Below are 144,179 nucleotides of genomic sequence, written 5' to 3' on the forward strand. Positions count from 1 at the left end.
ATGTACAGTTCTGGTCACCCCGTTACAGGAACAATGTGGAAGTGTTAGAAAAGGTGCCAATGAGATTTACCAGGATGTTGCCTGGTCTGAAGTGAAGATCTTGTGAGGAATGGCTGAGGGACTTGGATCTGTTCTCATTGCAGAGAAGAAGGCTAAGAGGAAATTTAATAGAGACCTACAAGATGATCAGAGGATTAGACAGGTTGGACAGTGAGAATCTTTTTCCTCGGATGATGACATCTGCTTGTCCAAGGGGGCATAGCTGCAATTTGAGAGTGATAGATTTAAGACAGATGTTAGAAGCAAGTTCTTTACTCAGAGAGTGGTAAGGGTGTGGAATGCCCTACCTGCCAATGTAGTTAACTCAGCCGCATTAGGGGCATTTAAACGACCCTTGGATAAGCACATGGATAATGATGGGATAATGTTGGGTGGTGGGCTTAGATTAGTTCACAGATCGGCGCAACATCCAGAGCTGAAGGGCCTATTCTGCGCTGTATTGTTCTATGTTCTATATCCTATGATTCCTGAGTGAGTTTTATAAGGAATTCATAAATGTGTTGGTGGAGCCACTTTTGGGGATGTATAGCTATTCATACTCACAGGATTGTCTTCTGCCCTCTCTTAAGGAGGCTAATATCTTCCTCATTTTAAAGAAGGGGAAGGACCCCGAAGAATGGGCCTCATACAGACCAATTTCGTTGTTGAATGGAGACTTTAAAATTCTGTCAAAGGTGCTGGCCCTGAGGCTGGCAAATGTGTTGTCCTATATTATATAAGAGGATCAGACGGGATTTATCAAGGCTTTAGCTCCTTCAACAATATCAGGAGGGTACTGAACACAGTGCAGGTATGCCAGCAAAGGTTGATCCTGGGTTTGATGGTCTCCCTAGACACGAAAAAGGCGTTTGACTGGATAGAATGGCCGTCCCTGTTTGGGGTCCTGTTTGGGGTCCTTTTTGGGGTCCGAGAGTGCTTTGTTCTGGGGTGAGCCTTTGCTAATTGGGGGTGTTGTATAATGATCCTAACACCTGCAGTCATCACAAATAGTACTAAGTCAGATAACTTTAATATTGGGAGAGGTACTCGACAGGGGTGTCCGATGCTAGACATGTACAACTATTCATATTGTCATGATTGCCTCCTACCATCCTTAAGAGAGGCTAATATCGCTCTTATCCTCAAGAAAGGGAGGGCCCCGGAGCACTGTGCTTCCTTTACACCTACCTCGCTCTTAACTTCTGATTATAAAATTTTGTCTAAGACTCTGAGATTGAGGTTGGAAAGGGTTTTGCCCTCTCTCGGTAAGGAGGATCAGATGGGCTTTATATAGGGTTGCAGATCCTCTACTAACGTTAGGAGTTTGCTTAACATAATTCAGGTGTGCCAGCAACGATTGGTTCAAGGGTTGGAGGTCTCTTTGGGCACAGAGAAGGCATTTGATCGGGTGGAATGGCTGTATTTTTAAATACCCTGAAGCGGTATGGCCTGGGTGAGGTGTTTACTAGATGGGTAAGGGTCCTTTTCAGTGATCCTCTAGTGGCGGTTCTCACCAATAGTATAAGGTCTGATCATTCTAACATTGGTAGGGGCAGTCGGCAAGGCTGTCCCCTTTCAACTTTGCTTTTCACATTGGTGAGCTGTTGGCGGAGACCGTTCATGGGGACTCTAATATAGCTGCCCCAAAGGTGGGGGCGAAGGTGCATAAGATCACACTATATGCGGATGATGATCTTATTTTTCTCTCGAACCTGGCAGTTTCGGTGCCCTATTTGATACAATGTATTAATTCATTTGGCTTTTTCTCAGGTTACAAGATCAATTTTTCAAAGTCAAAAGCTATGACTATGTGGGGTCTTCGGGGAATATCGGACGTCGAAGGTGGGTTCCCCCTATTTGGTTGCCTTTGTTACCCCTGGTTTTGATCAGTTTTTCAAAGCTAATTTTGTTCATTTGTTTGACAAGATTAAACAAGACCTTCAAAGATGGGGGGGCCTTCCAATATCATATCTAGGTCAAGCTGCTCTTATTAAAATTAATGTTCTTCCTCGCTTATTACACCCTCTGTGAAGGCTTCCCTTGCTTTATCCTAGACAAATGCTTTGGAAATTACATGGTTGATTTAGTTATTTTATTTGGCACTGTGAGTGGCCCCTTATCAAGCTTACGAAATTGCAAATGCCCCAGGGGTGGGGAGGAGTGGATCTCCCGGACATCAGAAGATATTAATTGAACTTCCCTCTGTCTGTTGTGAGTGATTGGGCCTGTGGGGACATGGCTGGACAGTGAGGCCTCCGAGGCAAAGTGTCCTGTTGTTTCTGGATAAAATGAAGTCAGTTACGGAACATTGCTGTAATCCAATAGTTATTAATAGCTTTTTGTTGTCATAATGTTATAGTTTTGTGTTTTTGCAATTTTATAATTTTGTAAAGAAAGATTTTTTAAAAATAAAAATGTTAAAAAAACACACACACCAGGTTATATGCCAACAGGTTTATTTGGAAGCACTACCTTTCAGAGCACTGCTCCTTCATCAAGTAGATACCTGATGAAGGGGCAGCACTCCGAAAGCTAGTGCTTCCAAATAAACCAGTTGGCTCTTAACCTGGTGTTATGTGAATTTTAACTTTTCATGAAAATAGTGTTCAAAAGGATGTGGTAACAGCACACTCAAAAAGCATGTGTGTGTGTATATACAGGCACACCAACCCCCTGTAAGTGTACAGGCAAAGTGACCCCCTGTGTGCGTGTGTGTATGTATATACAGGCACACTGACCCTCTGTGTGTGTGCACAGACATACTGACAATGTTAGTGCACTGATATGCTGACTCTGTGTGAGGTATTTGAATGTCACATACTATCTCTGAGTAAGGACATGCATATAAGTTTGTACAGACATTTCCCGAATGCTGCATTTTGAATAGTTGAGTGCAAATCATTTCCCATTTTCTTACTCTCGAGTTCTGGGATCCCACACGTTGAGCACTTCGAAGAACTGTGTAAGCTTCACTTTCTGTTTACTTCTTTCCCATGAAAATGCTGCTTCAAAATCCTACAATGATTCTTTATCCATTTTCAAATCTCTCGCCAATTTACCAACATTGTTCTGAAGGTCAAATTGCAGCTTTTAAACATGGTTCCTGGCTGATCTGTTTTTGCTTTGTAATCAAAGACCTTTGAAGCAAACTTAAGTCATGATTGAATTAGGCCCCTTTAGGAATCGATACTTTATTGATCGCTGTAGTTGGTGGGGGCTGGCAGATGAGAATTGGGAAGATGTCAATAGTTTGCAGACTGTCCTTATGATGTCTGAAGCTTAGGGTAAGAGGAGATAGCTGGTGAATTGGGGGTAATGTTACTGGATTATTAATCCTGAGGACCAGGTTCATGATCTAATGACACTGATTCAAACTCACCATGTTGCTGCTGCAACTTAATCAGGGCTCTTGTGCTACAGTATTAGTGTCCATACTTCCAGAACAGGAGGCCTGGGTTAAAGTCCCACTTGTTTGCTTAAAGTATGTCCAATCTAATTCCCTCCTGCAAGGAACTTCTCATTCTCCGTGTTGATGACATTAAATTCAGGTTTGGTCCAGTGGTGCACTGAAGCAAATGGCCCCCTTGCCTCAATTTCTGAGCTTAGGGAGGAGCTGTCTTGTAGGGTCAGAGATATCGGAGCTTATGCTCTCGCTGTGGCCAGGAAAATGGATTTTGACATTGCAGCATAGTGGCTGTGCCTGCGTGCTAGCGTAGTGACATTACTAAATCACCCACCGTACCTGCCATGCTCATTTACTTCTCCCATCCACTGCCTCACTGCACCCCTCATCTACTGCACATTGTATTTTCCCTTTTTTTTTAACAGATGATCTTTTCAATTATTACCTCTGCCTCAAAATCACTCATGCAAACTGTCTCCAGAATTTGTTGTGGTTCTGTTCGCCGAGCTGGGAATTTGTGTTGCAGACGTTTCGTCCCCTGTCTAGGTGACATCCTCAGTGCTTGGGAGCCTCCTGTGAAGCGCTTCTGTGATCTTTCCTCCGGCATTTGTAGTGGTTTGAATCTACCGCTTCCGGTTGTCAGTTCCAGCTGTCCGCTGCAGTGGCCGATATATTGGGTCCAGATCGATGTGCTTATTGATTGAATCTGTGGATGAGTGCCATACCTCTAGGAATTCCTTGGTTGTTCTCTGTTTGGCTTATCCTATAATGGTAGTGTTGTCCCAGTCGAACTCATGTTGCTTGTCATCTGCGTGTGTGGCTACTAAGGATATCTGGTCGAAGGACCCGATACCCAGCATGAGCAAAACCAACGTAGTGTACAAAATCCCATGCAAGGACTGCACAAAACACTACATATGACAAACAGGAAGACAGCTAACGATCCGCATCCATGAACACCAACTAGCCACGAAACGACACGACCAGCTATCCTTCGTAGCCACACACACAGATGACAAGCAACATGAGTTCGACTGGGACAACACTACTATTATTGGATAAGCCAAACAGAGAACAGCCAAGGAATTCCTAGAGACATGGAACTCATCCACAGATTCAATCAATAAGCACATCGACCTGGACCCAATATACCGACCACTGCAGCGGACAGCTGGAACTGACAACCGGAAGCGGCAGATTCAAACCACTACAAATGCCGGAGGAAAGATCACAGAAGCGCTTCACAGGAGGCTCCCAAGCACTGAGGATGTCACCTAGACAGGGGACGAAATGTCTGCAACACAAATTCCCAGCTCGGCGAACAGAACCACAACAACGAGCACCCGAGCTACAAATCTTCTCCCAAACTATCTCCAGAATTTATATACTGCTATTGGAATCCTTTCTGTTTGCATAGTGTTGTGGAGGAAATGTTGACAGGAAGGGCCCTTGGTCCAATATCTCTGTCTTGATAATTAGTAGTCACCCTCTTGGATCTCACCTTCTGTACCTCGCTTTCCTGTATCTCATCTTTCTGTATCCCCTCTTCTTGTATCACACCTTCCTGTGTCTCACCTTCCTGTATCCCATCTTCCTGTATCCCATCCTCCTGTTTCCAACTTTCCTGTGTTGCATCTTTCTGTATCCCACATTCCTGTTCCTCACCTTCCTGTATCCAATATTTCTGTTCCTCACCTTCCTGTATCCCACATTCCCGTTCCTTACCTACTCCATCCTACATTCCTGATCCCGTATCCTATATCCTGCATTCGATATTCTTGTATTCTACCTTCCTGCGTTCTATATTTCTGTACCTCACCTTCCTTTACCTCACCCTCCTGTACTTCATTTTCCCAATCCCACCTTCCTACATCCTATTTTTCTGTATCCCATGCCTTGACACAGTGGACATAAAAGATTCTATGACACTCCCACAAAGAGTAGCAAAGGAGTTCACTGGGTTAATATTCACCTCACTGTTTGCAAAGGTCATTAAGATGGCTTATCTCTTTATTACCACAATCCCCCCTCAAGATACTTGCAGTGTACGGGGATACACTACAGGAGTTCTTGGATGGTATTCTCAGTGTCAACCATCTTCAGCTGCTTCTGCTACCATCAAGAGATCAGAAATAGGTGTTTGATAATGATTGTAGCATTCAGTTAATAATGAGGCATCCTTGCCTGTGTGCTGCCTGGCATTCAGTCATATTATACTGCATCTACCTAACAACAGGTGATTGGCAGGGAATTCTGCAGTAAGTAACTCATCTCCTGCATCCCAAAACTCTGTCCAGCATCTACAAGGCACAAGTCAGGAGTGTGATGGAACATTGTCCATTTTCCTGATTGGTAACTGGTCCAACATTCGAAGTTCAATATTACCCAGTACAAAACATCCTGCATGTCACCCTATTCATTGCCTTCAACATTGTCTCCCTCTATCACTTGTGCACAGTGGCAGCAGTGTAATACTTATAAGATGCACTGCAGTGACTCACCAATCTCCAACAGCATCTTCCAAACCTTAGATCTCTCCCATCTTGAAGGACAAGGGTAGCGGATGCAAGGGATCGTCACAGTTCAATATATTCACTGTTTCCCCAGAGCATCTAGGGATAGGCAACAAACGCTCTACATTAACAGAAAAAGCTGGAGAAACTCAGCAGGTCTATAGCATGTTTGCAGAGAAAGCTGAGTTAATATTTTTTCTCTTCATAGATACTGTTAGTCCTGTTGAGTTTCTCCAGCAATTTATTTTTGCTTCAGATCATCAGCATCGGCTGTTGTTTTGTTTTTATGAAGAAAATGCAGTAGAACCTGCAGCAACAGGGGGCAATGATGAGGGAGAACAGCTGCAGCAGTCAAATGCTCTCTTGCTGGAAAAGAAAGTATGTTGTTGGTGGAGAGGCCTGACGAGAAGGAAGAGCACAAAGACAAAGTAATTTCTTAGCCCAACTTGACACACACAGTCAGATCATGCATGTATATCTGTAATTCCCCTTGCTGTTCGTCGGAGATTGATTTGGCCGATATTGGGGATAGCTGGACTGTCCTATGAGGAGGGATTGTTTTGATTGGGCCTGTATTCACTAGAATTTAGAAGATTGATGAGGGATTTAGTTGAAATGTGTAAAATTCTAACAGGGCTAGACAAAACAGATGCAGGGAGTATTGGTTGGGGATCTAGTACCAGGAGTCTCAGTCTCAGGATTTGGTTAGACCTTCAGGACTCCGTTGAAAGGTTTCTTCAGTTAAAAGGTAGTGAATGATCACATTGGGATAGCAGAGCGGGCTCAAAGTGCAAAACAGCTAAATTTCTATATTTAATAATCTAACATCCATGAAATAAAGAAGCCCTGCTTCATGATCTTTGGGCTTGTCATGTGTTCAAATCGCATGTTACAATAAGATGGAGTAAGAGAAAGTGAGTATTTTAATGTAAGGCTTTAAGATGTCTTCAGGGTGTCTCAGAAACACTTCACAACCAGTTAAGTTCCTTCTGTGGTGTTGCTGTCATGTAGGCAATCAGAGGAAGTCTCGCCTGTGACTCACTGAATTGCTCCAAGGTGCATCATTTCACAGCTGTCTGAGATAAATAAAACACAGCAGAACTATTTGCGTCTTTTATTTCTCCCAAAACCGTTTATTAAATAACATCTCGAAACTGTAAAACGATAAAGATTATTCAAATCAGTACAGGATACAGAAAGTGCGGAGCTTGACAGCTCGAGAAGGAAACTGTACATTGATACATTAATCAGAGTGGTGGCTAAAACACACAAGTGAAAGAGATGGCATCCCTCGGCCTGGATCTGGCCAGACTGCTTCATAACTCATTGTTCTACAACACACTCAGACTTTGCAAAAGGACTGCTGTAAGGTCACAGACCCGAAATGCTAATTCCGTTGCTCTCTTGACAGATGCTGCCGAACGATCCCAGCTTATATTTAGTTCTGATTTCCAGCATCTGCAGTATTCGGCCTTTACCGAAAGGCTTCTCAATTTAGCCGCACACCGTATTTCTTAAGGCCAATCTTGCAAAAAATGGCAGACGTTTTATTTTGGAAGACTAAGCTATATGAGGTGGCAGATCAATGGAGGCAGGGCTGATCTCTCCCCACATTGCACTGGGTTTTTCTCGAGTCTGCCATACATTGGTGAGAAGCCAGGATGAGGTTTGGACAGTGGGACAACCTGTTTGGCATCAGCTTTCCAAACAGGGAGGCACATTGGTCATTTTCACACGTTTAGTCTCTACTTCAGAAAGCGGTGTTGTTTCCATTAGAGATTGACTAAAGAAGCAACATCGACTGGGGGAGAATCAAACTGACTTACATAGCGGCTGAGAGGAGTACATGAATGGGGACAAGGCAGAAATAGAGAGTTGGGGAAGAACTGAGTAAAGCCAGTTGTGTTCTTCAAGCTAAAGAATGAATTAGGTTGGATGCAGGTTTGTTAATGAAATGGGCTAGAGAGCAGGCTGATAACAGCAAGCAAACTGGAAGGATCAACGAAGAGGGCAAGACAGGACACAATGGGAATGGATAGCTGAAAATGATCACCTACACGATTCTGAGGTTATCGAAACAGTTAGTGTTAATGAGAAAGATGCTGAAAATGATATTTACTACAATTACAAAATGAACCCAGCTCCTCTGTAAAGTTTGCCCAACAACTTTGCACAAAAAAGGACAATTTGCTTTGCTGACTATCTGCCTCCCCATGAGACAATGCCCACTCCATCCCTCAAACCTAGGCACCTTTCACCCTGACAGAGCTGAAAATCCCTACACAACCTAGAACTAGCATTTGAATGAGGGATCAATCAACCTATAGCTACATTGCTGGGCTTCTGTATCACAAGTCTCACAGGCTCTTCTTTTTGATTAGACAAGTTGCCCACTTTCCCTTCATTTCCTTTGCAATTGCAGAATAAGTGAAAAGAAGTGTTTGGTCTGATGTGAGTAGTGTCCGTTCAAGAGGGAGTGAGGGAGCCATCTCATAATACCAACACTGCATTGTGACTTTATTGCTCAAAATGTTAAACACAGTTATTTCAGAGATAAAATAGAAAAATCCGTGTTTTAAAGAAACAATATAAACCATTAAAAGGCAAAGTGAAACAAACTCAGACATGACATGTGCCAGAAAACCAACCAAAGACTGATCTGAAACAGTCCTAACCAGTACTATGCCATCAAACGATCTGAACCAATTCCATGGGAAATATTAAACTATCTTAACCAACTCTATGCTAATCAAACTATCCTAATCTGCAACACACCAAATAATTAGTTTTTATTAACCACCAGCACTGTGGCAAATTCCAAACCTGCTTAACCAGCATCATAATCAAAGTGTCTCAACTGACACGGAATCAAATACCAAATTCCTACCAGTCCCAAATATCAACAGCTATACTTGGTTATTATGGCAGCAATATCAAATCATCAGTAACCTGTACAAAGCTAATCATCATCCCAGGCGCATTTTTCCAAATCTCAAACTTGACCAAGACCGTGCCAACTAATAAACATTTTTTAAAAGTGGTGACATTTTTTGAATTTTCCCACCCAACTCTGAACCAAATCAATTTATGGTCATTAAGGTTCCTCATAATCCAGACCAGCTGCATTGGAGGCTGCATATCAAATTCTCTTGGGTAACAACATATGAAATATCAAAATCACAGAATTGATGCCCTGCTGAATACGTTTGCACAAAACAGCCAGATTTAATTACTCAGCAGAATGTAAATACAGCGGACATCAATGGGTTGTGTTCATAGGTCAATGTGTATACATCCTGGATGCTAACAGCACTGGGTTGAAGGCTCAGTCGCTGCATACTGAGGCAGCAGCACCTGGAGCTGTGCTGATGTTTGCACAGACAGCAGTGATTAAGCTAGGCTGATGTTCTGCATTTGCACACAAAGCTGCTTTTTCCTTTGACTGTCCCTAGGAACCTCTTGATTGCTGATATCAACATCACTACACAGCTCCTTATTGACTGACCTTTTCAAATGCTTCCCATGAATCCTGATGGGCTGAATGTCTACATTGTGAAACAGAGCCAGTTTACATGCTGCTTCACTTTCATACCTTTCACACGAGTGCTGTCCCAACAGGTCAGAACCCAGATTCCTCACATGGTCAATTAATTCTTCACACACTATTCCAAGGCACATAGTGTGATTGCAAAGAGTTGCACAGTTTCTGTGGGAGGTACCCTCCTGACATGATAAGCTGCAGTGTTTGTGCTTTGGTGTCTGAACTTACCCTTTGAACAGGTACCACATCTAGTGATTTATTTGAACGCAGAACCAGCATTCTTCCTACCACTGTGACCTCTTCAGCTGGAGTCACAATATTCGGGTAAATTACACCACATACGATAAGTGAAGTAACCAGTGAAATTTACCACAGGAGGTCACACTGGGTTGGGGAATAGGAGGTGAGAAAAATATTCAGGAGTAGAGGAGGGACAAGTTAACAAAAGAAGGATCTTGTTCACCAAGATCTTGAAATGATTGCTAATTAACTGCGATTTAAAACATAAACTGGCCTCCGACACAAGACGTGACCTCTTAACACTGGTAAATGCAGCCCAGCTGAGGTCTGTTTACCTGAAGCAGCCTGTGAAATGCCGAACTTCACACTGCACACAGTCAGGGGCAGCAGCACTTGGCAGTGGATTTTAAATGTACTGAGATCTAAACGCCTGCTAAACAATAGCCTAAGCTCAATTATCACCATCTCACACTAATCACACGATAAATACTTCACATATACTGTACACTTGGACTGCAACTTGACAAAACCAGAACCTGACAGTATCAGAGAATGAAAAATGAATGGGGCAGGGTGACCATTTAGGAATTGGGAAATGGGAGATGATCACTGCTCAAATATGAAGATGAAGAGGATTTGAATTGATCACACTAAATGAATGTGTTAAAGGGTTTTTGTATTGTTTTATCACAGGCAAATAATTACTTTTACTTGTCAATGTGTTTCAGTGAGAAAATCACAGTCTCCTCCACAATTGCACACGCCTACTGGCATTAAATGGAGCTTAACTTCTTCCAGCCACTTCTGAGTGGTGCAGACAGAGAGATTCAAATTGAGAATAAATGAACAGTGCATAGGAACGCAGGAACTAGGAGCACGAGGGTACTGCAGCAAGTTAACTGCTTTCACCTTGATGCTGAGAGTAGGTGAATTCCAACAGCCAATCTCAAGATGAGTCACTGCTTCAATATGGCACATGTTTGGTGGCAGTCACTGTCTGCTGTGATTCAGTGGGTAGCACTCCCACTTCTGAGTCTGACACTTGTGGATTCAAGTCCTACTCCAGCAACTGAATCACACTGAGCTCAAGCTATCTTTCGGATGAGATGGGCCTGTCTTCCCTCTCAGATAAGCATGAACGATCCCATGGCACTATTCAAAGAGCATCTGAGACCTGACCAGTATTTGTCCATTAACCAATATCTAAAACAGAGGGTGTGGCATTGTTTGTGGGAGCTTACTTTGTCCAAATTTGCTTCTGCATTTCCTACATTACAACAGTGACTAGCTTCAAAACCAACTTCATTGATTGGAAGGTTCTTTGAGGTAATGAAGTGCACCATTTAGTGTCTTCCTTTTGTATTTATAATTTACTTTTCAATGATCAGAGCTCCTGTATTCTATTGGCTCAGGTACCTCAAAATAAAATCCCGTCTTGACAACATTAATCCCACATCAGCTTCTCTACCAGGACGAGGCAAAGGTCAGGCTTTTTTTTACTGATTGATTAATTTTGAAGTTTCAGTCCAGTCAGAATATAAAACCTGCTGCATGCACATTGAGAGGAGTCTCTAGCACTTTACCACATCACAACAATTTCCTCTTTCTCTATAAAGTAACATTCTTATCACCTGTGAATGACTCTATCAACATTTTCAGTAACTTGCAGGTGGTTTGACCATTGCAAAATATAAGTACAGTGAGTAGAACTGATTAAGGGGTTGCCTCTGAGAAAAATGACAGAAATGTCCCTTTGCTTCCTCTTGCAACATTAAAATCAAATATTGAGGTGGCGTGTGATCAGAATATGAAACTGTTAGACTCTCCCTTATGTTGTAGCATAAACAATAAAATCCAACTCAAACCCAACCCAATATAGATAGCCCTCACGACTTCCATAAGGTATGTAACGCTGGGTGTGTCAATGACTTAGAATTTAGGCACAGTTCGTCAAATCAAGTAAAATCTCACAGTTTTGGGGGGGTGGGGCTGTTGGAGTAGTAGGAACAATGGGTAGAGAGATGTGAATGGTTAAGTGAAAAGGTGTTGGATGGGTGGTTGGATAGAGGGAGTTTGAAGGAGAGTGCTGAGCCACTTACACTAGAACACAAAACAGCACTAAGCTCCATAGTGGAGAAGTTTGTTCTTTCAAAACTAGGTCAACTCTTAACAGAATATCTGAAATTGTAGTCAGTGATAATGTCAGTGGTAAAGCAGTTACAGGTATCCAATTAAGTGCAATTAAATGATATTTTGCTGAGGTGTACTGTCACCAACACACATCAATAGATTTCAATGCATTATAAGGGCTCACAGACAGCACCTGTCAGCATGAATGTTTGTACTGTGCACAGCACCCTTAGAATTGGTTTAGAAGTTCCACTTGTGACTGCCATCTCCAGTCTACTTCACCCACCCCCAACAAAATTCATTAAATAAAAATTCATTTTCCTTCTTCTAGAACTATACAGTTAATGTTTAACTCCTCAAGTGCTAGTCCTATTTATTATAATAAAGATTGTCGTACTACATAACTGACAAGAATTCAAGAATCATCAGCATTATATATCAGGCTATCAAGACCAACAGAGTCACTCAATGCAATAACCCTTATGCTGGCAATTTAACAAAGTATGGCTTCATAAAGTGAATTTAATGTGTTTCTATCCTTGTCAATCTAGTTTAATAATTAAAAAATTCAGCTTCAACAATCAGTCAAACAGGCTTAAAAATTTGCATTCTGCCCACGAGGGTACACATCTACCATTGATGTACGTGCGCGTGTTTTTTATGATATAATCGATATAATGCAGACATACAGAATGCATGATCTCCTACTGATCTAGGCACAATAAATCCCCACAATCTTGCTGCACTCATATCACAATTCGATTATTCAGTATGGATGTTGTGAAGGTTTCTACAAAAGTTACATCTCCTTCTTCTAACCAAACATTGGCTGTAATTATCATTATATGAGCATATCTTTCCTGGGGTCAGATGGGTTCATTTGGCTTGTCATCAGCTAAGTCAATTCATAAGATTGCACTCATCAACTACTCTGCACCGAACCTGCATAAGAATTAGCTTAATATTGACAATTAAGATAAATCAATAAAAGTACAATTTTGCAAAAAACAGTCTAATTCAATCTTGAAAGGTTTGTTGTAGGTATTAATCAACTTTCAGACCATTGGGTCAGTATTAAATTTAAGGATGAAACCATTAAGATATGAATTTAGCAACTGCGCAGGCCTCAGTGCTGAGCAGCAGTAAGCCATGAGTTAATTTACATTCAATGCAGGCAGTAATGAAATGAGGGAACTCCAGGATCATCATGTTAAATCATTTACAAAATGATTTAACTCCTTTCTCCAAGCTAAGGGTACCATTTTGCCAAGATTAAAGATGGGTGGGAGGGACATCAGGCTCAACTTCTGAGGTCTCCTTCCATAATGATGGACATCATCAATAATTCATGGAATTAGCTAGGGGGGAGAAAAGTACTCATTTTAAACACCAAGTTCATCCAGCACTTCCCATAAACGGACAAGTCCCTATATTGGTGGCAGTGACCCAGTTGTCAGTGAGGTACTGTAAGAGATTAGAGAGGGGAACAACAGCAGAGTGCATCAGTTAAATCTGCAATGTTACATTCACTTAAATTGTAGAAGTAGGTCATTTAGCCTTAGGGTTAGATGAGTAAAAGGTAAATTTAAAAGCATGAATATCCAGGGGGAGTTCATGTCTCCAGATTGTCTACTTTCATTCTAATAGAAGATCCATTCTAATTCCTGGACAAACAGCATTAGCAGTGTTCATGCCACCTCTCCAGGTTTCTACAGATTTCACATTAATATTTCTGGAGGAAATTTAATTCCTGAGACTGATTATTGTGACGAAATGTTTTCAATGCTTGTAATGGGCCTTCCTCAGGGAAACCCTGAAATTAGTTAAAGAATCGACTTGACACTAACATGAAGCATGTCTGGATGTCTTTGGAGGGATTAATTAAGGTGGAGTGAATGGTCTTCCACATCTCCAATTCATTTGTGATTCTTGTGTTTGTACATTGCTTCCAATGCTTTCAGTTTTATATATTTAGTTTCATTGATTACTGGTGAGCAATTATGTTGAATTTTATTTGTATATAAACACTTAACATGCCTATCTGATATTTTCTTCAAAAGGACTAACTGCCATTAAAGTAGTGGAAAAGATCATCTGCCATAACCTCACAGCAATATCATAGTGTTTGACAAAGGATGTATTGAAGAAAACTGTGATTAAGAAACCAGTTTGATGCTCATGGCATGTATTGGGCCTCAGGAGGTTAATATAATTAGCTTTCACTGAACCTGTGAACACAACAGATACAGTTTGGCATGGAGATGAGCTTAAGTGTTGGATAATTTTGCTGAAAGAAAAATCAGGACCTTACTGCTTAAATCTCACCAGAAGAGCAGAAGGAGTTACCTGAAAGACAGCTATTGGAAATGAGTTTGAGAATTTCCCCTTCAAATACAACTACAATGGAACACACACTGGAATATTCTTCACTAAAAGACCTCAGGCTATAGCAATATCTTAATAAAGGGGCAGTTTCTAAACTTGACAACCTAACCTAGATCAGAATAATAAAAGATTTCCACAATAATGATAAGCAGTCACTTTAAGAATCCTTTTTCCCATGACTATATTATGGAGTATAAATGACCTTCAAATGAAATCAAGGCCAGTGTGTCAATCAATAAATGTCAACAGCTCATTCAGACCTTCAACAAAGCAACCAAGCTATCCTCAAGTTGTCCAAACTGGACAAAAAAGACTATCTCCAAAGCAGATGAAAGCATGGTGCTGGTGTTCAGAACAGATGTTGATTGCACCCAGCTCCTCCCACAGGCAATCCTTTTATTAATCATTTTACCCACTAAAATAATTTTTGATTCCTCATGATCATTATGGTCCACCTTCAATCAGTGTTGCTAAAAACGCAATAAAACCTGGAGTAGGTGTCACCGTTACTCTGGAATACTTGTTAGACACACAAATATTAAAACTGTATTCCACACAGTAAGAACTATGAGGTTACTTCATCACCCTTTGATGCTTCCAACTGGAGGGTCAGACTTAGAATGTTGTGAACAAAGAAATTGTTTCCTTTCATGCTTATTATTACTGCTTGAGCACAAACTGAAGGCAATGTTAACGGAATCCATTACATCATACTGCCAAATTGATGAAATATCCTCCTAACTACTGAGACACTCTTAGCCACTAACTCTTATAATTAGCACTACTCAATTAAAAATCCAATGTTCCTATATTCAATAATTAAAAAAAAACTTCAGCTTTTATCTTTCATGAAGTCTGCCTTCACATGGAGGTCCTCAAGGACATCTCACAGACACCCCAGTCTGCGCACAGTTTTCAGATCAGGCCTGTGGGTAATTTAGAATTTTCCATCGCTAGAACCTTCAAAGAATCTTATTTAGCACTCTCTGGTTTTCCCAGGATTCCAACAACTAACTATTCAGTCCTGTCTTTTGCGTAAGGAGTTCAGGATGAAATAAAAAATACCCTGAACTCACTTCTTTTGACCTGAATTGGCAACATTCCGCAGAAATAAAAATTCTGATTCCTGATCCTTCTATTCAAAGAGAAAAGGGCCCTAACATCTCCACGCCATTCTTCTCTCGACTTCCATTAAGCCTTTCTTTGTCGGAACAAGACATAACAGAGATGTTTTCTGCCTCTTCTCAATCGCTTCCGAGACCCTCTATTTGCCTCCAGAACTGAGGAGACGTCGTTCTCGATAAGAGCGTTTACAAGTGATTATTCCAATTCTGAGCTTTCTCATGCCTCACAAGATGTCATCATAGTCCAGTAGCTTTGAATGCTGCCTGGATTTCCACAGTCTATACAGACGGAAGTCAAAGTATGTCTCGATCATCCGCTTCCCTGTAATTCAAAATAACAACCTACAGTAAATGGGTTCAACAAAGACAGTGCTCAAAACATTAACAGGAAAACACAACCAAAGTATTTTAGATCTTGTCATTCTTATTACTTAGCAATCAGGAAGTCTGCACTTTATGATTTTCTTCATTCAGGGCTCCACTAAACCTTTGGAAACTGTCGCTTCAAAAACTTTCTAATGCCCGTTTTGAGAGAACAAGAAAATCACAACATCCCTTGTGTTGAAATCTCCAATGAAGCTATTAAGCCATCTGGTCCTCCCCCTTACAATCCCTATGGCCCCTCCATGCTAATTCAATTTTCAAACTGTGATCTCAGAACATCCAAGGAATCCGTAGCTTTGAATCTCCGATCAATCACTATAATAGGATAATGATAGCCTTCCGGAAATGTTAACAAAGACCTCCAAGCAACTGCCTGAATAGATGGTTCTTACCTACATTCTTACCTACACCAGATGCCCTGCTAATTAATGTTGTCCAGTAATCGGTGCTTTCCTAACAAGATATTGCCATTCACATTCAAGTTTGGGCAGTATTGTGACTTAGTGGTTAACATTGCTACCTCACAGCACCAGGGACCTGGGTTCCATTCCAGCCTCGGATGACTATCTGTGTGCAATGTGCACATTAGAACAGATCATAGAATCCTTACAGGGTGGAAGGAGACCATTCAGCCCATCGGGTCCACACCGACCCCCTACCGCTACCCTATTCCAGTAATCCTGCATTTCCCATCATAAACCCACCTAATCTGCACATCCCTGGGCAATTTAACAAGACCAATCCACCTGACCTGCACATCTTTGGACTGTGGAAGGAAAGTGGAGCACCTGGAGGAAACCCACGCAGACACTGGGAGATTGCTCAAACTCCAGATGGACAATCGCTCAAGGGTGGAATCAAACCCAGGTCCTGGGGCCGCAAGGCAGCAGTGTGAGCCACTGAGCCATTCAATGTCTACTTGGGGTTCTTCCCACAGTCCAAAGATGTGCAGGTTAGGTAGATTGGCCATGCTAAATTGCCCATACTGTGCAGGGATGTGTGGGTTTGCCATGGGAAATGCAGGGTTACAGGAATAGTGTAGGCGGTGGGTCTAGGTGGGATGCTCTTTGGAGGCCTGATGTGGACACGATGGACTGAATGGCCTGCTTCCACACTGTAGGGATTTCTATAATTCTGTGATATACGAAGTATAAAGACCATGGGATTTAAAAATAAAACTTCAGATTTTGGTAGATTATGTAAACCTTACCTGCTCTTCAGCAGTGTTTACATTTACTCCATCAATTTGTGGCTCCCGAACTAGAGGGTAAAGCCCTTGGACATTAAAACATAGAAAGTAGGAGCAGGAATAGGCCACTTTGTCCTTTAGCCCAACTAACGCAGTACCCTGTTAGGGTACCCAGATCTAACTCAGTACCCTGTTTCCACTTTCTCTGAGTATGCGTTGATCCCTAACAGCTATATCCAACTCTATATTGAAAACATCAAACGTTTTGGCCTAACCTACTTTCTGCAACAGAGAATTCCGCAGGCTCACCACTCTCTGCTTGAAGTAACTTCACTTCATCTCAGTCCTAAATGGCCTCCTCTGTACCCTTAGACTGTGACCCTGAGGTCTGTTTGGAGAGAAAATGAGGTCTGCAGATGCTGGAGATCAGAGATGGAAATGTGTTGCTGGAAAAGCGCAGCAGGTCAGGCAGCATCTAGGGAACAGAAGAAGGGCTAATGCCCGAAACGTCGATTCTCCTGTTCCCTGAGGTCTGTTTGTCCAAATGGCCTGGGTAAATTCTGTTTTCCTGTGTGATTTATACTCAATCTCTTCCTTCTGCAGCAATCATTGCATCTATCACAAAGGAATGTTGGCATTTATATCATGCCCCATTTCCTATCTTAAAGATCTGTGTGGCCAAAATCTAGCCGTGTGTTTGTTTGGCATCACTGTGGTTGACGTTTTTTATTTCTCCTCCCTCATGCTCAGATCAGGTTTCGTAAAATAAGAAAAAATCATAAATCTAAGCAAAATTCTTTCAGCTATACAAACTAACAGGCAATACTTTTATAAAAAGAACAAACCTTCCATTTATTAGCTCGTGAGAGTGAACATCTCTACCATGAGACATGTTTTGAAAAGCCTCAATCCTCTGAATATTTTCTCTGATGAACACTGAAGGATTTACTATGCTTTTGAGAGAACAGGATCACTTCATTCATACCTTGTGCTGAAAGCTCCAACGGAGATTCAAAGGATATTCGGTGAGGAGTCATCAAGGTAGCTAAGCTCCGAAAAAGCTGAAAGCAACAAGCAATAGCTTCAAAGTGTGAAGGACATGGAGTACACAAGCCCAATGATACAGTTTCTGAGAACCTGTCACCACCAGCTCACAAATTATCTAAGTCCGCGGTCCGTTTAGATCTACAGATGTTAGACAGTTAAAATAATTATTGTTTACAGGCCCACAGAAGTGTTTCCTTCACAGACAAGATCCCCATTAATGACACAGAGTGTTCACCTCTTGGTGGAAGGTCATAGAGAAGTACAGCACATAAACAGACCCTTCAGTCCAACTTGTTCATGCCGACCAGCTATCCTAACCTAAACTAGTCCCATTTGCCAGTATTTGGCCCATATTCCTCTAAATCCTTTCTATTCAAACGCCCATCCAGATGCCTTTTAAATGCTGGAATTGTATCAGAATCCATCACTTCCTCTGGCAGCTCATTCCATACCTGTACCACCCTCTGCGTGAAAAGGTTGCCCCTGAGGTCTCTTTTATATCTTTCCCCTCTCACCTTAAACTTATGCCCTGTAGTTCTGGGCTCCCCAGCCCAGGGAAAAGACTATCTATTTATCCTATCGATTACTGCCCTGAATTGCAGCACAAGCCCGAAATCTTGATGAAAAGGGAGATTCAGCTGTTTGTTGTGTACTCATCACAACAAATGCAAGAATGCTACATTTCAAATGATCACAACAATTTACCCTCCAGAAGAAAAAGGTGTTGAATGCTTAGCCAGTTGAGTCTGATTGGCCGAGGCATTGCCTTGGAGAAAGCAACAGGGCTCCCCAAGCTCCCAGGTACTTCAAAAAAGATACAAGGTTTGAACACAATTCGCTTGTATATGCGGAGAATGTGACAGTGTGTGAATGCACATCACCTCCAGTGAGTTTAAGTGAATCACATTATAAGCTGTACTCGTTACTTTAAATCAGGCGTTAGCACAGCTATAACTGAATGTAGCTGAAAATGTGTTGCTGGAAAAGCGCAGCAGGTCGGGCAGCATCCAAGGAACAGGAGACTGAATGTAGTCAGGATTATTCATCAAGGTGCTGCTTACTAGTGCAAGAACATCTAATGGTAGTCATTATGTTTTGGATTCTGTAGGTGTGGATCAGTTGAATAGGCTCCATACTGTGTCTCGAGTGTGGTGCTGGAAAAGCACAGCAGGTCAGGCAGCATCAAAGGAGCTGGAGAATCAACATTTTGGGCAAGAACCCTTCATCAGGAACCTGATGTAGGGCTCTAGCCTGAAATGTTTATACTCCTGCTCCTCGGATGCTGCCTGATCTGCTGTGCTTTTCCAGCACCACACTCTCGTCACTGGTCTCCAGCATCTGCAGTCCTCGCTTTCTCCCAGTTGACTTTATACTGTGTCTGTCTGTTATTAGATGTGCTTCCATAATTGAAAGTATGTTACAATGCAAGCTAGTCGCCTCAATTAAAGAGATAGCTGGTTGCTAATACTGACTCCTCTCCTCAGCATTATTTTGTACACTGGACCTACTGATCAGATGCAATCTTTGCAGAGACTTCGTTCAGTAACTATATAAATGAGGATGATGGGTGGCATTTGTGGAAGTTGCAGATCCAGAAAAAAAAGAGATAATCTCAAAAACACAGGAAGACGGAAAAGAGGACAGATCCAGAGAGAAAGATATGGGAAGGGAGATGACCAAACTCTTAAAAGAGAGAGGAAGACAGAGACCAAGGAGGCAGTGAAAACATGCTTGAAGAAAAGTATGGACTGAACTGTCAGAGAGAGATACTTAGAGAAGGACAGGGCGAGAGGCAACTTTCTTAATGAAAGAGAGAGATGGACAGAATTCCTAATCTACCAGCACTGTATTCAAATGACATTTTTAAATCAGAAAATGCAAATTTGGTCCTAAACTGGCCCTTTGCAAAACTTAATCACTTAGTCTCACTTCCTTGTATTTTCTCTGTAATCCTTCCATATATTGCCTCTTCAGATAATCATTCAACATTATTCCAAGTGAATCAGCCTCAGGCAGGCCATTCTACATCCTAAACCCTTGCAGATTCCCCTCCTGTTGCTGTAGCCTCTTTTGATAATCATCTTAACCTGCGTCCTCTACATCCAGATGCTTCCATCAGTGTGGTGGATGTGGGTACACTTACAATATTTAAAACACATTTAGATAAGTACATGAATACATTAGCAGGTGGGAATAGTTTATTCTGGGATTATGGTCGGCACGGACTGGTTGGACCATGGGTCGTTTTCCATGCGGTATGACTCTATCTCAGGATGCAGTTCATGGCAAAGGGCCAGTGGAAATTCATAAGCTCCTATCCCGCAAAGACTGAATTCAATGAATACAAAATGAAGACGAATAAATTTTTACAGGAAATGGGTAACAAAGGTTACAGAATCGAAGTGCAGTTAAGATACAGATAACAGAATATCAGAAGAGGCTTTGTGGGTTGAATGATCTATTCCTGTTCCAGATAGAATGAAAGATGCAGTGAGTAAGGAATAAACAGAGATGAAAGGAGACACAGCAGCGTAGGCAGAGAGGGAAAAGACAGTGAGGAAGAAACAGACTGAGACAAAGGCATTTAGAGATATGTAGGAAGACACGTAGGAGATAGCAGAACAATCACAGAGGGCTCAATCGAGAGACAGGCAGAAAGACAAGCAGGTTGCAGGGTCATGCAGAGAGAGAGATGTCAAGTCAGAGATATGCAAAAAGACAGTGGGGAGAGAATGATAGCCAAAGACAGACATAGAAACAATAGTCTGTGAAGTTGTAGGCTGACAAATGGTGAGTGATATTGAAATGACATAAATACCAGGTAATGACCATCCCCAACAAGAGAGAATGTAAACAGTGCCTCTTGACATTTAATGGCATTATATCTTTGAATCCTCTGCTAACAACATCCTGGGAATTATCACTGACCATAAACAGATCTAGATTAACAACATAAATTCAAGAGCAAGTCAGAGGCTAGGAATTCTGCAGTGACCGATTCACTTTCTGACTTCCCAGAGCCTGTCCAACAAGGCACAAATCAACAGCGTGATGGAATACTCCCAATATGGCCTGGAGAAGTGCAATTCCAACTCAAGAAGCTTGACACTATCCAGGACAAAGCTGCCTGCTTGAATGGTACTATCTCCATAAATATCCACTCCCTCCACCACTGATGCTCAGTCCACCAACACTCAGTAACACCAGTGTGTACTAGCTACAAGATGCACTGCATAAATTCATCAAGGTTCCTTTGACAACATCTTTCAAACCCATGTCACTTACCACCTAGTTGAACTAGAGTGATTTATTCATGGGAACACCACCACCTGCAAGTTGCTCTCTAAGCCACTTACTATCATGACTCAGAAATATATCAGCATTCCTTTAGCATGTTTGGGATCTCCCTCCCAAATTTCACTGGTGGTCTACCTACAGCAAGTGGATGACAGCATTTCAAGAAGACATCTCATCACCATTTTTTCCAGGGCAACTGGGGATGGAAAATCAATACTGGTCGAGTGATTCTGTGACACCCCATCAAGAAATTTTAAAACAAGACAGAAATAGACAGGCAGACACAGGATAAGTGAGATTTTTATATATATATATATATACACACATATATGAGAGAGAGAGAGAAAAAGAGATGTTTTATATATATCTCTACATAATAGATACATATACTATATGTTATAATCTAGATAATACATACATATAGATATAGATATATCTATATATAGATATCTTAGAGAGAGAAAAAGAGAGAGAAAGAAAGAATCAAAAGACAGAGAGAAATAAAGTCATGGAGAGTCAGGTAAAAATCAGAACGACACAGACATGGTGATAAGAAATCGACACAGACAGAATATCATACGAAGATCAAGGTAGAAAGAAATGCAGCAGCTAAGGAAATCAACAGAGAGAGATCACCCTCAGGAGGCAGAAGAGAGAGTTTGTGAGAGAGTCAGAAACATCAAAGAAAGCAGAAATAAAGAGACAGACTGAAACATAATAGAATTGCTGAATTCTCAGTGGACAAACACAAAAAGCAGTCAAACAAAGGAAGAGGAATAAAAGGTGGTGGACAAGGGAGAGCGTGTCAATCAGGTAGTTGATAATCTGCTTGTAGATTAAGTGGCTGATGAGATCCTTTTATATCCCGTAATAATACCATCACCTGAGGTGTTAAAAGTTAAAAGTACATTACTGGTAAAATGTGTTTATCTCTTCGTCCCAATTATCTTCACAATTGGACAAATGTCATGTGCCTGTTGCTTGCAGCAAAGAAAATCATTTTATCTTCAGGGTGATCTGGACAAGACTAAATTGACTATTACAATTGCCTTTCCTTTGGGTAATTCAAAGAAAACAAATATAAAATGTAGATTTAGAAAAGGAGTCACGTCTTTAACCTTAACAACTCAGACTTATTGATCACATTTATGATCTTCTCAAAAGTAGGCTGCTTTGTCAGTCAGGTTTATCAAGTGTTGCTGATCAATGATGGATAATACATCACACAGCAGCAGAAATGGAAAAACCTGCAGGCACTCAGCAGCAGACGGGTAGATCAAATAAACAAGGATTGTGGCTTGCTTGCTTCGAGATTACCACCAATGCTGCAAGTCTCCACATGAGCACATATGGAAGCCATTTGACACATCATGGCTATGCCAGCTGTGGAAGAACTATCCAATCAGTTCCACTCCCTTGCTCAAAGCCATAGCCGCTGCAATTGTTTTTTGATGTTCACGAATCTAACTCCATTTGGAAGCCATTGCTGAATGTGTTTCTAGCATCCCTTCAGACTGTACATTCCAGTTCAGAACAACTCATGCATAAATTAAATTCTCCTCACACCGTCTCTGGTTCTGATCTAGTTGTCAGTGGAAACTCTCTTAGGAATATAGGAACAGGAGTAGATCATTCAGCTGGTCAGGACTACTCTGCCATTCAACAAGATCATAGCTGATCAAACATGTTTGTTGCCTTTTACCCATACTATTTCCATACTTTTATACTACTGACAATCAAAAATGTATTAACCTCTCCTTTAAACACATTCAAAGACTGAACTTCCCCAGCCCTCTGAGGGAGAGAATTCCAAAGATATACCATTTTCTAAATAATAAAAAAACTTGTTCTCATTTCAGTCCTAAATTATACCTCCCTTATTTTTAAACTGTGCCCTCTGTTCTAAACTCTCCTACTAGGGAAAACATCTTACCTGCATCTGCACTGTCTATCTCTAAGTATTTGTAGGTTTCAATGAGATCACTTCGCACTCTTTGAAACTCCAGAGAATATTGGTCCAATTTACCCATTGTCTCTTCATAGGATAATCCTGTCATCCTCGATACAGGTCTGGTGAACTCTATCAATGACAATAACTTTCCTGAGGGTAAGGAGACCGAAACGGCACAAAGTACTTTAGATGTGGTCAGACCAAGCCCCTAGAGATTTGAAGCAAGACCTCACTACTTCTGTACTCAAATCCTCTTGCAACAAAAGTTAACATTCCATTAACCATCCTCATAGTTTGCTGCATTTGCATATTAGCCTTCAGTGACTGATTAAGACACCCAAATCCCTTTTTATGTCAAACCTTTACAACTTCTTACCATTTAGGAAATACGCTGTACATTTGTTCTTTCTACCGAAGTGGACAACCTCACCCTTTTCCACAATATTTTTTGTCTGCCGTGTTTTTGCCTACTCACTAAACCTGTCCAAATCCTCCTGTAAACATTTTACATTTTCCTCGCAATACACTTTCTTGCTTAGCTTTGCATCAGCTGTAAATCTTAATCCATCTAATTTGGTTCCAGCTCCAAATCATTGATCAGTGAACAGCTACGACACAAGCACTGATCCTTGCAGTACACCCTTAGTCAGAGCCTGCCAATGTGAGAAAGACCCATTTATTCCTCCTCTCTTTTATTCTGCATGCTAGTCAATCCTTAATCCATGACAGTCCATTACCTCGTGTACCATGTGCTTTAATTTTGCTAAACAATCTCCTGCGGGAAACCGATCAAAAGCCTTCTGAAAATTCAAATATCTAGTGACTTCCCTTTATCAATTTTGCCGTTACAATCTGAAGAAAACCTTACAAATTTATCAAACAGAATTTCCCATTCGCAAATCCATATTGACTATGCTTAATCAGATCATATCGTCAAGGTATCTATTCATCACTTCTTTTATAATAGATTATAGTATTTTTCTTACTATTGATATAAAACTAACAGGTCTACCTGTCTGTTTTTATCCTTTTTAAAAATTTTTTCCAAGAGTTTTTCCCCTTATTCTTTCCTTAAGTAGAATGGGTGACATTTGCTACGTTCCTAACAGTAGGAATCATTCCAGAATCAAAGGAACTTTGGAAGACAATCACAAATGCATTGACTATCTCTACAGCCACCTTCTTCAACATTCTGGGATATAGTCCCAGGGAATTATTAACTATCAGTACCATTAATTTCTGCAGTACAACCTTCTTACTAATATTAATTCCCTTTGATTATTCCTAGACTTTTGGATCTCTATTTCCGAGAAATTTCATGAATCTTCCTCAGTAGAAATAGGTGCAAAGTAATCAGTTAGCCATTTCTCTATTCCCCAATATTGATTTGTCTGAATGTGTCTGTAATGGATCCAAATTTGTTACAGTCAAACACTTCCCTTTTATGTATCTAACAAAGGTTTTACAGCCTGTTTTACATTTGTGGCTAGATTGTATTCATATTCTGCTCTCACTTTCTTTGTAAATCTTTTGGTCCTCCTTTGTTGTATTCTAAAAACTTTCCAGTTCTCAAATTTATAATTATTTCAGGCCACTTTCCCTTTAATCACATACAATTCTTAACTTCTTGTGTTAGCCCCAGTTGACTGACCTATGATGAGTTTTTGCACTTTAAAGTTATGTATAGTTGATGTAAATCATGTAATAGCTCCTTAAAGACCGTCTATTGCCCATTTACAATCATAGCTTTTAATGTATCTTCCTTATCCATCTCAGCCAACTTGTACCTCATGCTTTCATAATTTCCTTATTCAAATTTAACACCCTCTGCTTCAGATTGAACTGTCTCACTTTCAAACATCATGTAAAATTCTATCAAGTTCAGAAAAAATTCACAAGGATGTTGCCTGGGTTGGAGGGTTTGAGCTACAAGGAGAGGTTGAATAGGCTGGGGCTAATCTCCCTGGAGCATCAGAGGCTGAGGGGTGACCTTATAGAGGTTTATAAAATCATGATAGATTAAATAGTCAGTGTCTTTTACCCAGGGTAGGGGAGTTCAAAACTAGAGGGCGTAGGTTTAAGATGAGGGAAGAAAAATTTAAAAGGGACCTAAAGGGCGACCTTTTCATACAGAGGGTGGTGCGTGTAGGGAACGAGCTGCCAGAGGAAATGGTGGAGGCTGGTACAATTACAACATTTAAAAGGCATCTAGATGGGTATACAAAGGGGAAGGGTTTAGAGAGATATAGGCAAATGCTGCCAAATGGGACTAGAATAGGATATCTGGTCAGCATAGATGAGTTGGATCAAAGGATTCTGTACATCTTTATGACTCTATTAGATTGCGGTCATTTAACTATTTTAAACAGCCCCTTTTATTATACATTACTAGTTTTAAAATTGTCTGTCTTTTAGTTGGGTCTTCAATCTGGTGCTCGAGAAAACTATCCTAAGACATTCCATAACCTCATCCACCACACTTTACACCTCAATTGCTTTATCTGGTCGATGTACAGATTAAGTCACCCATGATAATTGTATTGTAATTATGACAAGCTTCTCTCAACTCCTGATTGATACCATGCCCCTACTATTTGGTGGCCTTTAAATAATTCCAGCCAATGTCACCTGGCCCTAGCTATTTCTCAGCTCTACCCAAACAGATTCCATACATTGTTCTTCTGATCTAATATCCTCTCTTACTACTGTACTGATCCTATCCTTTCTCAAGAACATAACTGCATCTCCTTTCTCTTCTTGTCTGACTTCCTAAATGTCAGATATTCCTAAATATTCAGCTCTTAGTCTTGGCCACCATGCAGCCATGTTTCAATCATAGCAATTAGATTATAACCACTTACCTTGTTTAGATCATCTACCTTGTTGTAAATGCTGTACACATTCAGGCTGTTAACTTTGTCTTTTCCATATCATTTCATATTTAAGGCATAATTGATGCTCTGCTTTATATCTCCTTTGCAGCGTTTCCACTCCCGGTTACCAGATTAACTTTCTTCAAAGTTGGGACACCCCTCAAATTCTCATTGCATTGACAAGCTAGTTTAAATCCACCCTAAGAGCACTTGATCATTTCACTGTAAGAGCATCAGTCCTACTCCTATTAAGATGCAACCTATTCATCTGCCACGGAACTGGTTCCAGTGCCTCAGAAATCCAATGCCCTCCCTCCTGCACTGGTTCTACACATTGTTCTCCTAACCTTATGCCCACTAGTTTATGGCACTGAGAGTAATCCTGTGATTACTGCTCACGAGGTCCTGTTTTTTAATTTCCTAACTCACTGAACCTCATCCTCATCCTTTTCTTACCTATGTAGTTAATGCCGGTGTGACTCTTCTAGTTGATTCCCCTTACACAGTACAATGTTCTGCAGTTGCTTCACTACATCCTTGACTCTGGCATCATAATGCTAATACACTATCCTGGAATCATATTCATTGTCACAGAAACACCTGTCTGATTTCCTCACTATAACTCTTCCACTCTTCTTTCTCCAATCCTCTACACTGAGATGCCCTTGGTTTCTTAGGCATGCCTCTGGCTGTACCTCCTGAGGAACCATTGCCGTCACTAGTTTCCAAACGTGAATACTGATTGCCAAACGCGATAAACTCAAGAGACTGCTGCACCACCTGCCTTGTTTTCTTAGACTGCCTGCTAGTCACCCAGTCCCTTTCTCCTCTCCATTTCCTACACCTACCATCCATGTAAGCTTCTGCCTCACAGATATACAGCAATGACCACAGCTGCTCCTCAAGTTTCAAAACCCTGAGAATTGGCTTGGCACAATGTGCTTGTCTGGAGAGCATGGCATGTCCACCATTTCATACATACCACACAAAGTACACTCTACTTAGAAATTCTGTAACTTAGAAATGATATGTTACCTTTAGAATAAGTATAAATTTAACTTAAGTAACTTACATTAATTTTATTTTCCTTCTTTTTTCTTTATTATTTATTTTATCTTGACTAAATTTAACTTTACCTCCCTTTGGCTAATACCATTTACAATGCACAAGTCAAGCGTGTGATGGAATACTCCCCACTTGCCTGGAAGTGTGAAAAAGTAAAAATAAGGACAGGGCAGAATCAAAGCGAAAATGGAGCAAGGATGATAGAAGTAAATCTTTTCCACACAGCAAGAATCCATGCCTGGAAATGTGATGGAGGCAGGCTCAATTGAATCATTCAAGAGGACATTGGATAGGCTTCTGGATAGTGATATTGGGAAAAGACAGGAGATTGGCACAACCCATTAGAACCTTTTCAGGCACAGTGAGCTGAATGGACCCTTCCTCCATCAATTCTGAGTGCAGCTCCAGCAACACTCAAGATGCTTGATACCATCCAGAACAAACTGGCCCACTTGATTGGCACTATATGTACAAACATCCACTCTCTTCACAACCGACACTCAATAGTAGCAGTGTGTACCATCCACAAGATACACTGCAGAAATTCACCAAAGCTCCAGGATCTTCCAGATACACGACCATTACGATCTAGAAGATCAAAGCAGCAGATACATGGGAACACCACCTTCCCCTCCAAATCCTCACCATCGTTCCTTCAGTGTCGCTGGGTCAAAATATCAGAGCTCCTCCCTAACAACATTCTGGTTTTGCCTACAACACATGGACTGCAGCAGTTCAGAAAGGTAACTCATCATCACCTTCCCAAAGGTGACTAAGAATGGACAATAAATGCTGGCCCAGCCAATGAACTCATGCCCCCCCCCACCTCCTTGATCCCATGAATGAATAAAAAAAAAGGCTGTGGCCTTAAATTTCAAATCTAATATGTGGCACTTTTCCAACATTGTCTGAAAATCCATAGACAAAACAACAACTGCAAAGCCTCCATTAGCTGACCTTATATTTCTTTCAACTACACAATCATGTTTGTCAAACATGATTTGCCATGATCTAAGCTCGGTGGGCGGCACGGTGGCACAGTGGTTAGCCCTGCTGCCTCACAGCGCCTGAGACCCGGGTTCAATTCCCGCCTCAGGCGACTGACTGTGTGGAGTTTGCACGTTCTCCCCGTGTCTGCGTGGGTTTCCTCCGGGTGCTCCGGTTTCCTCCCACAGTCCAAAGATGTGCAGGGGCAGGTGAATTGGCCATGCTAAATTGCCCGTAGTGTTAGGTAAGGGGTAAATGTAGGGGTATGGGTGGGTTGTGCTTCGGCGGGGCGGTGTGGACTTGTTGGGCCGAAGGGCCTGTTTCCACACTGTAATGTAATGTAATGTAATCTAATCTAATCTAATCTAATCTAATCTAATCTACATTGGCTGTTATTAATTAATGTCAAGAGTGTGGCGCTGAAAAAGCACAACAGGTCAGGCAGCATCTGAGGAGAAGAATCGACATTTCAGGAATGATGCTTGTGAGCTGGGGGTCTGAGAGATAAATGAGAGGGGTGTGGGGTTGGTGGGGTGGGGGTAGCTGAGAATGCGATAGGTAGATGAAAGAGGAGTAGAAGGTGATAGGTCAGAGAGGAGGGTGGAGCAGATAGATGAGAAAGGTGATGGTCAGGTCAAGAGGGCAGTGCCAAGTTGGAGGCTTGGGACTGCAATAATGTTGGTTGGGGGTGGGGGAGGGGAATGATGAAACTGGTGAAATCCACCTTAATCCCATGTGGTTGCCGGCTCCCTGTTATTAATTAATGCATGTCTACAGTTTAAAATGCATGTTTTCTTGGATAAAGATGTCTAGAAATATCTTCACTACTGATATTAAGCTGACTGACTGTCGTCAACTGCTTTAACCTCTCCCCTTTACTAAATATAACACTCATCAGTCTTCAGGCACCAGCCTTGTGTCTAGCGTCTCTGCCTTTTCCATCCTTGCTTCCCTCAGCAACCAAGGATGCGTCCCTTCCTGACCTTTCTCCATTTACCAGCCCTTCAAGTTGCTCCTGTATCTGCAGTTTCGTCTTTGAATGAAGGCAGATGCAAAAACCTCATTTTGTACATTACAATGCCTTTTGTCAACACAAAATGATTTGCAGTTCAGTTTTTAACAGTCCCAACCTTTATTCAACTATCTGTTTTATTTAGCTATAAAAGACTCAATGGTCCTGCCCACTTATTCGTTCCCATCGAATGTCCATTGCCGTCTTCTATTCTCAACACTTGATATATTCAGTGTGATTCCCTACTATATTATGACATTCGTCATAAGCTATCTTTTTCTGTTGCATTGAATTGAAGAATCACGAGGAGATGCCAATGTCCTGCTTAACATTCGCCCCTTAACTAACAACATTGAGTTGTTTGTTAGTTGTGCAGTTTGCTGACACACAACAGTGAATACACTTCAAAAGGAGAAATTCTGTCCTTGTGAAGCATCATGAGAATTTGTTGTGAATTCATCCAGAGCCTTAGCTTCCTCTTACCTTGTTATCTGTACAATCCTTCAGGATTTCTGAGTTCCTGTAATTCAGACATTCTGCACATTCCTAAGTCATTTCCCGAAAGGTCTTCTCTTCTGCAGCCTACTCACTAATCTCTGGAATCCCTTCCATAAGCCTTGGCACTCCACTTGACACCTTTACTTGGTTTATTAAAACCTACTTCTTTGATCGAGCCTTTGACTCAATATTGAATGATAACATCCTCCAGAGAATTGCCTTGGGATGTATTTCCTCAAAGATACTGGGTAAGGACAAGTATGACACAATGCTTTCTAAATGTAATTTTTTTCCCTTTCTGCAATCACTGAATGTAACAGGTTCAACATTCAGAATCTTCCAATCCAAATCAAATTGCATCCAACTGCAACTCCTTATTTGAACGGATGGCTTAAACATTGGCATTTACCTCACATTGGGAAAAATCCAAAAATGTTTCACCAAGTTGAGGGGAGAGTGAGACACTGAGCAAGAGATCAAAATATTAAAGATGAGAATCTAATTTACAGTCAAAGAGGTGATTTTGTAAGGGCTTTTTAAAGGAACGTTCAATGGCATTACTATCAATGAATCCCCTACTATCAATGAGTCCAGGGATTACCATTGATCGGATATAGAACGGTATAAAAACTGTAGCTAGAAGAGCAGGATAAAGGCTAGGAATTCTGATGTGATTAACTCATACCCCAATTCCCCACTTGTCAATGAACTACAAGCACAAGCCAGGAGTGTGATGGAATATTTGCCACTTGCCTGGGTGAGTATAGCTCCAACAACGCTCAAGACGTTTAACACCATCCATACTAAAGTAGTCGACCTTTTGAGTAGAGATGAGTACATCAGAGCTGATGAAGAGTCATCTAGATTCAAAACCTTAGTCTGCTGTCTCTCCATGGATGCTGCCTGACCCACCGTGACCTCCAGCACTTGTTTTCAGGACAGATTCCAGCATCTGTAGTAATTTGTTTCTAAAGTAGCCAACTTGTTCAGCACACAATCCACCAGCTTCAAATTTCACTCCCTCCACCACTGATGCTCATTAATAGCTGTGTGCACCACTTACAAGATACACTGCAGCAATTCACCAAGACTCCTTAGACAGTACCTTACAAATCCACAACCACTACCATCTAGACAGACAAAGGCAGCAGTTACATAGGAATACTACCGCCAGCTAGTTCCCCTTCAAGCCTCTCTCCATTCTGACTTGGAAATATAATGCTGATCTTTCAGTTTTCTTGGGTCGACATCCTGGAATTCCTTCCCAAATGGCAGTGGTTCAAGAAGACAGCTCAGCACCATTTGCTCAAGGGCAACTAGAGAAAGACAATAAATGCTGGCCTAGCCAATAACATCCATTCAATGAATTTTAAACTGTCAGGTAAAGTGTTTTCTGGAAATTGATCGAGGAAAGCTGCAGTGGCTCTTGTAGATCAGTGGCTCGTCCCTACCTCTGAGCCAGGAAGCCTGGGTTCAAATCCAACCTGTTCCTGGGGTCATAAAATCACAGAGGTCTACAGTACAGAAAAGGCCATTCTGCCCATTGAGACTGCACCAGTCAAAAATGCAACAGGTCGAGTGGGAATATATCTAGAGGAAGCCTGCAGTGAAGCACATTTTGAAATCTGATGGTGCAGAGGAGCACAAGGAGTCAAAGGACAGGGTGTGGACACTGCCTGGACATTTGCCAGGTAAAACAGAGAGATTGTAGATGGATCTGAAATCAAGGACAAGGTGCAGAACATATTTATCAAGGACCTGATAAAAATATCAATAAGCACTACAACGTTTATTTACACTGCAACTTCAATGCACTGAAACACCTCAGTTGCTTTACTAGAGTGTTAAAATTTGACACCAAACTGAGATTGATTTGGTCAAGAGAAGTAAAACTTGGTCAAAGAGGTAGGCTTTAAGAACCATCACAAAGGAAGGCAGAAAGGTAGAGGGTGATCCACTTCACTTGCAAGTGGCTCTCCAACATTCTACCCTTCATTCAAAACTCGGCCACGTGCCTGAACTCGCACCAACCTCTTGTTCCACTTTCAATTGTTGATCCATCCTAGTTCTGGATCAAGTGACATCTGGATTTTAAAAATTCTCATCCTTGTATTCAAAGCCCTCTATGGTCTCACTCCTTCCTACTTACCTCCAGTATTACAACCTTCCAAGGTCTCTGCACTTCTCTCATTCTGATCTCTTGGCCATCCCTGATCTGAATCATTCTGGTGGCCGTGCCTCTAGTTGCCTAGGTCCAAACTTTGGAAATCCCTCCACCTCTCTACCTCACTTACCTCCAAGAAGACATTCATTAAAACATACCTTGTTGGTCAAGCTTTTTATTAGCTGACCTAGTACCTCCTCATGTAGTCTGGTGTCATAACATTCTTGTAAGACTCCCATGAAGCTCTTTGGGCATTTCATAATGCCAAAAGCACTACATAAATCAAAAGTGTTGTTGTGACTGGGGGGTTTAGGGATAGAATCCCAGAGCTTAGTTTTAGACCAAAGATGAAAATCAGACAAGTGGACAGAATTGCAGGAGTGTAAACATCTCAAGAGTTGAAGACAAATGAGGCTACAGTAATAGGGGACTGAACCCCAGTGTCACAGCATCAAGTAGACTGTCTAATGGTCTCACCTCTACAAACAGAGGTGCTGAGATCAACAGCAGTGTCCCTTGGCCTCCCCTCTCCCAGCCAAACCTGTCAAGGATTGCCAATCAATATGGAGCTGGTGTAGCCTTCATCCACTGTCCCATTAAGAAGCTCAAGATCCATTCTTTTGAGTGAGATGTTCATTCATTCATTCTTCTGTGTTTGTTTGGATTTATCAGAATGAAAAATATTAGTTCCATTGATGCAACCTTCACTGAATGTGTGATAAGTAATGCTTTCAGCATTCCATACAAATTACCCGCTTTACGAATTGTCATCAAATAATCTTCTTTACTCAATGTTCATAAGCAACAGAACTGCCCAATGTTGGATCAGGTGCATTCCTGGGTATCACTTCAGAACTATGCTGGGGACATTTCCACTTGCCTGGAGGGGCAGAGCTCCAACAACACTCAAGAAGGGCAAAGCAGCCCAAATGACTGGCATTCCATTTGCCACTTCCAACATCTGCTCCCTCCACCATTGGCACTCTAGTAGCTGTGCTTACCACCTACAAAATGCACTGTAGTCACTCATCAGGACTCATCAGACAACACCTTCCAAATCCCAAACTACTATCTAGAAAGACAAGGGCAGCAGGTACATGGGAACACCAGCAAGTTTCACTCCAAAAACGTCCTGACCTGGAAATATATGCTGTTCCTTCAGTATCACTGCATCCAAATCTTGGAATTCCCTCCCTTATAGCATTGTGGGTCTACATACAGCACAGGGACTACAGTAGTTCAAGAAGGTAGCTCATCACCACCTTCTCAGCTAAAGTAGGGAGAGGCAATAAATGCTGGTTCAGCCGATAACCATTTACCTCCCATGAATGACCATAAAATAAATATCAGCATTACCGACGGAAGCAGGATTCTCTCCATGCCACTGCTATCAAAATGCTGTCCAATCATTGGTTAGGCATTACCTTTTCCCCATTGGGATTTCCCAGGATATAGCAGCCCATTATATGGATGACATTTGGCTCTGGGTTGATCTTGCTCATCAATCTGCTCAGCCTCTTCCAAAACCTGCGAGAAAATGCAAAGGCAAAACTATTAGATGCCATTTCAGTCGCTGATGGTGAAATTGGAATCACAAGTTTCTGAGAGTGGCAGGTGAATAGTAGGAGGAGAACATCAGGTGGTTCCCCCCTTCTCTACTGAGCTGGGGAGGAAAGAAAGCTTTTGAATTTAAACCTGCCAAATCTCAGCAGCTTCACATCACCTATGGAGAAATGCTTTCCTCAAATACGGAAAACTGCATTTATAGCAACTTGACAGCTATTTCCAAATCCTGTTCACCGCAGGCTAATTTACAACCTCTGGACCCACTTTTGAAAAACTAGCCTCTAGGTGTCAAATTTCATCAAACATGAAAAGAGGAACAATCTGGCATTTTTATAGGTCTTTCACATCCAAAGTTCAATGGGTGCTTAACGTTAGTCACAGGTATAGCAACGATATAAAAGCAGCACAGCAGAGTTCGTAGCTTCAGATCATGGTACTGCAGCTGTAGCATGGTCTGCAGCAAACAGCTGTCTATTGGTAAGATTAGTCATTTGAGGGCACAGATTTAAGATAATCAGCAAAGTGAAAAGGTGATAAAAGAAAGTTTTTCTTTAAACACAGTGATCTGAAATGTTAAGTCAGAATGGGTGATGGAAATAACTTTCATCGGAACTTAGGAATATAGGACTGAAAATAAAAAATGCTGGAAATCACAGCAATTCAGGCAGCATCATGGAGAGAAAGCAAGCCAACATTTTGAATGTGGATGACTCCGTCAGAGCTGGTCATTAAGAGTCACTAAAACGTTAGCTGGCTCTCTCTCAACGGATGCTGCCTGACCTACTGTGGTTTTCAGAACAGATTCCAGCACTTGCAGTAATTTACTCCTATGTGAGGGAAAAAGGAAACGGGAATAGAAGTAGGCCATTCACTGCCATTGGCTTGCTTTGCCAAATCATTAGACCCTGGCTGATTGCTGAACTGAAAGCCATTTTTCTGCACTCTCCCTTGATATCATTAATATTTAAAAAACCTATTGCTTGCTGTCTTGCACATATTGAAGTCTGCACAGCCCTCTGGGAGAGGACTATAAAGATTCTGAGAGTAAAGAAACCTTCAAGAAAAGGCAGGATAAAGAAACATTTGTGGGGTAATGGGGAAATAGGAAGCAGGCAGGAATACATGGATAGTTCTTCCAAAATGGCTGACGTAGACAGAACGGGGCAAAAGGGCTTTCTTTTGTGCTGTTGTGTTCCATGGTGTCTGTGCTATTGAACCAGGTAGAGATCACTCTCTGCAGCATCCTGCCTATGCTTCGATTCACAGTAAAGATGGCGAGTGCTGGCAGGACACGCCAATCAGGAGCATGCTGCCAGCCAGGATCACTGGCTCGGATTGTTCTCTTCACAGGTTTCACAGCATTCTTACTAATTGGGGCAACCTTACCAGCCTCCCATACACAATCAGGTGACTCCATGCAAACCAGAGATTTGACTTGCTGTTCTGCAAGGCTGTTTTATCATAGTTGCACTAACAAGGTCAACCAAGTAGACCTCATAGAATAGGAGCTCCCTGATCGGGACTGTTAATCTGGTCCAATCAGGAAGCCTTGGCTGACAGATATGAGCAGTCGTATTGGCCATGGAGGGGGTTGTTAGGGCCGACTGCCTGCCCCTCTTCCGCGGTTACGTTAGGGCCTGGCTGTCCTTGGAGAAGGAGCACGCGGTGTCCACCAACACCCTGGAGTTGTTCAGGGAGAGGTGGGCGCCGCAGGGAGTGGAGTGCATTATTTCTCCCTCCAACTCTATTTTGATTTAGTCCCTACCCTCCCCTTCACTGTTTTGATCACACAGCACTGCCCTTTGATGTGAAGGGCAGTGTTTGTCACTGGCCACCCGGGTGTTTTCCTATCTTCCTGGTGGTGGAAATTGAATAAAGATTCATGCACCTTGTGTCTCTCACTGTGTCTCACACCTGCACACACACACCATGAGTGCTGGGGAAAATAAGCACTACCGCAGTTAGGCGGTATTGTGGGGGTAATAAAAAAGATTTTTTAAAAATGAGAAGCATTGGCTGTGGAGGGGGTAGTTAGGGCTGATTGCCTGCCCCTCTTCCGTGGTTACGTCCGAGCATGGGTGTCTCTGGAGAAGGAGCACACGGTGTCCACCAACACCCTTGAACTGTTCAGGGAGAGGTGGGCACCGCAGGGAGTGGAGTGCATTATTTCCCCCTCCAACTCTATTTTGATTTAATCCCTGCCCTCCCCTTCACTGTTTGATCACACAGCATTGCCCTTTGATGTCAAGGGCACTGCTGGTCACTGGCCACTTGGGTGTTTCTTTTCTTCCTGGTGGTGGAAATTGAATAAAGATTCATACACTTTGTGTCTTTCACTGTGTCTCACACAAATAGAAAAGCAGAATTAAAAAAATGAACAGGAGTATTAGAGGTTCTGTTCACTCTGACAGCTGGCTCTGAGGGAGCTGGACCAGTGTCAAGGACTCTCCATGTGTAAGTAAAGGGTGACTTGGTGATGGGATAGCAGCTTCTGTGGAGTTATTTCAGTTATAAATTTACTATGGAATTATTCAAGGGTTGTTTGAGTACCAGAAACACAGAAGGGAGGTTCACTGACGATGACTGAGCTCTGACTGTGCAGGATTTTCTTAGTATCTGCCTGGAATCCCATGCAATATAAACATCAATGTAGTGTACTTTCGTAGACTGGTACGTGTTGTGAGTCTCCCCTTTTAAAGAGCAGTTAAGTCTCAGTGAATTGTCACATTTTCTAAGTGCAGGCCAACAGAGTATTTATGCAACTTGGATCTAGTGAAGACTGCAGATGCTGCAAAGTCAGAGTCAATAAAATGTGGGTCTGGAAAAAGCACAGCAGGTCAAGCAGCATCAGAGGGGCAGGAAAGTCAATGCTTCAGGCAGGACCCTTCACCCTGAAGGGAACTGCCCGAGACATCAACTCTCCTACTCTTTCGATGCTGCTTGACCTGCTGTGTTTTTTCCAGACCCACATTTGATCAACGCAGTACAGACAAACAACCCTTTATCTGAAATCCCAAAATCCGCAAAGCTCTGAAATCCAAAGGTATTTTTGTGGAAGTTTTTTTTCTCATTAACAAGGTTGTTTGGCGTGCAAACAGTTAACACAACTCCACACCCACTCAGATGCAACGTTTGGGGGGGGAGGTGTGGCCTAGCACTGGCAGACCTCAATTCTGTTTCAGGGCCCATTTTACTCACATTGTATCTGCTGTTGGGAAGGTTGTTTACAATTTCACCATCAAACTGTCACTTACTCTGAAATTCGAAAAATTCAGAATTCCGAAAACCAGCTGGTCCTGAGCATTTCAGATAAAGGAATGTGTACTTGTACTTAACTCTATCCACCTGGGTTGTTCAGTACACCATAAATTAGGAGAGGTCAAGCTGTTCCAAACTTGGGCTATGTCCAGGAAGCATCATAACTGATCCTGGTGGTCAGTGAGTGGGCATTGGTGCTGCAAGCAAAATTAAATAACAAATTGAGAGCAGAGGAACAGAGCGGGATTGATGTAAGGGTGACATTTATCAGAGGGCTGACACCAGTATACTTTATTAATTTATTCACTAGGGTGATGCATTTTGGCAGGAAGGAAAGGGAGAGCCAATACAAACTTAATAACACCATTCTAAAGAGGGATCTGGGGAATGCAAGCACATTGAAATGTAAAGGCGCCAGGATATACTAAGAGAGTGTGATCACTACAATTTAGAAAGGATCTGAAGGTCCTTGAGTGATGTGGTGGAGGGGTAGGACAGAGGAGACTTAACAGATCTGATCCAGGGATGAGGAATTTTCAGAGGTTCAGGGGACCTCTGGCAAGAGTTTATAAGATTACGTCAGATTTAGATAAAGCAGATACATAGGAACTGTTGCTAGATTAGGAGACAGATTTAAGGTCTTGGAAGAGAGATGGGAATAAGAGAAAGAACTTTTCAATCCAGTGAAGGTTACACAGTGGACTCACTGCCCACAAGGGTGGGGTAGCAGAAACAAAGATTTCCAAAAGGAAATGGATGGGACGGACTGGATTGCACTGAGGGAAGCCAATGTAATCCACAGGCAAATGGCCTTCCTCTGCAAAGTGAATGATTCTATAAACAACACTGCAGTGAACTCAAGACCTGCAGTTGAGCAATCCAGGAGAGCACAGGAACGGACCCTTGACCCACCATGCCTTGAATATACCGGTTGCATTTAAAATATCATTGGCTTACAAGATCATGTCTTCCTCTTTCTCTACTTTGGCAAAAGTGGCGACCTTGTTCTTCAGCAAGTACAAGTGGCCAGGTCCCCCCTGCATACAAAACACAAGATCCATAAAGAAAACATGGTAATAATATGAACATTTCCCCATCAATATTGATTCAACAAATTTTGTCAAAAAGGCAATTTGCCAGGATGCATTTAACTGGAGATCTGAGAGTGCCCAGTTGTGGGATCTCCTGGTTTTCAGTCAGGGATTGCTTTCATGGGGGAGGATGTACACTGTGCCAAAATACGGAGATTCAACACACCGCTTATATCGAACATCTCGGGCTTACAGAGCCTTTGTTAAGGTTGAGGGCGGGTGAGATAACAAGAGTCAGGTGTCAGGACTATGGATCGGAAGTCCTGGCCTCAGACCCCACATAAGACAGGTAAGAACAATCCCTGGACATTTTGGGCAGATGCTTTTTAGCATTCAACAAACAACCTTGTGGCATTACAACTGCCAAAAGTGCTATGATAACGTCAAATATAGAGTAATACATACATCTGCCCCCAGTCCAGTGCATTCACACTACAGAGCAGAATAGTGTTAAGAGGACGTCGTTAAATTGAGACAACAAAGAAAGCAGGAGCAGCACTGAGCTCATGCTCATCTCATCAACGACTGAATGGTCTTGATTGGCACTATGCCCAGTGCACTCCTCAGACTTGATGCACTTGTTGGAAGGTGAGAGGCCAAGTGGTGGTCCAACTGACAACGGGCAGAGTCAATAAATGCTGGTGAGCTATTACTGTCAGACTTGCCTGGCAGAAGATCAGCAGCTTCCAGATCTTGCAGCCCTTCCGATAGGCATTCAGCTTTTTCTCAATCTCCTCTGCAGGGGACACAGACCGGTTAGTTCTCACTTCCATACATGTTCTCAAAAGGGCAATAACATCTCCACATGACTGAACAGTCCGTTTTCAATACCCCAGCATTACAGCTGAGACTGTACCACTGTTGTACCAAAGAGCCCCAGGGGCACATCTTACAGCCATTATTCAATCTGAAATTTGGCCAAGAGCTGAGTCTAACCCTGTAGAGCATTATTAGCAGAAAATGCCCATCACTACAGCAACCAAACAACTGCAGCAAAAAGCCTAAAGTCTTTTATATGGACCAGCATCATACCTTCTATTTTGGGTACAGGTAAGAAGGTGGTCTGACTGATGCGTTCAAGATAATTAAAAGATTTGATAGGGTACACAAAGAGGAACTACTTTTTATGTGCAAAGTCAAAGTAAGGCGACCCAATGTTGAAATTACAGCTGGAGCACTGAGATCACCTGAGGAAACACTTCTTCACACAGGGGGTTGAGAAGATCGGAAACTCTCACCCCTATAAGGCTGTCGGGGTTTGGAATCAATTGCCCTGTTTTAAAACTGAGATTGATAAATTTATTTGCTCAGCGCAGCTGTCTGGATTGCAGGATTCATTATGTTAGGTGGCATTAGGATGCAGATGAATCAAGACTAAATGAAAGAAGATCAGACGTGAGGGACTGAATGGTCTCCTGGTGAAGGTTACGCCCGAAATGTCGATTCTCCTGCTTCTCAGGTGTTGCCTGACCTGCTGTGCTTTTCCAGCACACCCTTTTTGACTCAGACTCTCCAGCATCTGCAGTTTTCACTTTCTCCTTGAGGGACTGAGTGGCCTATCTGACCATACATTCCTCACTGAGGTGCTCCCCAATAGCCAGTTTTCTGCTTTTTCTTCAAGGAGCTAATTGCTGTAGGTTGCAAACCCTACCATAAGTACATAGGTAATGGTAACAGAATCTGATCATTTGGCCCCTCAAGCCTGCTCTCGCATTCAATATGTTTGGGACTGAAGTTGTACGTCAACTCCAACGATCCACACGTCCATTCGGTCCTAAAACCTATTGATTTCAGTCTTAAATGTACTCAACAACTGAGTATCCACAAGAATTCTAAGGATTTTAGGCGGCACGGTGGCTCAGTGGTTAGCACTGCTGCCTCTCAGCACCAGGTGCCAGGTTCAATTCCAGCCTCGGGCGACTGTCTGTGTGGAGTTTGCACATTCTCCCAGTGTCTGTGAGGGTTTCCTCCGGGTGCTCCAGTTTCCTCCCACAGTCCAAAGATGTGCAGGTCAGGTGAATTAGCCATGCTAAGTTGCCCATAGTGTGAGGTGCATTAGTCAGAGGAAATGGATCTGGGTGGGTTACTCTTCGGAGGGTCGGTGTGGACTTGTTGGGCCGAAGGGCTTGTTTCCACACTGTAGGGAATCTAATCATTCTGAGTGAGAGCATTTCTCTTCATTTTAGTCCTAAATAGCTGATTCTTTATCCTGAAACAGCAACCTCTAATCACAAACTCTACAGCCCAGGGAACACATCCTCTTACACCAGCTCACTCAGAATTTTATACATTTTAATGAGATCAGCTCCCGAGAATGTAGCCTAGTCAATTCAATCTCTCATTTCAGATGTCATTCCACTCCAGGGGAGTTCCTAGCACATCCCTCAACATTGAGGGCTCCTCTTGAGGATGCACAAAAAAAACAACTTCAATACAAATTGGCGCCCTACATGAGATGGAAGACTAGGTCATCTATTTTTGTAATGGCAGTTGAGCAAAATATACTGACCGGGGCACTGGTGAGATCTCCTAAGCACCTCTTCAAAATAGATACCTTGGGATCTTTTACATGAACCTGAGAGGATGGACACAGGCTTGGTTTGATTTGATGCCTCATCTGACAGACAACACCTCAGACAGTGTAGGATTCCCTCAGTCCTGTAGGAGACTGTCAGCCTAAATGTTCCATTCAATCACTTTGGGGGAACTTGAACCCTGTGAGCTCTGAGGGGAGAGAACTATCACTGAACTATACTGGATAATTCAGTCTGATCAGTCCTCAGACGGCAGCATTTTCTATCGGATTAGTTCTGGATTGACAATTTAAGGCAAGTTGAGATTTCAAAACACTGCTTTTTTTCAATGTTTTTATCACCACCACATGAGAGCAACAATCAAAGCCAATGAAATCTACTCACCTAAGATGTCATCAAAAACAGCATGCTCATGGTCCTGTCGAAGAAATGGGGGTTCTAGTTAATGTTTAGTACCTTTGAGTGACCCCCTGCTCACTTCATTTCTTCATTTGGATGTTTTTTTAACTTTTCTGCAGATATGGTCAAACGGTATAGGTGCCAATTTAAAGCTCCAAACTCTCTTGCTTCTGAAACCTATGACCATGAAAAGCAAACAATAATGTGCCCTGGAGGAAGAATGTGTGGCTAGTTTGAGAATATCCTTTCACCTGTGTAACTGTGGCTGAAACACAGCCCCGTCCAAGACAATTCTGCAAGAGCCTCATTGAAGTGCATTGGACAATCTCAGTTCAGTTTCTAACGCTGGGCAACAACATCAGTTTGTATTTGGGATGTGGGCGGTATTTAATGCCCATTTCCTCTCATATTGAGGGCATTGATAGTCAACAATTCATCGTGGGATGAAAGCAACATGCAAGCTAAACCAGGCAACTCTACCTAGAGATCACAAAGGTAGCAGGGTAAATATAAAATCACACAAATGAGTATTGGCACTAAGGCATCTGGTTATGAGTAAAACCAGCTCTACCCATCAAGCTGCCTCCACCTCACCTGGGAAAACCCTGAAGTCAATGCTGAACTTGAATTAAGGTGCACTAGTCCCCAGTGCTCTTGTTATTGACAACGACATAAAGTTCAGAGAAATATCAGAGGATAGGCCGATACAGAAAGTCCAGTTCAACTCCCCTTTCCACTCTGCCAAGAACATGCAAGTCCTGAGCCTCCTCCATCATCAAATCCAAGCCACCCAACACCTGGAGGAAGAGTGCCTCAACTTCCGCCTTGGGACCCTCCAACCAGACAGCATCAATATCAACTTCACCAGTTTCCTCATCTCCCCTCCCTCCACCTCATTCCAGATCCAACCCTTCATCTTGGCATCACCTTCTTGACCTGTCCTACCTGTTCATCTTCCTTCCCACCTATCTGCTCCACCCTACCCTCCAACCCATTACGATCACCCCCCCACCTGCATCTACCTATCGCCTTCCCAGCTACCTCAACCCCACTCTCCTATTTATCTCTCAGCCCCCTTCCCCTCTACAACATTCCTAATGAAGGGCTTATGCCCGAAACGTTGACTCTCCTGCTGCTCAGATGCTGTCTGACCTGCTTTGCTTTTCCAGCGCCACACTTTTCGACTCTGATCTCCATCATCCGCAATCCTCACTTTCTCCATGGTACCCATGCCAACTCTTTGAAGGAACAATGCTCTTCCTTCTACTCTGTCCTTCATTTTCCCCACAGACCTGCCGTTTTATGAATACAGGTTTGGAAAAGCAATTGCAAGATGTGGAGGTGCCAGTGTTGGCCTGGGGTGTACAAAGTTAAAAATCAGACAACACCAGGTTATATTCCAACAGGTTTATTCGGAAGCACTAGCTTTCGGAGCGATGCTCCTTCCATCAGGTGGTTGTGGAGATGAAGGAGAGGCACTCCAAAAGCTAGTGCTTCCAAACAAACCTGCTGGACTATAACCCGGTGTTGTGTGATTTGTAACAGTGTAAGGATGATCATCGGGGTAATAGAAACACTTTCCTCTGAATTCCTACACCATGGTGTCTGGAGTGAAGTCTAGTTTCTCTTCAAGGTAAGGATTGATCAGAAGGTCAGTATCATAACCATTGAAATAAAAATAGAAAGTGCAGGGAAGGCAGTAACATGTCAATCGATGTGATAGAGACAGCTCAGCACTCTGGGTGGGAATATTCAATTCTTTTTAAACGGCAGAATGTACAGCCTGAAGGGATGGTTGAAACAGAGTCATTCATAATTTTCAAAAGAAAAAGCACGAAGGCAAAATTTGCAAGGCTCTTTCAAACAACATTTTCTCTTACCCTTCTCTAGGACTTTGATATCTTAACAACAAAAATGAAAATATACAGAATTTGTTTTTAATGCTTCAATGATGTTACTCCTGGATGGTGCTCACAGTTGGATTTTAGAGATTTGTCATTAATTCCCTGATGCTACAAGACAACCCAAAACCCCAGAAGGCTGACAACGTTTCTTGATTGTAACGTGTGATTCTCCCAACTTTAAGCTGGCTAAAAAAATCCAAGACTCAACTGTTGATACTCACGTAGAGGATGGGGATGACAGAAGGGTCATTTCTGCGAATGATGGTTGGGATGTACTCTGCCTTGGGGACTTTGGATGAAATGAGCTGTGAATGAAGCAAAACAGTTATTTGAGTCAATGGTTATGATGTGAGGGAGCCTTTTCGGAGTAATTTTACCACTTACTGTGTGAGAAAATGACAAGCTAGTTTAAACATGCAAACCTCCTCTGATGCACACTTTACATCATGAAACAGGACGCTTATTAACATGGAATAAAGGAAACACAAGTTTCATCATGTAGTTGTAATCTCATAGTTAATATTACCACAAATTAGCATTTTTTTAAAAATTGGACTATTCTGGCAAAATATCAACTAAAGCAACAACTCCAATATATGACTTTATGCTGCTTTTCAGGGATCAATTCTATTTTACTTGATTTTACAATCTTTAGTCACAATTTTAAACAATTTTGTTGAACGATAGTGTCATGTGACTGGGCTGAGTGCATGGATTTCCAGTAATCTCACTGGTTGCTTCTGATGGGCCACACTACTGGTCTGATAGGGCAAGGTCTGAAGCAATATCTGGAAAGGTTGGTGAAGTGGAAGGAAGGGGTTCCATATGTACTAATGGTAGCCCAATTCTGTTATAGCTACTGTCAGCCCTACTCCTAGCACTGTCCCTAGCTCCCCAGCCAGCCAGCTTATGCCAGTGCAACTCTAAATTGCATAGGTGCAACAATAACTTGAATTTGTATAGCATCTTAGCATAGTAACACATCCTGAGGCATTCCATTGATGTGCTGTTGGACACAATTTTGCATCAAGTCACGTGACAAGCTGTTAGGTGACTGGGATCTCTATCAAAGAAGTAGGTTCTGAGGAACACTTTAAAAGGAAAACCAAGAAACAGGCACATGATTCAGGGAGTGAATGCTAGAGTCTTTGACCCAGGCAGCTAAGATAAAAAAAAAAGGGCAAGAAGCCAGAAGTGGAGGGGAAGCAGATATTATAGAAGGTTGAGGGGTTTGGTGGAGTTGGCCAATCGAGGGAGGGATGAGGCCATTGAGCAGTCTGGACAAAAAAGGAGAGTTTTAAATTTAAAATATTGCTTGACTGAGAGCCAATATAGGTTAGCAACCATAGATGTGATGGGTGAAGAAAATCTGAAGTAGTTATTCAATGTGTAGGACACTTATTCCTCTAGGCCTCTTACTGGCCTGCTGCTAGAGAATAGTTGCACAAATGCAAAACAATTAACTTGGCTGGCTTGATGACATCAAAAAGCTTTAGGTTGAAAGATTTGGACTTTGAATACAGAGATTTACAATGATAATATCTTACCATGATCTTGGGCGGAACAAAGCCTTCACCATCACATGACAGCAGCTCAAGCTCCTTCTCCGCTTCCCAGTTGAGATCATCAAAGTCATCAACTAAAGCGCAGCACGAGCTCTGCAACTCCTGACCTGATGTGATGCAAAAAGGAGATCCGACAGCGGTTACCATGGAGACAGGGCCTTGATTATGGCTGTGTAGCCTTTTTGAATACATGTTCATGAAGCAATGCAGCCGGATCTGGGCTCAAAAGGTGCCCCATCTGTCACTTGGATGTTATACGTCTTCATTGTGCAAGGCTGTGAGCATCCCTCAAGAGGAGGAGATGACAGTCACTCCTGAGAGTAGGCAGAGCAGGACCAGAGAAATAAATGCAGAGACTAACAACCAGCGACAAGAAATACTGGATCACTACAGAGATGAGCTATCAGGAACACACACAAAGAAATACTCTTTCATACCATGGCTGAGGTTTGACTCAACACTCCTAATTATAGAGTATTTCCAGAAGAGGTAGAGAGGGAACTAGGAAAGGAGGTCAGGTCACAATATTGGTCAAAGAATCAATGAGAGCAGCAGGGAGGAATGATATCTTGAAAAAAAATCATCAAATGAGACCAGATGGTGAAGTAGAAAAAAACACAAAAGGGGAAAAAAAAGGGGGTTCTGATTGTATGCCACCAAATAGTCAGAGAGAAATAGAGGGTCAAATATGTAAACAAATTTCAGAAAATAATAAGAATAATAAGGAAGTAATTGTAGGAGATTTTAACTACCCAAATACAAACTAAAAGAGTTTTAGCAAGGTAAATTAAAATTAATTAAATTAAAATTCTTAAATTAAATTCAGGAAACTATTTTTAGGTAGTGCGCAGAAAGCACAAAGGAGTTGTCAGTTCTAGACCCAATGTTCAGAAATGAGCCTGGTGATAGGAGTAAAAGTAGGGAAAATTTTGGAGATAGTGACCGTAACTTATTTTAATTTTGGATCGTTATGGAAAAAGATAAGCATGCATCAAGATTTAAAGTCCTAAACTAGGGAAAGGCTAATTTTACTAAGATTGGATTTGGCCTAGAGAGAAGGTACTAGTCAGTTTAGCAGCTTTGAATGTAGATAAACATGCAGACTGGATAAGACGCATCCCAGGTTGTTGAGGGAGGAGATAGCAGGGGTTCTGGCAATAATTTTCAAATAAGTTCTGGCCACAGGTGAAGTGCCAGAGGACTGAAGGACTGCTAACATTGTCCCACTATTAAAAAAGGGAAGAAGGGATAGAGGGGAAATGAAAGGCCAGTCTGTCTAACCTCAGTGGTGGGACAGAATACACCTGCACTTAGAAAGACATGGGTTAATCAGGGATAGTCACTATGGACGCCTATAATGAAGGTTGTGTTTGACAAATTTGGCTTTCAAATTTATTAAGGACAGGAGCGTTGATGAGGGTAATGCATTTTGTGGTCTACATGAACTTTAGCAAGGCTTTTCATAACTTGAATTTGATTTTTATTGTCACGTGTACTTAAGTATAGGAATTCATGAACACAATGAAAAGGCATACGAAAGTCACCATTCTCCAGTGCCTTTCTGACTACAAAAACAGGATTGAGAAAACAGAAATAAAAAGAGAGCCAAAAGGTAGGAAAACATCCAGAGGTTAAGGTCTAAAGGTTTCTCATGCTGGACTGGTCAAGAATGTAAGAGCCCACGGGATCCAATGCAAAGTGACACACGGGATCCAAAATTGGCTGAGAGGCAGGAAGGGGTTAGATTAGAGTGGTGCTGGAAAAGCACAGCAGTTCAGGCAGCATCCGAGCGCAGTAAAATCGACATTTTGGGCAAAAGCTCTTCATCAGGAAGCAGAGATTAATTATAGGGGAATGTTTCTGTGACTGGAAGTCTATTTCAGGAAGGTTCTGCAAGAGTCAGGGCTGGGGCCCTTGCCATTTGTGATCTATGTTAATGATTTGGACTCACATGTTGGGATATGATTAAAACGTTCTTGGAGGACATAAAAATTAGTTGGGGGGTGGTATATAGCAAAGAGGATGGCCATAAACTGCAGGAAGACATCAATGGGCTGGTCATGTGGGAAGGGCAATGGCAATTGCAATTAATTCCTTAGAAATCTGAGGTAATGCACTTGGAGAAGTCTAACAAGGCAAGGGATTGAACGATGAAGGTAAGACTCTGGCAAGTACTGAAGATCAGAGGAACCTTGGTGTGGATATTCACAGATTCCTGAAAACAGCAAGACAAGTAGAGAGTAGTTAAAGAAGGCATTTGGAAAAGTTACCTTTATTGGCCGAGATATAGAGAAGGAAGGTTATGCTGGAACTTCATAAAATGCTAGTTAGGCCACAAATTGTATACTGTGTACATTTCTGATCACATTTATAGGAAGGATACGATTACCATGGACAAGATGGAGAGGAAATTTGCCAGGATGCTGCTAGGATTGGAGAGTCGGAGCTACGAGAAAAGATTGGAGAGGGTGATGCTGTTTGCTTTCGAACAGCAAATGTCAGGAGGGCACCTGTTGGAGCTATTTTAGGTTATGAGGCGCACTGACAAGTTGGATAGGACAGCCTTTTTTCCCACATAAAGAAGTCTATAACCAAGGTGTATAGATTATGATAAAAGTAGATGGCTAAGAGTGGAGTTAGGGAGGATTACTTTCACTTGGAGTAGGAATCTGGAACTCACTGTCTGAAAGGGAGGATGAGTCAGAATCTCTTGTAACATTTAACCAGTATTCCAATATTCATTTGTGTTGCCAAAGCCTCCGGGAATATGAACCAAGAGCTGGAAATAAGGATTAGTGTAGTCAGATCTTTGTTCATTAGCACAAACATGATGGGCTGATTGGCATCCTTCTGAGCTGTAAACATCTGAGCCTATAAAATGTACAACTAAACAGCCTCTCCATTAAGTTACTGAAAACAAGTGATTATTTCACATCCTACTATAAAGTAGGGATAAACTTAAAAGCCCAGATTTGGAACATGAACATGATTATATTAATTGGGGTTGAACTCAATTTTGGCCCAATTTGATGGCTTAACTCAGTTATTTTATATTGGACCTGGTCTAATAAAGTCTTATTATCCATTTTCCACATTAGATGCTAATACACAATAAACACAACATCCCTCCTGGCCACCTCCACTGATCTTACTTTAATATTTTTCTTCTATTTATCTGTCGAAGTACATCTGTGGAAAATGTAGAACATTTTTTGGTTGTGGCATCATCAAACACTCACAGATCACATTAATAACAGGATAGGTTTCATTTGCATTGTCTCATCACATTTTCAGGTTATAAACAACTTGGGCTAGATACAGTGCAAGTTTCTTGTACAGTATCACATCACTCACTCCAAAGTCAATTCCAACAGTGATTGGACATTGGTCATGTAATTCACAGTCCCGTCATAAGCTTGATTTTGTTTACACTGTCCCCAACAAGCACAAACAGCCAGACACAGCTTGGATTGAGTTTCTTTTTATGCCTATGATGTGTTCCAGGAGGTCTGAGCCCAAATTATCCTGAATGCGCTTCCTGTGTTTTTTAATTCACTCATGGGATGTGGGCGTTGCTGGCTGGCGGGCATTTATTGCCTGTCCGAGGCTGCCCTTGAACTGAGTGGCTTGCTAGGTCACTTCAGAGGCAGTTGAGAGTCACGTGTAAGCCAGACTATGAGAGGATGGCAGATTTCCTTCCCTGAAGGACATTAATGAGCCAAACGGGTTTTTCCATTGGTTTCACAGTTATCAGTAGATTCTTAATTCCAGACTCTGTTTATTGAATCTAAATTCCACCATCTGCCATGGCAGGATTCAGATCCAGGTCTTCAGAACATTAGCTCAGTTTCTGAATTAATAATCTAGTCATAATACCACCAGGCCATCACCTCCTTTAGTGACTCCCCTGCGCTGCACTTTGATTGCAGTTACAGAAACTCTGCCTGAGCTATGGTTCTGTTGGGTTTCGAAGGGCTGGACAGGGTGAAGGGCTTGTGATCAATTTTGTTTTGTCTTTCCCCGCCCCAGCTGAACCCTGCAGCTTCACCGTTCACCCAAGGACTCTGGGAACAGAAGCAGAACTCATTGTAACCCAGCATACAATTATAAACCAGGCAACACCCCATGCACTTCTCCTTAACAATGTTCCTGTTGAAATAAATGCAACACTGCAAGATACTTAACCTGCAGGCTGAATTGTTGGGTTGCAAACAGTCAGATGGGATGTTAGACACAAAATGCTGGTGATGTGAGGACGTAGAAGATAGAAGGAGAACAAGATTGGTGTTCAGTGGAAAAGTGTCGGGTTTCCAGAATGTGCCAAAATTCTGCACTTAAAACAATCCCTTTCTGAAATATAGTCATTGGCACACCACCACTAAATATACTTTATTTGGAGATGTCAGTGTTGGACCGATGAAGGAGCAGCGCTCCGAAAGCTAGTGCTTCCAATTAAACCTGTTGGACTATAACCTGGGGATATGTGATTTTTAACTGAAAAAAAACATACTGACAGATTTTTACACAGTGAGGTCCCACAAGCAGCTAATTAAATGAACAATCTGGTGAAACTGTTCAATGGAGTAATTTTGACCAAACCACAGGTGGTTTTAAAAAGTGTTCCACGAGTTTTACACATACACAGGCAATCAGCTGGGTCCTCAACTTAAGTCTCATCTGAAAGACAGTATCAGCAACAAAGCAGCATGCCCACAATGCTGGCAGACTGAAATGTGTGCTCAACTCTTAAGTTGATGAGACATAGGAGGAGAAGTAGGCAAATCTGCCCATTCAGCCTGCTCTATTATTTAATGATTGGCCTGATAATCTTCAACTCCACTTTCCTGGCTTGCCATCCATTTTCGTTGATTCTCTTACTGATCAAAAACAAGCCTGTTTATCTCAGGATTGAACATGGCACATGGCCCAGTCCTGACAATGCTTTGCAGCAAAGAGTATGAAGTGAGGTTTGATCTTACGATCTTCAAAGTGATAACTGAGACAAATAAGGCAACAAATGAACTTACTTTCTCGAGGTTCACCAATCACATCAGATTTCACTGGTGTGGGATCACTCCAGGAGCGACCAAAACTCTTCTCTTGTCGCTCAGAAAGACCTAGAAACAAAACAGAAAGAAAATACTTGCACCTATTCAGTTTAAGCAATATAGAATGATTTCAGGTTTATACGCAAAGGAGCAGCTCCATAAAGTCAGCATGATATTATAAGCTATAGGTCTAATAGTTGATGATGTTCTGGTAAGAGAAAGCAGAGAAGTTCTACATGATGCATTGAGAAAAGCTTTTGACACACACTTTAAATCCCACAGCAATTTAGTAATGGAACCGGTGATAATTAATGGATTTACAATGTTTGGAGAATGTTGTGGGTTTGGAGCTTTGAAGGATGAATTAATTAGAAAATGTATAGCAGTGAAAAAAAAAGTAAAGATTGTTAAAAAAAAATGTCAGTATGAAGATTGAGAAGTTGTCAGACTTTGTTCAATCCAAGGGGGTATCAACAGTTGAATCCCACACACTGTGCAGCAGAAATCAGGGTCCAGGATCTTTCAGTACTGTAAGGAACCATCATAGTTGGATGGGTGGCATGCAAAGTGTCAAACAGTCTTACCGCAAATTCAACCCAATCTCTGGGTCAGCTATGTAGATGACACCTTTGTAATCATTAAAAACACAGAAATAGAGTACACACACCGGATCATCAACGCCACACTCACAGGAATCCGATTCACTAGAGAGGAAGAAAAGGACAACCAACTCCCATTCCCAGACGTGATGGTACAGAGAACACCAAACGGAGAATTCACCACAAAGGTATACAGGAAAGCCACACACACAGACCAAGTCCTGAACTACGAAAGCAACCACCCCAATACACAACAAATGAAGTTGCATCAAGACACTGTTCAAAAGGGCCACAACACACTGCAGCACACCAGAACTGCAAAAAGAGGAAGAGGAACACCTATACAATGTATTCGCCAAAAACGGATACCCACACAATTTCATCAACAGATGCCTAAGGGAAAGACAACGGAACGAGGACATGCTGCAACCCAAAGGACTAGCCACACTACCATACATCAAGAGCATTTCCGAACTGACAGCCAGACTACTGCGACCAATAGGACTCATAACAGCACACAAACCAACAGCCACTCTCAGACAACAACTCACCAGGACAAAGGACCCGATACCCAGCATGAGCAAAACCAACGTAGTGTACAAAATCCCATGCAACGACTGCACAAAACACTACATAGGACAAACAGGAAGACAGCTAACGATCCGCATCCATGAACATCAACTAGCCACGAAACGACACGACCAGCTATCCTTAGTAGGCACACATGCAGATGACAAGCAACATGAGTTCGACTGGGACAACATTACTATTATAGGACAAGCCAAACAGAGAACAGCCAGGGAATTCCTAGAGGCATGGCATTCATCCACAGATTCAATCAATAAGCACATCGACCTGGACCCAATATACCGACCACTGCAACAGACAGCTGGAACTGACAACCGGAAGTGGCAGATTCAAACCACTACAAATGCCGGAGGAAAGATCACAGAAGCGCTTCACAGGAGGCTCCCAAGCACTGAGGACGTCACCTAGACAGGGGACGAAACGTCTGCAACACAAATTCCCAGCTCGGCGAACAGAACCACAACATACAAAGTGGCTTTGTCATCCTCTAGAAATACTGACAAAATGTGAAAAAAAATTGATCTCATCAATGAATTATTTACAAGGTGTGGCTCAAATCAAAATGACAAGTGCAACAGTTGTCCAGCAATGGGACAGGGTGCCACAAGTTTGGTCAGTTGGGGTGGGCGTTTTAGAAAACACTAAGTTAACAGTAACTTCATCAAAGACACACACGAGAATTCTTAGAAGCATGGCATCCCAACCGGAACTCTACCAACAAGTACATTGACTTGAATCCCATTTAGCAGCCCCTGAGAAAAAGAACAGGAAATGACATCATCAACCCAAGGAAACCCAAACATATAAATAGAAAGTGCACTACACCACCAGTGCTTCACCCGGAGGCTTACTGAAGATGATGTTACCTAGTATGGTGACGAAACGTCTGAAAATGAACCTTCCAGGCTCAGCGAGCAAACCTACATCCAGTAACTGCATCGCTTCAAAATAAAAAAAAGGTTCTGCAAAAGGATTTTTTTTTTCAGAGAAATAAAAACAACACAATAAAGAAAAAGTTCACCAAGTTAAAGAACAGAAACAAAGGATGAAGACAACATTTCTTGGTGAAGTCAGAAAGAGTCAAACTGACTCTGGATCATCAAGTTGAAGGAAAAAGGATCTGGAACAGAATGTAAACTCCACACTGGAGCAGCAGTTTTAAAATTTGGAGATAGCTTACTATAGTTGAAGAATATGACACTCAGACCAGCAAACATTAAATTCCAAGGTCCAGGAAGTACAGATTTTCAGATAGGCAAATCACTACAAAGTTTAGTCAGAGATGACAAAATATATATTGAGAAATGAGAATGCCGTATTGTTCAGCATAAATGTATGTATGCATCTAGGCCTCAGAGTCAATACAATATTTCAGAAAATCGAATATCAGCAAGAATTTTCACAGCTGTTCACAGTTGTTTGGCAAGTTGAGCAAAAGTACCACACTACTCTGCAAGAAGATGCGAAGCCCATTTTTTTGTAGATGCCCAGGAAAGATTCCTCAACTTCTCATGGGAAAAGTAAAATCTCAGTTAGATAACATTATTGAAAATGGGTCATATCTGGGTCACAGTGACAGAACTGATACAATGGCGCTTAGGGCTAGTTAATTGTTCCCAAGAGAAATGAGACTGTGCGTGGATCTCTCTCATAGAATCGAAGGTGTAAGAAGGCAAATCCATTCTATTCCATCTGTTGGTGATAGTTTGACAAAATTGGCAACAAACAGGTTTTTCACAAAATTGGGTGCTAACATCAGGTTTTGTTAAGTACCCTTAGACCAAGAGTGTACATTGCTGACTACATTAATTTCACTGATCAGGAAACATTGCTTCAACCATTTACCATTTGGAACCTCCACTGTGCCAGAGTTTTTCTAAACAGCAAGGTCTAGAATCCTGGAAAGAAACAGGGAACCATTACAATATGGATGACATCCACTGCATCCTAAAATGAAGAAGGAGCATGTTTCGAGGGTTAAGGAAGCATTAACTACAGAACATTGGTCTTACACTGAATGAGAAATATAAATTCTGTGCAGCAACAATTACATTCTTCGGACACATTATCCAAGGAGACAAGACATCATGGCAAATCCAAGGAAAAGAATAGCCATTGGTGAGTTTCCAGCAAAGTGTGTAAATGACTTCCAGTGAATCAAATTATTGGAGAATCAAGTGGGAATATTCAGTTAGTCTTTTGATAAACGTCTAACAATAGTACTGGAGTCAGGAACAGACTACAACCTTTGAAAAGATCAAAGAGAAGTTACTTTTTAATGATGTAATTCATTACAATCCAGACTTATTCACGATAGGAGTAGTCCTTGTTCAAGAGTCAACTGATAGAAAGCAGAAACTAGGTAGTTTCCAACCTTCTAGGCTCAATATTGAGTTCAGCACCTTCACATTTTGAACCCATTCCCTTCTTCCTTTTAGCTTTGCTTGTTATATTCTCTGTCACCATGTCTTCTCTCCCCTCTCCCACCCCAATGGGATGTTTGTTCTTTCAAGTCTGATAGTTAGACACCACTGTTCTGCCCTTCTCACATTCCAATCACTTAATCTGAACGATCAACCTCCTTTCTGCCTCAGCATTCCTCCCCTACTATTGCATAAATTCTGCCCCTTCCAAACTTCACTTTAGCTCTGATGAAGTGTTATTTCAATTTGAAACATTAGCTTGCTTTCTCACCACGGCTGCTGCCTGACGCACTGTGAGCTTCAGCGTTTTTTGTTTTCAAGCATGGCATTTTGCTATGCCAACTGTGTGCCAGACACAACCAAGTGCCTACAGAGCCAATGAATACATCAAGATTTCCAGAAAGACTATAAGAAAGACAATCAACAGATTTGTTTGATTTGAGGGGAATAGGCATTTAGTCCAAGTCAACTATTATTCAAGGTGGATTGAAGTGGCAAGACTTCACCTTTAGTCATTCACCCACAGTAGACTCATGTTCAGAAAACTGAAAAAGGATTTTTGTGATACATGGTTTATTGGAAGAAACAGGGTCGGATCTTAACTCATATGTGAGAATTTCAGGGAATTTACTGAGTCAGTTTAGGAGTCAAGTAGGTGACTTGTTCTTCATTCTATTCTCAGTCGAATGGAGAGGCAGAAAGACCAATCAAGTGACACCTCGGAGTCCAGATTGGGAATTAGCTCGATTTAGTTACAGAGCAATAGCATTGAATAATGGGGACTCGCCCATGGAATGGTTAATGGGAAGAGGTTTAAAATGGATGTACCAGGTTTAGACTATAACCTCAGGCCAAACATAATCTCTCAAGACCACATGATAAATCAACTAGAGAAAAGCCACAGGTAAAAGTAGCACAGAGAGTACAACTCTGGTCACAGGGTAAAAAGTGCAAACTTTAAAGCTAGGGTACAATGTCTGGTTAAGAGAAAGGAAGTCAGAAACCATGGTCATCAGAGAAACAGGTGTACTAACGTCTTAGAATGTCAGAACACCTGAACAGGAACAGGAGAGAATAGATCTCACTTGAGCTAAGGAGTGAAACCGAGTATGATTTTCATAGGACATGGGGCAGCCACATCTATATTACTGCAGACAGTGTACAGAGTGGCACAATTATTCCAGACATGTTACGACATCATCAGCCTAATGACAGACTCACACAAACCAGAACTCGATCTTCAGTCAGAGTTCCACATTGCCTCAGCCTGTGAGATTTGAACTTTGGAGTAGGGAATGGTCAGGCTGGTGACAAGATGCTAATAATGGGGGTAACTGTGATAATCATAATAATGATGTTGATAATGATCTTCCTGATTAATTTTACTCACTTCCACAGTTTTTGTAAACTACTGGAATCATGTAGACCAACAAGGGAGAAACTTGGGTGGAGAGATGTGGGATAATAGAATTAATGTAAATCAGGATGATGTAACTGACCACATGACTCTGACATCATTAACAAAGATGACAGCAATCCAGAACAAGCATGTGATGAGGGCGGTCTTAGATACTGCACTAATGGGTTGTATTTGATAATCTATTATTTACAAATGTAAGTAAAGGAATCTTACAGCACAGAAAGAGTTGAAGGGCCTTATTACTGATCAGGAGGAAATAGTCTCACAGAGAAAGTACCTGCAGGTACCTAAACCCGAGACAGTTCTGACCAGTATGTCAATGTGCAAGTGGCAGTACTTTAAACCACAAGATAAAGTAAATTCTTCAAGCTCTGAGTCGCCTTACATTTTGACACACTCTGGAGGTGAAGTCGACAGTGAAGAAGGTTACCTCAGAATACAAAGGGACCTTGATCAGATGGACAAATGGGCTGATGTGTTTAATTTAGATAAATGTGAGGAGCTGTATTGTGGAAAGGAATATTAGGGCAGGACTTATACAGTTGATGGTAAGGTCCTGGGGAGTGTTGCTGAATAGAGACCTTGGAGTCCATGTTCAAATTTCCTTGAAAGTAGAATCTCAAGTAGACAGAATAGTGAAGAAGGCTTTTAGTATGCTTGCTTTTATAGGTCAGTGCACGGAGTATAGGATTTGGGAGGTCATGTTGTGGTTGTACAGAATATTGGTTAAGCCACTGTTGCAATACTGCATGTAATTCTGATCTCCCTGCTACAGGAAGGATGTTGTGTAACTTAAAAGGGTTCAGATAAGATTTACAAGGATGTTGCCAGGGTTGGAGGATTTGAGTTATAGGGAGAGGCTGAATAGGCTGGGGCTATTTTCCCTGGAGCATTGGAGGCTGAATAGCCAAGATCTCTTCCCCAGGATGGGGAATCCAAAACTAGAGAGCATAGGTTTAAAGTGAGAGGGGTAAGAGTTAAAGTGACCCAAGGGGCCTAAGATGACACCAATCTAGAATAAGAATGTGATGAGGGAGCTCTTAGATACTGCACTAATGGATTGTACTCGATAATCTATTTTTAACAAATGTAAATAAAGGAATGTTATAGCACAGAAGGAGTTGAATGGCCTTACTATTGATCAGGAGGAAACAGTCTCACAGAAAGAGTACCTGCAGGTGCCCAAACCCTGAGACATGTCACATAGAAGGTGGTGCGTGTATGGAATTAGTGACCAGCAGAAGTGGAGGAGACTGGTACAATTATAACATTTAAAATGCATCTGGATGGGTATATGAATAGGAAGGGTACAGAGGGGCATGGGCCAAATGGGACTAGATTAATTTAGGATAGCTGGTTGGCATCGACAAGTTGGACTGAAGGATCTGTTTCCATGCTGTACAACTCTATGGCTCAGATAAAACGCAGTGCATGGAGAGGAGAAGTAAGCATGCCGAAGAGTCAACATTTTCAGGGTTTAGAGAACCAAAGGGAGGGGTCAGAGTGCAGAGAGGTCAGCTTGTAGAGAGGTCAGCTTGTTAAGGGGTCAATGTGCTGAGGCACTCCCTCTGCTGCAGATCCACACAATATTCTGTGAATATCATGCAATTCCAGAATTCAACTGCACAGCTGACCGCTCTTCACTCAGGTCCATTTCATTAATTTCCCCTGCGTGTGTCTGTCATTAGTGCTGAGTCTTGTCATGAGTGAGCTGCTCAGTATTCATAATCAAGTCTGACACCAGAGCCCGAGGGGGGTGTATTTAATTAGGCTTTAACATAAACGAGGCAATAAGGTAGTTAAAGTGCAGATTACCATTAAATAATGCATAAAAGAACTGGGCTGGGAATGGGTGATGAATCCACTAAAGGATTTAATCAATAATTACACACAGAACTGTTGCCCCGTCCTCAATCACAGCCCAAAGTGTATTTTTGTAGTTCCTATCGATTGGATATATAGCTTTTTCTGAATTGCATCACCTTTTGAAATTATTGGTTGCCAGCTGCCCTAGTGATCAACTAGCTATTTGTCAGTGGCTGGTATTACATGTCAGGTTGGTGTCACAGTCTGAGCCTGTTTGTCCCAAACACCTACAGATTTAGTGTAGAGTCCCTAACCAAAAATCAAGGGTGGAAATAGTAGGCAATGCCCTCTTCCTCTAGCCCAAATACCTTCCAAACTAACACAAGAATTTGCACTTATGTGGTATCTTGTCTCTCAAAAGCATTTCTGCAATGAGTCATACTGCACACTCATTATATGGATCAGCTATAACATTGTTAACATTTAGCAGCAACTTGCTTAAGAAATGATGGCGTGTTAATGGTGCCTACACTGTTAATGTGCAAATTGACCAGCAACCTCAAGGAAGTAACCCTGCAGAAGCAAGGGAGTAGCATTGTTAATTAGAGAGTGCATTACAGCTGCAGAAAAGGAGGTTGTTGAGGAGGGTTTGTCTACAGAGTCAGTATGGGTGGGAGTCACTAACAGGAAGGAGTAGTCACTTCGTTGGGTGTTTTCTATAGACACCCCATTAGCAGCAGAGAGGTAGAGACTAGATTGGACAGCAGATCTTGCAAAGGTGCAGATGTAACAGAGTTGTTGTTATGGGTAACTTCAATTTCCCCAATATTGATTAGAACCTCCTCAGTGCAGATGATCTGGATGGAGCTGATTTTCTCAGGTGTGTCCAGGAAGGATTCCCTTCCTGACTCAATATATAGATAGGCCGACTGGGGGGAGGAGTATTGGATTTGGTGCTAGGTAACAAGCCAGGCCAGGTTTCAGGTCACTTGGTGGCAGACTATTTCGGTGACAGTGACCACAACTGCCTCACCTTTACCATAGCTATGGAGAGGGATAGGAACAGACAGATAGGAAGGTATTGAATTGGGAGAGGGGAACCTATACTGCTATTAGACAGGCACTGTGGAGTATAAATTGGGAACAATTGCTCAATGGGAAATGCACAATAGAAATGTGGAAGCCTTTTATGGAGCACTTGTTGGATAATTTTGTCCCACTGAGACAGGCAAGGAATGGTAAGGCAAAGGTGCCTTGGATCACAAGAGGATCTTCTCATCAAGAGGAAGGAAGCTTATTTAAGGTTGAGGAAGTAAGGATCTGGCCCAGCTTTAGAGGATTACAGGGTAGCTAAGAAAGAACTCAAAAATGGACTAAGGAGAGCTACGAGGGGGCACAAAAATAGCCTTGGCGGGAAGGATTGGGTATGCGACGAATAAGAGAATGATAAGAGAGAGGGTAGGGCTGATCACAGATAGCAGAGGGAACTTATGCTCAGAGTCTGAAGAGGTAGGGGAGACCCTAAATGAGATTTTTGCTTCAGCATTCACAAGTGAGAAGGACCTTGTTGCTTGTGAGAACACTGTGGACTAGGTTAATAGGCTTGAAGAGACTGATATCAAGAAAGTGATGAGCTGGAAATTCTGGGAAGCATTAAGATAGATAAGTCCCCAGGAATGGACCAGATATATACGGGACGCGAGGAATGAGATTGCTGCGTCTCTGGCAATGATCCTTGCATCCTCATTCTCCACGGGAATGTTACCGGATGATTGGAGGGAAGTGAATGTTCTTCCTCTGTTCAAGAAAGGGAATAGGGAAAGCCCTGGGAATTACTGACCAGTCAGTCTTACATCTGTGGGTAAGCAAGGTGCTGGAAAGGATTCTGAGAGATAGAATTTATGACTATTTGGAAAAACATAGTTTGAATAATGATAGTCAGCATGGCTTTGTGAGGGGCAGGTCATGCCTCACAAGCCTTATTGAGTTCTTTGAGGAAGTGACGAGAAAAGTTGACAAAGGTTGAGCAGTGGGTGTGGTGTATATGGATTTCAGTAAGGCATTTGATAAGGTTCCCCACTGTAAGCCCATTCAGAAAGTTAGGAGGTATGGGATAATTTGGCTGTCTGGATACAGAATTGGCTGGCCGAAAGAAGACAGCGAATAGTACTGGATGGAAAGTATTCCGCCTGGAGGTTGGTGATCAGTGGTGTCATGCAGGAATCTGTTCTTGAGCCTCTGTTCTTTGTAATTTTTATAAATGATGAAGAAGGTGGAAGGGTTTGTCGATGACACAAAGGTAGGTGGGGTTATAGATAGTATGGGGGGCTGTTGCAGACTACAACATGGCACAGACAGGATGTAGAGCTGGGCTGGGAAGTGGCAGATGGATTCAACCTGGATAAATGCAAAGTGATTCATTTTGGAAGGTCAAATTTGAATGCTGAATACAAGGTTAAAGACAGGATTCTTGGCAGTGTGGAGGAACAGCAGGATCTTGGAGTCCATGTACATAGATCCCTCAAAGTTGCCACCCAAGTTGATAGGGTTGTTAAGAAGGCATATGATGCTTTGGCTTTCATAAGCAAGGGGATTGAGTTTAAGAGTTGCTAGGTTTTGCTGCAGCTCTGTAAAACCCTGATTACTGCCAGCAATGGTAGTAGAGTCACAGACATTAGGAACATTTAAGCGACTGCTGGACAAGCACATGGATTGGCAGTAAATTGAGGAATGTGTAGGTTAGGTTGACCTTAGCTGAAGATAAATACTCGGCACAACATCGTGGACTGAAAGGCCTGTTCTGTGCTGTACTGTTCTATGCTCTAAGTAAGAGACACTCTGGGAACTGCAAATCTTGGAATATTGTGTCCAGTTCTGGTTGCCTCTTTATAGGAAGGATGTAGAAGGAGAGGGTGCAGAGGAGATTTACCAGGATGCTGCCTGGATTGTAGGGCTTTGTCTTATGAAGAAAGGTTGAGTGAGGTTGGGCTTTCACACTGGAGAAAAGAAGGAAGAGAGGTGACTTGATAGAGGTGTACAAAGTAACTTTTCCTCTGGGCAGAAATGACTGTCATGAGGGGTCATAATTTTAAGGTGACTGGAGGAAGGTTTGGAGACATGTCAGTGGTGGGTGCGTGGAATGCACTGCCAGCAATGGTAGTAGAGTCACAGACATTAGGAACATTTAAGCGACTGCTGGACAAGCACATGGATTGGCAGTAAATTGAGGAATGTGTAGGTTAGGTTGACCTTAGCTGAAGATAAATACTCGGCACAACATCGTGGACTGAAAGGCCTGTTCTGTGCTGTACTGTTCTATGCTCTAAGTAAGAGACACTCTGGGAACTGCAAATCTTCAGAACTCGCTGGTAGACCTTACTCCCCTTGCATCTCAAACAGCATCTCAACCCTTACGCATGACCATTAAGAACATTTATTGTGACTGGAGTCACAAAGAAAGGTATACATGGGTAAGATTGCAGCAGGGGCATAGGGGCTATTTTCCTCAAGGACATTAGTTCATTATTTAGAGTTTTCTGAAATGAAACATGATATCTGATTATTTTTTCATTTTCACCTCAAATTTTCACACGGTCAGAATGCAATTTGAATTTGGGGTGTTTTGCCTCGGAATATTAATCCAGGACTCTGGATTAGTTCAAGATCGTGGCCATACTTAGAACTTAATGAAAAATCCTCCATTCCTCACTTGGCAGTTTGCATGAGGTGCCCAACTTGCAACTCTGAAGGTCTCTGAGAGGGAGCAGTAGGTGTAGGTCTGAGTCCCATTGCTCTGTTCCTCAGAATTATCCTCAGGCTTATTTCCTGTCACTTTGAAGTAGTGAGTACCATTACGTGACTGTGTAGCTCAGCATTTGACTGTTAATTTCACCTAATCCAAGAGATACTGACAACAACTCACAAACAGCCAGAATGACGGGCACAATGACACACAAACAGGCAGAATGAAAGGCACAATGACATACAGAGCTGAAAATGTGTTGCTGGAAAAGCGCAGCAGGTCAGGCAGCATCCAAGGAACAGGAGAATCGACGTTTCGGGCATAAGCCCTTCTTCAGGAATGAGGAAAGTGTGTGGGCACTTCCTGAAGAAGGGCTTATGCCCGAAACGTCGATTCTCCTGTTCCTTGGATGCTGCCTGACCTGCTGCGTTTTTCCAGCAACACATTTTCAGCTCTGATCTCCAGCATCTGCAGCCCTCACTTTCTCCACAATGACATACAAACAGGCAGAACAACAGGCCTACAAACAGGCAGAATGGCAGGCCCATTGACACACAACAGGCAGAATGACAGGCATACTGATACACTAACAGGTAGAATTAAGGTAGAATGACACACAAGCAGGCAAAACAACAGGCACATTGACAAACAAACATTCAGAATGACAGGCGAACAAACATAATGATTGACAGCAAACAGATCGATCAACATCCGAATAAATTAAGAGATAAACTGAAACGGAAACAGGTGGAGAAACAGAGGGACTAACACACAGACCACTCTGACTTACTTTGCACTCTGATTCTTCGACTCCCAACCATTCGAAGATGTTTGCGGAAATTTCTGCAGGTAAATAAAATGATATTTAAAATCACCAGGAACTAATCTAAGCCCCTTCAAGGGCAAAACTGCGCAATTATATCACTATGGCTCCAGTTACACGTGGTTTTATGCCTGTTTAGTACAGAGAAAATAACAGCACAGGCACAATTTACTGGAGCAACAAACTGTGCTATGAAGGGGTCACCTAGTGGGGGCAGGTACAAAGGAGTTTCCTTTGTCAGTTGCATTGGCCCAGTGACCTATTTAACTGCTGGAAATGAGACGACTTTGGTGACTTCTGGATTAGGTTGTGTAATCTGTTCCTGTTTTACTTTCTGTAGTTGATAAGGTTCACAATGGCAGGAGAACCCAGGCCCACGGAATGTTCCTCCTGCAAAGAGTGGGAAATTAGGGACACCTCCAGTCTCCACGCTGATGACATATGCAGAACGTCTGTTCAGCTGCAGCTCCTGGTTTGCTCCCCAGAGCTGCAGATGGACTCACAATGGAGTATTCATGAGGCTGGGAATGTCACGAAGGGCATATTTAGTGAGCTGGTCACACCACTAGTAATGGCTATACACAAGAGTTTGGTGACGACCAGGAAGATGAGTAAGTGTGGACAGGCAGTACGGGAATCCCTGTGGCCATTCCCCTCTCAAACAGGTATACCATGTTGGAGGGAATGAATTGAATTTATTGTCACATGTACTGAGGCACAGTGAAAAGCTTTGTCTTGCAAGCAATACAGGCAGATCACATAGTTAAGTAGCACAGATAGTAAATAATACGTAATCAGTGACAAAAACAAAAGCACAGGTACAGAGCGAATGTTAAGAGTTTGTGAGTCCATTCAGTATTCTAACAACAGTAGGGTAGAAACTGTTGCCAAATCAGCTGGTGCGTGTGTTCCGGCTTCTGTACCTTCTCCCCGATGGTAGAGGTTGTGGAAAAACATTGCCAGGGTGGGATGGATCTTTAAGAATGCTGGTGGCCTTTCATTGACAGCAGGCTGGTAGATGGATACTATAGAATGGCCTCTCAGAGGAAAGCAGCAGTAGCAACCAGATCAGTGGTAGCACGACTGGCTCTGTTCTACAGCAGGGAGTGTCGAAGTGTGAGCAAACAGTAGTGACAGAGTACTCTATAGTCTGAGGCATAGGCTGCAAGCAAGATGGTGTGTTGTCTCCCTCGTGTCAGGGTCAAGGATGTCTCTGAGCGAGCACAGGATACTCTCAAGGGGAAGGGTGAGCAGCCAGAGGTTGTGGTCTAAATTTGTACCAATGACATAGGCAGAAAGAGAGGTGAGGTCCTGCGAAAGGAGTTAGGTAGGATATTAAAAACAGGACCTCGAGAGTTGTAATCTCAGAATCACTTCCTGTGCTAAGTGCCAGTGAGGCTAGGAATAGAAAGATAGTACAGATAAATACATTGCTAAAGAGCTGCTATAGGAGGGAGGCCTTCAAGTATACGGAAATTTGGGATGTCTTCTGGGGCAGGTGAGACCTGTACAGGTTGCACCTAAACCAGAGGGGCACCAATATCCTGACAGGGAGGTTTGCTAGTGCCACTCAGGAGGATCTAAACAAATGTGACATGATACAAAGGACAGTCGGAGTCTTTTTTTCTAGGGTAGAAACATGAATTACTTGAACACATAGATTTATGGTAAAAGGGGGAAGTTTAAGGGAGATGCGAGAGGCAAGTTGTTTTTTACACAGGGAGTGGTAAGAGCCTGGAATGACAGCCGGAGGAAGTGGTGGAAATGGATACAATAGCAAAGTTTAAGAGGCGTCTTCATTGATAAATGAACAGGCAGGGAATAAAGGCATATGGACCAAATGGAGGCAGAATGATTTTAATTTAAAAAGGCATCATGCATTAGCTCAGCCTTTGTGGACCAAAGGGCCTGTTCCTGTGTTGTTCTATTTTTGTTGTCCCATGAAGTGTTTGCTTCCAGGCTACTACTGGGGGCCTGGGAATGCAACTGACCACTCTTTGGCCCATTGACAGTGCTTAACAATGAGGACATCATACTTTCCCACACTGTCAGAACTTGGGAATGGAACACATTGCCATTTAGTCTAACTTCAAGTGCAGCTGGACTCAGAGCGCTCTGCTCTACTGCAACATCAGTGTGCCTCAGTAACACCATCCAACACTATACCAATTTGATACAGTTGCTGAAACTGTTAAGATTCTATCTCCATTGTCCTGGAACGTGTTTTTATTTATTCATTCTCAGGATGTGGGCATTACTGGCTTGGAGAAAGTGAGGAGTGCAGATGCTGGGGATCAGAGCTTAAATATGTGTTGCTGGAAAAGCGCAGCAGGTCAGGCAGCATCCAAGGAGCAGGAGAATCGATGTTTCGGGCATAAGCCCTTCTTCAGGAATGAGGAGGGTGTGCCAAGCAGGCTAAGATAAAAGGTAGGGAGGAGGGACTTGGGGCAGGGGCATTGGGAATGCGATAGGTGGAAGGAGGTTAAGGTGAGGGTGATAGGCCGGAGAGGGGGTGGGGGCGGAGAGGTCGGGAAGAAGATTGCAGGTCAAGAAGGCGGTGCTGAGTCCGAGGGTTGGGACTGAGATAAGGTGGGGGGAGGGGAAATGAGGAAGCTGGAGAAATCTGTATTCATCCCTTGTGGTTGGAGGGTTCCTAGGTGGAAGATGAGTCGCTTGGCCATTTATTACCCATCCATAATTATCCAAAGGGCAGTTAAGATCCATTGCTGCTCGTCATATGCAAGCCAGACCAGGTAAGGACACCTTCCCTAAAATGATTTTCTGACATTCAATCATTAAGATTCTTAATTCCAGACTTTTTGCTAATGAATTCAAATTCCAACATCTGCCATGGCAGGATTCAAACTCAGGTCGCCCGAACATTACCTGGGTATCTGGATTAATAGTCTGGCGATAATACCACTAGGCTGTCACCTCCCCATATAACTAATGGCCAGACCTCTGCAAATTGACAGCTCATGTTCCTAGCTTGAACCACCAATATGGGGGTGGATTTTTGACTCTCAGAATTAATTCATACTGAGCCCAAGATGACATTGTACTACAGACACAGAAAACTGGACAGAGAAAGCCCCACCTACATGCTAACAGGGTCTGAGTTCACAGTGGAGAAAGGAGACAGTTGCCTGAACTGAAGTGTGAAAACAGTGTTTAAACTACAATATCACCAGTTACAAGGCATGACGTTTTCTGGTTATGTGGCAGCCAGTTGTGTCTCCAATAAGTGGAGCCAGAGGAATTGGCTAAGAGCCACATACCTCTGGATCACAGTGGCACATTCGTTCTCCCGCTTCCTCCTCTTCCTTTCCATGCAGCCCCGGAAAGCCCTGAGGGAAAATGTGATCAAAGTTCACCACAAACTGAGCTGTACATTGAAAATCAAGCACTGGCTCTCTAGACAAAAAGGAAAGGGTTGCTATGGAAATCGAAAAATAGAAGTACTCACGATATTCTTTATGACAGGATGGTTGATTGGCAGTAAAAGAGAAAAAGATCTTATTAATAATTCTGAGTTAGACATTCAGCATCATAGAGAAGTTGTTAAATAACACAATCCAAAAACCAACAAGTCCATTATAACCTTTTCCCCTAAGCCCCTTACACAATCCTGATGTAAAATCCCTATTTCCCAGGTAATGATATTTGAGAATATATTCCCAATTTGCAATGTTGTATAATCTATTCTTCTATTAGGAGATTGAAGAGATATTAGAACTGCTAACATAATCGTGACAAATGTGTTTATTAACGTTCATCCTGGTGGTTCACGCTAGGAACATCCTGGGAAAGACTGGTATTGGAATACAAAGACTGGTATTGGAATACAAAGACTGGTACTGGAATACAAAGACTGGTACTGGAATACAAAGACTGGTATTGGAATACAAAGACTGGTACTGGAATACAAAGACTGGTACTGGAATACAAAGACTGGTATTGGAATACAAAGACTGGTACTGGAATACAAAGACTGGTACTGGAATACAAAGACTGGTACTGGAATACAAAGACTGGTACTGGAATACAAAGACTGGTATTGGAATACAAAGACTGGTACTGGAATACAAAGACTGGTATTGACTGCACATACCAAGTTGAGTACTGAATGTGGTAGTGGACCCCTATCTTAAACCATCGGTAGCAGTTGGATAGAATGGAGTGAATAGCCATTTCAAAGAGCAGGCAAACTTCAGCCACATTAAAGTAGGATTGGGGCTACATAGATAACAAATGGGCAGTTTGATTTCCGACTCTAAAGGACAATAAGACATAAGGGAATTAAACATGCACAATCAAATGAGATACCGTTCATTTATGTACACTGTTAGGGGATACTTCAATCAGCTTAAAAAAGATTAACTTCTTTGTTAATTAATAGGACATTCATGCAAAAGCTTACTACTCTGAGGATATAAAACTGGTTAAAAATAGTCCTCGTTGAATGCTTGTCATCAAAATTGCCCGTAACGCCACTGTAGCTCAGTTGGATTATAAATTAAAATCTCGCCTTATGGAGCCCAGCTTGAAACTAGCAGTCATTGCATTAAACCTTTCTGTTTGTTATCAGAAAGAGGGTTAAGAATGCTGCTCATTATTTTGGTTCTCCCACTTAACTGATTCATATTTGGACCATGTGGCCCAAGTTCCCGGGATGAACATTAATAAGCACATTTGTCACCGCTACGCTAAGCAGTTCTAATAGCTCTTCAATCTCCTAATAGAAAAGGTTATAAAACAGTGCAAAACGGAAATAAACTTGAATTATATAGGCTTTCCCTTTTAGTGATTTTAATTAGATCAATTGTTTTCGAAGTTCAGAGGATGTGAGCCATTGCTGCACTTGGAATGATGAGGCTTCATATCAGGTAGGGTCCAGTGCATCAATGAGGTAATTCAAAGGTGGCAAATTGACATTCGTTGTGTCTGTATTTGCACTGTGCAGGTGGAGCGTCCCCGGTCCTATGTGTAATGGTGATCGATGACAAGGTCTTTGATAATTTATACATTCCCATCATATTTAGCCAGAGGAAGAATATTGGTACAGGCAGATGATCAGTGTTAACAAAAATCATGTCACCTGCCTATCAGTTATAGGATGATATTGACTCCTCAAGCTCCATCCATATCAGAGTCTTTGAAAGCAATTCTGCAACAAAGTGAAAACAGAAAATGCTGGAAATCACGGTGGGTCAGGCAGTATCCACTGAGAGAGAGCAAGCTAACATTTTGAGTCTAGATGACTCTTCATCAGAGCTGACGTGAAGTGTGGAGTGGGCAATATTTAAGCAACAGTAAGGGGATGAAGTACTTTCTCTCCCCTAGCACTTCACCCCACCACCACTGCATAAATGCTGCCCCCTTCACACTTCATGTCAGCTCTGAAGAAGTCATCTAGACTTGAAACATTGGCATGCTCTCTCTCCATAATGCTGCCTGACCAGCATTTTCTATTTTCAGTACAGATCCCAACAACTTGCTTCTGCAATAAAATAGACTGCCAATACCCTAAAGTAAAATGGCAATCCCAAAGCCAATCTTTTTAATCTCCTTGTCTTATCTCCCACATTTCATTCCTTCCCTTTCCACATCTTCTCTCCTTGATCTGATAGCTTCATTTGGTCCTGACTCCCCAGATACCACACCACTGCTGGGAGATTGCCTGGTAGTTATTAAAGAAGGAAGCACTTGGACTTATTTTGCACCATTCGTGAATGTGAAGCGTCTCAAAGTACTTGACAGCCAAAGCAGAGCATTTGAAGTATAGTCACTGTAGTTAGAAGGATTTACAACAGTCAACTGTGCCCAGTAAGGTCCTGTCAGATGACTGGATGATTTCTGGTGCTAGTTGAAGGGTAAGTATTAACTAGGATACTGTTTTTTTTCCTTGAACAGTGCTGTAAAATCATTTATGATTAGTCAGCAGATGGAGCATGGCATGAATATGTGAAAACCCACTATGGAAATTTCTATGAATATACATGAAATTCCCCTGTCCTTGTATTGCTATTTGGGTATATTCTTATCAAACAGCACCATTTCACATCCTTGTCCTTTATAACTATAAAAGGTTCACTAAACTAACTCCTTGTTTTGGTTAAAGTCCACATGTGCAAGGGGCATTTTGGAATGGCCAACATTAGTTTGGCTGTGTGAATACCCTGGGAGACTGACAGGAAATGAAGAGACATGATGAGGCTGTGCCAGTGATTGGACAGGGTGGAGATTCATTCAGTCCTTAAGTGAGATAGCGTCTCACAAGATAAATGATCCCTTTACCATTTCCATCAACTGATCTATCCTATCACTCTGACTTTTTTAGCTCAGTCAACTGTACCTCAAATAATGCAAGGTATTTCTCCTTTTTTCTTTGTATCAGGAGTTTGTGTGTTCAGGACTTGCACATAGATTAGATTAGATTACTTATTAGATTAGATTAGATTAGATTAGATTAGATTACTTTACAGTGTGGAAACAGACCCTTCGGCCCAACAAGTCCACACCGACCCGCCGAAGCGTAACCCACCCATACCCCGACATTTACCCCTTACCTAACACTACGGGCAATTTAGCGTGGCCAATTCACCTAACCTGCACATCTTTGGACTGTGGGAGGAAACTGGAGCACCCGGAGGAAACCCACGCAGACACAGGGAGAACGTGCAAACTCCACACAGTCAGTCGCCTGAGGCGGGAATTGAACCCGGGTCTCTGGCGCTGCGAGGCAGCAGTGCTAACCACTGTGCCACCGTGCCACCCACGAAATGGGTTCAGCACTAATGTTTGAGTGCAGCATGAATACAGGTATTCTAATAAGAAGTTAACTTGAGGTGTTCTCCTTGTATTCTGACAATATTGACCTATTGCACAACACCTCAAACAGATGTTTGTTTTAACACATAGCCTGTGACTATTACAACGCGGGATTTTAGTTGCCCATACAGATCTTTATTTCTCTCGTTCCATCCCTAAGTCAGCTAATACTCAAACAGATAAATTTCTGTACCTCATTCACAATTTATGGGAACTTCCTACATTCTGACAGTGAATATAATTTAAAAGTACTTCACTGGTGGCAGAGAGTTTTGGGCAATCTGAGGTCATGGAATTTAAGTCACTTTTCGGATCAGCATCCCGACTCATCTGTGAATTTTCTCCTGGGTTTGCAAGATGTCTATGTATCACCGGAGCTGAAGCTCATGCCCAAGGGACTGCGCAGCTGCACTGTCTAAACCCAAAACTGACTGTAGCAACAAGCTGGCATTCATTCTTATAAAACTGGCAATCCCAATATGGATCATAGGAAATAACAAAAGTAGACCATTCAGTCCTTCAAGCTTGTCCTTCCAAAGACAGAGATTATGGCTGATCTTCCACTTGAATGCCATTTTTCCACTCGAGTCACTTCTCCCTTGCTGTCTTTGGTATCTAGAAATCTGTTGATCTCTGTCCTGAACATTCTCAATAACTGAATCACCACAGCCCTTTAGGGTAGAGAACTTCAGAGATTTACTACACTCAATGAAGAAATTTCTCCTCATCTTGATCTTAAATGGCCTGTCCCTTAATCCTAGACTCCTACAAATCCTAGACTCCTAGATGCTGCCTGACCTGCTGCGCTTTTCCAGCAACACATTTTCAGCTCCTAGACTCCTACAGCCAAGGGAGCATCCTTCCTGCAGGTTAATGACTCATTGTGTAAAATTGTATCTATTAAATTGACTATTATTATAAATATATTGATCCACACATTCATGCTAAGAATGAAGTAAAACTAGTCAGCAATTTGAACCAAGCCTCTTGTCACTGTGCACGGTCTCTGTTTGCTTTTGGAGACTTTGAGAAAAATATACATCCAGCTTACATACAGATCTGCATGAATCTGATTCAGATCACGTGGCAGTGCTACCCTTTAAATCCTGTCTTAAATCATCGCACGAGTGCCTAAAGAACTGTGACAGTTAAACTCCTGTATAACCAAGACATCAAACACCTCAAAACAGCAACTGTCTTTGCTAAAGCTGAGACAATGTCTACAGGGCTTCTGAATCAGTGACAAAAGTGGTGAAAGGGTGGAAATGTTTTTTTGAGTTTACCTCACTGCCAAGGTACCACAGAGGAATGAGAAATTCTGGAGCGTACGAACTACAACTAATAATATCAGGGCTTTGAAAGCACTGTGGATTTAAGATCAGAATAATCACAGATCCCTTCACTACTTGATCTGTTCGCTGCCACAATAGATTATCATCAAGAAAGTTATTGGCTGAAAGCCTGCAGTTATTACATTAATGCATGGGACACAGCTGGTACATTACATTTACATTCAGTTGTAAATTCACAAATGGAGTGCTCGCTGTACATGCTAGCTGTCTGAACCTACTGCTATTCAATATTCAGTGTGAGCTCATTAAACACCAAACTGAGCTCTGAAGTGCTGGCAAATCTCACACATTTAACAAAAAACACTGATAGCAATAATAGGTCAAAAGTGCTTCAGCAAAGGCTTGAATATTGGGTGACACCAATTAGTTCCAGATTAATGGAACACTATTTCGGGTCTAGGAAGCATGTGGACCAGTGCTCAAGCCCAAGTACATGTTGTTTCTGTCATTACTGCATTCAGATGCAGCTTGCTCTCATATACTGTACACACTGGATAAAGAGGAACTCTCACAGGAGTGACTGCACAGCTCATGCAGGACCAGCTCCTCATTATTAGCGACACAGAAAACAGGAATGATCCATTCCATCTGGTACTTATAAGCTCACATATGTCTCAATCACAGCTTCTCTACTTGTATATAGAGAATGTTAATTTTCTACTGCCTATATTCTAACTCGTGTGAAGTCTCATTCACCCTCAACTCTGTGCTCACTGACCTATACTGTTCCTGGATTCTGAATGCCTCAATTTTCAATCCAGTTCCTTGGCTTCAAACTCTCTGATGGCCTCAACTTATTCCAACTCTGAAACTTTTTCCAACTCTGAAATGTTTCCCAGTCCCTCAACGCTCTGTGATGTCAGTACTCTTCTATTCTAACATCTTGTACATCCTCCACTTCCCTCAACTCAGCATTAAGAATGCACTGTTAGCCATCTATCACCTAAACTCTGAGATTCTGAAACTCTCTCTTTGAAGACAATCCCTAGAGCCAATCACTTGTCAAAGCTTTGATACAACTACTCATTTTTGGTTAAATGTCACTTTATAACTAAATCACAGTGCAATGCATAGGAATATTTTACCATGCGCAATGTAAATGCAAGTTGTTGTTGATACTGTACAGGTTGTGTGTATCTTGTGTCACCTTCATTTACATAACATACATAAGGGGAGTAATCAGTCCATTTCATCAGACATAGTAGTCTTTGTGTTAGCTCTGTGGAATGTGTAAAGTAGGAACACATAGATGCTGGAAGAATGCAAAAGGTCAGATAACACAGTGTTAACACTGCAGCAGACAGCCTTTCATCACAACATTGAGATGAGGCATTAACTCTGACCTGCTGAGTGCTTCCACCTTCTTTTCGTTCTGACCTCAGAATTCCCACGTATTCTGCACTGTTCTACTTTCCCATTGAACATACTGTTGCTTTAAAAGCAATGATTCATTCCTATTGTCATTCTGTGCATCATGTTTGTGTCTTGGATCGAGCTCCTGTGCAGGGCACTGTTTGAAAAGGGGAAACCCCAGTCCCATTCAGCACTGTATATCAACTTATACCTACACCCCACCTTTGATGTAAATTGTGCCAAAGGCTTCACAGGAATACCATTAGATATATGCTTATTGCACAACGGTTCAGAAGTGATCATCTAAACAGACGAATTCAGGAGGCTGGAAGAACACAGCAGAGCCAGGCAGCATCAGAAGGTGGAGAGGTCAACGTTTCTGGTGTAACCCTTCTTCAGGACTGAGGTTGGGAGTAAAGGAAGCTGCAGATAAAGGGAGTGGGGGGGGGGGGGGCAGGGTAGAGTTCTGGGGATAGGTGAAAACAGGTTGAGGATACAACCTGGTTGATTGATGGGAGGAATGAATCCAGTTGGTGGCTGGAAGGAAGGGTCGATGAGAGGAATGGAAGGGAGGGGGAGAGGCCGGAAAGGGAGTCAAGGATGGGAGGGGAAGTGACTTGAAATCGCAAAACTCATTATGGAGTCCTCCAGGTTATAGACTGCCCAGACAAGACGATGAGGTGGTGTTCCTCCAGTTTGCGGTCTGATTCGTTGTGGCAATGGAGGAGGCCAAGGATGGTCATGTCAGAAAGGGAGTGGGAAGGGGAATTAACATGGGCGGTGACTGGGAGGTCAGGTCAGCCCCCGCAGGCCCAGCTGAGATGCTCAGCAAAACATGCCCTTAGTTTACATTTGGTCTCCCTGATGTAAAGAAGACCACGTCGAGAGCACTGGATACAGTAAACTAGGTTGGAGGAGAGGCAGGTAACTTCTGTTTCATCTGGAAGGACTGTCTGGGGCTCTGGATGGAGGTGAGGGGCATGGTGTACCAGCAGGTTTCACATCTTTTCCGGTTGCAGGGGAAGATACCTGGGGTTTGGGGAGGTTCGTGGGAGAGTGGCTCGAACCAAGGATTGTCGAAGGGAATGATCCTTGCGGAAGGCAGAGAGGGATGGGGAGGAAAAGATATTCTTGATAGTGGGGTCTGGTGGGAGTTGGCGGAAGTGTTTAAGGATAATGTGTTCGATGCAGAGGCTGGTGGAGTCGTAGGTGAGGACAAGGGGTACCCTTTCTTTATTGCTTTTAGAGGTGGCATGGTTTAGAGTAGTGAAACAGGGAATGAAGGTGGTACGGTGGAAGGCTGTCTAGATGACAGAGGGGGGGTAAGCATATTGTTCAAAATAGGTGGACAGCTGGGATGCTTGGGAGTGGAATGTCTCCTCACCTGGGCAGACACGGTGGAGGAATTGGGAGAACAGGATGGAGTTTTTGCAGGATACTTGGTGGGAGGAGGTGTAGTCCAGGTAGTTGAGTCTGTGGGCTATAGTAAACGTCTTTCTGGATTAGTGGTGCTGGAAGAGCACAGCAATTCAGGCAGCATCCGAGGACAGGCAAAATCGACGTTTCGGGCAAAAGCCCTTCATCAGGAAGAGCTTTTGCCCGAAACGTCGATTTTGCCTGTCCTCGGATGCTGCCTGAATTGCTGTGCTCTTCCAGCACCACTAATCCAGAATCTGGTTTCCAGCATCTGCAGTCATTGTTTTTACCTCTATAGTAAACGTCTGTCTGGGGTATGGTGCCTGTGCTTACACAGTACCTACACAGGCACCATACCCCAACTCTTCCGCCGTTACATCGATGACTGTATCGGTGCAGCGTCCTGCACCCAGGATGAACTGGAGCAGTTCTTCGACTTCGCTCACAACTTCCACCCCGCCCTCAAATTCACTTGGTCCACCTCGGACACCTCCCTCCCCTCTCTTGACCTCTCCATTTCCATCCCCAGCGACAATCTCCAGACAGACGTTTACTATAAACCCACAGACTCAACTACCTGGACTACACCTCCTCCCACCAAGTATCCTGCAAAAACTCCATCCCATTCTCCCAATTCCTCCACTGTGTCTGCCCAAGTGAGGAGACATTCCACTGCCAAGAATCCCAGCTGTCCACCTATTTTGAACAATGTGTTTTCTCCCCTGTCATCCAGACAGCCTTCCACCGCACCGCCTCCATTCCTTGTTCCACTGTTCGAAACCATGCCCCCTCCCAATACAATAAAGACAGAGTCCCCCTTGTCCTCACCTACCACCCCACCAGTCTCCAAATCCAACACATCATTCTTAAACACTTCCCCAATCCAACTAGACCCCACCAACAAAAACACCTCTCCTCCCCACCCCACTCTGCATTCTGCAAGGCTCGTTCCCTTTGACAATCCTTGGTTCGTACCAGTCCCCACCAAACCCCGAGGTATCTTCCCCTGCAGCCGGAAAAGATGTAAAGCCTGCTGGTACACCACCACCCCTCACTTCCATCCAGGGCCCCAAACAGTCCTTCCAGGTGAAGCAGAGGTTCACCTGCCTCTCCCCCAACCTAGTTTACTGTATCCAGTGCTCCCGATGTGGTCTTCTCTACATCGGGGAGAATAAATGTAAACTAAGGGAACATTTCGCCAAGCATTTCAGCTGGGCCTTCGGGGGCCAACCTGACCTCCCAGTCACCACCCATTTTAATTCACCTTCCCACTCCCTTTTCTGACGTGGCTATCCTTGGCCTCCTTCATTGCCACAACAAACCAAACCGCAAAATGGAGGATTAACACCTCATCTTCCACCCGGGTAACCTACAGCCTGGAGGGCTCCACACAGTGTTCTGCAATTTCAAATAACCTCCATTCCCATCCCTGACTCCCTTCCCAGCCCCTCCCGTTCCCTTCCATTCCTCTGATCGAACCCTCCCTTCCAGCCACCAACCAGCTTCATTCCTCCCATCAACCAACTAGGTCATACCCTCTATCAGTGTTCACCTATCCCCGGTTCGCCACCCTAGCCCGCCAGCCCCTTTATCTGAAGCTCTCCTTATACCTATCCCCATCCTGAAGAAGGGTTACACCCGAAACGTTGACTTCTCCATCTCCTGATGTTGCCTGGCTTGCTCTACTCCTCCAGCTTCCTGCCTGTCTACTTTGGTTTCCAGCATCTGCAGTTTTTTTTTGTCTCTTTATGAATTCAGAGCAGTAGGCCATTCAGCCCCTCAAGCCTGTTCGTCCACTTACATCTTAGCTGATCTGATTTTAACCTCAAATCTTCACTCTCTCCTACCCCAGTAAACTCTTAGTCCTTTGCTTAAGAATTATCCATCTACTTTTGCCTTAAATATTTGGGGCTCTGCTTCCATTGCCTGTTCAGGAAGAGAGTTCAAAGAATCACAACTATTGAGAAAGAAAATTCCTCATCTGTGTTTTAATTGGGTGAAATCTGCTTTTTAAACAGTGGCTCAGTGGTTCTAGATTGTCCTATTAAGAGGAAACATCCCCTCCAGATCTTCCCTATCAAGATATGAAGACCCTTCAGGATCTTAATTCACTAAAAGGTAGTAGATATAAGCCTGGCCTGTTCAACCTTTCCTAATAAGAAAACTTGCTCATTCCAGAGATTAGTCCAATAAACTTTCTCTCAACTACTCCATCATATTTACATCTTTCTTTGAATAAGACGACCAATACTGTACATAGTACTCCAAATGTGGTCTTACCCATATAACTGAAGCATAACCTCCCTACTTTGGTATTAAATTCTCTTCACAATAAATAATATTGTATTTGCTTTCCTAATTATTTGTTGTACCTGCACACTAACCTTTTGCTATCCATTTGTGAGGACAACCAGTTTCCCTATATCGCAGAGCTCTGCAATCTTCCATCATTTGGAATCATTCCACATTTTCGCTCACTAAAGTAACCTATCCATCTTTTGTGACCTCTTAAATTAATCTGCATAACTTACTTTCCTACCTATCTTGTGCCATTAACAAATTTGGAATTTACGTCCCAAATCCCTTCATCTAAGTCACTTGTAAAGAGTTGAGGCAGATTGTGCACAATTGCGGTCACATCACAGAGCCCTGTGGCACATCACTCATTACATCTTGCCAACCTGAAAAAGACCCATTTATGCCTACTCCCAGCTAGTCTTCTATTCATACCAATGTGCCTCCCAATGCACCATGAGATCTTTATTTTCTACAATAACCTTTGATGTGGGACTTTATCAACTATTTTTGGAAATCTATGATCCCCTGTATCATACTCACGCCTGCATTGTGGTGGTTGCTGTCTGAAAGTTGAAGAGGTTTTCCTTTGGGAACCAAGTCCGAATTGGGACATCATCTGAAACAGAAAAATTATTTTACTCAAAACTATCTGTAGGCAAATTAGAAAGTATTTCAGTAAAGGTCACTTTAAAATGGAGGGCTGGGAGCTGCAGCCACGCTTGCTACCTGGACTTGAACATCGACAGGAGTGCAAATCCTTTGCCACAAACCAGGGAAGCAGCAAATATACAGGCTGATTTTGCAAAACTAAAGCCTAGAATCTCACTGGCCTCTTCCTACTGCAGTTCACCACCACCTTTGCCAGGATAATTAGGGCTGTACAATAAATGCTGGCATAGCCAGTGATGCCTATACCCAATGAACAAATAAAAAACATACAAAGTATATATTGCTGTTCCTGTTGATTTGCAAACATCCCAAGCTATTGAATCTAACAGAGCTTAGAATCAAAATTGTTGAATGATTTCAGCACAAAATGAGGCCATTGGGCCCATCATATCAGAGTCAGCCTTCAGTAACAGCAACTCAGCTAGTCCCACCCACAACCCTGCCTTTTCATCATAACCCTGCCAATATTTGTTTGCTTTAGATTAGATTACATTACATTACAGTGTGGAAACAGGCCCTTCGGCCCAACAAGTCCACACCGACCTGCCGAAGCGCAACCCACCCATACCCCTACATTTACCCCTTACCTAACACTACGGGCAATTTTAACTACGGCCAATTCACCTGACCTGCACATCTTTGGACAGTGGGAGGAAACCGGAGCACCCGGAGGAAACCCACGCAGACACGGGGAGAACGTGCAAACTTCACACAGTCAGTCGCCTGAGGCGGGAATTGAACCCGGGTCTCTGGGGCTGTGAGGCAGCAGTGCTAACCACTGTGCCACAGTGCCGCCCACGAGTACTATTCGACTTCCTTCTGAAGTTCGCAACTGAATCTGCCCCCATCTCACTCTCAGGTGGTACTTTCCCGATCCTATCACCTCACTACATACAAATGTTTTTTGCCATTGTCCTCTGGTTCCCCTCCACCAATCGTGACAGCTTCTTTCTATCCACTCTGTCCAGAGCCAACAGGATTTGAAACCCTCGATCATATTTCCTCACAAATATGTTCTATATAAACAATACTCCCAGTTTTGCCAAACAATCCTCAGAGCTGAAGCTCCTCATTTCTAGAACCATACTTAAGTTTTTCTGTTTTGTTACAACGCCTTCACATCCTTCTCAAAGTGCCACACTCAGAACTGGGTGAAATACTCTAGTTGATGCTGAATCAGTCTTTCATAAAGTTCATTGCAGCTTCCTTGCTTTAATATTCTAAGCTTTTATTTCTAAAGAAAAGCATATGAATGTCTTTGTAACCTCCTTACCATTTTCAATGATTAGGAGGTGTCGGTGTTGGACTGGGGTGTACAAAGTTAAAAATCATACAACACCAAGTTATAGTGCAACAGGTTTATTTGGAAACACTAGCTTTCAGAGCACTGCTCCTTCATCAGGTGGAGTATAAGATTGTAGGACACAGAATTTATAGCAAAAGTTTACAGTGTGATGTAACTGAAATTATATATTGAAAAAGACCTGGATTGTTTGTTAAGTCTCTCATCTTTTAGAATGGGCATATTGGTTTCAGTTTTTTTAAATGTAAATCCCAGAATGTTCTTAAAGTTACATTCTCAAGGGAACTTTAACAATTGGTGTCCTATCAGCCCAGAAGGGGTGAGGTGCCCTGTGTATGTGTGAGGCTGTCTGTGCCCCAATGTTCAGACTGATTCTAATCTAAAAAAGGAATTTACAGAATCTTACATGGATTCATGCAGTTTTTGAGCAAAATAAAATGTAATTCTGCAAGTACAAATTCATCCCACCAACCTAATATCCCCTCAAGTCTGATTACTAAACTTAGTGATCTCAGACTAAGCCCCACTCTCTGCAACTGGATCCTCAGTTTCCTGACCCACAGGCCACAATCAGTGAAGACTGGGGACAATATTTCATCCTCACTAACACTCAACACTGGAGCCCCCCAGGGGTGTGTACTCAGCCCCCTAACTGTACTCACTGTATACCCATGACTGCGTCGCCAAATACCAGACTAATGCCATTTACAGGTTCGCTGATGACACCACCATAGTTGGTCGAATCTCAGATGGTGACGATACAGACTACAGATGGGAGGTGGAAAAATGGTGCACTGAGAACAACCTAGCTCCCAATGCCAGCAAAAACAAGGAACTCATTATTGACTTTGAGCGGGATGTTACTCATGCCCCCCCCCCAACACATTAACAGCACAGAGGTGGAACAAGTGGAGAGTGTCAAGCTCCTGGGAGTGGTCATCCACAACAAGCTTTCTTGGACTCTTCATGTGGACGCACTGGTTACAAAGGCCCAACGACGTTTCTTCTTCCTCAGGCAACTAAGGAAATTTGCCATGATGGCGAATATCCTTGCCAACTTTTATGGGGCGCCATTGAGAGCATTCTGTCTGGATGTATCACTACCTGGTATGGCAATTGTACCATTCAAGATCAGAGATGTTACAGATAGTGATGAACTTGGCCCCGACAATCACAAAGGCCAACCTTCCACCTATAGAATTCATTTACCAGGCCCGCTGTCAAGGAAAGGCCACTAGCATTCTTAAAGATCCATCCCACCCTGGCAATGTTTTTCTACAACCTCTACCATCGGAGAGAAGGTACAGAAGTCTGAACACACGCACCAGCCGTTTTCCTAACAGTTTCTACCCTACTGTTGTTAGAATACTGAATGGCCTCACAAACTCTTGGCATTCACCTGTACCTGTGTTTTGGATTTTGCTGCTGTTTACCTATTATTTACTGATCTATGCTATTTAACTCTGTGATCTGCCTGTATGGCTCGCTAGACAAAGCTTTTCACTGTGCCTCGGTACACGTGACAATAAATCCAATTCAATTCGTGTGTGTGTATGTGTGCGCGCGTGCGTGGTGTGTGTGTGGGGTGTGAGACGTGTGTGGGGTGTGAGAGATGTGTGTATGTGTGAGAGTGTGAGTGTAAAAGAGTACAAGTCTGTGAGAGGGTGCATCTGAGTGTGGGAGTGTGTGTGTGAGCGTATGAGAAAGGGTCTGCATGAGTGTATGGGTCTGTGTGCATAGGAGTGTGTGTATATACACGCACGTGCAGTGCAGTGGGGTCACTTGTAGTGTGACATGAACCCAAGGTCCTGGTTGAGGCCATGGCTATCAAAATTGGCTATCAGCCCCTGCTCGGCCACTCTGCGTTGTTGCCTGTCCTGAAGTCCACCTTGGAGGATTAGATTAGATTGGATTAGATTAGATTACATTACAGTGTGGAAATAGATCCTTCGGCCCAACAAGTCCACACCGACCCGCCGAAGCGTAACCCACCCATACCCCTACATTTACCCCTTACCTAACACTACGGGCAATTTAGCATGGCCAATTCACCTGACTGCACATCTTTGGACCCTGCACATCTTTGGACTGTGGGAGGAAACCGGAGCACCCGGAGGAAACCCACGCCGACACGGGGAGAACGTGCAAACTCCACATAGATAGTTGCCCGAGGCTGGAATTGAACCTGGGTCTCTGGCGCTGTGAGGCATCAGTGCTAACCACTGTACCACCCGAAGGTCCAAGGCCGAATGTCCCAGATTCCGAAGTGTTCTCCGACTGGGAGGGAACATTCCAGTCTGTTGATTGTTGTGCGATGTCCATTCATCCGTTGCCATACCATTTTCAATTACTTATATGCAGGGAATTGAACTCATTATTTTATACTGCCTCTTTTCATTTTTCTTTCCCAGAATGAAACACTTCACACTTCTCTGCACTAAATTTCATTTGCAAATATCCGTGTATTGCACCAATCTGTCTGTGTCTTCTCAAACTCCATCACTACCCTAGTTGTAGCTAGCAACATTTCCAGTCTGCATGTCATTTGCATTATGCCTGCTGCTACTTGCTAGTGAGTATGAAAATTGCACATTAGAACAGATGAAAGCATAGCCAGAGAGATGATGAAGGAGGCGACAGCCTTAGATTCCTGGGACAGAAGGAGCGGATCTAGGTAAGATGGCATAATGATTACCCTTTAAATGAGGCAGGAACATCAAACTGCTTGAACTTCAAGGACCATCTGGCATCGACCAAGCAACCAGAAAAGACAATGGCAGAAGCAGCCCCGTCTACCCTGCAAAGTCCTCCAGACTAACATCTGGGAGCTAGTGCAAAAATTGGGAGAGCTGTCTCACAGGCTGGTGAAGCAACAGCCTGACATAGCCATACTCACAGAATCATATCTTACAGACAATGTCCCAGATGCCACCATCACCATCCCTGGCTATGTCACTTAGCTATGCCTCTCACCTGCTGCATATGCTGTTTGGCATGCAAATAGTCATGTTTTGTAGCTTCACCAGATTGACACCTCATTTTTAAGTATGTCTGGTGCTGCACCTGGCATACCCTCCTGCACTCTCCACTGAACCAGGGTTGATCCCCTGGCTTCTCGGTAATGGTTGAGAGGGAGATGTACCAAGCCATGAGATTGCAGATTGTGCTGGTGTACAATTGTGGATACGGATGCCCAATGTTGAGTTGCTAGATCTATTTGAAGTCTGTCTCATTTAACACAATGATACTGCCACACAACTCAATGGAGGTCTTTCTCAATTGAAGGCAGGACTTTGTCTCCACAAGGACTGTGCTGTGGTCACTCTTACTGATACTGTCATTGACAAATGCATCAGCAGGACAGACATAGCAGAGGTACCATCACAGTGGTAGAAGAGAGTTGCCCCAAAGTCATTAGCATTGACTCCAGACCCCATGACGTCTTGTGACTTCAGGTTAAACATGGGCAAGGAAACCTTATGATGATCATCATGTACAATCCTCCCTCAGATGCTCAATCAGTATTCGCCCATTTAGAGGAAGCACTAAGGATGGCAAAGTCACAAAATGTACTCTGAGTGGGGCATTTTAACGTCTATCCCCAGGAGTGCCTCAACGCAACACTACTGTTCGAGCTGGTTGGGTCATAAAGGACATAACTGCTAGACTGGATCTGCAGCAGGTGGTGAGGGGACCAACAAGAGGGAAAAACATACTTGACCTCATCCTTACCAATCTGTCAGCTGCAGATGCATCTATCCATGACTGCATTGGTAAGGGCGACCACCACATAGCACTTGTGGAGATGAAGTCCGGCCTTCACATTGACAATACGCTCCATTGTGTTGTGTGGCACTATCAATGTGCTAAATGGGACAGATTTTAAACAGATCTAGCAACTCAACGCTGCACATTAATGAGGCATTGTGGGCCATCAGTAGTAGCAGAATTGTACTCCAACACAATCTGTAACCTCATGGCCCGACAGATGCCCCACTCAGCCATTACCATCAAGCCAGGGAAGTTCAATGGAAAGTGCAGGAGGACATGCCAAGAGCAGCACCACTATATTTACCTAAAAATGTGGTGTCAACTTGGTGAAACTACCAAACAGGACTACTTGTGTGCCAAACAGCATATGCCAGACAAAGCTAAACGATCCAACAACAAATGGAGCAGATCTAAGCTCTGCAGCCCTGCCACATCCAGGCGGGAATGGTTGTGGACAATTAAACAACTCACTGGAGGAGGGTCCACATGGGGGAATACTGATACATGATGATCATCAGAAGGTTTCCTTGCCCATCCTCAACAATAGAAGAACCCAGCATATCAGTGCAAAAGATACGGCTGAAGCATGCAATATTCTTCAGCCAGAAGTGCCAAGTGAATGATCCATCTCAGCCTCTACCAGTGGTCCCCAGCATTACAGCTACCAGACTTCAGCCAATCCCATTTATTCACATGATATCAATAAATGGTTGGAAGCACTGGATACTACAAAGGCTATAGGCTCTGACAACATCCTGGCAACAGTACTGAAGACTTGCATTACAGAACTTGCCACTTGCGTCACCTTCACCAGTACAGTTACAACGCTGGCATCTACCCAATGTGGAAAATTATCTTGGCACATGTCCTGTACACAAAAAGCAGCAAAAATCCAATCCGGCCAATTACCACCCTGTCAGTCTACTCTCAAGTATCGGTTCAACGATGGAAAGCGTCATTAACAGTGCTATCAAGCAGCATATCAGTTACTATCAGTAGTAACCTGCTCAATGGCACCAGGTTCTGGTTCCACCAGGGCCACTCAGCTCTTGATCTCATTACAACCTTGGTTCAAACATGGAGAAATGAGCTAAATTCCAGAGGTGAAGTGTGAGTGACAGCCCTTGACATCAAAGCCATATTCAGAATGTGGCATCAAGGAGCCCTTGCAAAACTGGAATCAATGGCTGTCTCTGCTGGTTGGAGTCATATCTTGCATATAGGAAGATGGTTATGGTCGTTGGAGGTCAGTGATCTCAGCTCATGGACATCTCTGCAGGAGTTTCTCAGGGTAATGTCCTCGGCCCAACCATCTTCTGTTTGTTTCATCAAAGACCTTCCCTTCTTCAGAAGATCACAAGTGGTAATTAACATTTGCGTCACACGGATGCCAGGCACTGACCATCTCTAATGAGTGACAATCTAACCACCATCCCTTGACATTCAATGGTGTCACCATCAGTGAATCTCTCACTATCAACATCCTGAGGGTTACCATTGACTAGGAACTCAATGGACTCCCCACATAAACACAATGGCGACAAAAATAGGTCAGATGCTAGGAGCACAGCTCCTTTCAAACTCTTGACCACTTCCATTTAGAAGGACAAGGCAGCAGATACAAAGGAATACCACTCTCGGCAAGTTCCCCTCCAAGCCATGCACCATTCTGATTTGGAAATGTATCACCATTCCTTCACTGTCGCTGGGTCAAAATCCTGGAATTCCCTCCCTAATGGCATTTGGGTCAACCCAAGCACATGGACTGCAGCGATTCAAGAAAGCAGCTCAGCACCACTTTCTCAAGGGCAGCTAGAGATGGACAATAAATGCTGAGTAGCCTGCGACGCCCATGTCCCATAAATGAATTTAAAAAAACACTGATCCTGGGGTCTCACATTGAGACACTGTGACCCTTGGAAACCTGTGGTCAGATCCTAAGGATCTATTCCTAAAATTTGATATGCTTTGACTCCAAAGAAATCAGCCTTTAGATTTCAGCTGTCTTGTCTCCAGAATCTCTCATGTCTCCTCTCTGGATTGTTATTCACCTGGATACAGACAATCACACTTTATCAGCAGATTATTTTGATTGTTTACTGCTCTGGAGCAAATTCTACTAATCACCACTAACCAGCAGATTGAATAGCAATGGTGGGTGAAAATGTGTTTTGGTGGTAATGGGATTGAACCAGAAATCTTGAGGCCTAAAGTCACGTTTTTGGAACACAGGTTCAAATTTCTCCACCGCAGCTGATGGAATTTGAATTTAATTCATAAAGTCTGGATTTGAAAGATGGCGTCAGTGAGGACCACAACAACTCATCAACTGTTGTAAAACCCATCTGATTTACTGGTGTCCTTTGTTGGGGGAGTGAACCTACCAAACAGCAACAATGTGCCTGACTCTTACCTACCCTCTGAAAATGGCTGCAAGCTACTTTTAGATTAGATTACTTAGAGTGGAAACAGGCCCTTCGGCCCAACAAGTCCACAGCGACCCTCTGAAGAGCAACCCACCCAGACTCATTCCTCTACATTTACCCCTTCACCTAACACTACAGTCAATTTAGCATGGCCAATTCACCTAACCTGCACATTTTTGGACTGTTCAAGGACAATTACAATTGAGCAATAAATATTGCTACAGTGCCACCTTCATCCTCAGAGGAGTCCCACAGTCTATTTTCCTAGTGTTTTTATTGGATTCCCTCATGGGATGCGGTGTCATTAACATTTGTACACTATCAACAAATGCCCTTGAGAAGGTGATAATGAGTGCCTCTTGAACCAATGCAGTCCATGTGCTGTAGGTAGACCCTCCAATGCTTTTAGGGAGGGAGTTTCAGAATTTTGACTCAGCAACAGTGAAGGAACAGTAATATATTTCCAAGTCAGGATGGTGAGTGGCTTGGAGGGGAACTTGCAGGTGGTAGTGTTCCTACATATCTGAACATTCCTGAAGAAGGGTTTATGCCTGAAAAGTCGATTCTCCTGCTCCTCGGATGCTGCCTGGCCTGCTGTGTTTTTCCAGCATCACATTTTTCAACTCTGGTCTTCAGCATCTGCAGTCCTCACTTTCTCCTACATAACTGCTGCCCATTAGCAATCATAGGTTTGGAAAGTGCTGTCTAAGGAGCCTTCTCAGTTTCTGCAGTGCATTTTGTACATGGTACACACTGCTGCTACTGAGCATCAGCGGCACAGGGAGCGGATGTTTGAGTGTTGTTGGAACTGCACACACTCAGCCAACTGTGGAGTATTCCATCACATTCCTGATTTGTGCCCTGGACTTTGGAGAGTCGAGTTACCTGCTGCAGTATTCCTAGACTCTGACCTACTCTTGAAGCCAGATTCTGGATCAGTGGTGCTGGAAGAGCACAGCAATTCAGGCAGCATCCGAGGACAGGCAAAATCGACGTTTCGGGCAAAAGCCCTTTTATTCCTGATGAAGGGCTTTTGCCCGAAACGTCGATTTTGCCTGTCCTCGGATGCTGCCTGAATTGCTGTGCTCTTCCAGCACCACTGATCCAGAATCTGGTTTCCAGCATCTGCAGTCATTGTTTTTACCTCTACTCTTGAAGCCACCTACTCTTGAGTGCAATTGAGTTTCTGATCAATGGTAATCCCCAGAATGTTGATAATTGGGAATTCAGTGATGGTGGTGCCACTGAATGTCATGGGGCAATGGTCAGATTCTGTCTTGCAGGAGATGGTCATTACCTGGTATTTGTGTGATGTGAATTTTACTTTTCACTTGTCAGCCCAAGTCTCGATACTGCCAAGGGACATGGACAGCCTTAGTATCTCAGGAATTGTGAATGGTGCTGACCATTGTGCAATCATCAATGAACATCCCCAACTCTGAGCTTTTGATGGAGGGAAGGTTTCAGGAGAAGGCAATTGTAAAAGTTGGCGATTGAGTTTATTGTGGTAAACAGCAGATTCTGATCATAACTACCCCAGGTTGGAAGACCCCAGTTCATATCTGCATTTCACTCTTCCAGCTCAGAGCATTTAGGATGGCAAGTACATCTATTTTGTTGTGGTTCTACAGCATATTGTAACCCAGTTACCTGGAATATGTTACTACACAGAACATGCTGACTGCAGTTTCCTAGCAACCAACAGCAAATTATTTCTCAATAAGATTGCAGCCATAGTGTCAGAATGGTAATGCAATTGTTTTGGAACTTGATATGGGGGAGGGGTAGTCAAGAAGTTACAACTGTCCCTATTCTCCAGGTAACAGAGATGATTGCTGCTCTGTTGAATTCTCTTTCCCAGTGGGGGCTGAATCATTGAATGCATTGACAGCAGAGCTTGACAGATTTTTGATTGACAAGGAAGCCCAGGATTAGGAGGGCAACAGGTAGATGAGACCACAACCCTCATCAGAAGCAATGTGTGCCATTTATAAACTGCAGAAAATCACAAAACCTCTCCAAACAGCGCCTTCCAAGCCGACAACCACCTCCTTATGGAAGGACCACGGTAGCAGATACATGGGGATACCAGCAATTTCAAGTTTCTCTCCAAGTCACTCACCACCCTAACTTGGCAACATATTGCAGTTCCTTCAATGTCGTTGAGTCAAAAGTGTGGAACTCCAGCCCTCATGCCACTGTGAGTCTACCTTCAATTAGAGTCGTAGGGTCATAGAGATATACAGAAACAGACGCTTTGGTACAACTCGTCCATGCCAACTAGACATCCTAAATAAATCTAGTCCCATTTGCCAGCATTTGGTCATATCCCTCTAAACCCTTCTTATTCAAATATCCATCCTTATGTCTTTTAAATGTTGCAATTGTACCAGCCTCCACCACTTCCTCTGGCAGCTCATTCCATACACGCAAAGGTGCCCCTTAGGTCCCTTTTAAATCTTTCCCCTCTCACCCTAAAACTATGCCCTCTAGTTCTGGACTCCCCCGCCCCAGGGAAAAGACCTTGTCTATTTACCTTATCGATGTCCCTCATGATTTTATAAACCTCTGTAAGGTCACCCCTCAGCCTCCGTAGCTCCACAGAAAATAGCCAAAGCCTATTCAAACCCTGCGACCGTGGCAACATCTTTTCTGAACCCTTTCATATTTCACAGCATCCTTCCTATAGTCAGAAGACCAGACTTGCTCGCAGTATTCTAATAGTGAGCTTAATCAATAGTAAGGTCCTGAGGATTGTTGCTGAACAAAGAGATCTTGGAGTGCAGGTTCATAGTACCGCCACACCATGACTTCCCAACTCCTATACCCAATGCTCTGACCAATAAAGGCAAGCCTACTAAATGCCTTCTTCACCACCAATTTTGGTGTCATCTGCAAACTTACTAAGCATACGTCCTCCATTCCTATCCAAATCATTTTATATAAATGATGAAAAGCAGTGGGCCCAGCGCCAACCCTGTAGCACACTGCTGGTCACAGGCCTCCAGTCTGAAAAGCAGACCTACATCACTACCCTCTATCTTCTACTTTCGAACCAGTTCTGTATCCAAATGGCTAGCTCTCCCTGTATTCCACGTGACCTAACCTCATCACCAGTCTACTTTGAGGAACCTTACTGAAGTCTATATGGATCACATCCACCACTCTGCCCTCATCAATCCTCTGTTACTTCTTCAAAAAACTTAATCAAGTTCGTAAGACACGATGTCCCATGTACAAAGCCATGTTGACGATCCCTAATCAGTCACTGCCTTTCCAAATACATCTAAATCCTGTCCCTCAATATGTCTTCCAACAACTGGCCCACCACCGATGTCAAGCTCACCAGTCTATAGTTCGCTGGCTTTTCCTTATCACCTTTCTTAAATAATGGCACGTTAACCAACCTTCAGTCTTCCAGCACCTCACCTGTGGCTAGTAATGATACAAATACCTCAGCAAGGAACCCAGCAATTACTTCCCTAGCTTCCCACAGGGTTCTAGGGCATACCTGATTAGTCCCAGGAACTTGTCCACCTTTACATATTTTAAGACTTCCAGCATCTCCTCCTCTGTAATTTGGACATTTTTCAAGATGTTGTTATTTATTTTCCCATGTTCTCTATCTTCCACCTCGTTCTCCACAGAAAATAGTGATGGAAAATACTCACGTACTGTCTTCCCAATCTCCTGTGGTTCCACAGATAGGTGGCCTTGTTGATCTTTAAGGGGTCCAATTCTCTCCCTAGTTACCCTTTTGTCCTTAATGTATTTATAAAATCCCTTGAGATTCTCCTTAACACTATTTGTCAAAGCTATCTCATGTCCCCTTTTTGTCCTCCTGATTTCCCTCTTATGTATACTCCAACTGCCTTCATGCTCTTCTAGAGAATCCCTCCATTTCTGCTGTCTATAAGGTAGACAGTGATAAGGTAAGGGAACCATGGTTTACTAAAGAAATTGCGTCTCTTGTTAAGCGGAAGAAGAAGGCTTATGTGACATTGATGGTTCAGATGAGGCGATGGAGTTACAGAATAGCCAGGAAGGATTTAATGAGAGAATTAAAAAGAGCAAGAGGACATGAGCAGTCTTTAGCAGGTAGAATAAAGGAGAACCCTAGAGCTTTCTATAGGTATGTGAGGAATAAAACGATGACAAGAGAAGGAATAGACTCAGTCAAAGACAGAAGTGGGAAGTTGTATGTGGACCCTGAAGAGATCGGAGAGGTGCTAAATGAATATTTCTCATCTGTTTTTACTCAGGAAAAAGAGAATATTGCAGAGGAGAAGAATGAGATATGGATATTAGACTGGAAAGGATCAAGGTTAGTAAGGAGGAGGTGTTATCAATTCCAGAAGGCGCGAGAAAAGATAAGTCCCCTGGGCTGGATGGGATTTATCCAAGGATTCTCAGGGAAGCTAGGGAGGAGATGTTGGAGCCTTTGGCCTTGACCTTTGAGCTGTCATTGTCTACAGGCTTAGTACCAGAGGACTAGAAGATTGCAAATGTTATGCCCTTGTTCAAGAAGGGGAGTAGAGATGACCCAGGGAATTATAGACCTGTGAGCCTTACGTCTGTTGCAGGAAAAGTTTTGGAAAGGGTTATCAGAGATCGGATTTATAATCATCTAGCAAGCAACAAATTAGAAATATGAATTCATCAAGGGCTGGTCATGTCTCACACATCTCACTGGGTTTTTTTGAGAAGGTGACCAAGCATTTGGATGAGGCAGGGCAGTTGATGTGGTTTACATGGACTTCAGTAAAGCCTTTCATAAGGTTCCACATTGGATAAAATGCAGAGGCATGGGATTGAGGATGACTTAGCAGTTTGCATTAGAAACTGGCTTTCTGTAAGGGGGCAGTGAGTGGTGGTTGATGGAAAATATTCAACCTGGAGTCCAGTTACTAATGGTGTGCCACAAGGATCTGTTTTGGGACCATTGCTGTTTGTCATTTTATAAAAATGACTTGGATGCAGGCATAGGTGGATGGGTTAGTGAGTTTGCAGATGACACTAAAGTCGGTGGAGTAGTGGACAATGTGGAAGAATGTTACAGGTTGCAGTGGGACTTGGATAAACTGCAAAATTGAGCTGAAAGGTGGCAAGTGGAGTTCAATGCAGATAAATGTGAGGTGATTCACTTTGGGAAGAATAACAGGAAGGCAGAATACTGGATAAATGGAAAGATTCTTGGTAGTATGGATGCGCAGAGGGACCTTGCAGACCATGAACATACATTCCTGAAAGTTGCCACCCAGGTTGACAGTGCTGTTGGGAAGGCATACGGTGCATTAGGTTTCATTGGTAGAGGAATTGAGTTCCAGAGCCGCAACGTCATGCTGCAACTATACAAAACGCTAGTGTGGCCGCACTTGGAATACTGTGTACAGTTTGGGTCGCCCCATTACAAGAAGGATGTGGAAGCATTGGAAAAGGTGCAGAGGAGATTTACCAGGATGTTGCTTGGTCTGGAGTGAAGGTCTTATGAGAAAAGGCTGAGAGACTTGGCTCTGTTCTCATTGGAGAGAAGAAGGCTAAGAGGGGATTTGATAGAGACATACAAGATGATCAGAGGATTAGATAGGGTAGACAGTGAAAGTCTTTTTTTTAGGATGATGACGTCAGCTTGTATAGCTACAATTTGAGGTGTAATAGATTTAAGACAGATGTCAGAGGCAGTTTCTTTACTCAGAGAGTGGTAAGGGCATGGAAAGCCCTGCCTGCCAATGTAGTTAACTCAGCCACATTAGAGGCATTTAAACGACCCTTGGATAAGCACATGGATGAAGATGGGATAGTGTCGGGGAGATTAATTCACAGGTCGGCGCAACATCAAGGGCCAAAGGGCCAAGGACCAATACAGTCTGCACTGTATTGTTCTATGTTCTAGAACCTCAACTTCTCTAGTTATCCCGAATTCCCAACACCTACCAGCCTTGCTCTTCATCCTAAAAACAACACTCTGTCTCTGACTCTCGTTATCTCATTTTTGAACGCTTCCCATTCCCAGCAGTCCCTTTACCTGCGAACATTCGTACACAATCAACTTTTGAAAGTTCTTGCCTAATACTGTCAAATGTGCCTTGCTCCAATTTAGAACTTTAACTTTTAGATCCGGTCTACCTTTTTCCATCACTAAGTGCTCCCCCACTGACACCTCAGTCACCTGCCCTGCCTTATTTCCCAAGAGTAGGTCAAGTTTTGCATCTTCACTCGTAGGTACATCCACATACTGAATCAGAAACTTTTCTTGTCCACACTCAACAAATTCCTCTCCATCCAAGCCCTTTATACTAGGGCAGTTCTAGTTTATGTTTGGAAAATTAAAATCCACTACCATAACCACCCTATTATTCTCACACATAGCTGAGATCTCCTTTCACATTTGTTTCTCAATGTCCCACTGACCACTGGGGGGGTCTATAGTGCAAGTCGAAAAGTGTGACGCTGGAAAAGCACAGCAGGTCAGGCAGCAGGAGAGTCGATGTTTCGGGCATAAGTCCTTCATCAGGAATGTGAAGGGGGTGGGCAAAGGGGTTAAGAGATAAATAGGAATGGGGTTGGGGCTGACGGGAAGGTCGCTGGGAAGGTAATAGCAAGATTCAGGTGGGGGGTAATGGTGATAAGTCAGAGCGGAGGGTGGAGCGGATAGGTAGGACAGTGCCAAGTTGGAAGATTGGATCTGGGATGAGGTGGGGGAGGGGAAGTGAGGAAACTGGTGAAATCAACGTTGATGCCATGCCGTTGGAGGGTCCCAAAGCAGAAGATGGGGCATTCTTCCTCCAGGTGTCGAGTGGCTCGGATTTGGTAGTGGAGGAGACCCAGGATTTGCATGTCCTTGGTGGAGTGGGAGGTGAAGTTGAAGTGGTCAGCCACAGGGTGGTCAGTTTGTTTGGTATGTGATTCCCAGAGATGTTCTCTGAAACATTCCGCGAGTTGGCATCCTGTCTCTCCAATATAGAGGAGACCACACCAAGAGCAATGGACACAGTAGATGAGGTCTTTGGATGTGCAGGAAAATCTCTGCCAAATGTGTAGAGATCCTTTGGGGCCTTGGACTGAGGTGGGGGCACAGATTTTATACGTCTTGCGGCGGCAAGGGAAGATGCCAGGTGTGAAGGATGGGTTGGTGGGGGACATGGACCTAACGAGGGAGTCGCAGAGGGAATAGTCTCTGTGGAATGCTGATAGGGATGGGGAGGGAATTGTAGTGGGTCTGACTGTAGGTGACGGAAATGGTTGAGGATGATGTACTGTATCCGGAGGTTGGTGGGATGGAAGGTGAGGACCAGAGGGTTTCTATAAATAAAGAGGCCACTGGCCCTCACCTTCCACCCCACCAACCTCCGGTTACAGCGCATCATCCTCCGCCATGTTTGCCACCTACAGTCAGATCCCACCACCAGAGATACATTTCCCTTCCCACCCCTCCCCATCCCTATCAGCATTCCACAGAGACCAGTCCCTCCACGACTCCCTCGTTAGGTCCACGTCCCCCACCAACCCATCCTCCACCTTCCCTTGCCACCGCAAGACTTGTAAAATCTGCACCCGCACCTCTACCCTCACCTCCGTCCAAGGCCCCAAAGGATCCTTTCACAGAAAGCAAATATTTTCCTGAACATGCAAACACCTCATCTACTGTGTCTATTGCTCTCGGTGCGGTCTCCTCTACATTGAGGAAACAGGACACCAACTCGCAGAACGTTTCAGGGAACACGTCTGGGACCAAACAACCCACTGCTTTGTGGCCGACCACTTCAACTCCTCTTCCCACTCCACCATGGACGTGCAAGTCCTAGGCCTCCTCCACCCACCAAATCCTAGCCACCCGACACCTGAAGGAATAGCATCTTATCTTCTGCCTTGGGTCCCTCCAACCACACGGCATCGATGTCAATGTCACCAGTTTCCTCATTTCCCCTCCCCCCACTTCATCCCAGATCCAACCCTCCAACTCGGCACCGCCTTCTTGAACTGCCCCACCTGTCCAATTTCCTTCCCTACCTATCCGCTCCGACCTATCACCATCAACACCTCCACCTGCACCTACCTTTCGCCTTCCCAGCTATCTTTCTCCCAGCCCCAGCCTCAGCCCGACCTTCTATTTATCTCTCAGCCACCCCCCTAACATTCCTGAACAGCGTATGCTCAAAATGTCGGCTCTCCTGCTCCTCGGATGCTGCCTGACCTGCTGTGCTTTTCCAGTGCCACACCTTTCAACACTGATCTCCAGTATCTGCAGTCCTCACTTTCTCTGGGTCTACGGTACAATCCCAATAAGGTGATCATCCCTTTGTTTCTTAGTTCCACCCAAATAACTTTCCTGGACATATTTCCAAGAACATCCTCCCTGAATACAACAGTATGTTATCCCTAATCACAGCCGTAATGTTATCCTTAATCAAAAAAGCCACTCCCCCTCTTCTCGCTCCACTTTCAGTTCTTCCTAATGCATCTATACAGTGGAACATTAAGCTGCCAGTCCTGTCCATCCCTGAGCCACATCTCTGTTTTTGTAACGATATCTCAATCCCATGTTCCTAACCATGCTCGGAGTTCATCTGTCTTATTTGCTAGACTTTGAAATAGATGCAGTTTAATTTTTCAGTCTCTGCTTTGTTCCTGCCTGATCTGTTTAACTTACTTCTTTTCCCAACTGTACCAGGTCTCAGACTTATCTCTTTCCTTACTATCTCCCCCCAACCTTGTTTATCTAACAAATCTCCCTGCCAGTATATTAATCCCCTTCCAATTCAAATGCAATCCATCCTTCTTATACAGGCCACCTCCACCCAGAAGACATTCCAATGGTTCAAAAATGTGAATCGCTCTCCTTTACACCAGCACCTCAGCCACGCATTCATCTGCTCTATCCTCCTAATCCTACCCTCACTAGCCCATCGCTCTGGGACTAATCCAGAAATTGCCACCCTCGAGGACCTACTTTTTAAATTCCTGCCTAACGTCCTATATTGTCTCCACAGAATCTCATTTTTCTCTTCCTATGTTGTTAGTTCCAATGTGTACAACGACCTCCTGCTGGTCCCTCTCTCCTTTGAGAATATTCTGCACTCTCCCTGAGATATCTTTGATCTTGGCGCCAGGGAGGCGACACATCATTCTGATATCTCGCTGTTGGCTGCAGAATCGCCTGTCTGTGCCTCTGACTAGAGAGTCCCCTATCGACTGTTTAGAACTCGGTGTATCCCTTGTTACATTAGAGCCAGTCTTAGTACCAGAAACCTGGCTGTCAGTGCTACATTCCCCAGAGAGTGCATCACTCCCTACATTTTCCAAAACAGCATACTTGTTTGAGATGGGGAGAGCCACAAGAGACTCCTGCACTACCTGCCTCTCTCTCCTATCTTTCTTGGAGTTAACCCATCTATCTGACTGTACCTTCGGTTTATCTCCCTCCCTGCAACCGCCATCCATCACATTCCCTCCGAATCTGATTCCTCATTGCCTCTAACTGTCACTCCAACTGATCCATGCAATTAGATAGGATTCACAACCAAACACACTTTCTGCTGACATAATCATCAGTAACATGGAAGCACTCCCTAATCTCCCACATCACTCTAGTTTCGGCCATCTTTGCATCTTAATAATCTACAGACCCACAAAATAGCACAGTCTTACTGCTCTAAAAATACTATTCCAGGCAGGCTGAGTTTTTATAGTTTTAGAGGTTAAAAGACAGATCTCAATAACATATAATTAAAAAACCCACTCTATTCACTATTGTAGATTTACAGAAGAAAACCAGCAAGGTTACACTTTAAAAGTCACTTAGCTGCTCCGCTGTTGTGCACTTCCGCACACAGGTTTCTCCAAGGTCAACTGTTTATTTTCTTTGAACAATGTTCAGAGATACTTGAAACCAGGCAGCAAAGGCAGCAGCTGTGCATGTTACTGCTGGATCAGACAGCAGTGTCGGTTCCTTTCTACCTTTGAATCACTGCCCATGTGGTCACTACCATTGTCTGTCTTCCTCCTTTTTGAAGTGCTGTTGTTTTAATTTTATTTCCCAAAGTTCCAAAACAATGTAACAGCTTATAAAACAGTAAATACCGCTCCTGGAATTTGAGGAAACCAGCTCCAACACTGATAATACCTCAAAAAAACAAGCAGCTCTTAACAGCCACAACTTTTCCCCGTTCCCCATCTTGTAGGTTTACCTTTGGGTTCTGAACCAATTCTGATGAAGGGTCACCGGATTTGAAGTGTTAACTCTGCTTTCTTCCCACTGAATGCCGTCAGCCCGGCTGAGTTTCGCCAAAAAGTTCTGTTTATGTCTTCAGATCTCCATCATCCGCAAGTTTTTGCTTTATTCAGGTTGTGGATCTTCATCAGGTCCTGGATCTACCTCTTAAAGATATGGATCCATCTTCAGGTCATAAGTCTACCTTCAGGTCCAGAGTGCACCTACAGGTTATGGGTCTACTTTAGACTCTGGGTCTACCTTCAAGTCAGGGGTCTACCTTCATGTTCTGGGTCTATTTCCGACTCTGGGTCTACCTTCATATTGTGGGTCTACTTTAGACTCTGGGTCTACCTTCAGGCTTGATTGGCCTGCTCCCTGCCTCCTGCAAAGATCCTACAGCGGCTATCAATGCTTAGGTTGCTGACCTTAGCTCTGTCTCTGTGCTTCCCCAGTACTCACCGGACACTCTGTCCATGCTGTACATGCGCTCGAGCTTCTTGCGGTGGCGGGCGGCCTCGCGCCCCTGCACGTGCTCGCCCTCAACGGTCAGCAGCTGCGAGGAGCCCGCGCCCTTCGCACAGCCCGGGCACTCCCTGGAGCTCTGCCTGCTGCCCGCCCAGCTCCTGCAGCGCACTCCACCTGCACCTCCACCTCCGGCCGCCTTCGGGGGCCGCGCTTCCTTGCCAGGGGTGCTCGCCGCCGCTGCCACCGTCCCCTCGGTCTCCGCCTCCCTCTCTGACAGCAACTGGCTCTCGCCCGAGATGGTGTAGACCCGCGGCTTCTGGCCGTCGGCCGGCTTCTCCGACCCTTCCTCCGAAAAACTGCGGTCGAACCTTCCCTGAGAGATCATGGAGAGGCGGCGCTTGTTCTGGGCGGGCTGTTGGATCTCCGAGGAATCCTCCGGGTCCATCAAGGTCTCAGCCACCAGGTGATCTGAAAGGTAAGGGAAGACATACGCAAGTACATATATATTTTTATATATATACATATATATATATATAAAATGTGTGTGTGTAGACACACACTTCTTCCCTGCAGAAGCTTTGTCAAAGTTCTCCTCTCACCTCAAGTCTCCCTGGAGAACTGCACCTCAGCTCAGTTGATAGCACACCCACCTCTGAGAGAGAAGGTTGTGGGTCCAACCCTTATTTCAAGACCTGGGACACACAAGCTTCAGAGAAGCTGGCTCTGCGGACGTAGTACTGAGGGTGTGCTGCGCTAGCAGAAGCACCAATGCTGCAGATGAGATGTCATTCTGGGGTCTGGCCCCTTCACATGGAAATCCCTGGCCATTACTGTGCACAAAGAAGAACGTTCTTTCTTCCTGATCAATAGTTAATCCAGCAATGGACATCAGTAAAACAAATGGATGGGATCAGACAAGGGGTCAGCATGGTTTTACGAAAGGGAACTCATGCTTGACAAATGTACTGAGTTCAAGGATGTAACTCGTGGAGCAGATAAGGGGAGCTAATGAATGTGGTTTACTTGGACTTTCAGAAGATTTTTGATAAAGATTAGATTAGATTCCTTACAGTGTGGAAACAGGCCCTTCGGCCCAACAAGTCCACACCGACCCGCCGAAGCGCAAACCACCCATACCCCTACATTTACCCCTTACCTAACACTACGGGCAATTTAGCATGGCCAATTCACCTAACTTGCACGTTTTTGGACTGTGGGAAGAAACCCACACAGACACTGGCAGAGTGTGCAAACTCCACACAGTCGCCCGAGGCGGGAAATGAACCCAGGTCTCTGGCGCTGTGAGGCAACAGTGCTAACCACTGTGCCACCGTGCCACCCACAAAGTCCCACATAAGAGACTAGCCTGTAAATTTAAACACGTGGGACTGGGAGTAAAGTGCTGACATGCATAGAGCACTGGTTAGCACAGAAAAGGCGTGGGAATAAATGGGTCTTTTTTAAGTGGCAGGCAGTGACTAGTGGGATACTGCAGGGGTCAGTGCTTGGATGCCAGCTAATAACAATATATATTAATATTTGCATATGAGAATTAAATGTAATGTCTCCAGAAAAGCAGGTGACACAAAAGCTGGGTGGAAGGGTGAGCTGTGAGGAGGGTGCAGAGATGCTTCAGTGTGATTTCGACAAGTTGAGTGAGTGTCCAAATGAATGGCCCATGCAGAATGATGTGAATAAATGTGAGGTTATCCACTTTGGTCACAAAAACAGGCAAACAAATTGGGAAAGGGAAATGTGCAATGAAACCTGGCTTCTTGAACACCAGTTGCTGAAAGTAAGCAGGCAGGTGCAGCAGACAGCGTGGAAGGCAAACAACAAGACAGTTTGAGTTCAGGATCAGGGATGTCTTGCTGCAGTTGTGCAGAGCACAGCTGATACCACACCTGAGTATTGTGTGCAGTTTTGTTCTCTTTATCTGAGGAAAAATGTTCTGATGACGGAGGGAGTGTAACAGAAGTTTACCAGACTGATTCCTGTGATGACAGGACTGATGTGTGAAGAGAGGCTCTGCCAGGACTATATTCTCTTCAGTTTAGAAAAATTAGGAAGGATCTCATGGAAACAATTCTAACAGGACTGAACAGGGTAAATACTGGAACTGTATTCCTAATGACTGGGACTCCAGAACTAAGGATCACAGTTTAAAGGTATAGGGTAGGCCGTTTAGGATTGAAACGAAGAGACATTTACTCTCTCAGTGCTGAGCCTGTGGAATTTTGCATTGAACGTTTTCAAGGAGTTACATATAGCTCTTAGGGCTAAAGGAATTGAAAGATATGGGGAGAAAGTGGGAACAGAGGGCTGAGTTGGATCATCAGCTATGATCAAAATGAATGGTGGTATAGGCTCGAATAGCTGAATGGCCTACGCCTTCTATTTTCTATGTTTGTAAATGATCTGGGCATTTGATTAGATTAGATTAGATTACTTAGTGTGGAAACAGGCCCTTCGGTCCAACAAGTCCACACCGACCCTCCGAAGCACAACCCACCCAGACCCATTCCCCTACATTTACCCCTTCACATAACACTATGGGCAACTTAGCATGGCCAATTCACCTAACCTGCACATTTTTGGACTGTGGGAGGAAACCGGAGCACCCGGAGGAAACCCACGCAGACACGGGGAGAATGTGCAAACTCCACATAGACAGTTGCCTGAGGCGGGAATTGAACCCCAGTCTCTGGCGCTGTGAGGCAACAGTGCTTGCCACCGTGCCGCCCTTGTCTCATTGCTGTTTGTGGGAACTTGCCGTAAACAGGTTACTAACTACGCTATCTACATTACCGCAGTGAATTCAAAATAGTTCACCCTGGGTGCTGTGTACTTTGGGACATCCTAGCCATCAATATTCACTGATTCCCCAGTGGATCTCACCTGTGGGGCTCTTGGCAGAGGCCAGGAACAGACTCAGCTTACACCACATAGTTCCCAGCTGGTGCCTGGTATGTTGACATGGCAGGAGGGGACATTGAACCAGGCTACTGTTTCTGACCCTCTAACAGTGCAGCATTCCCTCTGTGTACCCTGCAACATTGCAGCACTCCCTCTGTATTGACCGTGCAGCATACACTCAGTACTGATCCTCTGAGAGTGCAGCACTTCCCCTGTACCGACCCTCTGCAACAATCACTCTATACTGACCATCTGACAATGCAGTACTCCCTCATTACTGACCCTGCAACAGTGCAGCATTCCCTCAGTATTGGCAACATCTACTGGTCACTGTTTGCAGTGTGCAGCTGAACAGCGGAGAGTAGCTCAGTTTGGAAATGCAGTCGCTTTTCAGTCCAGGACACAGTTTGAGGCATCTACATTTTCAAATGTGTCCAGGGATTTGTAATTTAGGTTCTGTTTAGTAACTGCTGCTACTGTTCAGAATTTATACAAAATTGCTGATTCAATCAGGTCAGCTTAACAATAATTTTAATGGATGGAATTATAAAATAGATTCACAGTTAGATATAAATCTTGATAATTACTGTTCCAGTTTGATCTAAATTTCCTGCAGGAACCTTTTTCACCACAATATCAAATTCTGATTCTAGGAGGACATAATGAAGCTGAGAGATTTCGTACATTCTCCTTGCTCAGCTGGTGAGAGAGCAACAGGTGGTTAACCCACGTCATAGAATATAATATAACGGCAGCACTAACACAATGTACGATCCTGTTACACTCACTCACCCAGGACCAGCAATGTCTCCTATCAAATAACAGCAATAGATCTTTAGTTATTTTCACATTACATAACACACAGCTAGAACATAATTTTCCTTTCTTGGACTCTCAGAAACAACTAACCATCTCAAAGTATAAAGGAAATCACTTCTGACTAATTAGATATTTTTTTTTCTGTTCACTGTATATTTGTAATAAATTCAAATCTGTTCATTGGACATTCTGGTCAATTTGCTCACATCAAATGTTCCTGCTGATTTGAACAAATACACATCTTCAATACAAACAGAGCAAGCAGTGTATCAGCTAACAATCTGTCTGACCTCAGTGAATGTCTGGTGATTAGAACACCAGTGAGAATTCTTCTTCAAAATAGTGTCATAACATCTTATAGTTATGAGGTTTGGGTTAACATCTCATCTGTAGGACAGAACCTCTGATGGTACAGTGCTGCATCAACACTGACCCTCAATCCAACACCTCAAAGATGCAGTACTCTCTCAGCAACCATTTGGACTGAGCGAGACTTCCTCAATGTTCCCCTCCCCAACAATGCAGCAGGCTCTTGGTTCTGACCATCTGACAAAGTGACACTCCTTCTGTATTGACCCTTTGACAGTGTAATACCCCTTCTCTACTGACTGTCTGACAGCGCAGCACTCCCTTTGTACTAACCATATGATAGTCCAACACTCCCTCAGTATTGACCCTGTGAGAGTGCAGCTCTCTGTCTCTACTGACCCTCTGACAATGCAGCCCTCTCTCAGTACTGAAACTGTGACGGTGTAGTACTCCCTCAATAATGACTCTTTGAGAGCACAGCACTCCCTCAGTACCAACCTCTGACAGCGCAGCACACCCTCAGTACCTCCCTCTGACAGCGCAGCACTCCCTCAGTACCGACCCTCTGACAGTGCAGCCCTCCCTCAGTACCAACCCTCTGACAGCGCAGCACTCCCTCAGTACTGACCCTCTGACAGCATAGCACTCTCTCAGTACTGACCTTCTGACAATGCAGCACTCCCTCGGTACCGACCCTCTCATTAATGCAGACTCCCTCAGTACCGACCCTCTGACAGCACAGCACTCCCTCAGTACCGATCCTCTAACAGCGCAGCATTCCCTCAGTACCGACCCTCTGACAGTGCAGCCCTCGCTCGGTACAGACCTTCAGACAGCGCAGCATTCCCTCGTTACTGACCCTCTGACAGCGCAGCCCTCCCTCAGTACCGACCCTCTGATAGCCCCGCATTCCCTCAGTACCGACCCTCTGACAGCGCAGCACTCCCTCAGTACCGATCCTCTGACAGCGCAGCACTCCCCCAGTACCGATCCTCTGACAGCACAGCACTCCCTCAGTACCGATCCTCTGACAGCACAGCACTCCCCCAGTACCGATCCTCTGACAGTGCAGCACTCCCTCAGTACCGATCCTCTGACAGCGCAGCACTCCCTCAGTACTGACCATCTGACAGTGTAGCACTCCTTCAGTACCAACCCTCTGACAGCATAGCACTGTCTCAGTACTGACCTTCTGACAATGCAGCACTCCCTCGGTACCGACCCTCAGACAGCGCAGCATTCCCTCAGTACTGACCCTCTGACAGTGCAGCACTCCCTCAGTACCGACCCTCAGACAGCGCAGCATTCTCTCAGTACTCACCCTCTGATAGTGTAGCACGCCCTCAGTACCGACTCTCTGACAGTGCAGCACTCCCTCAGTACCGACCCTCAGACAGCACAGCATTCCCTCAGTACTCACCCTCTGACAGTGTAGCACGCCCTCAGTACCAACCCTCTGACAGCATCGCACTCCCTCAGTACCGACTCTCTGACAGTGCAGCACTCCCTCAGTACCGACCCTCAGACAGCACAGCATTCCCTCAGTACTGACCCTCTGACAGTGCAGCACTCCCTCAGTACCGACCCTCAGACAGCGCAGCATTCCCTCAGTACCGACTCTCTGACAGTGCAGCACTCCCTCAGTACCGACCCTCAGACAGCACAGCATTCCCTCAGTACTGACCCTCTGACAGTGCAGCACTCCCTCAGTACCGACCCTCAGACAGCGCAGCATTCCCTCAGTACTCACCCTCTGACAGTGTAGCACGCCCTCAGTACCAACCCTCTGACAGCATCGCACTCCCTCAGTACCGACTCTCTGACAGTGCAGCACTCCCTCGGTACTGACCCTCTGACAGTGCAGCACTCCCTCGGTACCGACCCTCTGACAGTGCAGCACTCCCTCAGTACCGACCCTCTGACAGTGCAGCACTCCCTCAGTACCGACCCTCTGACAGTGCAGCACTCCCTCAGTACCGACCCTCTGACAGTGCAGCACTCCCTCAGTACCGACCCTCTGACAGCACAGCACTCCCTCAGTACTGACCCTCTGACAATGCAGCACTCTCTCTATATTGACCCATCAACAATGTAGCACTCTCTAAGTATCACGTTAATATTTTGGCTGAGATTTTGTGCTCAAATCTATGAAGTGGATCTTAGAGGTTCAAGTGCCCCTATCTGAGTCTTCTCAACAAGATTAATGCAAAGTGACTGCGGATTTGAATCACAGGAGGAATTAGCAATGTCAGGATGAGGAAATAGAACAGGGAAAACAATATGTTATATATATCCAAACTGGTCATGGATCAAAACATGGAGATCTATGTTTTCTAATGGCACCTCTATGCATTTCAATGTTTCCAGCATGTGCTATCATCTGTGTAATTGTGAATACCACTAAACCCTGGAAACATATTGCTGTCACTCTTCATTGCTGACACACTCTGGTGAGTCGGTGATATTATGGAACCTTTTAGGGCAGGGACTGAATTGAGGTTACGCTGCAGTTGAAAATAAAAACATATGTTTCACAGTGAGAACCCATCGTAACGCCTTTCTCTACTAAGCCCTCCTCCCTCTTGGTGGTCCATAGTCCTGATTTTCGCTGGATGCTGATTTTGTCCATTAATTAACAAAAATTATTTCACCTTTGTGAAAGTGAAGTGCGATTGAAATAGAAGAAGCTGAGTAAGTTGTGTAAATTTTGGGGAGAGTAATCTTCAGTGAAGTTTGATTAATAGGACAAGAAACTCACAGCATTCTTCCAGGAATAATGAACAGAAATATTCACATGTAGAGATTAGACATAGGCTCCTGTAGAAGCACATGTAAGAGTGCACATAAATATTCAAACACATACACTAAAGAAGCACAAATAATAAGCAAATGATGGATGGTGTCATGAACAGTGTTATCAGGTGACACTTACAAGAAATAACCTACTCATTGATGCTGTGTTTGGGTTCTGAGGAGCTCTTAGCTCTTGACCTTTCGCAACCTTAGTCCAAACATGGATAAAAGGGTTGAATTCCAAAAGTGAGGTCAGAGTGACTGCCCTTGACATCAATGCAGCACTGTTCAAAGATTGCATCAAGGCGCCCTGGCAAAACTGGAGTCAATGAGAATCAAGGAAATCTCTCCGCTGATTAGAGTCATTCCCAACACATAGGAAGGTGGTTGTGGTTGTTGAAGATCAGATCTGAAAATGTGTTGCTGTAAAAGCGCAGCAGGTCAGGCAGCATCCAAGGAGCAGGAGAATCGACGTTTCAGGCATCAGCCCTTCTTCAGGAATGAGGAAAGTGTGTTCAGCAGGCTAAGATAAAAGGTAGGGAGGAGGGATTTGGGGGAGAGGCGTTGGAAATGTGATAGGTGGAAGGAGGTCAAGGTGAGGGTGATAGGCTGGAGTGGGGGTGGGGGCAGAGAGGTCAGGAAGAAGATTGCAGGTTAGGAAGGCGGTGCTGAGTTCGAGGGATTTGACTGAGACAAGGTGGGGGGAGGGGAAATGAGGAAACTGGAGAAATCTGAGTTCATCCCTTGTTGTTGAAAATCAGTCAAGTCAGATCTAGGACATCCCTACAGGATTTCCTCAGTAGTGTCTCAGGCCAAACTCTCTTCAGATGCTTCATCAATGTGCTGTCCTCCATCATAAGATCGAAAATTGGGATGTTTGCTGAAGATTGCACAATGTTCAGCACCATTCATGACTCCTCAGACACTGATCAATATGTCCTACACAGCAAGACCTGGACAATAACCTGGTTTACATTAACACGCGGCAAGTAACAGTCACACACCACATTAGTGCCAGGCAATTAGCATCTTCAGCAAGAGAGAATCTGATCATCAATCTTTGATGTTTAACGTCGTTACCATTGTTGAATCTTCCACGAACATCCTGAAGGTTACCATTGAGCATAAACTGAGCTGGAGTAGCCATATAAATACAGTGGCTTCACGAGGTTGGGAATTCTGCAGCCAGGAACTCACCTCCTGATGCCCAAAGTCTGTCTACCACACACAAGGCACAAATCAGGAGTGTGACGGGATACTCCCCACTTGCCTGGATGAGTGCAGTTCCAACCACATTCAAGAAACCTGACGCCATCCAAGACAAAGTAATCTACTTGATTGGTACCACATCAATAAACATCTACTCCCCCCACCACCAACGCTCAGTGGCAGCAGTGTGCATCACCTGAAAAATGCACTGTGGAAACTCTCAAAGGCTTCTTCAACAGCACCTACCAAACCTGCAAACTCTACCACTTAGAAGGACAAGGCTAGCAGAAAAATGGGATCATCACTACCTGCAAGTTTCCTTCCAAGCGACTCACCAACCTACTTGGACTATATCACTCTTCTCTGTGTCGCTGGGTCAAAATCTTGGAATTCCTTTCCAAACAGTTATGTGAGTGTCCCTAAACCAATAGGACTGTAGCAGTTTAAGAAAGCTGCTCACCACCACTTTTGCAAGGACAATTTGTGATGAGCAATAAATGTTGGTCCAGTGAGTGAAGCCCTCATCCCATGAGTGAATAAAACAAAACACATTCTTTCATGTGTCATATTCCTGCATGTGTACAAAAATACAGGCAAACACTCTCCACTTATAGGTGACGGTATATCAGAGCTTGTGTGCAGGCGCAAACGTAGATCAAACCAAACACATACACAAGTCCACAGACATAAATTCATATGCAAATACAGAGCCACACATACACTCCTGACAGATGCGGGCACATACACACTCTCACAGACACAAACATGGTGAGAATTACAGATGGAATCCACACAAACACAGACAAACCCCCACAGCTGTCAAGTGGCTGAAGCTTGTTTTTGACCTTGATTGAATCAAACAGAGTGTCTGCAGCCAACAGGCTCTGGGCCAACTCACTCCAGGTGAACAGCCCCAATTAGACTCTTTGATGTAATTACTTCGAATCGCTGGCTATAGAAATATCTGTTGGGAAAATGTTGCATTCAGAAATGGATTCTTGAAATCCTACTTGGCCTCCCCCACCGATAAAATTGTGTGTGTGTCAGCACCCCCAACCCTTCTCTCCAATCCTTACACAATACATCCCAGATATATTGAAACTGAGCAAGTGGCTGAGATACAGGATAATTCATGAGCATACATTCATCACTATCTATTGTAACATTTCCTTTCTAATTCACACTCCATGCAGCAGAGAAACAATACAACATGGATAAGAATGAGTGGCCACACCACTTCAAGTTAGTCCAGGGATTCTTCAAGCACATAAAATATGTCTACGTGTGTCAATCCAACACAGGTTTCTGAGGGTAGCATGCAGAGTTCCCAAGGATGAGGAAAACACACAAACCTTCCAAAGGACAGGTTAAACACACTGAATTATCTTCATTGATTGGGGTTGTAGTCTCTTCACTGTCATCGCATATAGCACAAAGGAAAATGGTTGGGCTTGTAAAAAGCCAATCACCTTCCCACAGGTATCTTTGCAGGATTCCCCCAAGATTATGTCCTAGATCCAACAATCTTCAACTGTTTCATCACTGAGCTTCCTTCCATCAAAATGTCAGAAGTTAAGCACTACTCCTGATTCCTCAATACTAAAGTAGTTAATGCCCCCATTCAGGAAGACCTGGACAACATCTGGACTTGGGCTGTCAAGGGACAAGCAACATTTAAGTCACACAAGTGCTAAACAATGACAATCTCCAAAAAGAGAGAATTTTCCCATTTCTTTTCACATTTAACTGGTTATGGACTGGAGAAAATCCTGTAAATAGAGACTTAACTAAATCAGACATTCATTTTGTGTAATATTGTTGGTTAGGGTTTCTGTAGCATGTATCTCATGTCCTGTTTTCCCAAAGCCTGTCCACCGTCCATAAGGCACCAGTCAGGAATTTGAAGGGAGAGCCTCTCTTCGCCTGGGTGAATGCACCTCTAACACCACACAAGCTTGACACCCTCCAGGACAAAGCTCAATGCCCACTTCATTGACATCATATTCATCTCTTCCTTCCATTATTGGCAGTATCATACACAAGTTGTAGTACAGCAACTCACCAAATTGTCTTCTACAGCATGTTCTAAATCCACAATTTTTACCACCAGGGACAAGGGCAGCAGATACACATCGTCCTGATTTGGGAACTACATTGTTGTATCTTCACCATTGCTGGGTCAAATTCCCAGAACTCACTTCCTAACATCCCCTAATCACAGGGTGACCTGAAGGACTCCAGGAAAGTGGCTCAATCTCACATTCTCCTGGCCAATTTGGGATGGACAACAGATCATCTCCTTGTTAGTGGTGCCCATGTACTATGAGTGAATTTAAAAAAAGGAAGAAGCTGCTCAGGAAGAAGACATAGATTGATGGGTAAAAAGAGTAAGAAAATTGCCAATGCTGGAAATCAGGGGATAATAAGGAATGTCCGATTGAGAGAAATTGGCTTAATTTTGTTTGGCTTCTAGGGTTAGACTGAAAAATATTTACCTATTTTCTCCCTCGAAAACTCAATCTCCTCAGAGTTTCCAGCATTTGCACTCTGAAATTTAACATGATAACAACTTGCCTGTTTTAATCACAAACCTGTACATATTGTCTCACAATCCTACAGTTATCAGGGAACAGTAGAAAAGATGGTATGGCCCTAGACTGGTAATCCAGAGGCCCAGAGTAATGTACCTGAAACATGAATTCAAACTGTACCACAGCAGTTGGGGAATTTAAATGTGATTAATGATATAAATCTGAATAGAGAAATAGTTTCAGTAATGGTGACCATAGAATTACTGGTTCACTAATGCACTGTTGGGAAGGAAACTACCATCCTTACCTGGTGTGGCCTGCATGTGACTCCAGACCCACAATGCAGTTGATTCATAACTACCTTCTGAAATGTCTCTGAAAATAATTCAGTTGCATCAAATTGTTATGAAAAGATGTAAGAAAAATAAAACTGGCTGTCGCCTTGGTATTAACAGGGCAAAGGCACACCCGGCCTAGCTGATCCTTCAAAGTTATCCTCAAGAACATTTGGAGATTTGTACTAAAATCTGGAGAGCTGTCCCATAAACCAGACAAACAACAATCTGATATAATCACACATACATATACCCTTTGGCAAGTGAAACCTCCATCACCAGAAATAGCCACACTGTGGTATGCAGTCTGGAGGGAAATAACCTCAACATCGACTCCAGACTCCAAGAAGGCTTATAGCACCAAGTCAAACATGAGCAAGAAAACCTGCTTCTGATTCTAACCTATCCTGCTTCTTCAGTTGATGAATCAATATTCCTACGTGTTGAATCAATCCCACGTGGCCCTTCTGGAGGTCAAATCACTTGTTCACATTGAAGTCACCCTATGTCATGATGAGTGGTTCAACCAGTGTGATAAATGTCGTAGATTTTGAACAGACCTAGTAGCTCAGAATGGGGCACATGTGAACCGCTATAGGCCATCAGCAGCAAAGCTGTAATCTGCAACTTCATGATCTGGCATATCCCCCAATCTACTACTTTCATTGAGCCAGGGATCAGCACTAATTCAGTGAAGAGTGCAGGAGGACCTGCCAGGAGCAGCACCAGGCATTACCTAAAAATGATGTATTTCTAAAGCTGAAAAACCGGATAACTTGTGTTGAAGAGTGTGGTGCTACAAAAACACACCTGGTCAGGCAACATCCAAGGAGGAGGAGGAGAGTCGACATTTTGAGCATAAGCTCTTCCTGCTACGACAACCACATCTCATTTCTCAGAGCCTGCCTATGCAACCGTCTGATCCCGCACGGACTCAAAACTACATTCAGCCTATCACAATTTGGACCTAACCAGGACAACCACTATGTACAGCAAATACAAAGCCTCCAGAAACAGGTCTCCCTCCAGATCCTCCGCTCCACGCTCACAGCCATGTGCCACTACCTACTCCCCCTGCAGTCAGCCTTGCCCCAGCTCAGGGCTACACTCTCCCAGACCTGCAAATGACCCCATTCCTGATGAAGAGCTTATGCTCAAAACGTCAACTCTCCTCCTCCTTGGATGCTGCCTGACTGGCTGTGCTTTTCCAGCACCACACTTTTTGACTCTGTTGCAGTATAACTACAACACTAGCATCAAACCAACAATTGTCCAGATATGTCCCATCCACAAAAAAAACAGGATGAATCCAACCCAGCCAATTATCACTTGTCTCCTCTTAATCATCAGCAAAGTGAGGAAATGATTCATCGACTGTGATATCAGACAGCACCAACTGACAAGTCTCAAAATGAGCATAACCGAATGATCACGCTGACTCTTCCATCATGTGTACAGGATTTAACTTCACGAGAGAATCTAACCAGCTCCTCTTGACATCCATTAGCATCGTTATCCTGAAATGCTAACATTAACCATAACATCCTCCCAGTTACCACTGATCAGAAATTGAATTACACCAGCTATATATGGAGTAGGTCAGTTGCTGGGAATTCTGGAGCAGATAACCCACTTCCTGCCTCCCAAGAGACTCATTCCCAATCTACAAGGCACAATTCAGAGATTGATTAAATATGCTCCATTTGCCAAATGATTCCAAACTCCAAGTCAATTCAAAGTGCATGACGACAACAGACAAAACAGCCTGTCTAATTTTCTCACCAGTTGTCACGTTAAATATTCACTCTATCCACCAATAGCCCTTGGTGCAGCAGGGTATAGTACATAAAAGGTACGCTGCAGCACCCATAAAGGGTCCTTAGACAGTAGCTTAGAAAACACTACGCCCGATAAGAACATGGGCAGCAGATACATGAGAACTGTGCCACCTGCAAGTTCCCTTGAACGTACACAGAGAAATCCTGTTCACTTCTGGTTTTACATTCTAAGAAAATAATGTGGTGAAAGCCATGATCCTTTTTGCTCCCATTGTTTGGAATCATGCAGTCACCTCAAGGGAACAGGTGGCAGTCACAATGCAGTGAACAATAAAACACCTTTGTTTAATTTCTTTATCTCTCTGTCTTCCAATCTTTCTTTTACTCTTTTTTTTTTATTTTGCTTGGTTTTTCTTACTTTTACACACTCTATACCTCAATTTCAGAAACATAGAACTGTACTGCACAGGTACTGACCCTTTGGCCCATGATGTTGTGCTGAACATGACGACAAATTAAACTAATCCCTTCTGCCTGCCCTTGGTCTGTATCCCTCCATTCCTTGCATACTCATGGGTTACTCAAAAGCCCCTTGAGCACCCCTATCGTATCTGCCTTTACTACCACATCGGCAGCATGTTCCAGACTCCCACCACTTTCTGTGTAAAAAGCTTATCCCTCACATCTCTTTGAACTTTGCCCCTCTCACCTGAAATGCATGCCATCTCGTATTAGACATTTCAATTCTGGGAAAAAGGTTCTGACTGTCAATCCTATCTATGCATCTCTTAACTTTATAGACTTCTATCAAGTCTCCCCTCAGCCCCCACTGCTCCAGAGAAACAACCTGAGTTTTTCTAGCCTCTTCTTATAGCTCATACTCTCTAATCCAGGCAACTTCCTGGTAAACCTCTTCTATACCCTCTCCAAAGCATCCACATCCTTCCTGTAATGTGGCAACTGGAATTGAATGCACTACTCTAAGTGTGGCTGAACTAAAATCTTATAAAGCTGCAACATGACATCCTGACTCTTGTACTCAGTTTCCCGACCAATAAAGTCAAGTGCGCCAAATGCCTTCTTCACGACAATCTACTTGTGTGGTCACTTTCAGCAGGTTACAGACTTGAACCCCAAGATCCCTCTGTACAATGCTGTTCAAGGTCCTGCTATTAACTGTATAATTTTCCTTAACATTTGATCTCCCAAAGTTCAGCACCTCACACTTACTCAGATTAAACTCCATCTGCCATTTCTCTGCAACTGATCTATATTCGGCTGTATCCTTTGACGACTTCTACCCTATCCACATCTCCACCAATCTTTGTATCATCTGCAAACTTACTAACCCAACCATCTACATTTTCATTCAAGTCATTTATATATATCACAAACAGCAGAGGTTCTAGTGTGGATCCCTGTGGAACATCACCGGTCATGGATCTCCAGCCTGGAAGCCACTGCCCTCTGCCTTCATGGGCAAGCCAATTCTGAATCCAAGTGGTCAAGTCACTCTTGATTCCATGCATCTTAATCTTCTGGCACAGCCTAACATGAGAGACCTTGTTGAAAGCCTTACTAAAATCCATGTAGACAAAATCCACTACTCTACCCAAAACAATTACCTTTTTCACCTCCTCGAAAAATTCAATCAAATTAGTAAGACATGACCTGCCCCGCACAAAGCCATTTCTATGCCATTGTATCTTAATCTCACTGGTTTTCTTTGTCTCATTCTGTTTTCCCCTCTCGCCTGCCTTTCTCTCCCTCCCTATCTAACAGTAATTCCAGATTGTTTGATTTCTCAAAAGCAGATTTTGAGACTACTCTTCATCGAGCTAGGTGCTTGACAGGAGGGTAACAGATTAAACATGAGGACACAGGCTTAGATTGTTTGGGATAGCTAACCTCACTGTGCAGCTTTTTCCATCCAGCCAAATCCTTGTCCATGCTGCATTTCTAGTAAAAAGACTAGATTTGACAGAACAATCATGAGCTTGTCTCAAAACAGGTTTACAGAGAAGAGTCAGCATTTTCTCAGATCAAATAAATAAATGAACTTTAAAAATGGCAAATGGTGAGAAGATAATACAGGCTGTTTTGTCCTCGTTGTTCTCGTGTACCTTGAGTCAAAACATTTGGGAATCTTTCCTCTAAAGGTTCTGTAATTTTCCTCAATATTGTATGACCAGCTGTTTCAATATTCCCAAAAGCACCTGAATATGGAAAGTAGTGTCTGCCCTTAGTTCAGTGGTAGCACTCTCAACATTAAGTCAGATGGCTGTTGGTTTGTTGACAGTGCCTCCATCCCCTCACCTCCCCTCCCCTTCCAACAGAAGCTCATAGTGGTACTGAGAGACTGCTGCACTGTCAGAGATACTGTTCTTTGGAAAATCCAAACGGAGGCCATGTCTGCCAACTAAGACGAATGTGATAGGATATATGACAATTTTTCAAAGAAGCTTGGGGAATTCTCCAAATAACCAATATTTATCCCTCAATGAACCTGAATAAAAACACATTATCCAGTCATTGTAATGATGCAGTATGAGAGAAGTAGCTGTGTACAAATTGGCTGTGACATTACAGTAATCAGTCCACATTACAACAATTTTTACACAGTAAGAGTGACCACATTTCAAAAGCATTTTGTTCCCTACAAACACTTCGGGAAATCCTGACATACTATTTAAGTGCAAGTACTTTTAGATTAGATTACTTACAGTGTGGAAACAGGCCCTTCGGCCCAACAAGTCCACACCGACCCGCCGAAGCGTAACCCACCTAGACCCATTCTCCTACATTCTCCTACTTATTTCTTTCTATTGTCAATACTAAGATGGCAGACATTTTTAAGGACATATTCCCGAATAAAATATATTCCAGAGAGGAAGGAAAATAGTAAGAGGGAGATAAAGCATTCATGGCTAAGCAAGTAAGTGCAAGATAACAGAAAGGCCCAATCTAAGGCATACCATATTGCAAAGGTCAGTGTCAGGCTGGAGGATAGGGAAACTTTTAATGACCACCAAAGCACACCAAAACAAGTAATAAAAAGGGCAAAAAATAATTATGAAAAGAAAACTAGTGCAAAATAAAAGATATGGATAGCAAAAGCACAGATCGGAAATATGCTAATGCAAAGTTTTTATTCAAAAAGGAAGGGCGGCAGAAAATAGGAAACTATTGACCAGTTTAATATCTATCATTCGAAAATTGTTGAAATCAATTATTAAGAAAGTGTGATGATACTACGGCTTTCAGACATGTATTTTGTCCTGTGTGTTTTTTTGTGAAGAAAGGTTGAGACAGAGGTACTGAGCTGTGTTTTCAAAGTCTATAAAGTAAACAGCTTGCAAGGCCTTTTTTAAAGTTGGAACAATAGAAGCAGCCTGAATGGATGCAGTCCATCTCCCACAGAAACAAAATGTTTAGTTTTAACTTTCTGCAGTTGCTGGAGTCTTGAACCTAGATGTGGAAGCTCTTATTGCTCTCCCTGTTACATCTAAAAGCTAGGGTTCTCTTCCTGCTGCTAGAATTACATGTGAGACAATCTATTTTAGTGAATTTGTCTTTGCCAAGGGTGTGTTTATGGCCTGATACTACATTGGAATACTGAACTCATAGTAGTTAATATATATATATTATTCTGTTGAGTAGTTTAATAGAGTTACAGTTAAGCCAATTCTTTTCTTCCATTTTTAGTCTTGTATGTTAACTGTCATGTAAAAATAAAGTGTATTTTGCTTAAAGTTCAGTAGTTTTACCAATCAAATTGCATGTGGAACACAACTTTTAAAATAAAATAATAAGTTAGGGTCCAGGCTACCTTGTTAATATATTTTGAGTGCGTTTGGTCTTATCCATAACAAAAGTGGTAATGGTGCATCTAGAAAATCAAGACACAACCCATCAGAGTCAGCATGATTTTAGGAAGGGTAAATCATGTTTGACTAATTTCCTAGAGGTCTACGAAGATGTAATAAACAGATAATGGAAATCCTGTAGGTATAGTATATCTAGACTTCCAGAAGGCCTTTGATAACGTGTCACACAAAGGTTGACTTATTACAAAAGGTAAATTATTAGCCTGGATAAAGAATTGGGTCACTAGCAGAAAGCCAAGAGTCAGGATGAATTTTTTTTTTGGTAAATGTAACTGGGGTGCCACAGGGTTTGGTCTTTCGGCCCCAACTATTTAGAAACTGTATCAAACACTTTGATGCAGGAATAGAATGTACTGCAGCCAAATTTGTAAATAACACTAAAATAGGTAGGAAAGTAAATTGTAATGAAGAAATAAGAAATTAATAAGTGGATACGGATAGATTAGAATGAATGGGTAGTTTTGTAGATTTGGAAGTTTAATGGGGGCTTAGTGGTTCACTCTGCTGCCTCACAGCGCCAGGTACCTGGATTTGATTTTACCCTCAGGCCACTGTCTGTGTGGAATTTGCACATTCTCCCCATGTCTGTGTGGGTTTCCTCTGGGTGCTCCAGTTTCGTTTTTCAGTCCAAAGGTGTGCAGGTTGGGCGGATTAGCATTGCTAAATTACCCGTAGTGTCCAGGAATATGCAGACTGGATGAATTAGCGATGGAAAATGCAGTGTTACAGGAGTGTTATAGAGTCATAGAGGTGTACAGCACTGAAACAGACCCTTCGGTCCAACTACTCCATGCCAACCAGATATCCCAACCCAATCTAGTCCTACCTGCTAACACCCAGCCCATATCCCTCCAAACCCTTCCTATTCATATACCCATCCAAGTACCTCTTAAATGTTGCAATTGGACCAGCCTCCACCACTTCCTCTGGCAGCTTATTCCATACATGTACCACCGTCTGTGTGAAAAAGTTGCCCCTTAGGTCTCTTTTATATCTTTCCCCTTTCACTCTAAACCCTCTACTTCTGGACTCGCCGACTCCAGGGAAAAGACTTTGTCTATTTATCCTATCCATGCCCCTCATAATTTTGTAAACCTCTACAAGGTCACCCCTCAACATCTGACTCCAGGGAAAACAGCCCCAGCCTGTTCAGCCTCTCCATATAGCTCAAATCCTCCAACCCTGGCAACATTCTTGTAAATCTTTTCTGAACCCTTTCAAGTTTCACAACATCTTTCTGATAGGAAGGAGACCAGAATTGCATGCAATATTCCAACAGTGGCCTAACCAATGTCCTGTACAGCCGCAACATGACCTCCCAACTCCTGTACTCAATACTCTGACCAATAAGGGAAAGCATACCAAACGCCTTCTTCACTATCTAGCTGCGACTCCACTTTCAAGGAGCTATGAATCTGCACTCCAAGGTCTCTTTGTTCAGCAACATTCCCTAGGACCTTACCATTAAGTGTATAAGTGCTGCTAATATTTGCTTTCCCAAAATGCAGCACCTCGCATTTATCTGAATTAAACTCCATCTGCCACTTCTCAGCCCACTGGCCCATCTGGTCAAGATCCTGTTGTAATCTGAGGTAACCTTCTTCGCTCTCCACTACACCTCCAATTTTGGTGTCATCTGCAAACTTACTAACTGTACCTCTTATGCTTGCATCCAAATCATTTACGTAAATGACAAAAAGTAGAGGGCCCAGCACCGATTCTTGTGGCACTCCACTGGTCACAGGCCTCCAGTCTGAAAAACAGCCCTTCACCACCACCCTCTGTCTTCTACCTTTCAGCCAGTTCTGTATCCAAATGGCTAGTTCTCCCTGTATTCCATGAGTTCTAACCTTGCTAATCAGTCTCCCATGGGGAACCTTGGCGAACGCCTTACTGAAGTCCATATAGATCACGTCTACTGCTCTGCCCTCATCAGTCCTCTTTGTTACTTCTTCAAAAAACTCAATCAAGTTTCTGAGATATGATTTCCCACGCACAAAGCCATGTTGACTATCCCTAGTAAGTCCTTGCCTTTCCAAATATATGTACATCCTGTCCCTCAGGATTCCCTCCAACAACTTGCCCACCACCGAGGTCAGGCTCACTGGGTCTATAGATCCCTGGCTTATCCTTACCACCCTTCTTAAACAGTGGCACCACGTTAGCCAACCTCCAGTCTTCAGGCACCTCACTTGTGACTATCGATGATACAAATATCTCAGCATGAGGCCCAGCAATCATTTTGCTAGCTTCCCACAGAGTTCAAGGGTACACCTGATCAGGTCCTAGGGATTTATCCACCTTTATGCGTTTCAAGACATCCAGCACTTCCTCCTCTGTAATTTGGACATTTTGCATGATGTCACCATCTATTTCCCTACAGTCTATATCTTCCATGTCCTTTTCCACAGTAAATACTGATGCAAAATACTCATTTACTATCTCCCCCATTTTCTGTGGCTCCACACAATGGCCGCCTTGCTGATCTTTGAAGGGCCCTATTTTCTCCTTAGTTACCCTTTTGTCCTTAATGTGTTTGTAAAAACCCTTTGGATTCTCTTTAATTCTATTTGCCAAAGCTACCTCATGTCCCCTTTTTGCCCTCCTGATTTCTCTCTTAAATATACTCCTACTACCGTTATACTCTTCTAAGGATTCACTCGATCTATCCTGTCTATACCTTACATATGCTTCCTTCTTTTTCTTAACCAAACCCTTAATTTCTTTAGACATCCAGCATTCCCTATACCTACCAGCCTTTCCTTTCACCCGAACAGGAATATACTTTCTCTGGATTCTTGTTATCTCATTTCTGAAGGCTTCCCATTTTCCAGCTGCTCCTTTCCCTGCTAACATCTGCCCAATCAGCTTTTGAAAGTTATTGCCTAATACCATCAAAATTGACCTTTCTCCAATTTAGAACTTCAACTTTTAGATCTGTTCTATCCTTGTCCATCACTATTTTAAAACAAATAGAATTATGGTCGCTGGCCCCAAAGTGCTCCCCCACTGACACCTCAGTCACTTGCCCTGTGCTATTTCCCAAGAGTAGGTCAAGTTTCGCACCTTCTCCAGTAGGTACATCCACATACTGAATCAGAAAATTTTCTTGTACACACTTAACAAATTCCTCTCCATCTAAACTATTTGGAAAGTTAAAATCCCCTACCATAACTACCCTATTATTCTTACAGATAGCTGAGATCTCCTTACAAGTTTGTTTCTCAATTTTCCTCTGACTATTAGCAGGTCTATAATACAATCCCAATAAGGTGATCATCCCTTTCTTATTTCTCAGTTCCACCCAAACAACTTCCCTGGATGTATTTCCAGGAATATCCTCCCTCAGCACAGCTGTAATGCTATCCCTTATCAAAAATGCCCCTCCTCTCTTGCCTCCCTTTCTATCCTTCCTGTAGCATTTGTATCCTGGAACATTAAGCTGCCAGTCCTGCCCATCCCTGAGCCATGTTTCTGTAATTGCTATGATATCTCAGTCCCATGTTCCTAACCATTCCCTGAGTTCATCTGCCTTCCCTGTTAGGCCCCTTGCATTGAAATAAATGCAGTTTAATTTATTAGTCCTACCTTGTCCCTGCCTGCCCTGACTGTTTGACTTGCTCCTGTTCTCAATTGTACCAGTCTCAAATTGATCTCTTTCCATGGAGATCTCAAATTGATCTCCATGGGTCCCACCATACTAGTTTAGCTCCTCCCGAGCAGCTCTAGCAAATTTCCCTGCCAGTATATTTGTCCCCTTCCAATTTAGGTGCAATCCGTCCTTCTTGTACAGGTCACTTCTACCCCAAGAGAGATTCCAATGATCCAAAAAATGTGAATCCTTCTCCCATACTGTGGATTCAATGGGCCGAATGGCCTGCTTCCACATTATAGGGATTCTAAATGTGAGTCAAAAGACTAAAAAGGCAACTTGTTATCTAAATGGAGAGAAATGTCAAATACTTCAATGCAGAGGGATCTGGGTGTCCTCATGCATGAGTTACAGAAAGCTAGTACGCAGATACTGCAGGTAATAAGGAAAGTATATTGAATTTTGGCCTTTACTGTGAAAGGAATGGAGTATAAAAATAATGAAGTGTCATTGCAGTTGTACAAAGGCGCATCTGGAGTACTACATATAGTTTTGGTCCCCTTACTTGAGGCAGGATGTAATTGCATTGGAGGCAGTTTAGAGAAGGTTCATTAAATTAATTTCAGAGATGAAAGCCTTGTCATTGCGGAGTATTTGAACAGTTTAGGCCTATACCAGTTATAGTTTAGACAGGTTGAGAGGAGATCTAAGTGTGTATATGAGATGCTAAAGGAACTGATAAGGTAGACGTAAAGCAGATGTTTCCCCTCGTGGAGCGATCTAGAACAAGTGGTTATAGTTTCAGGTTAAGCGTTGGAAGATTTAAAACAGAGAGAAAGGGGAATTAATTCTCTAAAAGAGTCATGAATCTGTAGAATTCACTACCTAGATTGTGGTAGATACAGAATAAATTTAAGGAGGCGATTGACTGATTTTTAAGTTAAAACATTAAGGTTTTGGAGAAAGAGCAGGAAAATGAAGTGGAGGCCGAGATTAGATCTGCCATGATCGTGTTAAATGGCGAAGCAAGCTCAAAGGGCTGAATTGCCTACTCCTGCTCCTAATTCTTACATTCTTAAATGACTGTGTACATTGACACAAGGAGTTGCACAGTGGTTAGCACTGCTCCCTCACATTGCCAGGGACCTGGTTTGTTTCCCAGCTTCGGGTGACTGTGGAGTTTGCACATTCTGCCCGTGTCTGCATGAGTTTCCTCTCACAGTCTGAAGATGTGCAGGCTAGGTGGACCGGCCGTGCTAAATTGCCTTGTAGTGTGCAAGATAGGTGGGTTAACTAGCAAATGTGGGTTTACAAGGATAAGGTGGGATGCTGTTTGGAGGATCAGTGCAGACTCGATGGGCTGAATCGCCTATATCAGCACCATAGGGATTCTATGATTTGGTGCTGTGAGAAATGAAAGTTCGGTCTGCCGGTCTGTCTTCCTCTGGCTTTGTTAACTAACATTTTTGCATATTATTCTCTCCTTCCACATATCAGCCAGACACTCAGTAGAATATTGAAGCGGCCCAGTTGTTGGGCACAGTGGACATGTCCAGGCTGGCTTTGTGTCTATGGACCCAGTAAACTGGAAATGACAAATACCTTAGCGGAGCTGCGTATCCATTTGCTTTGCTGATATTGGGATCTTTCGGGGTGTGTGTATTCTGTGGAGTGCAGTTGACTTAGGAAGAGGCACAATTTAACCATGGATATACAATTCATTTAAAGTACCTGAAGAAATTCACTCTTGCACACCAGAATTCAGAGGACTTCAAACAGTCATTCTTGTTATATACTCCGAAAATCTACCAGGCACACATGTCCACTCAGCATCTCTCAGACACACACAGAATCTCTGAGGCAAACAATTCCTGCTTGATCTCTCTCTTACACACAATCTCTCACAAACAGACAAATCCACATATTTCTTCCTCTTGCACACAAACAAACAATCTCAGAGATTTATAAATTTCACTCACTCGCAAATGGACACAGTCTGACAGAGTCTATACAATCACATTTAGCACGAAGGAAGGCCGGGGAATTTTTTTAGGGTCAAGAACATGCTACCTGAAAACATGGGGGAAATGCTCATTCCAGAAATAATTTTAAAGCGAATTGGACAGATGTTTAGAGATGAATGAAGACTTGTCCACAATAAGTGAGAGCTTGTTCATGGAAGGAGCAGGGGAACAATTAGCCAAACGGCCACTTTCTATGTTTCAAATTCCTTTGATTTTTATAATCTCCTTCTCTCACAGATACTCTCATACAGACACACACAAAACGTCTCACACGCACACTCTGTCTCTCTCACAACCCCCTCAGGTTAATAATCCCGTTCGGTCTTTAGGAGCAGTGAGATTTGGGAGTCCATGTACAGACAGCAACGAAAGCTGGTGGGCAAGTAAAAAAAAATTTCAAGGGCCAAGGGAATGTTAGTCTGGAATGTAAAAGGGTAGACGTTGTGTGACAATAAAACGCCTGCTCCAACCCATCTGGAGCACTGTGTTTTGGGTATCACAGTTCAGGGAAGATATATTGACCTTGAAAGGGGGTGTGTTGCAGATTCACCAGAATTAGGCCAATGTTAAAGTGGTGAAGTTCCAAGTAAAGTTGTATCGAATAGACTTGTATTTCCTTGAATATAGAAGATTAACTGGCAATATAACTGAGGTGTGAGGCTGGGGCAGAGGGGTCAGATAGAGAGAGGAGAAACAGCAGCAGATTGAGAGAGGTGCAGATAGAAAAATTAACGATTACAAGGAAGTCACAGAGAAGCTATTTTCCCTCTTCGAGATTTGAAGAACGAAACAGAACAGTATTTATATTCGATCTTTATGTTTCGAACAGATATCCAAAAGCACTTTATACAAGAGCTGGAAGAAATCTGAACTCACTCCCTCAAGCTGGAAATAATTAAAAATTTTAGAACAAAGTTATCCACAATTCACTGCTAGATCTGGGAGTTGAGGTGGATGGAAGAAAGGCAGATTATTAGAACTGCGACACAGAATACCCACTGAATGGATTGGCAGAACAGACTGGAGAGGCTGAATGGCTAATGCCCGTCCAATCTTCCCCTGCCTCTCAGATACATATACAGAATCTTCCACCTCAGAAAGTGTTAGGGAGCTGCTGAGATTAAGAACAACCTGATCATAAAACACAAAGAGGCTGCCTCAAGAGATGCAGAATGTGAGCACAGCACCAGGCAAAAATAAAAATGAAGGAGAGGCTATCTAAACCCGTCTTACTCAGGCAGCAACTGGGGAATACTGTGAGGTCAGAGGGGCAGGAGAGTCTTTGTGAGGGGGTGGAAAATGGGTGCATGGAACTCTGACACATAGTGAATGAGAGGTATAGTTTCTTACCTGATGCCTTGGTGCTACTGGTGCTAGGCTCAGTCTGCGACAGATACTCTCTGAAAGCTTGCGCTGCTCTTCATGTTTGAAGCCAGAACATAGCAACACAGCGGGAAAAAGGAGAAAATAAAAATGTCAGAGAGACAGACACTTCCCAAAGCGGCACAAATGAAAAATTGACACAAAAATACAAGCGGGTTCATCCCACTTTACAGCGACAAGGAGATAAAGTGAATGAACATATTGGGGGATAAAAAAATCAATCAGTTCTTGTAAAATCAGCTTAATAAATGAATTCAATTAAATTTGACACCCCATTACTGTCGAGGACATGAAGCACATTCAGTATTTCTACATTTCCAACTGCTGCATCTTTTAAATGTTTCATAAAAGGAAATAGACAGTAACAATCCAATAAGTGATGGATCGCCTTCTCAATCGCTGGGTAGAGTTAGCCTCATAGTGTGAAGTGTGACAGAGGAAGAGAGATACAGGAGAGACACAATACAAGGAGAATCAATACAGGGAGACAATAAAATATGAGTAGTGCTGTGGAGGTAATGGAAAGCAGCAAGCTTAAAATAACTGCAACATTTAGGGACAAAGGTTTAGCACTTCGTGGAGCACGCATGTGCAATTTTGAGCCAGTTTGTTTTAAAACAGATCCAACAACTACAGTACAGCAAAACCATGCACGCAGGAATGTTAACACAAGCTCGTTCTAAAGTTGCAGGTTAAAAGTGCAAATTGTGCAGCGTGGAGAGAGGAGCTATGGCAACGTGGCAGGGAGAAACAGATTAGGGAGACAAGTGAGCAGGGTGAAAGGAGATTGAGAGAGGAAAAGAGACATGGGAAGACAAAACAGAGAGACTGCGCAAACACAACACAAGGCAAATAAATAAACAATGGATATAAAACAAAACAGAATGAGAGAAATCCCTCTGAATAGACAGATAGTGAGGAAACGATCAAAGCCACACAAAAAAAGATGTAAACAGGCAGGGGAGAGACAGGGGCACAGAAGCACAAGGAGCTGGAAATATCCCATTGGAACCACTCGGGAGCTGGTCTGAGTTCCTGAGCGCTAACTCGGCTTACAGCTTTCCAATGAAGCGCGCAAGAGGCTGGGCGAATGGGCAGTCACCCTGGACAATGGCACCGGGGGATTTCTTTCTGCTGATCAGGAGTCAGCAAACTTTGGTAGCATCAACTTTCGCGTGTGCAGGGGGCGAATCAACGGATAGATGGAATAGAGCCAGGCAGTAAATCCAGCAGCCCCTTCAAGGGGAACTTCGGTGCAACTCAAATGCAGTGCAGCAGAATGGGCTGCAACAGCCAGCGTTTCTTAAAGGGAGAGAGGGACGGGGTGGGTGCTCCTGGTTCGAGAATGTGATGCCCAGCTCCCGACCCAGGTGGCACTTACCTGACCTTGGATTCAGCCGAGCAAATGGCATTGCCCCGCGGGTTCTTCCGTTTGGAAACAGCGCTGCCCATCCTGGCTGGAGAGCCGGGGAGTGGGAGACATGGCAATCACAGAGCGGCCGGGGGGGACCCCTCGCCCATGCCAGGCAGTGCCAGTCTCCGGGAGCTGTGTGCCGCCTGCAGCTCGCAGCCGCCTCCCATGCTCGGCTCGGGCTGAGTGGCGGAGCTCGGAGGCTGGGGCGGAGCTCGGACACACAGTGGGCAGGGACAGGCGAACCCAATACCGAGAGCTGGGGGGGGGGAGTGGGGGGGAGTGGCACTGCCACATCCCGAGGGGAGCAGACAGCCCCACAGGAGGGCAGACAGAGAAAGAAAAGGGACAGAGAGTTACAGAGCAGGGGCCAGATAGAGCAGCCGGTGTGAGGGGCGACAGTTGGAGGGCAATGAGAAAGAGAAAAATGGGTCAGAGACATATCTTTAAAATTCATTCTCAGGATGTGGGCATCGCTGGTAAGGCAGAATTTATTGTCCATTCTTTATTGCTCTGGAGAGGTGGCGAACTGCTTTCTTGAGTGCAGCATCCTTTAGCGTGCAGAGCCACCCACATTGTTGTTGGGAAGAGGATTTCGGTATTTTGACCCTTAGAACCAGGGGAACAGAGATCTATTTCCAAGTCAGGATGGTGTGTAGCTTGAAGGGCAACTTTCAGGTTGTGATCTCCACATGTATCTGGTGCCTTTGTCTTTCTAGATAGTGGACAACCATTTAGCAAGGGGCTACCTCAAAGATATTGCAGAAAAAACGCTCATGGTGTTTGGGTAGCACATTGAAACACACAGGCGGTTGGTTGGCTAACAGGAAGCAAAGAGTTAGGATAAATGGTTTTCAGGTTGGCAAGACAAAGCAACTAGTGTGCCTCAGAAATTTGTGCTGAGACCATAAGTGTTTATAATTTATATAAATATATTGAGGGATGGAAGGTACAGTTGCCAAACGAGCTGATGACACAAAGACACAACATCAAGTTGTGAAGAGACATGTGGAAGTTATAAACAAGATAATGGTAGGTTAAGTGAGCAAAGTTTTGGCAAATGGAATACAATGTGGGAAAGTGTGTAATAGCACATTTTGGCAGGAAGAGTAGAAATAAATGATATTATCAAAATGGTGAGAGACTGGAGACTGTGATGCAGAGGGATCTAGGTGGCCTCATGCATGAATCGTAAAAATGTAGTCTACAGGTACAGCAAGTAATTAGGAAAACTAATAGAATACGATTATTTATCAGATGGGGAATCAAATACAAGAGTCAGGAGGTTATGCTACAGTTATACAAGGTGTTTGTGAGATTATACCTGGAATACTTTGTACAGCATTGTTCACCTTATTTAAAGAGGGATGTAAATATGCTGGAAACTGTTCAGAGAAGATTTACAAAATAAATACCTGGAACAGGTGGGTTTTCTTATGAGGCTAGGCTTGTATCTGCTGGAGTTTAGACGAGTAAGAGGTGACTTGATTGAAACATATGAAATGTTGATGATTCTTGAGAGGGATGATCTCAAGATGATATTTCCTCTGATGAGAGAGTTTCGAACCAGGGGCCAATGTTTGAAAATCAGACATCACCCATTAAAGACAGAGATGAAATGAAGATCTCTTCTCACAGATGGCTGTGAGTCATACAGGTGTACAGCATGGAAACAGACCCTCGGTCCAACTTGTCCATGCCGACCAGATAGTCCCACCTGCCAGCACCTGGCCCATATCCCTCCAAACCCTTCCTATTCACATACCCATCCAGATGCCTTTTAAATGTTGCAATTGTACCAGCCTCTGGCAGCTCATTTCACACACGCACCACCCCTTAGGTCTCTTTTATATCTTTCCCCTCTCACTCTAAACCTATGCTCTCTAGTTCTGGACTTCCCCCACATCAGGGAAAAGATCTTGTCTATTTGTCCTATCCACTCCCCTCATGATTTTATAAACCTCTATAAGGTCACCCCTCAGCCTCCGATGCTCCAGGGAAAACAGTCCCAGCCTGTTCAACCTCTCCCTATAGCTCAAATCCTCCAACCCTGACAACATCCTTGTAAATCTTTTCTGAACCTTTTCAAGTTTCACAACAACCTTCCAATAAGAAGGAGACCAAAATTGCATGCAATATTCCAAAAGTGGCCTAACCAATGTCCTGTACAGCTGCAACATGACCTCCCAACTCCTGTACTCAATACTCTACCAATAGAAGAAAGCATACCAGATTGCCTTCTTCATTATCCTATCTACTTGCAACTCCACTTTCAAGGAGCTATGAACCTGCACTCCAAGGTCTCTTTGTTCAGCAGCTCTTCCTAGGTCCTGACCATTAAATGTATAAGTCCTGCTAAGACTTGCTTTCCCAAAATGCAGCACCTCACATTCATCTAAATTACACTCCATCTAGCACTCCTAAGCCCACTGGGTCATCTGATCAAAATCCTGTTGTAATCCAAGGTAATCTTCTTTACTGTCCACTGTACCTCCAATTCTGGTGTCATCTGCACACTTACTAACCGTACCTCTTAAGCTCACGTCTAAATCATTTATGTAAATGACGAAAAGTAGTGGACCCAGCACCGATCCTTGTGGCATTCCACTGGTCACAGGCCTCCAGTCTGAAAATCAACCCTCCACCACCACCCTCTGTCTTTTACCTTTGAGCCAGTTCTGTATCCAAATGGCTAGTTCTCCCTGTATTCCATGAGATCTAACCTTGCTAATCAGTCTACCATGGGGAACCTTGTCGAACGCCTTACTGAAGTCCTCTTCAGTAGGACTCTTCCTAAAAAGAGGTGGAAACAGAGTCATTGGACATTTTTTTAAAGCCAAGGTAGATAGATTCTTGTTAGGTAAAGGGGTGAAAAGTTATCAGGGTAGGCAAGAATGCAGATTTCAGATTACCATGATCTTATTGAATTCTATTGTGGGCTCAAGAGGCTGAATGGCGAAATTGAGGGCTGCAGATGCTGGAACTCAGAGTCGAGAGCATGGTGCTGGAAAAGCACAGCAGATCAGGCAGCATCTGAGGAGCAGAAGAATCGACGTTTCAGGCAAAAGCCCTCCATCAGGAATCCTGATGAAAGGCTCTTGCCGAAATGTTGATTCTTCTGTTCCTCGGATGCTCCCTGATCTGCTGTGCTTTTCCAGCACTACACTCTCAACTCAAGAGGCTGAATGGCCTACTCCTGGTCCTTGTTGCTGAAGAGAGAACAAGACAATTGGAGGAGTGGAGAGGAAAAAGGCAGATAGAATGTAAGATGGGCAGATAAGGACACAGGGTATATAAAAAGGGTTAGATTGTGAAACAAAAGAATACAGAGCAAAGGAGATAAAGAAAAGGCAGATAGAGAGTTGTAGACTGAAGGCATACACAGAGGTAAGGCAGTTAGAAAGACACGGGAAAAGGGAACATCCCTCAGCTAAATGGATAGGTTGATGAGAGTAACACTTTTGATATGAAATACTGGATTTTTAGAAGGCACTTGATGCAATGCTTCACAACAAACTTGTGAAGAAAGTGTAGATCATGCTTTAAAAGGGGCATCAATACAAAATTGAGTGACAAGAAACAGGCAGAAATGCTCAATGGTTGTCTTTCAGGCTGGGACAATTGTTTGTAGCGGAGTTTCCCAGAGGTTGGTATTGGGATCCCAGTTTTCCTTGACATATATTAATGATCTGTACCTTAGTACGCAGAGGACAATTACAAAGTTTTAAGATGACACTAAGCTTAAAAGAATTATAAACTGTAAAAGAATAGTGTGGCTGTCCAAAGAGCCAAGTTGGTGGAACAGTGGACCAGTGGAAGACGAGCTTCAATGCAGAGAAATGTGAAATGATGCACTTTGGTCTGACGAACAGTGAAGAATAATACAAATTAGGGATTACAAATCTAATCGAGGTGCAGTACCAGAGGGTCCTACGTGTACTTGTGGATAGATCATTGAAGGTAGCAGGACAAATGTAGAAAGCAGTAAATAAAGCATACAATGTTCTCAGCTTTATTAATAGAGGAAGAATACTTGAGCAAGGATGTCAAAGTTGTGCAAGACACTTGTTAGACCTCAGCTGAAGTATTGTGTACAGTTGTGTGTGTCACATTTTAGGAAAGATGTGAATGCATTGGTGAGAGTGCAGAAGTGATTTATAAGAATGGCTCAAGGAACGAGACCTTTCAGTTATGAGGATAGATTGAAGAGGTTGGGACTGTTCTTACTGAAGAGAAGAAGGCTGAATGAAAATTTAGTCGAGATCTGGATAAAGTAGACAGAGTGAAACTCTTTCTGCTTGTAAAAGTAACAAGAACGAGAAGGTTCAGATTTCAAGTGATTGTGCAAAGACAGCAAGGGTGATGTGAGAAAAATCTTTTTCGCACAATAACTTTTTAGGGTATGAGATGCACTGCCTAAAACTGCATTCGAGGCAGGGTCAGTTGAGATATTCGAGAGGGTATTGGATGGGCAGAGAAGTAGGAGCAAATGGAAGAGGGAAAGTGAGGAGAGATAGAGAAATAAGAACAAAGAGGGAGTGGCAGGCCAGAAAGGGTCGGATCAGAGGGATATAGCTCCACCAGTGGAGATTAGGAAGCACTAGAAAGGGAAAGGGAGTTCTTTGAGAGGATCCAGGAAAGGAGAGAAAATTAGTTGACTTAGATTTTACGAAGGCTTCTTTTTGCTACTGTCTTCAAATGTTAACTTAATGTCAAAGGCAGTCACTTTCAACTCATCTCTGGTATTCAGTTCTTTTGGACCAGTGATCACTGGAGCCAAATATCCCTGAATATTAGTGACTTGTTTATTGATGTCATTCAATAATGTGGTGTGTGAATAGGAAGGATTTGGAGGGATATGGTCAGAGTGTTGGCAGGTGGGAATAGATTGGGTTAGGATATCTGGTCGGCTTGGACAAGTTGGTCCAAGCAGACAAAGGTCTGCTTATGTGCTGTACATCTCTATGACCCTCTATAGTAACACCTTCCATTAATTTGCTGATAATTCAGGGTAGATCAATAGCACAGTAACAGATTGTATACATTTGCTCAGTCACATAAACATCTAGTCACCATTTTCTGCCTAGGCTCCTTGAGACAAGATACCACCATTCCTTTAATCCACGCTGCTTCATCAAAGCCCTTTAAAAATGCATAGATGTGCTTCCAGAAATATGGAAATACAGAAATTAAAAGCAGAGGAATAGACCATTTGTCCACTGGAGCCTGCTCCACCATTCAGTAAAATCATAGCTCATCTGATTACTCTACATTTCTTTCCCCCATAACAATTCACACCCTTTCTTATCTACCTAACTATGCCTTAAAAATATTCAAGGGCTCTGCTTTTACAACTTTTAAAGAAGACAGCTCCAAACACTCAAGACCCACTCTGAGAGGAACAAATGGCTCAACCCTGTTTTAAATGAGAGACCTTTAATTTTGAAACAGGGGCTCCTAATTCTAGATTCCAGAGAAACGTCCTTCTTGCAGAGACACTGACAAGTCAGTTCTTATTTTTCTAATCTCTCACGAGTACACGTTCAGCCTGGGATCAGGGAAATCTGGCTGTCTGGATACAGAATTGGCTGGCCCATAGAAGGCAGAGGGTGGTAATTGATGGAAAGTATTGAGCCTGGATCTCGGTGACCAGTGGTGTTTTGCAGGGATCTATTCTGGGACCTCTGCTCTTTGTGATTTTTATAAATGACTTTGATGAAAAAGCAGAAGGGTGGGTTAGTAAATTTGCCAATTACACAAAAGGTTGGTGGAGTTGTGGATAGTGTGGAGGACTGTTGTAGGTCGCAACGGGGCATTGACAGGATGTAGAGCTGGGCTGAGGAGTGGCAGATGGAGTTTGACTTGGTAAAGTGTGAAGTGATTCATTTTGGAAGATTGATTTTCAATGAGGATTACAGGGTTAAAGGCAGGATTCTTGGCAGTGTGGAGGAACAGAGGGATCTTGGGGTCCATGCCAATAGATCCCTCAAAGTTGCCACCCAAATTGATAGGGTTGTTAACAAGACATATGGTGTGTCGGCTTTCAATAGCATGGGGATTGAGTTTAAGAGCCACAAGGTTATGCTGCAGCTCCACAAAGCCCTGGTTAGACCACACTTGGAATATTGTGTTCAGCTCTGGTGACCTCATTGTAGGAAGGATGTGGAAACTTTAGAGAGGATGCAGAGGAGATTGCATCCTGGACTGGAGGGCATGTCTTATGAAGAAAGGTTGAGGGAGCTAGGGCTTTTCTCATTGGAGTGAAGAAGGATGAGAAGTGACTTGATAGAGGTGTACAGGATGATGAGAGACATAGTTAGTGGATTGCTAAAGACTTTCCCAGGGCGGAAATGGTTATCATGAGGGGGCATAATTTTAAGGTGATTGGAGGAAGGTTTAGGAGAGATGTCAGAGGTAGGTTCTTTACACAGAGGGTGGTGGGTGTGTGGAATGCACTGACAGCAGAGGTAGTAGGGTCGGATACATCAGGGACATTTAAGCGATTCTTCACATGGATGATAGTAAAATGTAGGGTGTGTTGGTTAGTTTGTTCTTAGGATAAAAGGTTAGCACAACATTGAGGACCGAAGGGCCTGTACTGTTCTGTGCTCTATGTTCTGAACTCCAATGAATAAAGCCTTAACTTTTTAGCTGCTCTTGATAAGTCGACCCCTTCATGTCAGGAATCAGCGAATCAGCATTTCCTTTGAACTGTCTCCCGTGCAATCCATACCAAAATGCCATCCCCTACAACATAAGGTTTTATTTTCCCAAAAATCTTTGGTAAGGTATCTCATCAAATGCTTCTGGAAATCCAAATACAGTAACTGATTCAAATAGCTTAAAATAATAGTCTTAAACCTGGTATTTTGCAATAAGTTGCAATTAGTTAAAGATTTTGTAACAAAACCGCCACTAGGTACAGTGCTTGAAGGAGAGAGGAGAGTAGTAAAGCCTGCTGTCTGATTGGCTCCAGAACATACTTTCCTACAAAATTATCGTGAAAACATTCTATGAACTTTTCATTTAAACTACCTTTGCACATCCATTTTCTCAGGCTGTATGTAAATTAAAATTCCCCATAATTATCACCATACTCTTCTGACAGGCTCCTATTATTTCTTCCTTTATATTATATCTGAACACATCATTATGGTTATGGAGCTTGCATACCACTCCTACTAGTGACTTCTTGCCTTTATCATTTCTCATCTCTGCCTAAACTACTCCTCCATCCTGAGTTTACGTCATCCCTTTCTGTCAAGCTAAACTAATACTAATTAACAGAGACACCCTCTCTGTTTTTCTAGCTTCCTGTCATTCCTAACTGTTACATAGCCTTCAATATTCAGGCCCCAATCTATGTCATCCTGCAGTCATGTCGTTGTCTTAGCTATTTGATAATATTTATTCATTTCATCTGCTTTGTTCTGATTGCTACCTGTATTCAAATGCAGAGCATTTTGCTTTATCCTTTGATTATTTTTGTAACCTCTAGTCGTAGCGGTTGATTTAGTTATGCATATTCCCTATCCCTTCATGTCACAAATTATTTTCATTTCTTCTTGCTTTGTCCCTCTACTCTCCCTCTCCCCCTACTATTTGGTTTTTGAAGCCAAAACATCCTGCCTAATTCCCTAGAGGGTTGTAGAATTTTTACATTGCAGAAAGAGGCCCTTCGACCCACTGTAGACATACGAGCAGAAATTAGGCCATTCAGCCCATCGAGTCTGCTCTGCCATTGAATCATAGCTGATAAGTTTGTCAACCCAATTCTACCGTTTTCTCCTCGTAACCCTCGATCCCCTGATACTCCATAACCTATCTATCTCAGTCTTAAATATACTCAATGACCTGGCCTCCACAGCCTTCTGTAGCAATGAATTCCATAGATTCACTACTCTCTGGCTGAAGAAGTTTCTCCTTAGGTCCGTTCTAAAAGATCTTCCCTTTCCTCTAAGGCTGTGCCCTCGGGTCCTAGTCTCTCTTACCAATAAAAACATCTTCCCAACATCTACTCTGTCCGGGCCATTCAATATTCTTTATGTTTTAATTAGATTGCCCCCTCATCCTTCTAAACTCCATTGATTATAAAGCTAGAGACCTCAAAATTGCCTCATTCCTGGGACCATTCTCATGAACATACTTTGAGCACGCTCCAAGGCCATTACATCCTTCCTGAGATATGGGGTCCAAAACAGCACATTATGCTCCAAATGTGGTCTGACCAGAGCCTTATAGAGTGTCAGAAGTACATCTCCACTTTTATATTCAAGTCATCTCAAAATAAATGGCATCATTGCATTTGCCTTCCTAACTACTGACACGTCCTGCAAGTTTACCTTGAGAGTATTCTGGACTAGAACTCCCAAGTCTCTTTGCACTTCAGATTTATGAATTTTCTCCGCATTTAGAAAATAGTCCTTTATTCTTTCTACCAATGTGCATGACCTCACTCTTTCCCACATTTTACTCCATCTGCCAGTTCTTTGCTCACTCTCCTATCCTGTCCAAATCCTTCTGCAGCCTCCCTGCCTCCTCAATGTTACCTGTTCCTCTACCTATCTTTGTATCATCTGCAAACTTAGCCAGAATGCCTTCAGTTCCTTCATCTAGATCGTTAATGTATAAAGTGACAAGTTGAGTCCCAACACTGAGCCTTGCGGAACACCACTTGTCACTGGCTGCCAACCTAAAAAGGACCCCTTTATCCCCACTCTCTGCTTTCTGTCAGACAACCAAGCTTCTATCCATGCTAGCACCTTGCCTCTGACACCATGGGCCCTTATCCTATTCAGTAGCTTCCTATGCGGCACCTTGTCAAAGGCCTTCTTGAAGTCCAGGTAGATAACATCCATTGGCTTTCCTTGGTCTAACCTCCTCGTTACTTCCTCAAATAATTCTAGGAGATGTTTCAGGCACGACTTCCCCTTGATGAAACCGTGCTGACTTTGTCTTATGTTATCATACTCTTCCAAGTATTTAGAAATGTTATCCTTCACAATGGATTCCAGGTTCTTACCCATGACTGAGGTTAAGCTATTGGATCTGTAATTTCCATCTTTTGTCTTACTACCTTTTTAAACAAAGATGTCATATTAGTGATTTTCCAGTCCTCTACGACCCTCCCTGATTCTAGTGATTCCTGAACGGTCACCGCTAACGCCTCCACTATCTTCTCAGCTATCTCCCTTAGAGGGTGTAGTCCATCTCGTCCAGGTCATTCAGGTTTTCTAGCACCTTCTCCTTGGTGACAGCCACCATACTCAGCTCTTCCCCCTCACTCTGTTGAATGTTTGGGATATTACTTATATCTTCCACCGTGAAGACTGATATGAAGCAATTATTCAGTTCCTCAGTCATTTCCTTATTCTCCACTACTGTCTCTCCAGTGTCATTTTCCAATGCCCTGATGTCCACTTTTGCCTCTCTTTTGACCTTTATATATCTAAAGAAACTCCTACAGTCTTCATTTATATTACTGGCTAGCTTACCCTCATATTTAATCTTCTCCCTCCTTATTTCTTTTTTTGTTGCCCTCTGCTGGTCTTTGTAAGCTTCTCAATCTTCTGGTTTCCCACTGCCCTTTGCCACATTGCATGCTTTCTCTTTTGCATTTATGCTAGCCCTGACTTCTCTAGTCAGCCATGGTAGCCTCATCCTCCCTTTATTATGGTTCTTTCTCCTCAGGATGAATTTTTGCTGTGTCTCCTGAATTACTCCCAGAAACTCCTGCCATTGCTGTTCCATTGTCTTTCCTGTTAGGCTCCTATCCCAGTCACTTCTACCCAGCTTCTCCCTCATGCTTCTGTAGTTGCCTTTATTCAGCTGTAATATTGTTACCTCTGATTCTATCTTCTCCCTCTCAAATTGCACACTAAATGCAGTCATATTATGATCACTGCCTCCTAAGGGCTCCTTCACCTTAAGCTCCCTTGTCAAGTCTGCCTCATTGCTCAACACTAAATCCAGTATTGCCCTGTTCCCTTGTGAGCTCCACCACAAGCTGCTCCAAAATGTCATCTCGGAGACATTCCATAAATTCCTTTTGTTGCAATACACTGCCAACCTGATATTCCCAGTCCATCTGCATATTCAAGTCCCCATCTGTGCTGGTCATCAAACATCTAACTATACAACTCTTATTTCCAGCATTTGGCACATAACCTTGTATATATTTTTCAGTCAACTTGTCCAGAGGTATTATTACGCATTTCTGATAAAAGAGGGACTTGAACCTGGACCTCCTAGCCCAGAGGTAAGGAAGCTACTGCTCCAACACAACAGCTGTCCTGCAACCTTGTGTGCTATTATATTTCAGGTGTTCATCTGAATGTTCTTAAAAGTCTTGAAGGTTCCTGCCCCTATTATCCTTTCTAGTCATTGAGTTCCACACAGACCCACAAGCCTCTGGGTGAAAAACGTTTTCCTGAAATTTCCCTAAACCACTCTCTCCTGTTCCTTCTGGTCATTGATCCCCTTTACTGAGATGAAAAATGCACTGTCTATACCCATCAGAACTTTACATACCTCAATCAAATCACCCCCTCAGCCTTCCCTTCTCTACTTTAAGGAAAACAACCCAACCTACCTATTCTCTCTTTATAGCTGAATCACTGCAGCCCAGGCAACACCCTGGTGAATTTCTTTATATCTCTTCCAGTGCAATCAGATCCTAACTATAGGGTGGTGACTACAGCTGCACACAGTACTCCAGCTAACGTTATATACAGCTTTGCCATAACTTTCTTGCTCTTTTATTTATTGTCTTGATTAATAAAGGCAAGTATCCCATGTGCCTTCTTAATCACAATATTTAACTGTCCTGCTGCCTTCAAAGATCTATGGACAGTTTTTTATTCATTCAAGGGATGTGGACGTCACTGGCCAGGCCAGCATTTATAGCTCATCCCAAACTTTGATTAGTTTAGTTTACATTACAGTGTGGAAACAGGCCCTTCGGCCCAACAAGTCCACACCGACCCGCCGAAGCGCAACCCACCCATACCCCTACATGTACCCCTTACCTAACATTACGGGCAATTTAGCATGGCCAATTCACCTGACCTGCAAATCTTTGGACTGTGGGAGGAAACCGGAGCACCCGGAGGAAACCCACGCAGACACGGGGAGAACGTGCAAACTCCACACAGCCAATCGCCTGAGGCGGGAATTGAACCCGGGTCTCAGGCGCTGTGAGGCAGCAGTGCTAACCACTGTGCCACCGTGCCGCCCTCTCAAACTGTTGAGAGTCTGGACATGTAGGTTAGACCAGATAAGGACAACAGCTCCCTTTTCTAAAGAACGTTAATGAACCAGATGGGATTTTTATGACAATTGATAATGGTTTCATAGTCATGATTAGAGTCCTAATTCCAGATATTTATTGAATTCAGATTACACCATCTGCCATGGCAGGACTCGAACCCAGGTCCCCAGAACATTGTCAAGATTTCTGGATTAGTAGTCTAGCATTAATATCACTTGGTGTATCAAGATCTCTCTGGCCTTCTGTACTTCCTAGCAGCCTACCATTCATTATGTATTGCCTTGCCTTGTTAGTCCTTCTAAAATGTATCACCTCATACGTTTATAAATTAACTTCCATTTGTAATTGTTTAGCCCATCTGACCAGCCTGTTGCTCACTAAAACAGCAGCCTCAGTATGGTTCAGGTGTAGACCAGTTTAGTTGTACAGATCCTACTTTTCCCAGTACTAGTGCTGAACTAGAATTCACTTCCCCATACCAGATGTGATTACCTGCTGGAATAAAGTTTCCTTCTCCCTGATGCATCACTATGTCTGCAGCTTGGTCTTCAGCTCCTAACCCCGAACCAAACCTCCTTGAGCCCCAGGTACTTACCACGAATGCATTTGTCCTGGATTTCACTGTCATCCAGAAGCTCCTATAACCTGCAGACACAACACATTACTACACATGCCACCTTTATTGAGTCTTAATTTACTTATAATTTACAAACCTTTGCTACCAGTAAGATTTATTATCATTGGAAACTTTATCAATAATAATGAAACCTTACATTGACTAATACATTTCCTGGGCTTTATGGAATAAGATAAGTGAGAAAAATACTCACAAATGTACCAATTTTTCTACAACCTCAGCTTTCATTTTTAACACATAATGGTTTGCGGGCAGGAAGGTTCATACAGCTGAAATCCTACTGATTCTCTAGCCTTTCTTGTATAGTTTCTAACTCTCTGTAAATTAAAAGACACCAGAATTCTAACAGAGTGACTAGGTTCACAACTTACAAATTGTTTTCTACTACCAATTTAAATGCTGGGGTTTATGAAATTGTTGTGTAATGGCTTGAGGATTAATGGAGCACTGATGATTATTGAAGATATTGATAAATTCTTCTGATTCTGCTTCTGTGTGAGCTCAAATAACAGATACATCAACAAAAATAAAGAAGACATTATTACTATTATGAGTGCACCACCTCATAAATATATTAGCAAGAATGAAGAAACAGTCCTTGTAAACCAAAAAATAGTTCTCAAAAGTCAGAAAGTCCCCTCAAGAAAAGGAAAAGACTCTAGAGGAGCCCCAAAAACAAAATCAAAGTTTGATCCCAGGCTCTTACCAGTACTGTCAGAGAGGGATGTGTCTGCAATTGATGAGAACATAGTCAAGTTGGTTTTCCCCCTTGTTAGTTCCCTCACCTCTTGTCGCAGTCCCAGTCTGGCAGTTACGTCCTGAAGACTTGGCCTCTTCATTCAGTGGTAGTTATACTGAGCTACCCATCATTATGGGTGTTGAAAGTCCCCCACCCAGATTATCTTCTGCATCATTACTACCATCAATGCTTCTGTGGTGTTCAACATGGAGGTGGACAGATTTTTCAGCTAAGGTATGGAGGAGAGGGGCACAGTAGCTGGTGATCAGCAGGAAGTTTTGACTTAATGGAATGAGACTTCTTGAGATTCTAAGTCAATATTGAGGACTCACAGGGCCAATCCACCTGCACTGTGTACTACTGTGTTGCCATCTCAACTTGGTCTATCCTATCAGATGTACAGGGCGTATCCTGGGACGTTGTGGAGGAGCTTGTGCGTGCAGGTATCCATCTATTGACAAAAGATGTATGAGGATGGTTGTGTCAGGCAATTCCTTGACAACTCTGTGGGCCTACTGTCCCAAGTTTGGCAGCAGCAGCACCCCAGATATTGTTGAGAGGGGTCAACCAGACAGTTTCTGCTACCATCATAAATAAAAACAGAAAGTGCTGGAGAAATTCAGCAGGGCTGGTAACATGGGTGGAGTGAGGAAATTAGTTAACGTTTCCAGTCTGATGTAAATCTTCTTTGAAGAAGAGTCATATCAGACTCAAAACATGTGGCAACTCATTCTTTAAGTCACTGAACATGAAACGTTAACTCTGCTTTCTTTCCACAGATGCTTCCAGACCTGCTGCGTTTTTTCGACTATTTCTGTTTATGACCCAGTGATAGGACCTGCTTTTATTTGCTGTGTGACATTAGGCTGCATTCCATTTATCCTCTGAATTGTGAATTACGTTCACTTAGCAAGCCGAGTACCTCCCCTCAACCACCATATTTCCTTTGATATGCAAGTCTGACACTGTAATAATGCTGCAGGTACTGAGTGTCTAATAACCTTTGCTTGTTAAGCAGTGAATGCCTGATAGAGGTTAATGCCATTGTGTAATTAACGGGTGACATTATGCACTGAAGCCTGTGGGATGTATTTAAGACAGTTCCACCAAACATGTCAGCTCATTCGTTTTTCAACAAGACTGCTTCATCACGCAGCCTTTAGACAAAACTCTCTATCTGTCTCTGCATGTTCCCCTAACTCTGATATTCCTGCTGTCCAGCTTCTCACATTCCTCTTCCTCCATATGTGAGTATCAGAGTGCATCTGCCTTCTTTTCTGTGTGGATGGCTATGTCCATGTATATACATCTGCTTCCTGTTTCTCTGTGTGTTTTATGCATGTGTGTGTGCTTTGTGTGCCTGTCTCTTACGTATCTAAATGTGTGTATTTTATGTATATGTAAGTGTGTGTATGCCTGTATTTCATGTGAGTTCTGTCTATTTCATGTATGTGTGTGTGTTTTATGCATAGCTGTGTATTTTATGTATGTGTGTGTGTTTCATGTATTGTGCTTGTCTTTATTTTATGTAAGTATGTATTGTACATGTGTTTAATGTATTTGTGTGGATAAAGGCTGGCTCTGGAAAATGTACAGCAGGTCGGGCAACATCTAAGGAGCAAGAGAGTCAACATTTCAGGCATTACCCTTCTTCAGGACAGGGGAGGAGGAAGGGAACTGAGAGATAAGTAGAAGGAGGAAGATGGAGCTAGGGGAAAAGTAGGTAGACAAAGATAGGTAGACAAAGGTAGGAGATGATAGTGATAGATTTATGGGAAGTGTGGAGCGGAAAGATGGGAAAGAAGATAGACAGGTAGGTCAAGTCAAGAGGACAGATCTGAGTTGGACAGTTGGATCAGGGATGGGGGAGGGGAGGTTTGGAAACTGGTGAATTCAATGTTCATGCCGTGTGGTTGAGGAGATGGAAGATGAGGTACTCCTCCTCCAGTTTGCGGGTGGCCTGGTGTAAGTGGTGGAGGAGGCCCAGAATGGACATGTCCTCAGGGGAGTGGGAAGGTGAGTTGAAGTGGATGGCCATAGTATCGTGGGATTGTTTGGTGCTTACAGACTAGAGATGTTCCCTGAACCATTCCACTGGTTTGCACTCGGTCTCTCCGATATCAAGGACACCACATCGAGAACAACAGAAGCAATAAATGAGGTTAGAGGATGTATAAGTAAATCTCTACTGGGCTTAGAAGAACTGTTGGGGCCTTGGACTGAGGTGAGGGGGGAGGGGGAGGTGTGGGCACAAGCTTTGCACCTCTTGTGGCGGCAGAGGAAGGTGCCGGGTGTGGAGAGGAGATTAGTGGGAATGTGTAGACCTAACGAGGGAGTCGCGGAGGGAGTGGTCCCTATGGGTATGGAGGGAAATATATTTTTGGTGGTGGGGTCAGACTGTAGGTGGCGAAAGTGGCAGAGGATGATGCGCTGGATTTGGAGATTGGTGGGATGGAATGTGAGGACCATGAGGATTCTATCCTTGTTGTGGTTGGGGGCTGGGGTTCGAGGGCAGAGATGCAGAAAATGGAGGAGACGCAGTTGAGAGCACCACTGATCACCAGGGAAGGGAAAATTACAGTCCTTAAAGTAGAAGGACAGCTGGGATGTCCTGGAGTGGATCGCTCATTCTGAGAGCAAATACGGTAGAGATGGAAGAATTGGGAGTAGAGGATCACATTTTTACAGGAGGGGAGGGATGGGTGGAGGTGTAGTCAAGGTAGCTGTGGGAGTCAGAGGATTTATAATAGATGTTGGCGTGGAGTCAGCTGCCAGAGACAGAGATGTCCAGGAAGGAAAGGGAGGTGTCAGAGATGGACCAGGTGAATTTGAGGTCAGGGTGAAAGGTGTTGGTGTGGTGAATGAACCGTTCAAGCTCCACACTGACATCTATTTCAAACCAAACGACTCCCACAGCTACTTTGACATCCTCCCACCCCCATCCTTTAAAAACACTATCCGCTACTCCCAGTGTTTCCGCCTCCATCGTGTCTGCTCTCAGGATGAATGATTCCTCTCTGAGACATCCCAGATGCCCTTAACTGCATGTCCTCCATTTCGTACATCTCTGTCCTCGAACCCCAGCCCCCAGCCATAACAAGGATAGAATCCTTCTGGTCCTCACATTCCATCTCACCAATCTCCAAATCCAGTGCATCATCCTCCGCCACTTTTTCCGACGACAGTTACACCCCACCACCAAAAATATATTTCCCTCCCAACCCCTATCTTCGTTGCATAAGGACCATTCCCTACGCGACTCCCTCGCTAGGTCCACAATCCCCACCAACCCCTGACTACACCTGGAACATTCCCCTGTCACCGTAAGAGGTGCAAAATCTGTGCCCATACTGCTCCCCCCACCTCAGTCCAAGGTCCCAAAGGATCATTCCAAATCCGGCAGCAATTTACTTGTATATTCTCCAACCTCATTTATTGCATCTGGTGCTCTCGATGTGGAGTCCTCTCAATTGGAAAGGACAAGCGCAAACTCGCGGAACGGTTCAAGGAACAACTAAGCCCACCTTCCGTGGCCATCCACTTCAACTCCCCCTCCCACTCCCCTGTGGACATATCCATGCTGAGCCTCCTTCACTACCTACACCAGGCCACCCATCATCTTCCACCTTGGGAGCCTACAACCACACGGCATGAACATTAAATTCACCAGTTTCCAAATCTCCCCTCCCCCTACCTCATCCCAGATCCAACCTTATGACTCAGATCCGCTCTCTTGACCTGACCGACCTGTCCATCTTCCTTCCTATCTATCCGCTCCACACTTCCCCCTGACCTATCACCATCTACCTTTGCCCACATATTGCCATCCCACCTACCTTTCCTCTAGCCCCAGTGCCCCTATTTATCTCTCAGCTCCCTTCCCCCTCCCCAGTCCTGAAGAAGGGTTATGTCTGAAAAGTTGACTCTCTTGTTCCTCTGATGCTGCCTTGACCTGCTGTGCTTTTTCCTGCACCATGCTTTATCAACTCTGACTCTCCAGCATCTGCAGTCCTCATTTTCTCCTGGTTATGTGTTTGTGCATGGCCTCTGTTTTATGTGTAGTGTGTGTGTTTTGTGTAAGTACCTGTGTTTTATCTACAATGTAGGTGTTTATGTATGTATCTGTTTTGTGTGTATGTGCATGTCATGCATTGTACTGAGGCTCCAAAAAGGTTAACGTCTGGAAGAGTGTGAGTAACATCTTTAGCTGCCAGAGATCGCTTAGCATTCAGACCTTGCATGGACTTGGATGCAGTCAAACATATTCCTCTAATGTTACACATTGTTTACGCAAATGTAACAAACTAGCTTTTGTTAAGGTACAGAAGACTCTATAATATAACCTTTGCAACACATACGTATCTGGATGCATCTCTCAGTCTGACCTGAGTGTGTGTGAATCAATACGAATGTAGCAGGAATTTGCTCTGGATTTCACTCAATTTACTGCTATATCTTAGTGAACTGTGTTGAAAAGCTGAGATGATCTCCTTGATTTCTATGGTATGTCTGCTGAAGTTACATTTATAAAGTTCAAGAACCAGACTGTTTGGCCCATCGAATCTGCTCTGCCATTCAACAAGATCATAATGAGATCATGAATATCATCAACTCCGCTTTCCTGTCTTTTCTCCATAACCCTTTAATCTTTCACTGATTAAAAATCTGTCTGTCTCAGTCTGAATATACTTAATAACCCAGCCGAGACAGCTCTCTGCAGTAAAGAATTCCACAGATTCACAACCCTATAAGAGAAGAAATTACTCATCTTTCTCTTAACTGGGTTACCCTTTATTCCCTGGGTTATGGGCACCATGGTGACTCAGTATTTAGTACTGCTGCCAGAGACCCGGGTTTGATTCCAACCTCGGGTGATGTCTGTGTGGAGTTGGCACATTCTTCCTGTGCCAGAATGAACTTCCTCTGGGTTTCCTCCCACAATCGAAAGACATGCAAGATTGGCCATGCTAAATTGCCCACAGTGTCCAGGAATGTATAGGCTAGGTTGTCTAACCACAGTGAGTATGGGGATAGGTTGTGGGGGGGGGGGGGGGGGGGGGGTAGATTTGGAGGGAACACTCTGTACAGGGTCGGTGGAAACTTGATGAGCCTCTCCCTGCACTGTAGCAATTCTCTGATTCAGACTTGCTGTTAGTAAGATAACTTTTTATTCTTTTTCATTCACTTGTGGGATGGGTGTGTCGCTGACTGGTCAGCATTTATTGCCTGTCCTTAGATACCCTTGAGAAGGTGGGAGCTGCCTTCATGAACCACTGGAATTCACCTTTTGTGACTTGACCCACAGTGCCCTTAGGAAGGAATTCTATAATTTTGACCTAGTGACAGTTGGTCTTGAAATACATTATCAACCTGACTTTCCCAGTTCACCTGCATATTGAAGTCACCCATGATTATTGCAATAGTGCCTTTCTTACATGCCTTTTCCATCTCCTGATTTACAGTATTTTCTGCCCCACATTCCGACTACTGCTAGGAGGCCTGTACACAACTTCCATCAGGGGATTTTTCCTTTGTTGTTCCTCAACGCTATCTAGATTTCACACCTTCCAACTTGATATCACTTCCTGCTATCGATTTAGTTTCATTTCTTACTATAAAGCAACCCTGCCCCTCTGTCCATTTGCCTCCTTTCGATAGTATGTTTATCTTTGGATATTTAGTTCTCAGCTCTGATCCCTGTGCAGCCATGTTTCTGATATCCACAATATCGTACTAATCAATTTCAATCTGTGCTAAAAGCTCATTTACCTTGTTTCATTTAAGTACACCACCTTCAGCCTTGTGTTAACATACTTTTCATGCTTTCATACTTTCTCCCTTAATTGCTGTGATTGAAGTTAGATTCTTGACCCTTTCCATGCTCTGTCCTACTACTTGTTCTGGAAACTTCAATAACCTCTGCAGAGCCATCCCCCACATGAACTTTTTCCATAATTTTCCATGTAATGAAACCCCAATCCCCTCAACTATTTAGCTTAAAGCTCTATCCACAGCCCTAATTATGCAGTTCGCCAGGACACTGGTCCCAGCATAATTCAGGTGGAGCCTGTCATCGGAACAGCTCCCTCCTTCCCCAATACTAGTGTCAATGTCCCATGAATTCAAATCCATTCCTCCCACACTAATCACCAAACCACTTATTTACCTCTTTAATCTTGTGGACCCAGTTCCAATTTGTTTGTGACTCAGGTAGAAATCAGAGACTATTGACTTTTTAATTCTGCTTTTTTAATTTAGCCCTTAACTGTTCATATTCCTTTGGTAGAACCTCTTTCCTGTTTCTACTGTATCATTGGTACTTACGTGGACCACAACAACTCGATCTTTCCCATCCCACTCCAAGTTCCTCTGCAGCCCAGATGAGATATCCTGAACCTGGGCACCAGATAGGCGACACAGCCTTCAGGATTCTTGATCCTGGCCACAGAGAACAGTCTCTATTACCCAGACTACACTGCCTCTGATTGCAACAGCATTTCTCTTTTCTCCCCCCTTTCGAATGGCTCCCTGTACCACGGTGCTATGGTCAGTTTGCTTATCCTCCCTGCAGCCCCTGCTCTCATCCATACATGGAGCAAGAATCTCAAACCTATTAGACATGCTCAAGAGCTCAGGTTCTTTCCGCACTACTTCCTGGATCCCCCTGTCTGACTTGGTTGTGATCACACCTTTCTGTTCCTGACCACTGACTGAATTTGAGGGAGTTAATCTAAGGGGTGTGACTGCCTCCTGAAACACGCTGCCCAGGTAACTCTTCCCACCTCCCTGATGTATTGCAGTGTTTGAAGCTCAGATTTCAACTCATCACCTCTGAGCCAGAGTTCCTCAAGCAACTGACACTTACTACAGATCGATAGAAATTAAATCGATAGAAAGAAGTGATGTCAAGTCGGAAAACATAAGATCTGGGTAGAGTTGAGGAATCGCAAAAGGAATTGGAGTTGTGTACAGGCCTCCTAGCAGTAGTCAGGAAGTGGGGCAGAAAATAAATCAGGAGGTAGAAAAGGTATATAAGAAAGACACTATTACATTAATGATGGGGGACTTCAATATGCAGGTGAATTGGGAAAATCAGATTAACAGCGGATCTCAATAAAAGGAATTCATGGAATGTCTGTGAGATGATTTTTTGGAGCAGCTTGCGGTAGAGCCCATTAGAGAACAGAATTAAAAATCACACAACACCAGGTTATAGTCCAACAGGTTTAATTGGAAGCACTAGCTTTCGGAGCACCGCTTCTTCATCAGGTGATAGTCCATCAGATAAACCTGTTGGACTATAACCTGGTGTTGTGTGATTTTTAACTTTGTACACCCCAGTCCAACACTGGCATCTCCAAATCATTAGGGAACAGGGAATTCTTGATTTGATGATGTGAAATGAGGCAGACTTGATTAGGGAGTTTAAGGTGAAGGAACTCCTGGGGGCCAGTGACCATAATTATAGAATACACTCTGTAATTTGAAAGGGAGAAGCTGGAATCAGATGTAATGGTATTACAATTGAGATGAGGGAGGAGCTGACCAGAGTTGATTGGAAGGGGAGCCTAGCAGGAAAGATGGTGGAGCAGCAATGGCAGGAGATTCTGGGGTTAATTCAGAAGGTATCACAGAAATTCATCCTGTGGTAGAAGAAACACAGTTGTCGGGGGGGGGATGAGGAAACATGGCTGACAAGGGAAGTCAAGAATAGCACAAAAACAGTAGAAAAAGCTTACAATGTAGTGAAGATTAGTGGGAAGGTAGAAGATTGGGAAGCCTTTAAAAACCAGCAGAAGGTAACTAAAAAAAACAATAAAGGGAGAGAAGATGAAATTTGAGGGTAAGCTAGCTCGTAATGTAAAAGAAGATTGCAAAAGATTTTTTTAGCGGCACGGTGGCACAGTGGTTAGCACTGCTGCCTCACAGCGTCAGAGACCCGGGTTCAATTCCCGCCTCAGGCGACTGACTGTGTGGAGTTTGCACGTTCTCCCCGTGTCTGCGTGGGTTTCCTCCGGGTGCTCCGGTTTCCTCCCACCATCCAAAGATGTGCAGGGTCAGGTGAATTGGCCATGTTAAATTGCCTGTAGTGTTAGGTAAGGGGTAAATGTAGGGGTATGGGTGGGTTTCGCTTCGGCGGGTCGGTGTGGATTTGTTGGGCCGAAGGGCCTGTTTCCACACTGTAATCTAATCTGTAATCTGTAAAAAAAAGTTAAGAGATGGATAAGAAAAATGAGGCTGGAGAAGTAGTAATGGGGAACAAAGAAATGGTACAGGAACTGAATAAGTACTTTGCATCAGTTTTCACGGAGGAAGACACCAGTAGCATGCCAGAACTTCAAGAGAGGCAGGAATATGTGAGTGTAGCCTTCGCTAAGGAGAAGATGCTGGGGAAGCTGAAAGTCGATAAATCACCCCAATTGGATGGGCTGCACTGCAGAGTTCTGAAGGAGTGAAGGAGATAGCTGAGATGTTGTAGAGGCATTGGTGCAGTTCTTTCAGGAATTACTGGAATCAGGGAGGGTCCCAGAGGACTGTAAAATGGCTAATATAACACTTCTGTTTAAGAAAGGAGGGAGGCAGAAGATGAGATGTTATAGGCCAGTTAGCCTGACCTTGGCTGTTGGTAAGATGTTAGAGTCCATTATTAAGGATGAGATTGCAGAGTACTTGGAAGTAAAATAGGACTGAGTCAGCATGGCTTTGTCAAGGATAGGTCATGCCTGATAAATCTGTTAGACGTTTTGAGGAGGTTTTGAGTAAATTAGACAATGGAGACCAAGTGGATGTGATCTATTTGGATTTCCAGAAGGCCGCTGACAAAATGCTCCACAGGATACTGCTAAACTAGAAAAGAGCTCATGATGTTAGGAGCAAGGTAGTGGCATGGATAGAGAATTGGCTGACTGGCGGAAGGCAGAGAATAAGGATAAAGGGGTCTTTTTCAGGATGGCAGCTGGTGACTAGTGGAGTTCCTCAGGTGGTCAGTTCTGGGTTCAAAGCTATTCATATTATACATTAATGATCCGGATGAAGGGACTGAGGGGATTGTTACTAAGATTGCAGGTGACATATAGATAGGTGGAGCGACAGGTAGTGTTTAGGAAGTGGGAGTCTGTAGAAGGGCTTGGACAGGCTAGGAGAGTGGGAACAGAAGTGCCAGATGGAATACAATGTGGGAAAGTGTGAGGTTATGCACTTCGGTAAGCAGAGTAGAGGAATAGACTATTTTCTAAATGGGGAAAGGCATCCAAAATCTGAAATGCAAAAGGAGTTAGGAGTCTTAGTTTGGGATACTATTAGGATTGACAAGCAGGTTCAGTTGGCGGTTAAGAAGACAAATACAATGTTAGCATTCATTTCAAGAGGGCTAGAATACAAGAACAGAGATATACTGCTGCGGCTGTATAAGGCACTGGTCAGACTGCATTTGGAATATTGTGAGCAGTTTTGGGCCCCATGTCTGAGGAATGATGGATCAGTACTTGGTGAAGTTTAGAAAGATGAGGCAGGATCTGGTTGAAACTTAGAGAATACTGAGAGGCCTGGATTGAGTGAATGTGGAGATGTTTCCACAAGCTGGAGAGGACCTGAAGGTGCAGCATCAAAGTGAAGGGACAACTTTCTAGAACTGAGATGGGGAGGAATTTCTTCAGCCAGAGAGTGGTGAATCTATGAAACTTGTTGCTGTAGAGGGCTGTGGAGGCCAAGTCTTTGAGTGAGATATATACTAAAACTGAGTTATATAGTGAAATAACTGTGCAGAAGCTGGTATCCTGTCACCAAATAACCCTTTATTTACATGTGCACAGTACATGGGCTCTAATCATCCAGCTTAAAGCCAGTGCATAGACTGAGAAGCCTTTCTGAATCTTGCTTACATCAGGCAGGACTTCTCAGCTGGCCCAGGTTAACAATCCCAATCAAGAATGACATAGTGAATGAGATCCATCTGGCCTGGTTCCAATCACTACAGATAAATTCTTGATTAGTCAGAGGATCAAGAGTTATGGGACAAAGGTAGGAGAATGGGGTATGGAGACATATCAACCATGATGAAATGGCAGAGCAGGCTTGATGGGCCAAATGGTGTAATTCTACCATATCCTATGGTCTTATGGTACATTGGCAGTTTTCCAGTCCTCTGGGGCTTTGCACGGATCTAAGGATACCTGAAAGTTTCATACCAGTGTATCCATTATCTCTACAGCTACTTTCTTTACTATCCTAAGAAGAATCCCGTCAAGTCCAAAGGACATATCTGCCATTAGACTCTTTTGTTTCCCCAGCATTTTTATTTGTAGTGGTAGTTGTTAGGTTTATTTCCTTTCCCCTTTATACCTCTTGAATTCTACAGTGTGGGCATCTGAGTCTCTGTATTTATCTAGGTTTGTTGTTCTAATTGTATCAATGGCTCTCGTTGGAACACTCAGTGTCATCTAGCGTCTTGCTCATCTTGCGACTTCTCACAGAAAGACCCTCCATATCTCACACAAACTGATGTCTTGCAGAATGCAGTGCCCGACTTTTCTCCAATATCAGACCTGCTCAAAGCAGAAATCCTATTGAGCAGGAGCTGCCAGCCAGTCAGAAGCATGCCCTTGATCAGGTAATGGGGGCTGCTGCTGGGAGGAGAGCTAACATTCCTGAGGACCCAGGGACTAGTTGAGTGCTCTTTATCTGGAAATGGTGGGGGTGGCAGTGTAGTGGCAGAGGTTCTCAGCAGCCACTCTCTATCATACATGGAGTCCCAAGATGGTGTACAAATAAATGCAGATGGAAGGGATTGATAGACCGCCGTCCTTGGTTACCTAGTCCTGGGGTGGGGGCACTCACACGTTTTCACTCCAGCCAGTGCTCTGGGCAGTGAAGGAGGGAATAGGTCCTTCAGAGAAGGGCCTGCCTAGGTCGCAGGGCAGGAAGGTCAAGCTTCGACCTTCCCACTCAAAATGTAGTTGGTGCTGAGCCAGAAAGATAGGAGAGTCTGGATCACCACCATCCCGACTAATTCAGCTGCCTTCCTGCCTCCAGGCTGGCCCCACTGGGAAAGGAAAATTCGACCGATTTCTGTTCGGGTCTCACATTGTTCAGTAACTGTCAGTGTGTCTATGTCCCTATGTGTGTGTCTGTCTCAATGTATCTGTCCCTGTCTGTGTGCTTGGAGAAAGTGAGGACTGCAGATGCTGGAGATCAGAGCTTAAAAATGTGTTGCTGGAAAAGCGCAGCAAGTCAGGCAGCATCAAAGGAGAAGGAGAATTGACGTTTCGGGCATAAGTCCTTCTGAAACCTTGATTCTCCTTCTCCTTGGATGCTGCCTGACCTGCTGCGCTTTTCCAGCAACACATTTTTAAGCCCTGTCTGTGTGCTTGCCTATGTCTGTGTCCCTGTCTGTGTCTATCTCCCTGTCTGTGTCTATTTTCCTGTCTGTGTCTATCTCCCTGTCTGTGTTTCTGTCTGTGTCTATATTTATCTGTGCCTATATCTGTCTTCATTTTTATCTGTGTCCCCGTCTGTGTCTCTATGTCTTTCTTTACTGTGGGCTCAATCTTCTGTTTTATTTTGGTCAAGTGTCAGTTTCATCAGGTTTCATGGGAGATTTCTTTCTGTGGGCCTTTGTGAGATTACATGGCACATCTTGCCAAACTTAGCTCCATGATCTACCAACTCCTCTCATCTGATTGTATCCCATCTTGCTAATCCCAGAGCAACTCGCCATTGCTGGGATATCCCGAAACTAATTGGCTCCCTGCTGCTTGTGCCATCTTTAAAAGGCCACTGTGCATTCGACAAGCACTGTCTGTCTGGAGTTAGTCATAGAGTCATAGAGATGTGCAGCATGGAAACAGATCCTTCGGTCCAAATCGTCCATGCCGACCAGATATCCCAACATAATCTAGTCCCACGAGGTCTCTTTTATATCTTTCCCCTCTCACCCTAAATCTATGCCCTCTCGTTCTGGACTCCCCCACCCCAGGGAAGAGACTTATCTATTTATCCTATCCATGTCCCTCATGATTTATAAACCTCTATAAGTCACCCCTCAGCCTCTGATGCTCCAGGGAAAACTGCCCCAGCCTATTCAACCGCTCCCAATAGCTCAAATCCTCAAACCCTGGCAACATCCTTGTAAATCTTTTCTGAACCCTTTCAAGTTTCACAACATCCTTCTGATAGGAAGGAGATCAAAACTGCATGCAATATTCCAACAGTGGCCTAACCAATGTCCTGTACAGCCTTCCAACCCCTGTACTCAATACTCTGACCAATAAAAGAAAGCATACCAAATGCCTTCTTCACTATCCTATCTACCTGCGACTCCACTTTCAAGGAGCTATGAACCTGCACTCCAAGGTCTCTTTGTTCAGCAACACTCTCCAGGACCTTACCATTAAGTGTATAAGTCCTGCTAAGATTTGCTTTCCCAAAATGCAACACCTCGCATTTATCTAAATTAAACTCCATCAATCACTGCACAGCCTATTGGCCCATCTGATCAAGACCCCATTGTAATCTGAGGTAACTTTCTTCACTGTCCACTAACCAAGTATTGCACCACCCGAGTGCTTTAATATTAGAAGTAGGGGTTTTTGAATGGTACTCTGTCTGCTCTTCCAGATGGATTTAGAAGATCCCATTACACTACTAGTTGCCCTGCATGGTTTCTGACGTTGGCCCCCAGGTGTGGTAGAGAAGTGAAATAGGTGCCCCACTTTAATGTCAGGGGTCTGAGGTCCTGCTGGATGAGTGGTACCAAGGAGAGATGTCCTTATCCTCTCTGGACCAGCAGAGGGGTCCGTGATACAGCTCATTCCTGATGAAGGGTTTTTGCCCAAAACATCAATTTTCCTGCTCCTCGGATGCTGCCTGACCTGCCTTGCTTTTCCAGCACCACACTCTCAACCAGGACTTACTGGCCTGCTTCAAGGCTGCTACCGAGGTCAGTGCAGTGTCAGCCATCTGGAGGATTCTGTGTCTGTGTCTCTGACTGTATCTGGGTGTCTCTGGGCAAAACATCGAAACTCAATAGTTCTCTGAATTGAGGTGAATGGCCATTCTCTCCACCAGAGAAAGCTTGACCCAAAGTAACACAGGATCCCGCACATATCCTGCCATTGTTAAGTTACATTCAAACTCCCTGTAAACTTTGAAAATGAAATCTGTACAAATCAGTGTTAATAATGGGAGGCCAGGTAAAACCCTGAACCTGGTTATAAACTGCACTAGCTTATTCCTCTTTGACAAATGACAATTTAAATCTTCAACCTATTTGACTATCATTCATGCCCATTTGGCACAACAAGATTTAAGAACTCACATTCAGGGAAGCTTTTTATTTTTTAGTGTGATTTTAGTCACAAAGATACGTTCACAGAAAGAAAAGATAGTATGAGATACAGATTGAAAGGAGGTTCATGTGGAGCACCAACACCTGCTTAGGCTGAGCTTTTGTATGTAAAACAATCTTTTTTAAAATCAAGAGATTGGAATGAAGAAGCAAGTATATGACTTTGTCACATGCTGCACCTGATAATTTGCTCAGGATTTGAAGAGAATCTCTGAAGAAACACAATTAGCTTGAATCGTGAGGAGGCAGAGCCAATATTACAGGCAAACTTACATGTGGGCTGAGGGATTTATAGATGGTGGAAAAAAATATTGAGGTGTTTTGGGCACATTGTATTCAACTGCAAGTTGGCTTGACACCATAGACTATGTCTCTGGGCTGTGTCCTGAGTTTGCCTATCGTTAGACTCAAATCGTAAGATGATCCAGGCCAGTCTCTGGAGGATTTTCTGTGAGAACTGTTTTCAGTTGCTAAAGGTGGTCCAGCAGTCCCTGGAG

At 43.4% G+C, this 144,179-nt stretch overlaps 1 protein-coding gene across 1 annotated transcript; it reads right to left on the reverse strand.

The window, feature by feature from the left end:
• Window positions 1-7,065: 7,065 nt before the first annotated feature.
• LOC122564742 (NMDA receptor synaptonuclear signaling and neuronal migration factor) lies at window positions 7,066-117,848 on the reverse strand. Its single transcript, XM_043719893.2, has 16 exons — window positions 117,663-117,848; window positions 116,249-116,316; window positions 92,700-93,173; window positions 74,399-74,474; window positions 64,075-64,080; window positions 63,887-63,955; window positions 60,576-60,628; window positions 49,187-49,276; window positions 44,142-44,266; window positions 42,816-42,899; window positions 40,676-40,709; window positions 38,423-38,493; window positions 37,624-37,703; window positions 33,267-33,369; window positions 17,934-18,009; window positions 7,066-15,697 (listed from the first exon to the last, which is right to left on the reverse strand). Exons 1-16 carry the CDS (start codon window positions 117,731-117,733, stop codon window positions 15,600-15,602), a joined length of 1,578 nt encoding a protein of 525 aa, XP_043575828.2. The 5' UTR covers window positions 117,734-117,848; the 3' UTR covers window positions 7,066-15,599.
• Window positions 117,849-144,179: the final 26,331 nt, after the last annotated feature.

The sequence above is a fragment of the Chiloscyllium plagiosum genome, unplaced genomic scaffold (assembly GCF_037043375.1).
Source record: "Chiloscyllium plagiosum isolate Xiang-an unplaced genomic scaffold, Cpla_swu_hap1 HiC_scaffold_21, whole genome shotgun sequence".
Classification (NCBI taxonomy): Eukaryota; Metazoa; Chordata; class Chondrichthyes; order Orectolobiformes; family Hemiscylliidae; genus Chiloscyllium; species Chiloscyllium plagiosum.

Excerpts from the sequence above, each read along its gene's own strand:
- LOC122564742 (XM_043719893.2), bottom strand. The coding sequence starts at position 117,733 with ATGGGCAGCGCTGTTTCCAAACGGAAGAACCCGCGGGGCAATGCCATT. Across the intron at positions 42,900-44,141 it reads TTGTTCCGCCCAAGATCATG|CTCATTTCATCCAAAGTCCC; the intron begins GTAAGATATTAT and ends CTTCATTCACAG. Across the intron at positions 40,710-42,815 it reads CTGTCATCCCCATCCTCTAC|GACCATGAGCATGCTGTTTT; the intron begins GTGAGTATCAAC and ends TTTCTTCGACAG.